This window comes from Excalfactoria chinensis, chromosome 4 (genome assembly GCF_039878825.1).
Source record: "Excalfactoria chinensis isolate bCotChi1 chromosome 4, bCotChi1.hap2, whole genome shotgun sequence".
In the NCBI taxonomy this organism is placed as follows: Eukaryota; Metazoa; Chordata; class Aves; order Galliformes; family Phasianidae; genus Excalfactoria; species Excalfactoria chinensis.
Window position 1 is genome coordinate 22,636,054 of NC_092828.1, and position 144,179 is coordinate 22,780,232.

The window sequence follows — 144,179 nt, forward strand, 5'->3', positions numbered from 1 at the left end:
ATACTGTTCTACAATGGAGAGATAAAACATAATGCATTTCTTTATGCCTTTTATATATTAGGACATTCTTTTCTGGAGCCTTTTCATCTAGATATGCAGTTGTATCACTCCTAAGGTCCTGACTGTACCAAGAAAGTATTACATTGAAAATATTATATAAAATTGTTGAGAGGACATGTAGTCCTAACCACAGCTGATTTCAGTCAGCTGTAGACCAAAAGGAACTATGATGGTCAGGTGCTGATGGGATTTTATTTCAGGAATATTTTCACATTACTCACTGGCATGCTTTCTTCCTGCTTTATTTTTTAGAGGGAGAATAGAGCATCAAAGAAATACAGCAAAGATGCAGACTTCTGAAAGGTTAATATTATGACATAAAAAAACAAACAAACAACAAAGTTGGAACCAGAGAACAGGAAAGCTAAAATAAGAAACAAGAAGAAATTTTGGATAACAGTTACAGTCAGAAAAGTGAGGAGTGAGAGCAACTTAACAAGCTGAAAAACAAAGCCCAATCCCAGTAAGTGTTCGTATAATACATTTAGAGCTAAAGGGCAGCAAGTACTTGAGTAAGACAAGCTCCAAACACTCAAGATCCAAAGCTAAAGGTTAAATAAATTGGAATGAAACAAATGAGCAGTGTTATAGCCAGGGAGCCTATCTTGCAATGGCACACTGGGATAGCATCTTCTGTTTGATTGCTGTAGCTGTCTCTACTCAGAATCACATGTGGGCCATCAGTCCCCTGGGTGACTGACAGTGTTGGCTCAGTGGCTCCTTGCTCTTTGATTGGTCAGTGCTTGTCAAGAAGCTGTCAGAAGAATCACCAAATTACAGATCGAGCTCTGTTCTCAGTGAATTTCAGCAAGATTGGCTTTTGTGCATCTGAAGATCTAACTCTTGTTCCCTACAATGTGTTGACTTCCCATGTAGTCTATTATAATCACAATTATGTGTGTTTGGTGTCTTGTATGGACTTTTCTCACTCATTACCACTGCACTTAACATCATGGCAAAAAAAGGGTTGGGATTCCTTCCTGCTTTTATAACTAAAGTGCTACCATAGCAGAGGGTTTGTGTTGTCCAAGGTATTCATTATGCAACTTTATGCAGATCACTGAATATCATCATCATTTGTCTGGTTCAGTGATGCAACACCGAGGTCGCTAGTCATTTCTCAGCTAATGCTGAAAACATAAGTCTAATAAATGTGCTTGGTAATCACATAAAATATATTGCCATTGTTGCAAACGTTATTCTTTCAAAAGTGTTGGCAAACACAACTAAAACTCAGCCCATGTGCATGCTTTGACCTCTCTTAAGAATGAACCATCAAGAACCTTGGGTAGGTGAGGCTGTTTAACAAGAGAAAATATGGCAACGGCCAGAAAATCAGTACTGCTAACACCACCATTGAAGTTTGCTTAGACTAAACACATAAGTGGTGAAATCAGAATGGGATCAGTGAAGGACAAATTTTGTCAGAGAATAGATTTTGAAAAGGAACATATCTACTAGTGGTGCCAACACAAGCATAAGTCAATTTCATTTTACAACAATCTAGGCAAGTGGTTATGAATGTTCTAGATTATTTGGGTAGATGTTATGCAGACGTAACTCTACTCTTGCTGATCCAGTGGCCTTTTGTTATCTGCCAGAAAATTCATTAACCACTAAATGCATCATTGTGAGCTTTGCAATTGCATGCCGTGATTGTCCATAAGACTTATTAGATGCTGCAATCACTGAACTCTTTGAAAACATATATATCACCTCTCAGGCTGGGTCAATAGTTTGCTAATGCTAAGACCTCAGAAAGCAATGATGTACTGCCCAGAACTTGTTGCAGCTCCACTGTCCTGAAATCTATCATATATATGTATATATTTGGTACCAGGCATGAAAAAGCCTACAAAAGCTTGACCACTAAATATGCTCCTGACAATAGGGGAGGAAATTTAAAGCACACAATTTATTGAATTTTTCCTTCACTTATACCCTTTAAAAACAGAAATAAAGGTCATTAATTCAACATTACTGCAAACTTCACTTAAGATCACTCTGTGGACAAGAAATGCCAACATGTAAAGGTGGCTGCTTAGTAAGGGGCTGAAATAACAGTGTGGCAGCAGAGGTTTAAGACAAGAAATAAAGCTGTTATGTCTCCTCAAATAGTATATTCAGTGCTGTTATGAAATTAGTTTCACTGCTTTTTCTTACATAATGCTTCTGTGGTTTCCATTCTAAAAAACAGAAAAACTTAACCCTTCATTAATAGAGCTATTTCACCAAGACACGCAGAATGTGTCCAATTTACCGTGCCAGCAGCATTTGATCCTCAGTTAAGTTTACGAACAGGTAAACTATTCTAGGCCTGTATTATAACCTTTTAAAGATGATATGTGACAAGATGATTTTTGATAAATAACACAATCATTTTTACTTGAAACATGTTCCTTGGCTTGTCAAGTAGACAGGTTCCCTGGATACAACCCAACATTTTGTAAGCAACCCCTGTTCGGATATCCATTTTATCATCATTTCCTGCTCCAAGCCATACAACAGTCTTCCCTCAGTCAAAATATGTACACTTTAACACTCTTTTGTGTTCTATCACAATATAGCAGCAAAATGTTTAGACTACAGCAAAATGCTTCCAGCTGGTTTCTGAAAGTGACCTTGAGGATGTCTGGCACACAGCAGAGTCAGTGGAAGACAGGTGAACACCTTGTCCCCTTACCACTTGAATATGTCATTACAAATAACACCAAGGAACTAAGAAACTACAGGGCTTTGTGTGCAAATATGCATTCAGAATTGAAGTTTCATATGCATGCAGACAAAATCAAGAAACCAAAGACAGATCAGCAACTTTCCTCCTCCAAAACCGTATTCTCCCTTTTGCTTTGAAGCTTATATTTAAGTCTTCTGTTTTTGTAACTCTTCAGGGTAGGAAGCATGAATTAAAAATCAGTCCGTGACCCATTATTATTTTATAATCCTCTCTTTGGCAAGTTGAAAGCAATAGCTTGCCAGACTTGTATTAAATTTTCATAGAATGATGTGAGGGAGTGAAATACAATGGCCTAGACAAGGGAAAGTACAGGAAAACGAGGTGGTATTGAGAAAGCCTGCTCAAAGAGATGGAAAAAGGGTATGTTATGGGATATATGTTTCAAACTGTTTTTATTTTAGATCAAAATAACATTTCGTATAGTAACAGCTTGTATAACAGCATGCAATAACATAATATATATTTTATGTGTACAGTAATATTTATGTGAGGAACCACACAGGAATAGCAGGGCCAAAAGCAGCACCATGATTATTCTCAATTTCAGAAAGGAGAATTATGTAAAAATGAAGTCTTGTTTAAAAGAAGTTGAAGGAGAATGGTAAGAGGACTAAATTCTCTTGGACAACATAGAGACCCCTCAAGGACGCCACACTAGGAGTGCAGCACCAGCACATGCCACTTTGTGGAAATATCTTGGGGACAGTAAAAGGAAAACAGAGTAGCTCACCAGTAAAGCAAGGAAGGTAATTAAAAGTAAGAAGTTAGCAGTTGAAGTGATGCAGGTGCAAGAATGAAAAAAAGTTATAAATCCTGAGAGAATAAACATAAAGCTATAATTAGACTTGCGTTTGCTTTGTAAATATAGTGGGAAATTTTCAAGGTGTTTATTTTCTCCATAAGTAATGTGACTTGTCTCTGACATCAAAGCACAAAACCATGGCTCTATTCACTAGTTCTCCTGCCATTCATATCTTTCGTATCAGGAAGAGAATGTATATAAAGTACTATGGAACAGTGGTATTTCACACTTGTTTTAGTCAGTGTGGAACAAAAATAGAAGGTGTAAAGAAAAAATGGATCTAAATTTTCCTGTACAGTCTTATCTGCACACCAGAAGAGAAATCATATGAATCTTTCCCCATTCGGAGATGGGCATCAGTGCATGGTAAATCAAATGACATTATTTTATATCCATACCCTGGAGTCAATCAATGTGTTTATCTGCATCTCATTAGTGGCAAATTTACTCCTTAATGCAGCAGGGCCAAATCCATCATGCTCACAAATGCTGATCCTCTGCATCCACAAAGTTCCCTCTAACATGCAACGAGAACCCAAGTAGTAATATCCATAGTTTGCACCAGGATTATACCTCCAGCATTGCCTCTCCTTACTTGTGCTCACAGCCTTGCAAGAAGAAAATATGTAAATACAACAAATCCTTTTCTAGAAATGAGCTGTGATTTTTAAGGCCTGGATAAGTATACATTAACTTTCATTTACTCTCAAGTCTACTATGAATTCAGTCCACGGGAGTTCAGTACAGTGAATTCCATAAAGGTTTCCTCAAGTGCTCTTGAAAACAAATATGTGAGCAATGGGAAATATTTTTATCAATGACTCTTTCAATTCAGAAACAGAATCACTAGCATGAGAACAAACCAATCATCTAAACTATCTCTGACCTGAAAAGGATGGAAAGGATCAAGAAGACAGTTCTTTTCATTTATTGCTGGGCAGTTTCTCCATCCTAAGCTTCTGCATATATATTTTTTGCATTTCTGCATTTGTCCTCTGTTTAGCAAGATAAATATTTTGCAGTCACTTCACTGAACAGTTCAAATAATGAATAAATTGGAGAATAATTAAAATAATAAAAGCATTCATCATGAGGGAAGACATCCTAGAACACTGATGAAATAATCTGCAACAATTTGTTTCCTTCAGATTTCCCTTTATTTCATATTTCTTTTCCCTGGCTGTTTCTACAGCTACACTAGCACTGCCTACTGGATTTTACTCTTGTTATGGCAGCTCACACATCTCTATTTTCTGTTGATGGCTTGATACTTCTAATATTATGTATTGAAATGTCATCTTGTGCATTCTGTGCTTCATTGCTGTTATAAAAATTTTAGGTTCCTGTAAGACTAAAAGCAGCAAATAGGTTGTGGGGTGTGGGTGGGGGAGCAGATAAAATTGAGGAGGTTTTATTTCGCTTGCTTAAATACAGTTGTGCCTTTCAGGAGACATTTTTAGGAGCTGCATTTGCTTTGTGTGGTGCTTTTCTGCAGTGACAGCAGGCAGTGGTTTAGTGGCAATTTTAAAATCTAACATTACTGTACATTACAAACAGTACAATAGGGTTTTGGACAGCAAAACCTCTTAAAAATAAAACAAGATGACATTTCTAGTTTCCTCTCTCTGTTGTAGCAACCTGCTCTTCCTGTTATTTGGACAATCATTCCGCATCACAAAGCAGAGCCACTAAATCCTCTGTTAAATATAAAAAAATAATAACTGAAAAAAAACCCCACATGCATAAATTCTGTGTTATTAGTAATCAAATAATAAGCTTTTATTTTTCTGAAACAGATGTACATTTTAGCTAGAATTACTAATCTATTAAATATTTTTGTTATTATTTTCCAGTTACTCTCTAGTGTATGTGCTATATATATTAAACACTCAGAAGACAAGATTTGTTTTTGTCATTTATTTCTTTTTTACTATCTCCTCAATACAAACGTGTTTGTTTTTTTTCTCTAAGCTGTAAGATTCTCAAAACATCAGCAATGCAATCATCTGCCTGTTAGTTTGCTTTTTCTTAATTTTATTTTATTATCAGCCATTAAGCAAATAAAATGTAAGTTGTATAATCTAATTTTGTTAATGGAACTTAATGCAATTCTGCACAAACTAAAAATAAGTAAATAACCTCCTATCCCTCTAACAAACATGAACAGAATATAATAAGGCTACCAGGAAATATATTTCAGAAAACTGCCAGAAGTGCAAAGAGTCCATACAGCAAAGCACATGGGTATGCGATAAGAAGCTGCTGTCCTTCCATGGCCAAGGCAGTGGTAAAAATTTTGGAGGCTGACAAGCTGCACCATCCAATAACAAACAGAGCTAACAAAGTTCCCAGGATCCCACTACAAGAAAAACAAAAGAAACAAAAGAGTGCATTTGTTAGCACATAGATCATCAAATCATGATCTCATATCTGGCAACTCATTACTGATAAGATAACAGGTGCAGAAAGAACCAAGTACTAAGCAAGGGCTGACCGAGGTAATTCCTTCAGCAGTGTCATTAGCAGTACTGACAGAAAGAGAAGTTGGTCTCCAGTATCTTCATGGTCTCCAACAGATGCAGCAGCTGAAGACCCTTTTTTTCTTTGTTATTCTTTTAAGTTAGCAAAGATCTTATTCAGTCAAAATCCACCTAGCAGAAGTCACAAGGATCTATAATGACACTACAGTCCTACTCTTTCATATGGCAGAATGATGACCTGGAGACAATGCCGTTTTGTAACACTTCAAAGATCTGAAGTGTGTCTCAGACGGAGAAGCAACAATACAGGATGTACATTCAGCTGACCATGCTCATAGGTGTCACTCAAGAGAAAGCCCAAGTGCGCTTTTAAAAGGTTCACATTTAGCATAATGTAAGGGACAGGAGAAGAAGCGCTGAGGAAAAGTATTTTTGCTCATTCTAAAATTCTCCACATTGTGGCTTTCCACTCTGCCCCTCAATGGCAACTAAGCTCTTCCAAAGTTAATTTTTGCTGCTTCTCAGGTTCAGTGGCCAGGAGAATGGGTGATAATGGGACTGCGGTCCGAAGTCCACTGAAATATTCCTGTATATCTAGCTATTAAGCCCTGTAGGAGCAAGACCATGTTAATATATAATGTTTCACACATGTTTTATTTGCATACTGTATTTGCAGTCTACTTCTGTAAAATGAATGAGCTCACGTGCACAATGCTGCTGAGGTGCATGACGAGTTGACTGTGTTACACACACTTACTGTGTCAGTCTGAAGGACCTCCAGAATGAACGAACATCTGCTACTTGCTAAATGACTTTGTGGGATTCTGTTTTTCCAAAGCACTAGTTAAACAGAATCAGAGTAAGAAACAGACTGTGTATACCTACGTAGGCTCATTTGTCAAAAATAATCTTCAGTAATATTGCAACTAAAACACAGTGAATAAAGCTGTCCTTTAATTGCCTTAGTTTACTTTTTACACAAAGTCATACTTCATTTCTTTCTTTCTGTCTCCAAGCCAATAAGGTACTTGATGTTCTTAGCTCTTGCAGATTTGGAAAGGAAGGATAAAACTGATTTTAAGGTGACTCAGCACCTTGTAACTTCAAGGTACTATAAATAAAACAATAAAGACCATGTAGTTTATTATTCTCAGTTGAAGTGTCCTGCTAAGCCTATGCGGAGGCATTCAGGGATTACACCGTGATTACACTGTGAACTAAGCTTCTTCTCCAAGTAGACACACAAAGATGCTCAGTTAACCAGTCAGCCAGAAACTCAGAGTTGCTATGGATTGCTTCTTGATCCATCCATATGGTAGCAGAGGTTAGAAATCTACAGGAACTTGCTGCCTAGTGATAATTTGCAGCTACTGTAATGACTCTTTAGGGGCCAATTACAAGGCAGTACAATTTAGAGCTGTGACTGCTCTGCATTGCACTGAGGGTCCAATGGCCTCTAATGGTTTGTTCCAGAACAGGCAGAGAGCAAGACAGAAAGGTGACATAAAATCTTGTTGGAGCCAAGGGATAAGTCTGTGCAATTGTACATTCAGCCCTTGGTCTTACAGCACACTGAATGCTGATACGAACAGGCTAGCTTTAGCAAACAGCATGTCTGGTGTGTTGATAAGGGTAAGATCATCCTTCAGGGGAGAAAGGCAAGGAACAGGTGTCATGCTTGCAGTATCTTATAGGGTGCATGGAGGGGCATGAAGATAGAGCTGGGGAGCAAACATGAGCAGTGCATCTCCCTTCTTCTCTATCACAACATGCAGGCAGAGTCAGCAAATGAGTCCTGTACATCAGATGGATCAAAGAAATCTTTTCTCCCATCTTAAATACATTTCATTCACTATTTCGTCAAGGAAACGCTGTGGTCAGCCTTTTCATGGAAGTGATAGTGAAAAATTATTGTTTTTTCTGGGGGAAAAAAAATTGCTGATATTTCTCCCAGAAAGATCACTTAATCAGCTTGGCCTTGGCCATGACAGCAGCATAGATGGGTACAAGTGAAGCTTAGGGAGAATCTGGTTCCACACAAGTCTGAATAAGAGAACTGGTCCTCTCTATGGTGCCATTCAGCACACAAAGGTTTTATATTTTGTATCATTCCCAGTTAACCCTGAAATAGGTGATCATTAATATCACAAATTGTTGAATTAATATTTATCTTTCATTTTATATGTGTACAATCTTATGTATGTTTTCTGTAAAAATACAGATTGAAGTTATTAAATTTTTTACAATTCAAAGTGGTTGAAATAACTTTCAGAAAGATTAAAAAAAATAGTATGAATGCACAGCTGTTTTTCCTTTGCAATTTAAAATAATTTTTAAAATTAAAAATAATGAGTCATATTGGATTTAAAAGTTCCTACTTGATCTTAGTAAAAGTTCATAATAGATCTTTGTACAACAAATAACCTCTTATTTATTCAAGGAGTTATAGCAAATGAGAAAGGACTGCAGAATCCTAGAGACAGCCACTTGATGTTATCAGTTTGTTTTAATAATATTTTACTTTTGTAAAGCCAGTCTCAGAAGGCTATAGATTTTCAAAGAATGTGCTTTCTCTAAATTCACAACATTTTACAAGGCTATGGTGCCTGTTTGGTGATTCCCTGTACAGTCAACAGCATCCCATGCAGTTATAACAGCTGGCTTGGAGTTAGCCCCATCTGTCCTCTGATTACATATTTGCACCTTTTATTTGGGTGGATTATTAAACAGGTTAATCAAGCAAATATGGAAGCGTAGGAGAACAGAGAATGAGTGGCTTCTTCAGTGTCAGTGCTGCTCATCTTTTCAAGGACAGCCGAGTAACACTTGAATATACAGAATAAGGTTGGTCTAATACATTATAACTCTATAGAAACAAGCAGCAAGGATTATGCTAAAATCTTGACAATGCTATATCATTTCCTTAAAAACTAAATTCATACAAAAAGTTGCTGATTTATTAAATAAAAGACGGGCGCTTTTACTGCTCATCAGTTGTCAGTTCCAGTATCTTTCAGATTGGTGAGTTCAGAAAGTATTAAAAAAGATCAACTAGGGAAGCCATTATTAACAATGATGTGTTCACTATGAGTAAAAAATACTGCCCAAACCCTTCAGGATCTGGAGCTTCACTGTGCTTTTTTTTTTTTTTTTTTTATGTCAACATAGAGGTAAACATGGTCCATATTTCAAAAGGCTTAAGGAATGAGGAGGAAGGAGAGGCTTGCATGAAAGTTTATTAATTCTTATGTATATTAATGAACACTCCTCCACACCCTCACAGAGATACATACAATGCTGCACGTCAGTTTTTATTCAAAGCAATTATACCACAACTATTCCTTGGAGAATAGGACTTAGCCATATCTTAATGCTCCACTTCATTAAAGGTTGCTGATTACTTCATTCTATCACACAGAAGTCAGTCTACAGAAAGAAAGGAAATACAGGGATGGGAGCCTGATACTATGAGCACGCACACACACACACACACACACACACAAAACCAACAAACAAAACAAACAAACAAACAACAACAGAATCACCTATATAAAACCAAAATCCATGAGTCTCTTTTAAAATTGTTACCTTAGTTTGGATACTGCTGGTTCTTGCAAAACAAAAAGCACATTTTGGACTGCTGCAAAAATCAAAACCATTCTTAATCCCAGTGAGACAAAATGGAGTTCTATTAAAGTAATTATATAGCACCCTTCTCTTGCTCAGATCTTCCTCTTCCATTTTACCCATTTTTACCTACTCAGAATGGTGTCTTTCTTCACAGTTTTGGAAGATAAATTTCACTTGGTAGCCATTTACAACATATTTTCATAACACTTCTGACTTGCTGTCCTTCAGATGATTCCTAATGCCATGCACTGGTACTTACTGTAGTGAGAAGATGGCTGCAGAAGAGGACAGGATCACCATGGGCAGCAGGCAGTAGCCCAAAACACTTGCAACACATCCATATGAGACTCCTGTGATGCTCATCAAGTTCAGTAGGGCATGCATAGTGATGCACCCAGTGACACTCACACCATACACGTAGCCAAAGTGAACTTTTCCTGCCTGGAAAAAACATACATAAACATTGTGTTGGAAAGGAACAAATGTTTGCAGGGTGGTTGGCAGAAGTGAAGCACTACCTTAGTTCCATTTATTTATTTTTTTTTTTTTTGGACTGTCAGTTTCTCCTCACTTTGTCTTCATTGATTCAATTGTAAAACACATGCTACTTTTGGGTGATTTCTGCATCAAAACTTTCCAAGGTAAATGTGTGAGAATGTGCTTGTTGCTAATTTAAATTCATCCCACTGATTCTCAGCCTTATTCTCATTGGGCTCGGAAGTAACACAGGAGTTGGTCAGGGAAGCTTGGGAAGATCTAACTGGTAACAAGCTGAGAACAAATTATGGACATGGAAAGCAAATTTTTGAGTCAGGAAAATGTTTCCAATCTTTACAAATTCCAAGACAGTGGAAATTGAGAACCTATGTGATTTCAGTACAGAGATAAGTGGAAAAGTGTCCCAACTAAAACAGCAACTCCACTTACTTAAAACACTTTTCATTTTATGACAGTTTTCAGTAGATCCAAAAAAACCAGAAACAAACAAACAAACAAACAAACAAACAAAACCACACACAAAACCAGCCAACCAACCAAAACCCCAAAAGCTACTAAACCTTTGCTGAAACTACGCAGTTTTTCAAGATGAATGTGACCATTTTTCTCCTTGACGATCACAAGAAAGACACATCTCTGTGGTTAGATCAATACAGCATGTTCATTTCTAGATAAACCGCAGTAGCAGCTCATGTTCTTTTGTGCTCCACTGAAAGAAAAATCCCCCCAGATGGTTGTTTGTTGTTTTTTTGTTTGTTTGTTTGTTTTTCCCCCCTTCTTCCAGGTTTTATTCCTCTGTGTGAATTTAGTGCCTGTGAAAGGTACCAGGCTGACAGCCTGAAGCCTGATGTTCTATAATTTACACACAAAGCTAGTTCAACAGGCACCAGTGGCCGTAGCACCACCAATTTCTTCATCTATTGCCATTATTTTGGAGGATTACCTCGAGACATGAGAGCATTGCTCATTCCCAATAGATAGCTAAATCATTTTCTCTCTCTTCAAGGTTCTAACAAATGTACTACTGAATGCCAGGTACACAGTAGTGTGATTCCAACTTCTGTACATCAGAAATAAACAGTGATCTGGGATGAAGACAGACTTGTTTGTTTTGTTTTAGAACTTTGCTTCTTAAAGATAACATGCATTTATGAAGGGGATAGCTTAAACTCTGGACTCAACCCTCAGCTCTGTACAGTGGAATAAATTTGTCAAAGGAAGTGCCACAATGCATCACCTTTCTAACACATAAGAATACATATAAACACACTTAGCACAAAGATGTGTATGTGTGTATACTTTTATATGTCACTCATTACATATTGCATAGGATAAACTGCATGAGAATCAAAGCTAAGAAAGGGTTTGTGTTTTCTGTTCATTTTGTAGCTTATGCTTGGATTCTCTTATGGTGCAAAAGACAGAAATATTACTGAAGCTTTTTCCTGGTTTAAAATATTTACAGGCATCTCTTCCACAGTGGTTAAGGAAGACTATTTACTTTCTTCAAACTCACATTTTAATGAATCCTAGGGAAACTAACCAAGGACCTTGTTTCTCTGGTACCTCATTTGTATGGAAGCTGATCACGAGATGCCAGCCGTATTGAACTGGACAGATATACAGAACTGCAGAAGAGAGAGATTAATCTAGTGACGGCACAGGTTGAAAGTCCTGAAGTTGCAGGTTGGTGCCAGCTCTCTTTATGAAGAAAGAGCACTTATGTGAAAGGCAGCCTTAGCTAGTAAGACCTGCCTCTCCATCAGCACCGTCACCCTGCTTTTCAGCTCATCCTGGCTCATTGCTGACCTCTCCTCTGCTTTCAAGTTAGACTCACTCAGGTTACCCATAGTCTTGCACTGACCCAAATGCTTGCTATGTAGAAAGAGAACTTTGCTAGCATTTGCATACTACATGTATAAAACAATCAAGAAAATTGCTTCACCAAATAGAATTAGACAGCTAGAGGTAATGTGGGAGAGCAGTAATAGCTTGGATCATTATCAGTCACAATTTCAGTTTCCAAAGTTTTGTATTAAGTTTAACATGTGTTGTTGTTTGGGGCAGCATTTACTATTGATCAATTAAGAAAAATGATGTCTCACAGAGATGCAGCAATTACTGTAAGCTAATACTTTAGGCTGTTTGTTTCAGTATTTTTAATGTTCTACACTGAACTACTTGGCAGCTTAATCTAAGATTACCAAATTACTGAGGTAGAGATGAAGGGAGCGCTAGCCAACTGAAATCTCCATTTGGTGCAGTACTTGATTTGTGGTGCAGGGGAACGAGAGAGAGAAAGCAGCTGAACACATTTGTTCCAATTTGAGCTGTTGCTAACTTATGTAAATATACTGACTCACGCACACGGGAATACTCCCAGTTCACAGCAATGTAAGCAAAACCAGAATCAGACTTGATTAGGCTGGCAGGCTTTGATGAATTGAAAGCACTAAATTTGTCCTGCGGAAGGAACAAGGTTAGAATAAAGTCAGACCTTGTGTGCTTGTCTGCACCTGCCTGGAGTGGGTGCTGCTACCCTCAGTTTCAGGATGTGGAGAAGTCCCATGACAAATGACTATGTAAAATGCAAAGTGTGCAAACTTTTGCACTGCTGTTGTTTTTTTCTCTGCAACGGAGCTGCCTTCCTTTTCACCAGCATGAGGAAGAGCAAATGCTGCTGCGAGGTTAAAAAGCCCTTTCTCATTTTCTCTGCAATCCAAAAGAAATGCTAACATTTAAAGAACATCTGTGCATATTTTTCATAGTTAAAAATCTGGAAGTAAGTAAAATTTCTGAATTATTTCTTGAACCAAGATCTTAACCAAATTGCATTCCTGGTACTATTAGAATTACTGGAGTATAAAAGGATGTCATAACTTACATAGCCCAAGAGCAACTCTGGTAATCAAAATAAAAATGAAAAGTTTGAATTTTTAAGATGGCCATGGAAATCACACAGACATTTTCCCGTGAAGCTGTGGCACAAAAACTCTGACATAAGAGGCTTTGTCAGGGGAGTTCTTGAAAAATACCTAGACCACGGGTTGTTTCTCCAATGCAGCATGTTTAATATCTTAAAATAAATATGGTAATTTAAGTACTTTGTTTCAATAATAGTAGCTTAATATTCATTGTAATATCTCACTGTCCAAGAAGAAAAATCAACAGCATTCTTTTTTTTTTTTTTTCATCTCTCCTTCCATTTTTCTGTCTGTAGTCAATTCATCACTTTCTCCTTTATTCCTCTCATCTTTATTTCTCTGTGTGGGAAAGAGCCCATCTTCTGTAGCATCCCACCTTCTCTTCCCCTTTTGCCTTTTTCTCCTTCTGCTTCCACTCTTTTAAAATATTTTTAGTTTTACAGGCACATAAATAATAACACTTGCCTTTTATATTGCAGTTTGCACAGTCAAGGTACTGCACTGACATTACAAATTGAGTAAGAACTTTCAAGTCTTCTGATTCAGCACTATTTATCACAGAAGAAGGGGAGAATTAGAGCCCCTTTTCTCTCCCTTCAGGTGTCAGAGCAGCAAACCCTCCCCAGTACAGTTCCACCTTGTCCCTGTCTGATAAATGGTTGCTGACAATCAGAGCTGTCCTTCAGCAGTACCAGAGAGCCTCTGTTGTCAGTGACAAATAGATGAATTTTGGACTAGTGTATAGTCTTTCTTTCAGCTTCCTGCTGTAAGAAACTCTATTCGTAAAGAGGAAAAAATTTAAGCACAGGCTTACATATTTTGTTTAGCAGATGATGTAGACAGAGAATGTAGCTTAAGAAGATGCTAGCAACATTTATTGAAAGGTACTGTAAATTTTGACAGGAAGGTGGAAAACGTTGCTTTCCTTTTCTTGTTGGAATAATTTTAGTTACGTAAAGATATGTATATTTTTCTTTTATATCTCTGCATTCCACAGAATAACAAACGAGAGAGGATTATTAAAAAAAAAAAAAAAAAAAAAAAAAGAAAGCAACAAGAGTGCTTTAAAACCTGGGCTGGTCTGCTATGTGCTCTTTTTCCCTCCTTTAGAAATTCCCTGTTATGTCCTTACCCAGTTCATGTCATGCCTCAAGTGTTCAGTGCCTCCTCAGTCTGTACACTGTGCACATCTGCCCTTTGTTCATATTAATCCCTAACTTCAATAATGGTGAGATCTTTTATTTCCACTGGAATTAACACACCACTTTACTTGTATTACATCTACATTACAATTAAACATTATGTACTTTCAAGCAAGAAGTCTTTTTTATACATGTAATCTCTGGAAAAATAGCAAAGAATGACTCATTATTTATCTTTTTTTCCTTTTTTTTAGAAAATTGATCCCTTAAGCTCCTAGCATAACCTACCAGCAGCAACGTTGCTCCAAGGGCCAAACAGAAAACCACAGGTCCAGTGAGGTCTGTCTCATTCATTATGCTGCCATCTGCAGGTTTCATTGGATTTAGAACTGTTAAAGTTTTTTGCCATATGTGTTCAAAATTGATCCCAAGTTCTGCAATAAGAAAATCCAGAACTGCTTACAAGAGAACAACACTTTTACAGTAACCCAGTATATATCACAGATCCCTAAACAAATCAATCACTTTAATGTAGATAATACCGTAGGATGACATATTCAGTATTAACACCATGCTGTAACTGTTCATCCAGTATAGTTGAGAGTCAGCTCTGATTCCAAACTGGAAACATTTATTTATTAAATCTAATGAGTCAAAAAATGCTTTCAGCATTTTCAACTTAATATTTGTTTTTATATTTAAAACATACATACACATATATATATATATACACACATATATATAAAGACACATACATATATATAAACCACACTAACTTAGGTGTTGAAAAATATGCTAATTAAAATTAACTGCAGAATTCAAGATACTCTGGAACACTGAAGGCAGAGATATATGTTTTAATTCTGGTAAGTCTGACAAGAGATGTGTCTTAAGCCTTAGCTGCCAGAGGCACTTAAAAATGACATTCTTCCCTTCAAGGCAAGTTAATAATACTCTGTAGAGTGCTTTATAAGCTTTTTGCATTTAAAATATAATTACTGGAAACCCTGGAAACAGAACAAATTTCTTTCCCATTAAAGCAAATAGCAATTCTGACACTAACTTTACTGGGGCAAAAATTTCTTTTCTGACTTCTTCAGAAGCACTTCAGCTTGAGAGATCAATCATTTCTGCTGAGATGCTCCAGCAAGGAAAAGCTAGATTCAGAACTGGTTGCCAAAATGACTGAGGCTGACAATATGTTAGTGCTGTTTGAAAAGCTAGGTCCTCACCTTATTTCATCAATCCATCATCTTGAGCTAAGGCAAAACATTACATACATAAGGTTGTTCTGTATTAAAATGTTTGACTTTGGTCAATGTATTTGACACAGTCATGAATATCTCTGCAGCTTTGTAGATCACAAGTATTTGTATTTCAACATCCTTTCCATGGGGTGAGCTACCTGTGGAGTTACATGCTTGGAGGACTGAGAGTTGGAGGTCTAGAAGTTATCCATGTTATTCAGAATGATCTTGCTGGTTTGAAGCAGTGCAAGAACAGGCTACATACTTTCTTTTTCTATAATGGTGGAGTAGTCACAATTTATATTTTTATTAATATTATTATTATTATTATTATTATTATTATTTTAAATGTTGGTATTACTGGTATTTTGCAAACTGAATATTCATCTACAGATCAGCCACTTGCATTAAGATAGTTCAATCATCATGAAGAATGATGTTCATACAGTTAAATGATCAACTAATTGAAGCTGCATGCAGCTTTAAAAATTTCCTTTACACTGAAACAACCTAGTTAGCATCTTCTTCAAAATGTAGAATTTATTACTAGATAAGCAAATTAGATTATTATCAATGTTTATTAATTAAAGATATTCCAGTATGCATGCAGTATAAACACAGAGCAGAAAAATGTTTGGAAATATGAATGTGAAACTTATTGTTATGCTGTCATCTAGTGGTAGTAAAGCATATACCATATATGACATAAGAATGAATTAAACTCTTGCAGACCTCAAATAAGAAAATGCAGGGTTAAGGACAGGAGCAGTTGGTCAAAGTTGCATACACAGGGGCAAGTTCAACAGCCAGGCTGAGTGCCTCTGCTGTAGATGCTCTGCTGGCTGACACTAGTTAGGAAACAGAAGCATACAAACATGCATTGTCCTTGGTTTTATTTTTACCTTCTAGCAAAGGAGGTTCCTCATCAAAACCATCAGCACAGCTGATGTTGGAACCATATGGAACTGTTGGCTGTAAAATCTGACCTGTGTAACTCTGAGATGGCAACAGCATTTCTGAGGGGACAAAAGCACCAGCCAGAGGTCTGTCTGCTATCTGGCTCCTGGGACAAGAAGCAAATTGTAGTGAAACAAATGATGGCAGTGAGCAACTGAACAGTTCTCTAGAGCTGCTCCCCCCATGTGACATGGTTTACAATTTCAACTATTCTCAACAGTAGTGCAGATCCCAATCCTTTATAATGATAGGTTTAATTATAATTAATTCAGCCTTGGGGAGGTATAGATCTCAGAGTTCTTTCCTGCTCTATTTTCTATGATTTCTGAATTATTATTACATATTATTTCATTTCTGTATGACAAGAAGGCATAGAGAGAGCTAGGCCTAATTTCTTATCCTTTGATGCCCATCTTTCTGCTCCAATCAAAATGATTTTTTATTCCCTGATATTTTCTAGAAGGGAGGTGCTGACTCTGTAGAGCACTGCCATTGTGGGTAGGGCTGAATGAATCACTGCTTCTGGGGCAGTGAGTTTTTTGTCAGATCAGGCCAGGTCTCTTCCTTTCAATCTCCCTGTGCAAATCCTAGGACCAGCCAGATCCATCTGGTGCTGAACAGGAAGGCTGCAACAACATCCAGCCTCCTGTATCATGGTTGTTTAGAAATCTCCTTAATGTAGAACTTCTTTTCCACAGTGTCCTTCTTTCACAGGAGCAAGTCACCATTTGATTTAAAAAAAATACATTAGAGAAAGGAAGAAAAGTATTCTTTTCATCTTTCTACAGCTACAACTTCTACTTCACCCTTAAAACTTCAGCTGTATTGTTCACAAAATCCTTTTGTTTCAACTGAATGGTTTTCTTTGTCACTAATTTCACCTGAGTTTTGAAATCTCCCTCTTTTTTTTTTCTTTTGCTAGCATACTTACTTTCTGTTTCCACTAGAGTCACAAGTGTTGTAATCTTCTTGGTCATCTATGTTGTAATTGGACTGGTAAAAGTCACAGTGAAACTGCTCAAAATTTGCCATCCTGATGAGGAAAAAAAATAATTGTGTATATTGATAAAATCATCTTTTGTACAAGCAAATATCTATGCTGTCTTAAGCCATGCATTCAAAATAATCTTTGGAACTGACACAAAGAAGGAACTGACAAAAAAGACCAACTTCAGTTTCCATATTACTGTATACTAATTTATACATGGCATTAGAGTGGAGGAAGAAACTTTCTCCAATTACTGATACATAATTTCCTGTCAGGACAAGGGGCAGAAGGCACAAACTGGAACATAGGAAGTTCCATCTGCACATGAGAGAGAACATCTTTACTGTGAGAGTGCACGTGAACAGGCTGCCCCAAGAGTCTCTTTCTATGGACATGTACAATACCCACCTGGATGTTTTTCTGTGCAACCTGCTGCAGGGAACCTGTTTTAGCACTAGGTTGGACTAGATGATCTCCAGAGGCTCCTTACAATCCCTACGATTCTGTGTGAAAGAAGATAAATAAACTATTATTCTAAAGAGTTCATTTCCTTATTTTAAAAGAAATATACAGACAAAAGAGAACACAAAAGGTTAAGAATGGACTCTTTCACATCATCATTATCATTCTGGTGATCTTTGTTTTTACTTTATATTTTACTTTTAGATTTTTAACTTAATGTTCATCTTTATTCCCTCTCATTGAATATTTATATTCATAATTAAGATCCCCCTGAGCTCTCCTCCAGCCTGAAGCTCTGGGCAGGATCTTTGCCTACTTGTATACATGTATAACACACAGACATAAGTACTATGTATGTGTTTTGCCAACTGATTAGCATTCAAGTGGTTTAATCTGCTCAACAACCTGACTTAACTATAAAAATTTTTGATTTTCTTACATTTTCATGTAGGATACTAGTATCTCCCAAAACTTTCCCCTTTTCTTTACTTTTGCCTTCTTTTCCAACATCTCAAATATCATTGGCGAAACACTCTTTTCACTTTTACTGCATCTCTGTTTTTGTCAGACACATGCTACTTACAGTAAAGACCTTTGCAGAAATGTTTATATGGTAAAAGTTATAAAGATTAGTATTTCAACAGGGACCTCAAATGCATTTTAAAATTTCTAAATTGCATTGCATAGTCACACTGAATCCATTCATTTATCCAATACATTCAACTTGTATGATATTGCTTTCTTTACTGCTGGAAACATCATGCAGGATTTCCAGATTTAGGAAAGAAAATAACGTGTTGTAAATATGTTTAATACAGGTTTTACATGGATTACATTTTAATAGATTACGGTCTCCAACTCAATAGTTCAGTTTCTGCGAGTCTTTAATATTCTATGCTATTACTACAAGGAATTAAATTATTAAATAGGTACATACTTCATCTGTGTAGTAGAATTCGGGAAAAATATTCTTATTTATTTATTTATTTTTAAAGAAAAATTGGGAGCTAAGGTTACTTACTTTTTAATTGATGAAAACTCCAGTCTGTTGAATTTACATGTTGGAAAACACCTAAAATATCCTCTTGCGTTAACAGGGATGAGCTTAGTGCTATTTATAAGATTCTAAATTTGATCACTGAACAGATGCATGTGATGAAAAAAAACCACACAGCATGTCAATAACATGGACATATGCAAAAGAAGTAACAACAATAAGAACAGATGATAAAAATCTCTAAGAAAAGCAGAAAAAAATAAGCAGAATTATGTAATTTTCAGTCAACAATGTAGATTGTATCCGACAGCTTTGTCCTTAAGTAGATACAGAAAAAGATCCTTCTGGAGCCCTCGAGAGTTGAGTTTTCAAATATTAAACATTTATAACTGTATGTAACAATATTCATAATAAAAATATATATTTAACTGGAGGTATGCTCCTAGCAGACATTCCTTGAGGGTGTACTATGGGTCATGTGCAACCTTAAAGGTGTTCATTGTGGCTGGCAGGGGAACCTTTTGGTTGCAATCAATTTGGAGAGAATGTGGTTCTTCCTACCCCACTCTTACTCTAGGTGTTCCCATCCATCTTCAAGGCTGCCAGAAGGTCTCTCGAGGTGCAGCACTCACCACACCAGGGTCACAGCAAGCAATGAAAATAAAAGGCAATGAGCCTTGACTATCACCCTTTGAGAACCTTCACTGCATGCATAAACATCAGATTTTTGTTAACTTTTTTTTCCATTTATCATTCAGCATAATATCTGCTTCAGTCCCTGAGCCACTATAGAACCTTAGGAGCTTTTCTTTTACAGTCTTAACTGCTAGGAAACTTACAGCACAGAGTGAATTTTGAAGTAGTACCTAATCCTCAAAGACAACTTTCTATTTACACAAACTTTAGTCACAGGCACTCAGTAAGTCATAACAAATGCTGCTTTTTTCACTTATGGATTGGATAGTTTCCCAATGATCACTTGAACTAGTTTATTTGAGGAATGAGACATTAAATGAGATATATTAGCAGGTCATTAATCTGTGCCTCAGGTGCATATTAAATTTGGTGTGGTTGAAGGCCAAATGACTTCCATTTCATTAGAATAATCATGCCCTGTTGGTATATGACCTATAGACCTCTTAAACAATTATAGTATTGATACACTTTCAAATAAGAAAAGATTATATTAAATATATTATTTTAAAAATATGCATGTCCCCAGAAGAGCCCAGAACTGAAGAATGATGAGAAGCAGAAAAAAATACTGCATCTATTTCTGCTGCTTAGGGGCATGGTATTTGTTGCAGACATTGTAAAGAATCTGTCACACAGTTTTTGTTTTTTTGTTGTTTTTTTTTAGTTTTTGCCTACAACTTCCATACTGCTACATCCAACAAGGTAAATTCTCAGTTTCATGCCTTAGCAAACTGCTAATCTCTGTATTGTTTAATCATCTCTGTTTAGATATAAATTCTTAATCTTGTTTATATCAACTCAGGGTGGGGAATGAAATAGGATTAGCACCTCTCCTTGAAGAAGGTAATTAAAATTAATATATTTATTTTAAATAGAAGAATTCTTGTTGGCTAGGTAATGCCTGATTATTATAATCACAAAAAATGATATGAATACGTTGCTACTTTCAATTAGAAAAAGTTACACAAATGAAAATATGCATACATATGTGCATAATGGCTGTCAGATAATGACTTGGAATAATTATGAGACAAGGTAATTTAAGGAAGAATTGAAATGGAAAAAAACACAAAGACTGATAGAGGGAAACGACGTACCTGAAGGCTACCTATAATCAGGAGGGGTGTAAACTCTTTGAAGGGGCCGATAATAGTAGGACAAGAGGAAATGGTTTTAAGTTGAAAGAGGGAAGATTTGGGTTGGATGTTAGGGGGAAGTTTTTACTAGGAGAGTGGTAAGGTCCTGGAACAGGCTACCCAGGGGCGCTGTGGATGCCTCATCCCTGGAAGTATTCAAAGCCAGGTTGGATGGGGCCCTGGGCAACCTGATCTAGTAAACATGGAAGTTTGGTGGCCCTGCCAGGCAGAGGGGTTGGAGCTTCATGATCCTTGATGTCCCTTCCAACCCAGGTCATTCTGTGATTCTGTGATCTGTGAAATTGTTGAAGAATATTGTCCAGTCATGAAAAAAAAAAGGGCACATGAAAATGTTTAAAAAATCTATATTTTGAGGTATTAAAATAAACTTGAAATGCATGTATTTTCTACCCATATATAAAATTCAAATATAATATGCATTAAATATATTTAAACTATGCATTTATTCTACATGAATATCCCTGTGTATAAACATATAAAAGTGCATCTGAAATACAAATATGGAAACTGATATAACTGATATTAGAAACTATGATGCAGATTAAAAAAAAAAAAAAAAAAAAAAAAAAAAAAAGCTAAGTATTTGATAGAAAAGTGATCAATAGAAATAGTGACTATCTACATTTAGTACAAATGGACAGAATACTACTACTACTAATACTACTACATACTACTACTGTCACCCTCCTATCAGAAGAAATAATCCATAAAATAAAAAATAGACATATAAATTAGAAATGCCAAATGATGATTAAACATACTCCATGTAAAAAGTACATAAAACATATCTTACAATTCTGTACCTAAAAGTTTCGTAGAATCATAGAATGGCCTGGGTTGGAAGGGACCTCGAGGATCATCAAGCTCCAAACCCTGTGCTGCAGGTAGGGCCACCAAAATCCATATCTGATACTAGACCAGGCTGCCCAGGGCCTCATCCAACCTGGCCTTGAACATCTCCAGGGATGGAGCATCCACAACCTCTCTGGGCAGCCTGTTTCAGCACCTCACCACCCTCTCCCTAATGTCCAACCTTAATCTTCCCTCCTTCAACTTAAGGCCATTTCCCCTTGTCCTGCTGTTACAAACCCTTTCAAAGACTTGACCCCCCTCTCGTTTATAGGCTCTCTTTATGTCCTGAAAGGCTGCAATGAGATCACACTGAAGTCTTCTGTTTTCCAGGCTGAACAAACCCAGCTCCTTCAGCCTGTCTTGGTAGAAGTGGTGCTCCAGCCCTCTGATCATCTTTGTGGCCTTTCTCTGGACTCTCTCCAACAGCTCCCTGTCTTTCCTGTATTGGTGGCCCCAGACCTGGGCATGGTACTCCAGGTGGTGCCTCACAAGGGCAGAGTAGAGAAGGACAGGGAAAATCAAATTTCAAAACTGGTCAAGAATTTTCAATACTGCAAGGTTACAAAATAATGGGAAAGCTGAAAAGATCAGAAGTAAATATGCCATTTTGTAAAAGGCTAATGAGACACCCCAAGTAATTATTTGCCCATCAACATAAGATTAATCCCAGCGAACTATTGGTTCACATAAAAAATAACTGAATCAATGTATCCAATCAACACGGGGTTTGGAAGCTAGCAATTTCAGACTAATTTATGTTTTAATAAGATTAGTATTTGGGAGAGGTAACCACTGATGACCCATATTTATACAAGGCATTTTATTTGATTTTGCTTCAATAAGTATAGAACCATCACTGCTTAATGGGACAGCCATTATACTGATTAAATAATTGCCATTAGATGCATTTCAAATGTAATTGAAAGAAGGGGAGATGTCTTTCTAATGGGGTCTTACAGGACATAAGCTTTGTTAACCTAATCTAGCAGACACCTTGAAGCAAAATATACAAATTGGAGGTGGTTATAAGGTGATTTGATCATAATCTGTTAGGATAAAACAGACAGTAAATAATTAAGAGGCTCTTGAAGCTATTAGTCAAAAGTAAAATGAAACCCAAAGTAGAAGAGCTATAAAACTTTCACAGTGTCACTAGCCACAAGAGCAGTTTACCAATGCTGCATGTTCAGGTTCACAACAGGTGGCTAAAGCAAACATTGATATTGAAATTTGGTACAAAATGAGTTCACAGTCAATATTTATTGGTACAAGGATGTAGACAAAGCAAAGGGATGCCTGAGCTGAGCATTCTTTCAGGTATTAGATGCCACTGACCTACTAAAATGGGGAAAGGTTGACACGTGTCAAGATGAGGGAAAAGAAACTGCTCTACCTCAAAGTTTTAGAACAGAATGGGGATGCAACCACACTTGCTTTGACTGATGTTAATAACTTAGTGAAAAAATTGTTTGGATGATGTCTAACCATCAAAAACAAAAATGAGAATGGAAGCTGGCAAGTACTAAGAAGTTTAATATGGTACATGAAAAATGTGAAATCATTGCTTTTTCTAAACTGCTGGGGTTTCTTTAACCTTAAAGAAGAAAAAAAATAATAAAATAAATAAATAAGGCAGGAACCAGTGGAATGTTTCGGTTTCCAAAGATGGCATTTTCGTTTTAAGTATTTATGAAACAATGTTGCAATTTAAATAATTTAAAATTTGAAAATATATATATATATATATATATTCTAAACATATTTAGCATAGGATTAAATGGCATAGAATTAAAAAGGCTTCAGGATTCTGTCTGTAGAGTCAGATAAATAATCCCATATTTATTACTTACATTTAACTGATGAGTATGGCAAATCAATTATAATAATTACTCAATTATTCTATAGCTTTTTCAAATGTAAAAATTAATCACATTAAGGCATAATTCAGTAAGCCTTAAGCCTAATTACTTACAGTTATAGTCCCTATTAATAATTATATAAGTGCGACAGTATTAAAATATGTTACTAAATAAGAGAGGAAAAATAATTGCAAAGAAATATAACGTTTATTAATTCTACAAAGTAATTTTAACAAAATTAATTATTTAAAGCATCTACTAAATGAGTTTTGTAGCAACAGGGCTCACACACCTCCATTTTAATAGGTCTTCAGAGGGAGCATAAATGGCAGAAAATGAAGAAGTAAAATCTGAAGCATTTGTCTTTTCTGTGCTGAATATTTTCTTAGATTTGAATAAACAAGTGAGAAGTTATGTGTTCCTGCATGACTGGTTTTATGCATCAGTACTCACTGGCAGTCAAAACCACAGTAAGAAATTATTAGGAAAGGAGAAGACAATAAAACAGAGAACATAATTACACAACCGTATAAATCTGTGATTCAATGACAACTTGAATAGAGTTTAGGTTTCATCCTCCTTTCTTTCTCATGTTGAGAGTAAGATATAAACAGTATAATTGGAATGGGGTACACATGCCAGGTCAGCAAGAGGTCCTTGGTGTGGAAAAAGCAATGTTTGGTGGAGAGGATATGGCATAATGGTAAATAAAATTATGCACGGTGTGGACTAATGGGTAGGGATGGTCTGTCAACTGGGATGGAATCTGTTCTGCATTAGCTTCTTTCAACTTCTGACTCGTAACATTTATTGTCCCCTCTCAGTTTTCACCATAAGCCGCTGGAAGCAGCAAAAGAATATAAAATGTGGTTAAATGATCTGCTCAGATTAATGTCTTCCAAAAAGTGAAAAGGAACCATTCCTGATTATTCCAAAGCATCCCAATTTGAAAAATTTGTTTCCTGTACAGTATTTCTGCCCTAGGACTGCTTGCTCCATACAAAACAGCTAACATCTCCTTGTTTCTTTGCCTTTCATACAAAATACCTTGAAAAGGTCAGTTTCCATTCCTTGGACAAGCTGCCTGGCTAAGGATATACCAAAATACGTTACAAACCTGCTTATATCAATGATGCTTCTTACAAGAGAAAAGGTTTCTTGAGAGAAAATTTATTTTCATGGTATGAGAACTAACAGAGACAGATTGACAACAGATTCAGTCTTGTGCTGAACACTTTTAAAATCTAATATCCACCTACAAATATCCACCTGAGGATTTTTCTGTGGTTGGAGCACATTTAACAGCTTGTTTTCAGGTTGATTCTTTGGTGTCTAAAAAGCTTGAGATTTGTTTTATTGTTTTGCAAACAAGATTTTTTTACCTCCTAATTAATAGCCTATCTTGTGAAATTTGTACAAACTTAATTTGCATTAAGAGCCATGTCTCTCTGTTAAGCATATTGAAACCTAGCCAACAGTTATGAAAGTTATTGTGGAGAATGCCAGAACAGGTAGATAAGTAGTATAGTGCAGTAGTCAAGACTTTTATGTTAAGAAAAGCCAGTGATATTGTAACTGTTTTTATGCAAATTTCTTTTTTTCTTTTCCCCCACATACTTTCTATTGTGTCACAGACAGGTGCAGTTTCTTTCAAATATTCTCATGGAAAAAAAGGCATGCAAAGTACAATGCATATTTACACTCCAGGAGGGTATAATTTAAAATCAAAATAAATTACAATTAAAAATTAAAAATATATATGAAATGCAGGTATCTAATTCTATTGACTTGCCCTTGCATTGAATGAATAGAGTACATATCTTCAGGCATACAGAAACAGCAAACACATAAAAAATACTTTCATTGTGGGTTTTTTTGTTTGTTTGTTTGTTTTTTTTTTTAAGGGCTTCTGTTCAATAGATTGTGAAGTATTTTATGCTTGAAGTCAGTATTGTTGCTATTTTATGATTAAAATGAGAGATTAGCTGATCTTTCCATACTTAGTCAGCCAACTGTTGGGAACAGAATTTGAAGCTTCTGAGACCAACTACAGCGATTTTCTACTGTTCATTGAAATGTTGGTTTTGTGGCAGTTTTCTCTGTGAGACCACAGACAAGCATAAAAAATAAAATATGATGTCATTTAACAAACATGAAATGCCTTTCACAGGGCTCTTAGTGTGGAAGCAAAACTGTAACATTGCATGCTACACAATCATAATGATTCTTCCAAAAGCGTACAGTGAACAAGAGAAGTAAGTGGTAAGGTTTCAGGAAAACATTTCTTCTGTGTGGAGGTCATGAAACTCCTAAGGACAAAGAGTAATTATTTCTTTAGAATAAGCACACACAGGCACTGTAAGCTCTAAAGGTTTCAGAAGAGCAGCTACAGCATTTTGTGTCCATAATCTACGGATCACAAGTTGTCTAAAGGGAATATTAACTCCAGAAAGTGAGCTTTTCTTTTTGGAAAACATGCAGATGTCTTAAAGGACTTCTCCAACAAAATTTTAGTTCCTTTCTGTACTTAAGCAATCAAACACTGAGGACTGTAGCCAGGCTCAGTCATATAAAAAGCAGAAAAATAATGGTGTTGGTGCCAATAGACCTCTGGAGATATATGCTGCTTTGTTCATATTATTGTATGTGTATAGGGATTGCAAAAGACAGAAATATTAAGCTAAGAGAAAAGTTATATGAGTCTGTTGGTTGTCATTATTTTGCCCCACAGGAAGGAAAGAAATGGAAATCAATCCAAATCTTTGAAGTAAACCTAAATCACCAGAGAAAGCCTCTACTAATGATTAATCTGGTCCTCCTAATGAATTTCTCTTTAACTGAGTATGTCTTGACCTTGCCAAAAGTCTGAGAGACACAGCATACTATCTGCAGTGTCCAATGGAGATCGACACAGCACATACCTGTGTGCAGAAAAATCTACCATCGCCCACGAGGCTTTCTTGGACCTTGCATAATTTGGAAAGGAAAAGTGTACAGGAGATGCATTTCTTCAGAAGCAAATTCTATACACTGACACAGTGCTAGATGCCAAATTGAAGCAACAGAGATCTGTGAGTTTAGCATTCATTCAGGCTAAGGTCATCCAGGGTACAGGCTTGTCGTGACATAGTGTGCACTCAATCATAATCCAAACAGCAGATTAGTGCTGAAGCCTGTGTTGTAATTAAAGATCTTCTATAAAGATCTCATTGCTTATAAATTTGTAAAATTTTAAGTGTTTGAGCTTACGTACCCTATGACTTTTATTTTCAAGGCAAAAAAAGAAATAAAATTAAGTGCAAATAACGTACCCTGTGACTTTTATTTTCAAGGCAAAAAAAGAAATAAAATTAAGTGCAAATATTCTCATGCATGAGAACATGCATCCTTCTACTGTTAAAAATAGTAGGTACAAAACTCTCATTCACTGCACATTAGATTTTAAAAATCAAACACTCAAAACAGTTCTTTTAGAAAACCTTTAATACTAATGTCTCATGTGAGCAATCCTTCCTCTTCTGCTCAGGAACTTTTTTTACTTGTGATTGGATTTTAGGCAATAACCATCAAAAAGATTTTAATTGTCCCTTCTCCACAGCTGGATGAATCAAGCTTTCTAACATAGACAAGTTAATGAGAAAGAAAAGCAATTAAAATAGAGATTAATGACCTTGGCCTGATCTATGTCTAGAGGAAATTGAATAGAATTAACAAGGAACACGGATTTTGTTCCTCCAGATATGGCTCATATGCCCTGCTGAATTACTGCTGTCATCCTCAGGACTGTCCCATATAAAGAGACCTCATGTTTAAACAATGAACTTCTAAATTGTCTTTTCAGCCTCAGGAAAATCAGACCTTAAGCAGAGATGGTGAAGTACTAGAGTTAGAAAGGAATGGCAACAAAAATGATTAAAGGTGTGGAGCCTAAAAAGTGTAGGAATCTTCATGCTGAAGGGAAGGAAGAAAGGCGCAAAGGTGGAGGTCAAAACAGAAAACACTTGCCAAGCTTGCATGCTCCCAGTCCTTGCATTGCTGCTGAAGAAAAGATATTGGATGGGGCAAATCATTCATGTCAACCAATGAGGTTTATCTTACTCTGTTCAACCATTGTGGTGAATTACCTTAAATAATGTATCTTAATAATGGAAAAATAGGCATGAATTAAGCTCATCAAGTTATTTAAGGTCTTGTTCTATCAGACATATGTGGTAATTAAAGTGAGACTATGTTTTTGTGGATAATTAAATAAGCTCTATTAAGCCATATGTGTCCTTTTTTATTTTCTTGACATTAAGTCATGCTAGTGCATCCACCAGTCTGAAACTCCCTGCTCTATTTATGCATTAGACTTAAGATTTGGCCAATGATTTTTTGAGAGATAAAACTAGGAGCTGCTGCTCCTAGCACTGAGATGCGTAACAGTTGCAAGGGTGGCTGAGGTAACAAGAAGGAACTACATGAACTTACAGATATGTTCTGCATGCACAGGTCAGTTAATCATGGCTAATCAGTTTTTCCTTTTCTAGAAGAACCTAAACTCATTCTTGTAACAGTTTAGCAAAGTAAATTCCTTTTGTTCCCACCCTTTTGAACCTGAGCTGCTCCAAATTGAACTCCACATTTGAGAAAACACTATTTTGTTTCTAGGCCTGTCATGGGGAGGTAGTGAGACTTCAAGAAATCCATATTGAGGGAAGCAAATTGACTGCACTATCGTATTCCTACAGTATTCCCAGTTAATACAATTGTGATTCCAGCTCTTTTTATAACAAGTAAGGAAGAGTTAACCTCAGGTTGCAGTGGGGGAGCAGGTAGAATGTATCCAACTAGAAGATGGAAGACCTTGGGATGGGGAGAAATGGAGATGCAACAACAAAACACCACCAGCTATACTCTATGTGGCACACATAGCATTTATTCCCAAAGTGCAGCTGAGCAATCTGTGAAATGAGGACAGAGAGCAGATGTGTGCCTTTGAAGGAAGACTAATGAACTAGCTGCTGCAGCAGACAGCGACTGACTTATTTACAGCAACACCAAAAGAAATACCAATTGCCCTGGGGAGCTTAGCAACAGAGGAGGCGCAAAGACTTCAGCCACAAATTGGGCTGAAAGGCCAGTGCCTCAGAGAAATTGAAAAGATACCAAAAGCTCAATAGGCTGTAGTAGCTCAGAAATTGTGTTTTGAAAGTGAAGATGGACCAGCAGTCCTTGACGGGATGGCTGTTGATATTAGCTCCCTATCTGTCTTCAGATGTAAGTTTGGGAATTGCTGCTTTTGATGATGTATCTGCACTTATACCTAATTACGGAATGTCTCTTTCAGTGTTGATATTAGCACTAACTCAGAAAGGATGCTCATAATTATAGCAAGACCACAATGTTACCTGAATAATAACAGCTTTTACAAAGTGATAGAGGAAAAGGTGGTACTGAACAAAATAAGCTACAATGTTTTGCTTGACAGCATGTGAATAAAAAAAAAAAAAAAAAAGATGCTGAAAAATATTCAATTTCTTAAATAATTGTTTACCTAGCATAATCTGAGTGATGTATAAATGCATGGTGAACCTAGGCTCTTGAATTTTGTCAGTGCAACTTACTTTTCTCTGGATCATAAAGGAAATGGCTTTTTTAACAATCCTTATAAATGAACAGCCTTTATAAACTCTTATAGAATGGATGGGTAAGGGAACAAATGCAGTATATCATTCTGAAACTGGATTTCTTTGGAGCATCACTAAAGCTGGACTGCTTTGACATGGCAATTTCATAGATTTGATTTATTTGTGAGAAGGCTGTTCTAAATATTTTAAAATATGAAGTAACCTTGCAGGAAACTATGCCTCTAATACCCATTAAAAATAATAGAATGTGAATATGGACCTAGAGTACAAAGCTCTCTTTGAAATCCAGAACAAATAAGCATTGTGTTAGCTGCTCAGAGTGTCAGTGCCATCATCAAAGACAGGTGATTAAAAATTAGTCTTAGAAGGGAACAGAAAGTAAAAGAAAACTGTCACCCAGGAACAAAAGAAAGTGTGAGTTGATAAATTTCTGTAAATAAGGAGGTAGCAACTATAGTCACTTGATAAGAGTTATTTAGCAGAGTTAAAGTGGAAAGTGCTGACTTCTTTAAATCCATTCCTTGGAAGAAAAAAATATTTAATCATATTGACTCATTAGGTGACTAACTTATTAGATGAAACATGATATTTATTATAAAGAACTCATTTCTGAGTTCCTCATGCAGAAACTCATTTCTGTCCAAATCAAACCAAGAAGATATGTATATGGATATATGTCACATTATTTTTTTCATCCTAGTAGCAATATCAGAAAACATTGCAACATTATACTTCAAAATCCACTGTATCCAGATAATTTGCATACAAAACACCCAGAAGTGCTGTCCAGAGCTTTCTGCGCACAGTTAACATTGCTTAACTCAGGAAATACTGCCAGTTCCAGAGCACTGGTAGACAGCAAACGTGTTTCAGCTTTTAAAGAAAGCAATTATAGGCTTGTCAGCTTAACACCAATCATATGGAAAATAATGGAATAGATGTTACTGGATTATAATTAAGAACTAAAGGGGGATAACATAATGCCAATCAAGCTGGATTTGTGAAAATATATCCCACCAAAGTCACTAGATTTCTTCTGAGATTACAAGTTGTGTCAAAATATAACGATCTCAATATATATATATATATTAAAAAAATAGATTGTATATTATATATGATTTTGATAACTCTTTATTTATTTATTTATTTATTTATTTATTTATTTATTTATTTATTTATTTTTATTAAGAAACTGCAACAAAACAGCTTTTACACTGCACATAACATTGATTAGACTACTTGTAAGGTCTCAGTGTACGGGGAGAGGAAATGATCAACAAGTACTTGTGCTTCCAGTGGAAATCCAGCAGTTTTAACTTTGTTGTGCAGACTTGAACAATTCTGTCTATTAGCTCTAGGAAACAAGGTCATTTCTAATGGTCTTAAAACAACACAAAGACTGAGAATGATTTAGATCATCAGAAGGACAGGTCAGAGATGCAAAGGAGTCTGAATTGTATCATTAGGCAGACTCAGTTAACACACGTATTTAAGATGATGTCAAAAGAAATGTTAGACAGGTTTCGCTTTCTGATGGCAGCATTATCTTCAGAAACTTTCTGGCAAAAAATTATTCTTCAACACATAAATAAATTAAGAATAAAGGGAATGGTATGCTACTGGAATTTTCTCAATGAAAAAAGAAAAAAAAATAATGGAGAAGTATCTGAACACGAGAGGAAAATTAATTGATTAGAAAAGAAAGAAAAGCAGTAAGAGAAATGTAACAGCTTGGATCAAAAACTCAAGGAACTTAGCTTGGGTATTCTCTAAGATGCAGGGAATTCCTGTAAAATCAAATGTATAACAGAAGAGTGAAAATCCACTTTAAAATTCCACATTACTTTATAAAAGAAGTTTCATTAGAAATAGAATTTCTTGTGTTACTAATCATTACCATTAGCATATTTTTTTCTCAATATGCACTTTGTTAAAATGATGAAACCTATTAAGCATTTGAATTATTTTGTAAACACAAATCAAGTGAATAAAAGCCCATCTAATGCTCATTAAATCTCCTCAAGAAAATCTTAAAATAGACAGACTAGTAGGCTGGTGCAAAGCTGCAGTTCACAGCCTGTATTTTAATAACTTAGTATAGGGAGAGGAAGGGGAAGAAATATTCATCACCATTGCTCAGTAAAATGCATTGGAATTATGAACTCAGGGAAGTATGTAGAATACAATTCCAAAGTAATTTCTTCCTAGCAAGTAGAGTGTAGAAGATGAATGACTTAAATGACAAACCTTTCTAATATAAAGAAAAACAGTTATTCCATTAGATTACAAATTCCCTTACAGTCTTTTTCCTTTGTAGACTATGGTCTAAAAACATGAAATTCAACACAACTTTTAGGAAAATAAAAAAGAAAAAAAAAGAAATATTCTGATCTTTTTTTTTTTTTTTTTTTTTTTTTTTTTTTTTTTTTTTAATCTCAGGTATTTACTTCTTAATCATTGTTATTTCACTCACTGTCTGTTACATCTTTTTAAGACTAGATGGTAAGATTCCAACTGCCTTTGCTATTATATTTTTAAGGCTAGAAATACTTTCACGTTTTCTACTTGTGTCAGCCTGACTAGAAATGAACTGTTTGTCAATCATCCCCACAAAGTGCTGAGAAGTTGTACTTAAAGTCACATTTTCAAGCGCAAATTGAGACCAACTTGATGCATTGTGGTAACATGACAAGTTAGTGTCAGTGAATTCTCCAAAACAGAAATTCACTGTCAATCTGAAGAAATAAAATTCTTACTCCAGCCATTGCCATCACTTTGTGCCATTCTCCCTTCATCATAACTTCCACTGAGAAAGGCATAAAGCAGACATAATGGCATGTACAATTTGGACATTGCACTTCATATATATATATATATCTTTTTTCTTTTTCCTGCAAGAGAAAAAAGGAGGGGAAAAAAAAAAAAAAAAAAAAAAAAAAAAGAGGACTTTTTAAATTTCTTGTCCAATCATACAAAGTCTTCCATAGAATCATAGAATGGTTTGTGTTGGAAGGGACCCTTAAAATCATTTATTTCCAAATCCCCTGCTATAGGCAGGGACACCTGCATCTAGACCAGGTTGCTCAAAGCCCCATCCAGATTGGCCTTGTATGCTTCCAGGGAGGGGGCATCCACAACCTTTCTGGGCAACATTTTCCAGTGTCTCATCATCCTCACAGTAAATAATTTCTTTCTGGTATCTAGTCTAAATCCACCCTTTTCCAGTTTGAAACCATTACCCTCATTCTGTCACTACCTGCCCTTCTAAAAAGTCCCTCTCCAGATTCCTTGTATGCCCCCTTCAGGTACTGGCAGGCAGCTATAAGGTCTCCTCAGAGCCTTCTCCTGTTTAAAGTTCCAAGTTTCATTACTATGCAGTTGAAAGCCTGAATTTGGCAAAGAGGAATATATCTACAGAAAGAGTAAATTTCTACATATGTAATTGGTAAGGAAGTCACTCAATTTTATTGACCACTCATAGTGACAGAAAAGATATTTTGTCGGACTATTCCATATGTAGTTAACTACAAGTGGACAATAGAAGTATTTCATTTGTTTTAATGATGCTTTTTCGCATAAATCCTTACAACTGGAATGCAGAAATGCTTCTCCCCTCTCCTTTCTTTGTTTTTAACTAACATGATGTAATCTGTTTTCATTTCCACACTTCCACAGTTCCCCAGTGCTACCAAAGATTGCTTCCAAATGAGGTATATTCTCAGTTGAATAGAAAAGGGCATGCTTTCCATAGACACCAATCTTCTGTTTGCATTTAAGCTAAGAAATCTAGGCTATATTTTCTCAGGTCATGGTAAACAAGGGAATGTTTATTTACTATTTATATTATTCATTGCATCGTAGTACTCTATTCCATTCTGTGTGACCATCACACTTAAGAAAGTTTAGCAGATGATAAGATCACTGAATATGCAAAAGCTTACTTCTGCAATTTTGTCAGCTTGCAGGAAAACATACAAATCCTATCAAAACTTAGGCCATAACGCCATGTCAGTTGGCAAACACATTTGCTTCTACAGAATGCAGTTGCCAGGAAATAACACCTAACACTTACAGATCTGAAATTATAACAGAATTATAGCTAGCAGTTCAACTGAAATAATTACTGATAAGACATTCAGTGCTGCATCCATACGGAGCTACAGTAAAACACAAGCGTTGAGAATTAGACAAGAAATTTATGCTCATTTCTCTCTCTCTCTTCCCCCCCACCCCACATTTTCAATCACGAGTCTGTCAATATTGGAATTCATCATTCAGTATGGTTGGCTTCAATGTTAGTCAATACAGTTAATGATATGTATATTCAATTTATTCTCATTGTAACTAATGGCTTTTGGAGTATAGGAAATGTTAATTTTGTACATCCATTCATCACATTTTGACACATAAATGGATCACTTGAAAGTTCATGCTTATGCTACTAATTCACTGTCCTGTAAATACTTTAACATTTATTTTTCTGCTGAACTGTACATTTTTCCATGGTAAATATGCTCCGTTGCGTATGGAGCTCAGGACACACTGATGAAAAATCTTAATTTTTGCTGAGTATATTTATCCATGATGAAAATTGAAGGTAAAGACAAATGACTTTCTCTGTGATTTTTACTGCACCCCATCCTAATGAAAGACGACCAGTTTAAACTTGCTTTATGTATTATGTTGATATGACTAGAAGTCATACGTGAAAAGCAGATCTATTCCTGATTGTCCTCATTTATTTCAAAAATACATGGCGGTGCCAATGGCTCAGCCTAAAGGACTGATCTCTCTGTCTGTGGACTGGCATTCACTCCATAGCTGTTCACACCGCATGAACAAGACAAGAGTGAGCGCCAGAACAAAGATGCAATGCATGAGTTCATTTGGCAACTTCTCCAGTACACCGCCTTGGATCACTGCTGGTTCAGCCAGCCAGGTGTGCAGGTGGAGCAGATTTGGTTCTCTAAGCAGATGTGAAGTGCAAGAGCATTCTGTTTTGTTTGTATTAACTTCTGCCTCTGCAGATCTTTCCATGACTGCACTATTTTGTGCATGTCATTACAAAGAATAAAAAAAGAAGTGTGTTGCTAGTTGAACAGACAACATCTCCCCTTCTGAAGGGGCTAGTTTTAAGACTAGCTTTTTTTTTGTTTCTTTGTTTTTAATTCCTTTTAACTTTGTATTGCTCTATGGGGGTGATAATTGAAGGCAGTCTGCAAAGCACAGTTTAATTCTCACTAATAGAGAGCCTTCTTAGATTTGCTAGTATTCTTCTCTCTTGCGATGTTGAAATTTAATTTTATTGTGTTTTATTTCTTTATTTTATACCTTTTATTTAGGTTCTCTGTTACTGTACATGAGTAAGCCAATATTTGCAGTGATTCAAACAATTCGTAAGAACTATGTTTTCCTCCAGAAATGGTTGCTATACTCATTTGTATGATCACGGCTTTGGATTCACAGCTCTTGTTACACTCATTCTTCATTCAGGAACATGCTTCTCTTTCTCAATATATTTTCATGAATATCCTGAAGGTCTCTCTTTATCCTGTTGCTATCCAAATTCATTGTGATCAGTACAGCATAATGAACTATGCTAGCAAATTTTTCCTGTGTATTATGTGTATGATGAGCATAGCTGACAAAATCACAAGTCCTCTTCGAAGCTTCCCCCAAACTGAACATTGTAGCAAGCCAGAATGGCCAGCACAAATTTAGCACCAGCAAACTGTATTTGTCTAACCTGCTTGCTTTCCATAATGAAACGACTGGCTATGTGTGGCACCCAAACCCCCATACAGCGGGCGGCCGCTATAGGCAGCCAAGGGACCGCTGCAGAGGTACGAGGCAGTCCTCCGGCCGCTATCGCCACCTCACGGCTGAACGTTGCACTGCAGCCTCTCGTAAGAGGCAGGCAGGAGGAAGAGCAGCAGGGGGTGCTGTTGGGGAGATGTTCTCACCGCTTCCGGCGCCTGCAATGAGCGGAGCGGCGTACCGGGGGTCAGCGCGGAAATCCGGTGTCTGCGAGCGGGCAGCGTGAAATAGAACGCGGAGAGAACGGTGAGGGTGAGCGGGAACGTGCTGCGATGGGGCTGAGGACCGCAGTCTGATGGGATGAATCCAGCCCCGGCTCTATGGCTCTCACCGGCAGGACGGTCCCGTGGTGGGTTCGGCTGCGCCGGCCGTGCTCTACGGCAGCACTTCGGGGTCCTGCAGTCTGGCAGCCCACGGGGCTTGCGGCCTGCCAGCGCTTCTACAGCGCTCGAGACAAGGTGAGCCCCCTTCGCGTGTACCTAAGTCTGAAGCATGCGGTCTGCAGAGGCGTGTAGCCGGCTCGGGAGTGCTTTGGTGGCCATGTGTGTAGGAGGGAGCCCTTGCAGACAGATGTTCGCGAGCAGCGGTTTTCTCCTGCAGGAGCATTTGCGTTCCTCTCGCAGTGGGAGAACTTGCTCTTCCAAGCCTAGGCACTGTCAGGGATAGTGTTGCTTTATTCAGCCCATTGATGCTTGCAAAGATCCTTGGGCTTGATTTCTCTGTCAGGCCCGAAGCTGCAAGTGTTACATGGTGGGAGAGAGGAGCTGTGTGTCTCTAAAATTAGGAGTCAGAATTTTTCAGCAGTGTTTTTGTTACTGGGGAGTCTCGTGGTTCCTGGCAAAGCCACCTTTCCTTAAAACGTTTTATTACCTTGGCTGAGTAACACTAACAGAACGAGAAGTTACTGCTGGACCGTTCTGTGCGTGAACTAAGAAATTAAGGAAGTCAGGCGTTTTCTACTTTTTATTATTATTATTTATTTTATTTAGCCAAAACACACTGCTTACGTTTGTCTGTGTGCTCCTCGTTATATAACTGGCACTGATGCCTTAATGTCAGGTAGTGCCACGGAGTTCTTCCTTTGGAGGCATGATGCCTTTAGCTTTACAATCCCCCAGGTCTCATTGTCTTAAGTAATTTAACAAGCCTAAACTGTTTTAAGCATTTTCCAGATGCCTGTGTTTATAAGAACATAATGATTTTCACAATGCTTTGCTTCATGCTCATTGATTTTGGGTCATAGCAAGTATATATATATCCGTGTCTAAAAGAAAATGCTAACGTTTTGATCGCTGGCAACCATTTAGGGTTTTATAACTGTGCCTCTTCTAGAGAAAAGAAGTATTTCTCTTTAAAAGACTTTGTCAGATTGTACACAGAGACTGTATCTGTGGTTTGTGAAAAGAAATGTTCTGTTTTTCAGGAAAAAATAGATATGTCAGCATATCCTGTTGAAAGCATAAGAAACTTCAGTATTATAGCTCATGTAGATCATGGCAAAAGTACGCTAGCAGACAGATTGCTGGAAATTACAGGTAAGTGTTCTCTTTTCATCTGTACTACACTTTATTGATGTGTAGATTACTTAACTTTATAATCTCTTTGCTCTTTTGCTGCAAGGTTGCTTCTAGGCTTCCATTTGTGCAGTGTTACAGGTGTTTATATGTTTTCTTATTCATGTTGAAATCTGTCAGTAGAGTTAAGAAACTGTGTAATACCCTCAATAAAACAATGTATTTTGGAAACAGTAAATAGGGCATGTTTCAGGCTTACTGCCAGTTTCTGGTGCGGACAGAAAGGGCTGTCGTGATCTAGAAATTCTGGACAGAATACTTTACAAAAGTGTGATTGAAATGGAAGAACTTCAACTATTTTTACGTATGAGGAGGTAACAGTTTATTCTCCTCTTCTAAGCGAACTATGTAGAACTGCCTTTCATGGTGGTGAAGCTTGCTGCTACTGAAACTGATGTAGTGCTGCACAGTAAATTTTAGAGATCTTCAGCTCTGTTTTGATTAGCAGGTAAAAGAATGCTAGGGTGAGTTTTATGGGTTCTCAGTTGCTTTGTGGATTTGCTCTTTCCTTTATCCTAAAATGTTAGCAAAGTTGTCTTTCTTCTTCAGAGGTATTTCTCATCCTCTAGATCTTTGTCTTCATTGTTTTCATTTTTGTGTTGTTGAAAGTAAAGTAGAAGTGATGCAGAAATGCTCAGGGATCTTCAATGTTACAACTGATTAGGGAAATTAGGCTTCAATTTCAAACTGGAAGAGAGAGACATAGATTACAATAGTGGGCTCCTTTGGCAAGCTGTAAAGCAACTCTGTGTCTTCCAAGTGGATGCCAATTTCAGAGCAGAGCTTAACCTCACCACTCAGAAATACCCTTTGGAAGGGTTTTGTTTTTTTCATTAAAGGAATAAGCAGAACAAAACCTGGTGAGTAGTTTCTGATCAGTTTTTCTTTGTTGTTACCTTCTGATTTTTAGTATGGGCAGTTTTACCCGATGCTTGTGAGAGTATGGAGTTTTGAATTCAGACCTGTCAAACTCCATGATAATGTTCCTTTTGCCCTTGAGATTGGTGCTGGTTGGAACTGATAAGTGCTGAGGTTTCTTTAAATGTCAGAACAGTTTCGGAACTTTTGGATCATTAATTTGTGCTTTGTATTATACTTATTCAGAAAAGTGTCTTCTGTAACATCATAGTCAAAAGCCCATTTAAAAAATGTTAGAGTTGAAGCATAAATTTATTTTCAAGTGAACATTTGCCTTAATCAAGTGGAAGAACTTCATTTGCAGGTGTAAGTCACATTTTCTACTCATTAGTAGTATTTGGAGAGCTAATGTTCTAAATGAGGTAATACAACTTTCTTTTTTTTTTAAATCTTAGGAACAATTGCTAAAACTGACCGTAACAAACAAGTGCTGGATAAACTGCAAGTGGAACGTGAAAGGGGAATTACAGTTAAAGCACAATCTGCATCTCTTTTTTACAACTACAAAGGAGTGAACTACCTCTTAAATCTTATTGACACACCAGTAAGTTAAGTACAAAGGGGGTGCTTCAGTCACGCAAAGCTACATCTTTATATTTAGAAATCTGCTGAGTCCTGTTTATGACTTCTTGCATTTATTCAATGTATTCTTTCCTTTTATTTATTTCATTTTGGCAAGAATTGTGTTTTGGGTGAACAGATATGCAAACAGCCATCATAATGTAGATATCTTTGCAAAGGACTTCAGAAAGATGTGAAATTATGAATATTAATTTTCTCCACAGGGCCATGTGGATTTCAACTATGAAGTTTCACGGTCACTATCTGCCTGCCAAGGTGTCCTTCTTGTAGTAGATGCAAATGAGGTGCAGTTCTTAATTTTTGTGTTCTCCTTGGAATTTCAGTAGTTCTTTAAGCAAGCTAGAGAGGAGTTTTAACTTTTCCCTTAGTATTTTTGCAGTAGTCTAGCTCCATAAATGTATTAGTGTTCCATAAGACATAATGAGAGTTTAACAAAAAAAAACAAGCCACAGGCAAACACTTGCCTTTTAATAGATACTGTGTTGCCATACCATAGAAACAGAAGTAATGAAGAATCAGATGATGCTTTCTGCGTTGCATGAACTTTGTAAGTGGTAATATGGAGAGCTTACATCTGCTTCACTGTATGCTTTTGGTTACCTTAATTTTCTTGTTGGAGTGTGCTGATTCATTCAGACAGGCTTGGTTTAGCTAGTTGCCTGCAATACGTATCTAGCAACATTGAAGCTATTGGACAAATTACAAATTAATAAACCTGCAAGCAAAATGTGAATAAATTGAGAAATTCAGAAAACATCAGAAGTTTTAAAATCAGTAGATTAGCAGTTTCTTGACTGATCTTTCAGGAGTAAAATGATCACGCAATGATACCCATGCAAATTTTATAAATTTATTGTGTGATGAGTGGGTATTGAAATCAAAGATCTGTTCTGCTTTTATTTTCATGGTGCATTTAAACAAGTCAGTTACTGCAGTGGAATGTTAGGATTATGGAATCATGGTTTCAAATAAGGATTCATTCTCACAGAGTACTTGGATGATAATTTTCTCTATGATGTGTAATTTACCTAAAAAGAAACAAGAGGATCCCATGTTAATTTCTCTGATCCATGTTTTCTAGGGTATTCAGGCTCAAACAGTGGCAAACTTCTATCTTGCTTTTGAAGCACAACTTGCAATAATTCCCGTCATAAACAAGGTAACGAGATTGTAGCATTTGAAATTAACTAGTTGAGTTGTATAAATATATAGAAGATTACTAAGAAATAGGAGCACAGAATGAAATATTAACAAGTATATAACAGCAACTTGTTGTCTTTAATAATTGCTGGGAAATCCTGTTTTTCACTAAGTACATATTGAAGCAGCAACAATGAAAAATTATTTATGGAATCTGTTTGGTGAATCAAGTTAAGAAGCACTGTGTAAAATTGTCTTGATATCTGAACCATTTTTCTTTTTCCTTTTTAGTTTTTATTTTGGGGGATATTCAAGTGAGTTTTTACAGAAGTAACTTTCAAAGTTTTTGCCATTATGGTTGTTATATTCTTCCACGTGGTTTATTTTGTTGTTGTTGTTAATGACGACATACAGGAGTAGCAGCTCAACATAAAAAATGCAGTCTTAATTTAAAAAAAAATAATAAATCATATTGTTATTTACAATTTTTGTGATCTGTGTGATTGGAATAAAAAGATTAATACTTAGTTTAAATGTAGTTATACATTGTATTTAATATTCTACCATAAACAGCTTAGGTAGCATTTGTACTTTCAAAATACTTTGTAAAATAAAGATTTTACCAGCTCTTGGATTAAAATTCTTAGCAAAAAAATATTTATGGTAGCGATAATTTCTGTAATCAAGCAAGGAAGGCTTTTTCTTAAATGATTGATTGAAATTTTATAGTAATAGCCTGTAATTTAATTTATGAATTTGTTTCCCCGTAATAGCTGAACTTGTTTTAGACTTGCGAAGAACCCTTTCATGTCCAATTTTCTGTAAATTATTTGCACTAAGGCAGAGTATTGAAAAATTCTTGATACGTATCTTTTCCTGAAAACGCTTAGTATTTATGAGTAAAGACGTAAGGAATCCTTCACTTGCACATTTGGGAGCTACAGTTCTGGATCATACGTAAGATGTCACTGCCTGTACATTCAGCAGTTCGTTGTTTTGCAGATTGACTTAAAGAATGCAGACCCTGAAAGAGTTGAAAAACAACTTGAGAAGCTGTTTGATATCCCTGTTGATGAATGTATAAGGGTAAGATCTCTTCAAGTTTCATAATGTGGTTGATAGTATACAAAGTAGATACAGGTATACAAATCTTTCATTAGCTACATAATAAATCAGCAGGGTGTTGTCTGTCTGTTTCTGTATGATGTTATTGTATGAATTTCTTTAGATCTTGTCTCCTGAAAAACCAGACAGATAAAAATAATTCTCAGTTAAAAACTGTAGTGTGCGATGATTTGCAACATATAAAATGTTTTCTACATGTGGATCCTCTAAATTATTTTCATTTTTACCTTAACAGAACCTCCCATTCAGGAGGAGAAAACATGTAATTGATGTATTTATAATCAAATTAGCATCTCATAGTAATGAGTATTTATATAGATAATGTTCTTTCCTGCCACCAAAACTATTGTTAGAGAAGGTGATGCTTTAATAGATATTGAATGAGTGTAAGACAGATGTCTTATAAAATTGTTGTTGGGCTTGTTTTAGATTTCTGCTAAACAAGGGACGAATGTTGAAAAAGTTCTTGAAAAGGTCATTGAGAAGATTCCACCGTAAGTTATTAATTTTACTTATGAAGTCTTGTAAGGATATCTAGGAAACAATGAGTTGCATTTATACAGTACCTTGGCAGTAGTTTTGCGCTCGATATACATCTGATTGTAAGTCCATAGTTTATAAAGAAACATGGGGTAAATCTAGTTTCTAAGCTGAAAAAAGTTAGTTTTAAATTGCAAAGCGGAGAAAATGACCCGTCAGGTTTGATATCTTTAAAATAAATCAGTGTATATCTGCTGGAATTCTTAAAACGATAATGAATATCGGTAGAGAAGAATTCTTTGTTCTTAAGAAGTGGAGAAGGAAAATGAATTCAGTCTGAAATGAAAAAAGAGGTGAGCTCCTAGACTGATATTTTTGTGAGTATATAGCTTTCATTTAGATATAAAGCATGGGGGTGCTCATTCATTCAATATTAAATGGAAAACACTCTGCTTATTGTTTTAATAATTGTCTTAAATCTTTTGTGCTAGACCTCAATTTAATACTGCTGATCCCTTGAAAGCTTTAGTATTCGACTCCACCTTTGACCACTACCGAGGTGTCATAGCTAACATTGCGATTTTTGGTGGGGAGATTCAGAAAGGGCATAAAATTGTGTCTGCACATACAAATAAAAGATATGAAGTTAATGAAGTAGGAATTCTGACTCCGGATGAACAGCCAACACATAAACTGTGAGTAAAACATTTCAATTGAAGAAATCATAAATTGATGTAAGATTCCAAATTTGTTTCTGTTCCTTTTTTTGATTGATTGTGTGGTAGAGGCTGTTTTGTTTTGTTCTGTGGGTTGTTATTATGGATTGTAATGATTATTTGTAATTGAGTGCTCAATGTCATGCTGAGACAGAAGCTTTAGGGAGTGCTTTTTGTGCACAGCTGGTGGGAGGGAGTCATTTTATTAATGTGTACATAGTATATGAAACATCTGGACAGCTAGTTCTTCTCAAGACTAGCTTTTGATATTCAGCTGTCCAATTTATTTCTAGGAACTACCTTGTTTGAGAGTGGAAGGGAATGGGGCTTCATCTTAGTTATTGCTGCAGCATATTTTGAGGGTGGAAAACTTTTAAGTCCGTGAATGCAACAGCTTCCAGAAACTGTCTCATCATGGCAGCAGTGGGAAGAAAATCAGGTACACCAGAATTAGTGAAGAGGCATTATCAATTTGCATCCAGGTGCTTTTTAATGACTTTTTTGGTGAAAGTTCTTAAATGAGAAACTACATTTCTGTGTGTGGTGGGTTGAATCCAGCTGGTTACTGAATACTCCAACAGCCACAAGCTTACTCCTCTGACATCAGTGGAGTGTGGGAGAGAATTGGAAGAACAAAAGTAAAGAAAAACTCATGGTTTGAGATAAAAACTGTTTAACAAGTGTAGGAAAAAAAGAAAAAAAGAGTGGGGGTGAAAGAATGCTGCAAGGACACTCATCCACAACACCTACTAGCAGTCTGGTATCCAGCCAGTCTATGAACAGCATCTACCTTGAAGAGACGACACATTGTTTTATTGCTGAGGGTGATATTATGTGGCATGGAAATATGCCTTTGGTCAGTTTGGGTCTGCTGACATGCCTTTGATAGGTGCCAGCCTGTAGCCTCTTTGCTGAGAGGGGCAGAGAGAGAAATGAAGAAAGCCTTCAAGCTGTGCAAGCACTATTCAGCTTAAACAGTGGTGTGGTATTAACACCATTTTGTTACAAATCCAAAACATATCTCTTCTATCAGGCTGCTATTAAGCATGTTAACTCCATCTGAGCCAAAACTAGTACACTACTACTAACTTCATCTACCACGGTTTCCTCTCCTAACAGCATAATATACTGAGAGAGGGTGTTTGTTTTTGTTGTTTCTCCCATTTAACATATGAAAATTGCTGTGGTGGTAGCTGAGAACTGTTCAGTCTTCCTCAACAGCTTCTTTCTAGCTCCAGCTTTCAAACTGAGAGTAGCACAATATTAAAAATCCAGAGCTGACTGTGCTGTTTAACTATAACAAAACTAGTTATGTAAATCAACAGATGGTTTGTCCCTTGAGACAAAATTTGCAGCTCAGAGAAGAAACAGCTTAAATGTGGCTTTTTAGACTGTTTATGGGCTCATGGTGGGGGTGATTTATTTGAATTTCCAATTGGACTAAGTGAAGTGGGGGAAAAACAGTGGAAATACATAATGCCAAGAAGTGTCTGTGTAATACCAATTCTATTCAGGTATGCTGGACAGGTGGGCTACCTGATTGCTGGAATGAAAGAAGTAACAGAAGCCCAAATAGGAGACACGCTGTTTATGTATAAACAGCCGGTGGAGCCTTTGCCTGGCTTTAAGTCAGCGAAGCCAATGGTTTTTGCAGGTGAGAAGAAAAGTAACTAAAAGGCAATCACTTTTTTCAAGTAGCAAGAGCAGGAGAAGTATTAAAGCTTTTAAGATGTATTTAAGAGTTGTGAGGATTAAAATTTCACTGAAATTAAGCTACAGAGGCACATGCCATTTATATAGCTCTTTATAACAGCAGGCAAGATCATTGCAGGCTGTTTTTAGATGACTATAAGTCCAAGGTGTATTTCTAGCCATTAGTACTCCTTCTAGTGCCTTTAACTCTTCGTATCTGGAAAAGAAGGATTAGTAGTTTCAAAAATGAAGTCCTTTTCTTTTTTCTTCTTTGAATTCTTCACCTTGATAACCAATTATTACTTATTAATGATTGGTTCTGTTAGACTGTTGCTGCCACCTTTAGGAAACTACTACACATGCTATGGAAGAAAGAAATTCTGTTATTCACTTTCTAGATTTGTTTTGAGAGAACTTTCTTAATCTGTGTCGTGGTTATTTTGCTGCCATTGAATGTAGGAGGGAAAAATGCAATCCTGTAAGCAATGTGGATTTATTTTCTTTGTGCATGCATGTGTGTTGCTTCCTGTACATTATCGGAGCACAGAGATGTGAAAAGTGGAACTTACTACAAGTAGTAATTATACATACAACTGCTTTTATTCATTTCTTCCATTTAAAAAATTACAGTAATATTAGCAAATTTGATATAGCACTTTTTTTCCTTCCTGTGCACTCTTATCTGCTGAAGGAGCATCTCAATGAAATTTGTCTGCTTATTTATTAATGCATTAGTTGTATGGCTACACTGTATGCCTGCACAAAAATGATTATACTCACTAGTATTCTCATCTTCCACAACTATGAAGAAGGAGATGAGTACAGTATGCCTTCTATCATGGCTTGAATATTAACTTACGTTTTTCTGTTTTGTTTTGTTTTGTTTTTTTTTTCTTTAATGTTACCTTAATAAGATTTTAGAAAAAGAATTGATTTTCATATTGAAAGAGTCAAATTTCTAGTTGTAACAGAAAGCAAGCTATGTCTGGTTTTTATTATTGTTACTGTTTAATACTGCTGGCATTATAAAGGTAAGTATATAGTAGATCAAGCTCCATCACAAAATTTCTATGTAATATGTTTTGACAGGAATGTATCCTGTAGATCAAACAGAATATAATAATCTTAAAAGTGCTTTGGAAAGGCTGACATTGAATGATTCCAGTGTGACTGTTCATCGTGACAGTAGCCTTGCGTTAGGAGCTGGATGGAGGTGAGGCTTTTATACTATTTTCATATGTCCATCAAAAATTTTAATTGAACTAATTTCAAGATTAAGAGCTTTAATTCAATTTAATGATAGGTCAAGATGAAAAGTATTTTGTTTTGTTCTGTATTTACATAGATTGTGCAATTTGTTGTGATTGATATTTTTTTGTCTTTTAGACTTCCATTGAGTCTTTTAGAGGTTCTTTGCTGTGTCTGATAATGCCAGACTAGCAATGTTAACATACTGGAATGACCAACATATATTTGACCAATATGATTTTTAATTTTTTTTTCCTCACAGGTTGGGTTTTCTTGGTCTTTTGCATATGGAAGTTTTTAATCAACGTTTGGAGCAAGAATATAACACATCTGTTATTTTGACTGCACCTACTGTTCCATATAAAGCTGTTCTTTCCTCAGCAAAATTGATAAAGGTATGTAAATAGCAATTTAAAAGCCTCCTTTAAAAAAACCTACAGTTCTGAAATGGAGAACGGTACATTATTTTATGGTAAACATCAGAATCACTGATAATCAACTTAAAACTTATTTCAATTGTGGGATTATTTTTTAATATCTTGCCCCGTCCTTGATAATGGGAACAAAGGACACTATGTAAAATACCTCTTCCTCTTCTATCTTAGTAAATCACTTTTATCTCGACCCGTGAGTCCTGCTTTGTTAGTTTTGATTTTTTTTCCTGATTCTTTCCCCCATCCCTCAGCAAAGAGCTCTGTGGTACTTAGCTGCCTGCTGGATTTAAACCATGGTGTCTTCTGAAGTTTATCAGTCAGGAAATATTACTGCTTTTAGCAATTACTGCTTGTAATGCTACTCTAGACTGGTAGGGATTGGTGAAGATGTGTCTGGTTTTGATCATGGTGAAACAGCCATGTGCAAAGCTCATTGAACTGATTGCAGTTAAAATTCCTGTGTTTTGAGTTTGAGAGAAAGCTGGACTGGAGAGCATCTTTTGACAGAGGAGGCTGCAAATAGGCAGATTCATTACTTAACATGTACCTCTAAACACTGTAGAAAATGTGGACATTCCAAATTTGTGTAAGAGAAGTTGCAGTACCTGCAAGATACGAGATGCAGACCTTTTTTTCTTTGCAGTTATTTTGGTATCTTCCTTAGGCATTGTGCCTGCTATGAAATAAGCAGGCAACACCTCTGTGGCATAAATGATTCTATACTTCTGATCTGAGACACAAGAACCAAGTTTTCAGTTTTTCAAACAGTGCTTGTTCAGAGTAGTGCCTTGCTAGTAGAAGTGAAATATTCACTTTCTTTGATGTGCAGAGATATTGTATACGTACAGTAAGAAACATGACTTTCCTTGTGCCTTTACTCCAGCCCCTAAGGGAATGTTAGACTAGAAAAGCTAGGCAAGGGAGATGCTTGCAAAGGAATCAAAAACTTCAGAATCCACTTTGACTTCTAAGGGAGCTTGAACCCAAAGTTCTGCTTACAGAAGAATGCCCCCAACATCATCAAGCTTACAGAATACTTGGAACAGGTTTTGTGTTGAAGCTGTGTCTTATACAAGGGTAAGGAAGTATGTTAGGAGATGGAGAAGCCTTATTGGGATAAAGTAATAGCAAATATCCTTGCTCAACAAACAGGAGACAGATGAAAATCCACTGGATAAAATGCTTAAAAAACAACTAAAGGAAAATTGTGTTGTTGTTGTTGTTTTTCAGGAGTATGGTAATTCAGAGATTACTATTATCAACCCTGCTCAATTTCCTGATAAACATTCAGTGTCTGAGTATTTGGAGCCAACTGTTCTTGGCACTATTGTAACACCTCAGGAATATATTGGGAAAATAATTGTTTTGTGTCAGGTTGGTATACTGTGGTATGCTCTTTTAGTTTTTGTCACTTGCATTTTTTAAGCTCTACTTATCATACTTCAAAAGATACTAGATATTATAGTAGATAATGGTTGACAGTAGTTCTTAATTTCTTTCAAGGAAGTTAAATACTTGAAATCGTGTGTGTAAAGTAAATACAAAATTGCTCCTGCACCACAGAGTCCTCATACTGAAAGTCAGTGTTCTGGCTCAATGGCAATAAAGTACCTGCTTTAGGTATCTAGTTTGTAACTAGATTTCTTTTCTTGAAAGAAAGGAACCTGAAGCAGGACCCTTAAAATCTTCTGGTTTTTTGAATCTGTTTTGTGTGTTACTTATAGAAAATATTCGTATTTGTCTAGGGCCGTAGGGCAGTCCAGAAAGAAATGTTGTACATTGATGAACAGAGGGTTATGCTAAAATACCTTTTTCCGCTGAATGAAATTGTGGTGGATTTTTATGATGCTCTTAAGTCTCTGTCTTCTGGCTATGCAAGGTAAATACATCCTCTCTTTCTTTCTCCCTATTCCCTTTTCCCATGAGGGGAAGAAATGAAAAGTATCAGATAAAGTATGGAAGGGCAAAAAAAAAAAAAGAATATTCCTTTATGATAGTGCTGCAGTATTAGTGTTTGATTCCTTTGACACCTAGGATGCCCATCTCTTTATTAAAGGGAACTGTAAGCAATTTCCAAGTGCCGTTTACAGGTATTTGAATAAACTCTTAAAGAGACTGTAGTAAATATGCAGATACCCAGTTTACCTTGCTCAGCAGCAGGTGATGTTTCCTGCTTACTTGGAGACAAAATTTACATAAAGGTTGAGCCCAGTTTTGAATAATGGTGTCATACTGAGAGACTTTAAAATAGCAACACAGTTTGTAATAGGAAGTTCAAGTGTTCTATTAAGTGTTCACAAAACCTAAGATTTATGGAACAACGAATGCAGAATACCATAGTCACTAACTTCTAAATTGCTTTCATTTAGTTTTGATTATGAAGATGCAGGCTACCAGGCAGCAGATCTTATAAAAATGGATATTCTTATAAATGGAAATCCGATTGAAGAACTGGCAACTATCATACACAAGTAGGTTGGCTGGATTCTCTATTCCAAAGGATTAAAAATTAAGTATGTTTTCATAGTGAATAAATATGAGCGATAAATGCATGTGGAAACAGCACTGAAGATTTCACCAAATGACCAACTTCCAGATAAGATCTGAAATAGAAAGGCATTTTATAGCAGGAAAGATAAGTGATAAATATAATGTTCCTGTGTTAATGTGGAAGGAGGAGATGCAAATATAAATGCAAACTGACAATCTTTTAAGGTGCTGGAAAAAAATTAAAAGCTGACCAGTCCAGGAGATGAGCTATGAATTGTTTATGGTATATACTACTAAAAAAACTGGATAAGTTTTATTTTCATGCCTTGAATAATCCCTATTCTATACAAGTTTTCTGTTGCCTTGTCTTTAGCTGGAATACCAGGGAAATGTAAATATTTACTGATTGTAATGCTTTCAGAAACTCTTTGCTAAAATGATTCTGTTTCCATGAGATTCTCAGGAAAATAATGCCTATTTTCCAGCTTCTCCCCTTGCTTTCTTCTCATGAAGTCTGTTAGTCTCCATTAAATAACTTCATGATCCCTTTTTAGTAATCCTTATACTGACTTTTTTGTTCTTCTTTTGACCTTATTCAACAACTGGCTTGTAATTGCAGAAATAAGTCAGTATATAATCTTATCTATTTCTGTATACTACTTATACTGCTGTTCTGAAATTCTCTAATTTAGAAGGTTGAAGTAGGAAAATGAAACTCTTACCTTGTTGAGAAAAATAATTGTGCAGGAGCAGAATAAATCTAAACAATATATGGGATTTATAATGTGTTGTTTTTTTTAGTAAGTACACAGTTTAGCAATTTGATAAACAGAGTGTTTAGCAAATTGGAAAGATGCAAAATAGAGTGGCCAACCTTACAGAATTATTGCTTTAATGTTAAATGAGGGGAAAAAAAGAGAAAAAAGTTTAGAGAAAAATGTCACCTGCTCTCAGTGGTTCATGAAAGTATCAATTTTTGGTTCTTTTGGCCTTTTATTACTCTTTTTCCCCCAAGTCTGCAGTATATGCAGACTTGAAATAGTACTGACTTAGTACTGTGTCTGGTTTTGGGCCCCTCACTGCAAGAAAGACATTGAGGCCCTGGAATGTGTTCAGAGGAGGGCAACAAAGCTGGTGGGTCTGGAGCACAGGCTGTATGAGGAGAGGCTGAAGGAGCTGGGATTGTTCAACCTGGAGAAGAGGAGGCTCAGGGAAGACCTTATTGTTCTCTATAACTTCCTGAAGGGAGGTTGAGTGGGGGTCGGCCTCTTCTCTCGTGTCATTAGTGATAGGACCAGAGGGAATGGTTTCAAGCTACAGCAGGGGAGATTCAGGCTGAACATTAGGAAGTATTACTTCTCAGAAAGGGTGGTCAGGCACTGGAATGGACTGCCCAGGGAGGTGGTGGAATCACCGATCCTGGGGGTGTCCAAGGAAAGGCTGGATGTTGTGTTGAGAGACATGGTTTAGTGGGAGCTATTGGTAATAGGTGAACGGTTGTACTGGATGATCTTTTAGGTCTTTTTCAACCGTGGTGATTCTATGATTCTATATGCAGATACTGAGTGTAATTGGGTAACTTTTTTTTTTTAATTACAGACTGTTAGATTAAAAAAATAATTCATTGTTGTATAAAAAGATATTTTCAGAATGCTTCTGTGGTATGTGGATCTTTGACCTTTCATGTCTGGAATCAATAAAATGCCCCCTTGAGCTTCTAGTTTAAAAAATAACATTTGAAGCTGTGAAATTACTCAAAAAAGTTCCAGTGTGGTAAATTATCAGAATATTTATTACAAACATGATTAAAATTTTTATGAAAACTTTCAGTTAGTGTAGTCGTACCACTTATTTGTATGAAATGTGTAATTTACAGAGACCAGTCAGTAAAGTCTGCATTGTAAAGTTCTCATCTGGTCAGTTTAAGAATATAAAAAGATAGAGACTGTTATTAAAATCTTCCTTTCAAACACGTTGATCTGTGGATAAATTTTAGAGATTTTATGACTATTTCTGAAAGGAGTAACTTCTGAAAACTTATTTTTCCAGTGATAAAGCGTATGCTACTGGTAAATTCATGTGTGAGCGTTTAAAAGATGCGATACCAAGACAGTTGTTTGAAATAGCCATCCAGGCTGCTATTGGCAAGAAAATAATCGCCAGAGAAACGTAAGTTAAACTCTTCTTTCCCCTTTACTTTAATTAAAACTATTTCACATATGAACTTTAATATCTTCTCTAGTTCTACGCATTACAGTACTTCAAATCTACTGTAAAATATTATTTTTCTTGTATGTCCTCATAGATTTCTATGAAAAAAAAAAAACACCATGCTTTCTATCTGCAAGTATGAATAAGGACTTAATGTAAAATTAATTGGAAAAAAAGCATTTTATTTCAAATTGCCTGTGGTCAGCATTACACTTACTGGGCACTGCAACTTGTCATACCAATACGTGTACTTTCTTGGTACTGAAAAAGGTGTTTTTTTTATTGTTGAAAATGATTTTCTGGAGATGAAGTAGCTTTCTTTGGCAGAGTCATCCAAAAAATCCATCGCTGCCACAAAAGCATATAAACAAAATGAACCAAACAAAGAAACCCTCTTGAACTGTGTGGTACTACAAAGGAAATGTGCAAGCTGAGCAAGTACAGCTATTTCTTAGCAGCACACACTTCTTGTAAGGCAAACTTCTTCCTTGATTGTCTTGTTTCATGTCATGTTTTTGCTGTTTTAAATTACATTTAAATTGTGGTAATTAGAAGTGGGGATCCAAGCAAAGATTCTGTAGGACTTTGCTTGTGTGCTGCATAGGCATGTATGAAGTGTGAATGCTGTAAATCATAACAGTCAGATAAAAGACAATACTTTTAGCCTTTATGTGTTAAGAAATGTAAATTAACACTTTGAAAATGTTTTATTAACACATTCAAAACATTCTATCTACCATATATGCAAATGTCATTTTGCTTTTTAAAAATGTAGCAGAAAAATAGTATTTTGTAAACTCACTGTTTGGCTTTACTACTGGAGTCACTTTACTGTGTTAATTTGTATGGTACTCTATTTTACAGATTGAAAGCTTACAGGAAAAATGTTGTGGCAAAATGTGTAGGTATTTTATTTATTTTTTCTTATTCCAATGCATGTAAACCTAAGAGTCTTGCAACTGTGATAGATTTATCTTACCTTAGAAATCCCCATGAAGAGACCCATTCTGATTGTGCTCTAGAATGTTAGTGGACTATTAGCAGACGCTTTTAAACTGTTACTTTTAAATACAACTTGTGCCACCTTCAATTGGTACTTGCAGTAGATCAGAAACATTAGTGACTTCTTCAAAGTGTATACTCTGTGTTCACACCGGTCTACCTAACATCTCATAATATTTGTAGACGTGTGCACACATTCTTATTATCTAACTTAATTTCTTAGTTTTTTCTATAGGTGATTTAAGTATAGTAAAGCAATACTTCAGAGACTGATTGCAATTAGATTTTCACTCCAGGTTCAGTTATGAAACCAGGAGGAGGTCTTAAATGTTAATAGTTGATGGTCAACAAGGCTGAATAAAGCTATAAGGAAAAACACAATGTCTCTTCTTAGCTGAAGTTAAGATGTTGAAGAGATTAAACAAGTGCCCCTTTCTTATAGCTATTAAGAATTATTCTGATTGGAACCTAGGTTGGACGGTATCCCATCGCATTGTAGGAGGTTGCTTAATTTGGATGTAAACAGATAGTGGTAGCCAAGATGCTACAGTGTATCAGAGCTGCCATCCTGTTGCTGTTCCAGAAGGATTTGAATAGCCCAAAGTATACTACAGTTCTACCCTGATGCCATCCAGGATTACATAAGGATATTACATAGACTATGTAAATTAATCTACCTTTAATTGTCTGAATTAAAGTTCTCACTTGCTCCCATTCTTTTTAACTGCTGCTCCCTTAAGATAACTATAGAGAGAATGAGGTGATATTCGATAATGTAACTATCCTTCCTGATTCATTTTAAGCCCTTGTGTTTATTAAGCACTGTAACTTAATAAAATATTTTTCCTTTTCATAGTATGGTGGAGACATTACAAGAAGAATGAAGCTTTTAAAAAGACAGGCAGAAGGGAAGAAGCTGATGAGAAAAATTGGCAATGTGGAAGTACCAAGAGATGCCTTCATACGTGTTTTAAAGAGACAGCCTGAGAAATAAGTTAGTGGTATGCAGCAGATTATTCTCTTCTTAGAGACAAGAAGCATACTTGAGTTATTGTATAATAATTTATCACTGTGAGAGGGAACATCTGACTTAATTTATATCATTTTAAGTGGGAATACAAATTGAAAGGATTTTCTATTTAAATCATATGTTTGTACATTATAATGAAATTAAAGTTATTTGAATTTAAAAGCTTTTATTGTAACTTCACAAGCTAAGTACAGAAGCTTGCAAGTTTTAAGAGCATGAGAACAGCTACTGTGTCAAAAAGTTTATTAAAATAATTTGTCTACCCCCGCCTTAAAAATTGTTTTTTCCTATATCTGAGTAGTTGTCACAAAAATATCAAACTACTCTGTTTTACTTGCTAAAGGTTCTCATCAGGAAATAATGACATGAAAAAATCACATAAGGAAAAGCTAATTTCAATCTTGCCTGCAAGAAATGTTTCAAGTCTTTCATGCTGGTCTACTTAAGTATGCTAAAAGCTGTTGGCAAGTTCTTTAAAACTGTAGTAAGACAATCTACACATAAAGTTTACTTTAGGAAAAGTCTATCATCCTACTATAGTAACAGTGACACAAAAGGATACAGATTAATCTAAAGATAAGAGTAAGTACCAAAACTTAAATGACCTAGTATATGAAGACATTCTTACCCAGATTTCACTGGCCAAGATTTAAGCTAGAATATATAGTTATTTAATTCTTGGCTGCTTATGTTTTTTTATTTGAAAAGATAAGAGTTTAGACTGCTCAGAGCAAACTGCATTTGTGTTTTACATATCTAAACACATGAAAACCATCTTACCAAATTAAGAAGTTCAACTAGCAGTCTGGTTCAACAGTTAACTTCATACTTTTTTGTTAAGTCTATACCAACTTCAAACAAATATTTAAGTTAACTTTTTGACAGAAACAGATTTTGCTACTATCATTTAAGGAATCAAATACATATCATAGTTCAGGGTCTGTTTAATGTTATAAACCAATAAGAATTCAGTAAGCATGTCATATAGGCCACCACTTATTTTTTTTCCTTAAAGCACAAAACAGCAGCAAAACAAGAAATTAACATTTAAATGAAAAACTAAATTCAAGTTAGGCTCTGCCAGTGGATCACAAAAATAATAAAAACCCCTGTGGGTTCTTAGTCTTTTCCTTATATGAAGAAGACAAAATACTGAACCTCTCCACTTTACATCAGAAACAAAATGATTTGGAAAGGATAGGTTAAATTTAAGTTTTACTTATCCAAAGTAGGAAATAACATTCCTTGTAACAGTTCAATATTGATAGCGATACAATAAGAGGTAATTATAACAGAGTGGTTAACAGTAGACTTTAATACATGATCATTTAAATTTGCAGATTTCATATTCCTATAAATTAACTTCGTTCCAGGCATTTAATGACACCATCCAATACAATTAATCAGGTATATCCAGAAAGGAACATTTAGATTTCTCCTTATCTATAAAGCACAATTACTAAAGATATAAAAACCCTAAAGTAATTTGAAATACATGTGAGGAAAAGTGCTATGGCAGACATTTAATGCAAGTAACCGGAGTAAGTTATAACACTTTTAAGAATTGGGTACAGTTTTAGGCACTGTTTCTGTATTTTTATTTGCCTGAATTGTACAGCAGGACTTGAGATGCCCAAACACTGTTTGTATAAGATAAATTTAAGGCAATCAAGTGCAAAAGCTCAGTGTGCATTATGTAAACAGAACATTTCATAGTAGAAATTGTACAGCTATTACAAGTCCATTGTATTTAACAAAGGCCAAAACCATTCTGCCTAGAAATACAAATACTAAATGTAGTTGCACAAATGGAGGCCACAATTACAGATTATTAGAAATAATCTATCACTTCCTCTAACAGGCAGATGCAATGCATTGCTGTGCTAAAATAAGTGCTCTGTCCCACCCCCTCCACCCCTATATAACATGCAGTCTTCCCACTGGTTTGTTCTGTTCCATTTAGTTACTGTAACAGCCAGAGTTCTACATATTAAAGCAAAATGCACAACACCAAATAGAGACGGAATGTGAGTGTACATATATTGGACCTTTTAAAAAATACAGTACCTAGGATTTCCCATTTTAAACAGTTTTCAGTATATTGCATAGCAGTGAACTCATCTGCTACCTAAAACTGTTGCCGTTTGCCCAAATGCAGTTCCTCTTGAATTCTTCTCTCAGTTTTCTTTCATACTGTACAGTGGGTCCACAAGTTTATTGTGCACATGCATTAAACCTTGAGGGGAAAGCAACAATTCCTGCTTTACATCATTTTTAAAGATACTTTTTCTACATCTTTCTATCCATACGTTTAGAGCTAACGTCAAAGTATACTTTTTAAATAGTTCACTGAAAAGAGAATGGCTATGCAATGTAGTAATTAAGACAATATATCATATATATGCTAATTATGTTTTTTTTCCTGTATCACTTAAATATTATTGCTGTCTTCTACTCAACTGAAATGTGACAGTAATGACCACAGACCAGTTAAAAAGATCTGGAATAATTCATATCAGGTGTTTAATTGATGAGAGGTCACATCTTTTTTTATTAATAAATGTTTAACAGCAACACATGAAGGATGTTATAACAATCAGATTTACATGTAATAATTTTATGTATAATATCTTTGTAACTGTGTCCTTCTGGTTCTAGACAAAACCGAGCAGCACAGGAGACTGTTAATGGATGTATAGAAGTGGAGTAGTTCAACTATTTCCTATTCAAACAGGTTGAGTTTATGTTAATCATACACAAATAATCCAGAGATGCAACTTGTATGTTTTGTGCATTTCCCACCCCCACTCCCCTTCTCCCCAGAAGATTTTGAAGTGCAGGGATGATCCATTAAAAAAAAGCCATGTTGCTTAGTTTGTTACAACTTAGTAAAAGTGTTACCAATGGCATGGCATTCAGTCACTGGTACATTTTTAACCTTACAGACTGGTAATGGTATCTGGTCAAAGTCCTCAATCTGCAAAGAGCCTAGTTTAGAACCATAGTGAAGATTTGCTTCAACTACTACAAATTTGAGAAATAGGCAAAATTAAAAGCAGAGATTCTTAAAAGCCATAAAAGAAATGTGACAGTAAGTGCACATTTTAATTGACATCTGTAACAAAGAATATATAAATACCCTTGCTATATAACGTATCTAGCAGCAAACATTGCATCCCTGCAAACTAACCTTACAGTCTGAATCATTAAGCCTGTTTTCATTTCTGATGTATTCTACAAATCTACTGTTCTTTTCTCCACTGGGTGGACCATGCAGCCATACTAGGAAACCAACACATCTAGAACAGACTGAAGAACCCAGCTCATTTTTGTTTCTGGAGTTAATGACTTGCTGCAGACCTTTGTAAATAAATAATTAAAAAAAAAACCCAAAAAAGAAAAACTTATAAAATCAACACGACCAAAGCACAAAGGAAAAGTTTCTTAGATCCTGTAAAGGATAATTCAAGTCAGTAATGTTGTTTCACAAGTTTGGCAGAAAGTTGTGAAACATCAAAAGTAAGTTTGATACAAAGGGCATTTTGATTCAAAGAAAAACAGCTACACTGGGTACTGAAGTTAAAACGTTCCATTTCCTGTTCTTCTGTTTAAAAAAAGAAAAACAGGAAATGAAAACAAAAATTATCCACTTACTTCCTGGAGGCATGAAAAATGCTTACAAAAGCATTCCCACTGCCATATGTCAAAACAAATATATTTTAAAACCTTTTAATCAATGCTGCTTTGGAAACAGCTTATTTATGTAAAGATATGCAAAGTTCCTTTACGAGACAGATGCAAAAGCATTTATTTCACATGAAAACTCTTCCTGCCTATTCAACTTAAGTCAAGTTAACTGTTTTAACAAGAGCATGCAGAAGTACAGAAGAACTCCCAGATTAACTTATCCAGAGACTAACTAATAAATTCAAAGTTACTTTTCTGCTTCCTTCTGTGAGAAAGGAAGGAAAGGGAAAGGCGACCTTCCATCCATTTTGCAAAAAGAACACTTAAAGGATCATTTCAGTTTCTTACTTGTTTCAGAAAGTTAGGGGGGAAAAGCAAAGGGGAGAGAGGGTAAAAATTATTCTAGCTTTCAGACAGAGTTGTGATTTGTTACCAAAAACCTGCATCAAGTTTCACATGGTACCTTGAGATTTCTTTTTTATATGGTAAAAAGAACCGTAGTAACCAGCTACCAAAATTAGCAGTCACCAAGAACCATCGAGCTTTCTAATAACTAAGTCATCCAACCTGGAGATCAAGATAAAGAAATAATCCCAGGTTTACCAATACTGATTTCTTCATCAAAAGCAAACAAACCACACAAGTGAACTTCATTGACTCATGAATAGGGAAAATTACACCAGGCAAAACAATTCAAGTGTTTAATCAAATGACACTGTACTTTTATATGTAAGGAACACAAGTTACATCTCCCAGCACTTTCCCCACTCACAATGTAAAAGTTAACATTTAGTATCTCATATGTTACGTGTTAGCTACATAATGGGCCAGAAGGCCCAGACTCCATATAATCTTGTTATTTTTAAATACAGCTAACTTGTGATTCAGTGCTCACCTTTGAAGTACTTCACAGTTTTGACTCTTAGTTCTAAAGTAGCATCTTCATCACACACAAAGATAGTACGAGGGTGCTGCTGGAAAGCAGAAACTGTCCACATATGATTGACACCTTCTTCAATAGCTTTGTATAATGCAAAAGCTTTATGTGCACCTGTTATAAGAATCATGACCTGCAAAACAGAAGTCTTTTTACCTTCAATGCCCATAACACCACAAACTAGTCTTGAAAAGAGATACATGCAACTAGAACTAAATAAGTTCTTACTTCTCTAGCATCCATCACTGTACCCACACCAACAGTAAGCGCCATAGTTGGTACTTTAGATAAGTCTCCATCAAAGTATTTAGCATTTGCCAAAATGGTGTCCATTGCTAAAGTCTTTAGTCTTGTTCTTGAAGACAAACTCGATCCGGGTTCATTGAATGCAATGTGGCCATCTGGACCAATGCCTTTTCAAAGTTAAAGAAAGCAAATCATTCCAGACCTGCGAGTCAACAAATATCCTCAAACATTGCATTAAAAAAAAAAAAAAAGTCTTAGGATTCATTCTTTTGTTTTGGTTCCCCATTTTTCAAACAGAAAAGCAAAAGAACAACACACAAAACTTACTTAAACTACGTTATCATTAGAAACCTGGACACCAAGCATTCTGCTCTGGTATTCGTACCAATTCTTTGTTAGTCCCAGAACTTTTTAAGACTACAATAGAAAAAAGCAGTTTTAACTATGTTCTGAAAAAAAAAAAAATCACAACGAAAGAGTCAGTATATTTGTTTCAATCACAACTAACCATACAGCATTTTCTCATTACCTCCAACGAACAGATCAATCCCTCCTGCTTCTTCAATTTTCTTTTCAAATGCATCACATTCCACCTGTAAGTCTGGAGCGTTTCCATCAAGGATATGAGCATTATTTGGATCTATGTCAATATGTTTAAAGAAGTTATTCCACATATATGAATGGTAACTCTCTGGATGATTTCTGGGCAGTCCTGAAATCATTTATTTAAAGTCAAATTAACACATTACAAGATTTAATCAGCCTTAAATATAAGACAAACCTTTACTGAGCAGTGTTAATACTGCTTTGTCTGATTTCATAAGTATGCTAAGACAGACTTCTGCTGGCATATATAAAGTAATGTTAACATGCATTATATCATCTCCGTGATATGGTATACATGAAGTCTTTAACAGCTGTAGTCACAATGCTATGTGACAAGTCTCAAGCACTTAATTTAGCCAAGGATTCATTTTGACCAATTACTTGCATTTTAATTATTAAACTGAGACAAACACTTAAGACACTTCCAGGCACATTAGTCTAACACAGAAGCTCAAAAATAACACACTAATCTTGTGCTTTAAGATGTTCAACAGTTAATAAGAGGGGGAGGGAAAAACAAGTATACTATGTTCCCAAAAAAATTAACACTGGAGCTTACCTACATATTCATCCATGTTGAAAGTCTTCACATATTTGAAAGAGAGATCTCCATTCTTGTGATATTCTATCAGTTTTTTGTAGCATCCCAAAGGTGTACTCCCTGTTAAACAAAGTTTTTCCTACTATACTATATATCCACACACTTTCAATGTATTTAGATCTCTTTAAAGGCAGGTTTTACTAAACTGTTTTTCACCATAACTAAAAGAAATGTATTATTTCTAATCAACTTTCCAGTTGCTCCAATCATTTCAAAGCATTTTACAGAGACACAGCTCCACACTACAAGAGAAATACATTCAAGCATTACCAGAAGTATACTCAACAAATGCAGTATTTTAAATATGACATTTGTTAGCAATAATGTAAACACAGTTCTAGCTTTGCTCAGTTATCAGATTTTGAATAAAACTTGCCTGTTGGTAGGCCAAGTGTGAAGTATCTTCCTTGAGTGGGCTTGAATTGGATAATACGATTGCAGATGTATTTAGCTGCCCATTCACTTGCTTGATCATAATCTTCAAGAATGACAAGCCTCATTCTGGCAGCAAAGAACTTGTATGATAAAAAAAAACCTGGAAGAAAAAAATATATATATAAATATAAGTGTCATATCAATATCTGTAGAACTCGCAGCAGTAAAATTCACCTTTTATTGTTTTTTTGCTAACATACTTTGTCAGTATAAAAGTTATTTTCATTGCATAAACACACTGCAGTCTCACAGTCCTAGTTCAAACCAGACTGTCAATCAACAAACAAGTCACAGAATCCAATTGATACATTCCTGTCAAAATACTTATTAAAACTCTAATTCCAATTAATTTAATACGAAACCCATAAAGCTCAAACATCAGCCTTCCCAGATAGTAACTGTTAGAAATGAGAAGTGTTTGCTTTGTCTTTCAAGTAGAATAAACACTACGATTAGATCTTGTTCCCTGTGGCCAGCTGAGTGTCATATATTTTCAACACCAAGATGCAAAATAACCTCACGCTCCTATATTCAGAGAGAAAACTGGAAATTAACAATTAAAGCTCCTCTTGCTTCCAACTCCATAAGAATGCTTCTGTATGACTATTAACATGAGGAAAAAAACACACGCGTGTTGCAGACTTAAAACCTCAACACGTTGCAGAAGTACACAAGTGAGGTCATTTTTCTTTACAACCCAACATTAAGCAAACTGGAGTAATTAATTCTTTAGAGGCTTTGAGTGCAGCTATGCTCACAGAATAGGCTTGGCGGATACAGCACGTGACAGCCTCCTGCATCCAAACAAAACAGTTTTCCACGACTCTGCTTGGCAGAGACGGAGGCAATTTGGCCAGGCTGCACTACATCCCTGTGCATACCCAGACACCGCGATGCTAAGGGATGACGAGCGACCCGAGGACGGGTGACGGTGCTTACTCCAGGCTGGGGTGGCCGCACACGGAGAGAGGAGAAAGCCAAAGGCGGACCGCCCCCGCCCACAGACCCGGCGCGGGCCCCGCGGCCTCCCCCTCCCGTGGGGCCTGCGGCCACCGCCATACCCCGGGCCCACCCCACCGTCGAACGCGACCCTGCGGCGGACCCGCTCACCCCCGGCAGACCCCTCAGCACCGCCGAGCGCCCGCAGCAGCCTCCAAGCGTCCGCCCCTCACGCACACACGATCCGGAAGCACCTGGCCAAGAGCGGACGTCGCCGTGCTGAGGGAGGCTCCGCGCATGCGCGGGGGCAGCGGCCTCTGGAGGGCGCAGTAGGAACGCCTCGAGGGTCTCCCGATAGGTGCGGAGCAGGTTATTATGAGAGGGTCAGTATTTCCTCCTAGGTTACAGATAGGGCCTTGGGGTGAGGCCTTTCCTGAGAGCTCCCATAAACTGCCACGTTAAAGTGAGGGGAGCTGCTGAAAGTGGGGAGAAACTTTAAATCAAGACCCATGTGTGTGAGAGCAGCATGTTTTCTGGTCATCTCACTGGAACTAGTTGCACGGTAGCATAAAAAGAAGTAACAACTCACCTCACAACAAAAATAAACCTTAGTGGAGTCTTCAGGACTTAACAGACCCACATATAAACAAAAGGATGGATGAAATGTTTAACTTGAAACCAAGGATTTTTGAAGTTTAACCTTAAAGATATCATTAACTTGCTACTAATCTGATTTCTCCCATGCCTGTTCTTCCTGTAACATTTATCTCAGGAACTTACTAGGTTCAGAAGAGTGGCATTTTCTCATGGTTCACATGTAAAATCACAGAATCCTTAGAGTCAGAAGGGACCTCTGAAGGCCACCCAGCCCAACAACCCTGCAATGAGCAGGGACACTAGATCAGGCTGCACAGGGCCTGATCCAGCCTCACCTTGAAAATCACCAGGGATGGGGCATCAAATATACCTTTGGGTAACCTGTTTCAGTGCCTCACCACCCTCACTGTAAAAGATTATTTCCTTATAATGTTTCTCTAGTCATACCCTGAGTTTCTGTCAGTGTTGCCAGGAAAGCTTCAGAAAACAGCAACAGTCTGATTTTCTTATCCTGTGTTACAGTTTTGCCCATATATTTCTGTTTTTCTTTACCTACATATATCCTAAGGTAAATTGCTTATGTGTATGGCAGATTAATACCTTTCTTCTACACTCCCAGGTATCTGTAGATCTAAAATCACACCCCTATAGTTTTAGGTGGTGAACTTTTCTTTCCAATAGTCAACCACACTGTAACACAAGCTCAGAGTTTAAACAAGCGTTCTTTCTGGTTATAACATTAAATTAGTTTCTCATGGCCTTCAAGTTGCCTCTAGTATTTTCTCTAGATGAGATCTTTCCGTGTTTCAAGTAGCAGCTGCTTCATAGGCATAAGTACATGATCCAATAGTGGACCATGCTGCTATACTAGTAGCATCATACTCATAAAGAAACAGAATTACTGCTAGCAGATTTTTAGTGATGCCAAGTAAAGTATCTGTAGGCAGGCCCATAATCACATACAGAAAGCTGAACTCACCTAACTGGTGAAGAGCTCTTTCCAGGCAGCACTCCATCACAAGAAACAACCTTAGTCCAGCAGACACTTTCCTGGCTGTAGATGGCCCTTATATGAGCCCAGGGTGGCACCACACTGAGTCCACCCATTCTAGTCATGTGGGGAGCACAGTTGCAAACAATTTGCAAACTCCCTTGGCCAACCACACCCCTTCACCAGGTGCTTTTACGAGTTCAAGCTAGGACCTAACAGTTGCCGTACAAGTAGGATGCTCCTGATGTACTCGTTTCCCATCAGTGCTCTCAGATGTAGTTCAAGCTTATTACCTTTGGAGTACATGCTTTAGATTTTCTCTATCTCTGTCCTTTCTTGTCTCTTTTGTCCTAACCTGTCCCTTTCGTGGTCTGAATAACTGAGCCATTCCAGCCCTTACAGGAATAGGGCTAGGTTGAAATGTATGAAGTATGTAGTCCACCTGACTTTCTCAGGATCTTTTGTGATTTGAAGCTGTTTCCAAAGGTAGAAATAAGAGATACTATATACATGTAGCAGCTGTTAAGAAGGAGCAGGAGTGAACAACAAGGGATTTAAACATGGGTGTTAGCTCAACGTGTTGTCTCATGTCTGTTTTATTGTGCAGCCTGACTAAAGAATGGATGGTCTGATTAACACTGTCTGCAAGCCTGCACTTCTAAAATCTTAGAATATCCTGATTTGGATGGAACCCATAAGGATTATCACATATAACTCCTGAAAATGCAATCTGCTGATCACTAGGGTGAGAATAAGGCATCTGTCCTGTGTGGCTGAGTTCTTACTGACCTTAAATGTTGTCAGAGAAATGTAAATAGCCTGAGTATGGGCATTTATATGGAGCTAATATATGGATACACAGTCAGATGAATTGCAGTCCAGGTGGCAACATACCACTATTTTGTTACCATTAGTCATTTCAGTTTCTACATGAGTAGACTTACCATTTTAACTGTGCGCATGATGGGAAAATCACTTTCTTGCAGGGTATAAATGCAATACCATTGTGCTATACAAGACCAGTGAGAAAGCAGCAGCAGAAGTTCCTGCAGAGATACGCAGCAGGCTGGACACAAAGATCTATAGGATTGTAGCAGAATTGTTAAGTCAGGACTTGAAACAGTAATTGAGTACCTGATGGGAAGGCAGGGCCAACCCAGGGGAACCCAGGTACATGCAGTGCACCTGTGTGGCTGAAAGGGGTGGAGCCAAGATTTGCTCCTTCCCGGACCTCATTTACGTGTTGGCAGGGGAGCTGAAAGTTGCTTTGGTGATCTCTGTGTCCCTGAGGTTTTCTGAAAGTAAGTAGTTTCTTTTCTTTTTTCCCCCTATTTCTATAGCTGTTACATTTGAGCAAATTCTTCCTTACTGTAGCTTAGGATCTTGCTGCTGTGCTGTTATTACTGCACTTTCTATTGTGTTGTAAGGCTATGTTTATTTCTACATCTTGTTTCAGTTGTACACATGTGAAATAGACTAGAATACTTTTGCTAGAAAACACTTTTACTACCTGATCTGTGTATGCAGACCTGTGAGAGTCAGCTCTGTGCTTGAGAACATTTCTGCATGAATATCATTTGTAAGTATCAAGAAACATATGAATCCAGCGCTAATGAAAATGTTCTCCTTTAATACTACTGACACAAAACCGAACTGTAGTTTAAAAATTCATGTGTGTTTTCTGGAGATAATAAAAGAAAGCTAAAAAAAAATCATGCTTCGGTGTCTGTGATCAATGCTTGTAGGGGCACAAACGTAACGCTCTGCTTTTTTTATTTGTATTTATCCCTGTCTTCCTTTCTTGTTAAATTTTCGCACCAAAGTTTTAGAGCAACTTAAAGAAACGTAGCTTGAGTTTGTTACGTCTTGTCCTCGTTAATAAGCCTTTCAAATATTATCCTTAGACTTTATGTTGTTGTAGTTTGTTTGTTTTGGGTAGTTCTGTGTGGTTTTTAGCATTTCTTTTTCCCGTAGATGCCATAATTTTAGCAGACCGCTGTTGTGTATGAGGCGTTGCGCTTTCCACCTGCGGTAGGGCGTCGCGGATCGCGACCGGCAGGGGGCGCTATGGTCACACGGAGCGGCTGGGGCTGCTCTGCTCCGCAAATCGCTGGCTTGTTTTTTTTCCAGTTCTTTTTCTTTCTTTTAATGGTCCTTTTTCAACTCTGAGTTCAGTGTCACGAATCATTAGTTCCTGAAATACTCAATGTTAAACATCCACCGTTCTTAAAAGTTTTCATGTACTACTGTGTTTTTTTCCTTAAGCAGTTGGTATGGAGCAGTAATCAACAGCCATCTGTTACTTCATCTACTGCTTTCAAAAACAAATGATAACAACAGAAAAAAACCCACGATATTGATAAAACGATCTATAATAAAACCTAAATAGTTATAAAGCAGGGTATTATCTCTTGGAAAATGGAATCTATATATGACTTTCCTAGTTATTTCTTCCAATGTGTAGTATCTTTTTTGGCGGGGGGTGGGGAGATATTCTGAGGGTTTCCCTTGTGGCATTGATCATTCAGTCAGACCAGACTTAAGCAATAGTGTTTTTGATGTACGTTTGCAGCAAACTACTGATGAATGTTTATCTCAATTAACTTTGTATTTACTGCAACACCATTATAACCAGAAGCTTTCTGAGTCTATTTAGCACCTAGGTGTACAACCCATTGTTGAGTTCACCTTAGGAAAAAATTTTCTTGCAGCTTCTGAACTACCCAGGCCAATATATTCCTGAAAGATCTCCCCACCTGGGGATGTTAAAAATAAACTGTGACTACAGAGGAAGCTTAAACAAATTCTTTTCCTAGGAGAATTCTTTTTTAATTCCTCCAGACTTTGGGGACTGCTTGTCCTCTGAGGCTGATCTGTTCTCTGCTGACTGCACATTTACATACATTTGTGGTTGTGTACATGCCTACTTCTTCAATTCTAGAGACCAAATAGCAGTCTATAGGTGAGCCCTGTCTATGAACTTCTTTAAATGCACACACTTTTTGTTTTTATATGTTTTTCTTATTCTGGTATGAGGATCAGGAGGATGTCTCCTTTAGAAATCCAGCCATATGCCTGGGATGAATTCTAGTCTTCCCATTCCCAGCCTGAAGCTGGTCAAAAAAATCCATTGGTTTGTCACACCTTAAAGTTCAGTTTGTGTCATTTGGAATTTTGAGAGGTATAAATTGTTGTGTATGCAATGTTAGGAAAGTGCTAAAGAAACTTATTTATATGTCATAAACGCACTGCAGTCTATTTGTTTTTTACTGATTGTGTGATGAAACATCATAGAATGGCTGGGGTTGGAAGGGACCTTAAGGATCACCAAGTCTTAAGCACCTGCCACAGGCAGGGTTGCCAACTGCTAGATCAAGTACTAGATCAGATTGCCCATGACCCCATTCATCCTGGCCTTAAACATCTCCAGGGAGAGGACATCCTCTCTGGGCAACCTGTTTCACCACCTCACCACCCAATGAAAAAGCTTCCCCCAACATCTAATCTATAAATCTCCCTTCATTTAGTTTAATAATATTCAGCCTTGTCCATATCGCTATCTAACCATGTTAGAAGTCTATTTCCCTCGTGCTTGTAGACAACCTTAAAATACTGGAAGGCTGCAGTGAGGTCTCCCTGCTTTTCCAGGCTGAACAAGCCCATGGGATAAGAGAGGATATTTAGGCACAACAAACCCTCCAGAAAGTTTTTTTATTATTATTATAGTGAACAACTTCAGCATATTATTTGATTGGCTTATCTGATTTCTGTTGCTACTTCTCATATAGAGGGGTGCTGATCTGCCAGCAGAGGAGTGAAAATACCTGAGGGCAGGACTGACTCTGGTAGTGCAGTCTCTATTTCTTTAACAAAGTCCTTGTAAATTCAGGCTTTCCAAATATGCATTCTTTTTTGAAGATCTAAAAATGTATAGAATATAACCAACTTATATTAAAGCCCATAATGTCTATTCATATTCAACAGCTCAGATGGTCTTGTCCCAAAAGACAGAATATGAAAAAGTGCAACACTTAATTCACCTCAAGGATAGTGTAGTTTTGGGAAGGATAATAAATCTATGGTTTACACAATCTTTTGTCTTTAAATATTGTTTTTCGTGAGCAATCAGAGAGACTTGAAGTTATGTCAGGAGTGACCACAGTAGGCAGAACATACAGAAATAATCCACTTCTCCAACATCTCCTGCAACTTCTAGCAGTGCAGATAGTCAAATCACATTCACTATCTAAGAAAAGCAGGTGATGTAGGCAAATACTACTGTTTGCTGAGTACTCAGTACCTGGAGAGAAGATGTATCTGCCTGTGGATGTGGAAGTGATTTGGTCACGTCCAAACAACTGACATGAGCAGGGAGGTGTGGTATCTCATGTGTCTTTGGTTAAAGTTCTATAGAATGTGCATGCCTCTCCATTATCATTGTGTCATCCTTGAAGAGCATGTGCATTTTCATTTTGCATTCCTTTCACACTGTTGTTCTGCTGCGGCTTTACCATGCTGAGGTCCTCTGGTAGGAAGGATAGAACCTTTCCTAATGTTGGTTTAAACTGCACGGGCAACTGCTGAAGACAGTTTCCAGCAATTAATTTGTCAAACTCCATGTAAAACAGCTCCCAGTTTTTTTGGAGCTGCCATACTGTTTCTTATTGTCATTTTGGCCTCCTTAAAATCAGGTTATTTTCATTATGCTAGACAATGTTTATGACAGTGCCCCATTTTCTTATGCTGTGTTTCATCGGTGTTTTTTCTTGTTAGTGGAAAACTTATGCTTTGTTCTGAACTCTTTGCCTTTGTTTGGCAGTTTGTCTGATGATACCTGGAGTATCATTCAGGTTGCTCTAGCACTCTCTCAGGATGTTTGAATAATACAGAAAGCAGGCTGCATATTACCTCCCATAGCTTTCTCTGAGGGGCACATCAGGGAGTAGGAGACATACTCTGTAAGAGTTTGGATGACCTGCAGATTTGTAAAGCATCTGAAGAATTGTTAAGTACAAAGCCTGACTTTTACTGCATACAAAACAATGCTAAAACACTCTATGTTGATCCTGTTCTCATGTTTTGCCTTAGAAGGCCTGGAGGCTGGGGTTGTGACAGTAGAACAGTGAATAGAAGCAAAATGGGGTATATTCCTACCAGATCTTAAAATAAGGTAGTCTTGTTTTCATGGATTAGTGTATTCAGCATTTTCCAAGGTGTTTTCCTATTTTCCAATATCTGAATTTAAAAGGGTGTGTATTTGTGAGTGATGATAACACAAAGCTTGTAGAAATGTTTCTCGCCGTGTGCTTTAGAATTCAATAGATCCAAAAAATAAGAATCTGCTTTTATGACTGGCCTCAAAATTTGATTAGCTTTATTGCTAAAATGACTGCTCTCTTGCAACAGGCGTGAGCCTGTATGTCTAATTGCTTATTGTCACATCTCCACTTCTCTGCTTTACCTATCTCTGATAAGGATTCCAGCAGAGGAAATAAAAATGCATTTTCATACTGAGATATATACCCGATTTCACAATGCAAATAAATGTAGGGAATGTTCTGAATATGAATGATAGTTACAAAGTGTGTTTGTTGTTTTTTTTTTTAGCTGCTGGTCTGATTTTAGGCTTCGGCTGTTGTAACTTACACATGGCACGTGGAGTTTCTTGTGTTCAGATATTCAGTCTCATGCCTGTATTGCTACAACTGACATCTGTTTCAGTAACTTGCAGCCAATGTTCCCCATGAGTTTCTGTAATTGCTTTTGGCAACTGACACAGCCAGAAAATGTCTAGGAGTAGATGTTCCTGCTGATTTCAATTTAGGCAAGGCGTGAATCCATAAACAAGTGACTTTAGAAGATAGAAACGGATGTAAAGAGTCATCTCTTAACTGATTCACTGATCTATGGTAAGAGAGTACTGAGAATCATGCAATTTTTTTACATACAGACAACTTCTTATGCTAAAGGAGGTTTTTTTCTGGTAGTTCTGGAGATGTGTCAACTGTTCTAACTAAGAATAAGGGACAGTTATCTTCATCTTTTCAGCTGTTTCCGATTCAAAAACAAATGGCGCACAATGTTAAATTCCTCTTCCCCTCAGAGAGCCTTCTCCCTAGTAGCCCAAATTGAGATGTGTCTCATGGCCTGTTGAGGTAGTCAAAACCCCTGTGCGGTTCCTGTACATAGGAACTGGTCATTTCACAAAGAATTTTGTTCTCCAATTCCATTTTTCTTTCTTCATAAACTGCTCTTTGGAAATTCTGTCTGTTCATGCTCTACCCTTTGTCCTCTTATCCTGTGGCCAAATAATGTTTTTTAGCAAATTTATATGTGTGCACAGACTGCATGAAACTTGTTATGTATAGAGGGAACAGGGAAGGTCTCGCAAACTTCAAGACCCAGCACAGGAGATCTCAGAAAGGGGGAGATGGTGTTAAATGCAATGTTTGCCATAAGGGACATATTCAGTGAGATGGCAAGAGCTTAAAAGCTGTTCTGTGCTTTGTCTTATAGTCTATGTATAGGCTTCCAAAACCAGCTGAACCATCTGATGGAGGAAAGATCCAAATGAGGCTTTTCAATGCAAATACAAAATACTTATTGTGTCTCCTGTTGAGGAAATAGTAAACAATTCTCCTGCTGTTCTTCCACTTTATCGTATGTGGTTACTCTGCTTACTGGATTCAATGTGTTTATCAGTGACAGATGATGGAATTGTGTGCCCCCTCAGCAAGTTGGCAGATGGCATCAAGATATGCAATGCAGTTGGTATGGTAGGTGGAAGGGAAGCTATCCAGAGGAACCTGGATAGGTTGGAGAGGTAGGCCCATGTGAATTTAATGAGGTTCAACAAGGCCAAGTGCAAGGTGTTGCACTTGGGCTGTGGCAGTGCCAGATATTTATACAGACTGGGGAAAGAATTCCCTGAGAGCAGCTCTGTGGAGAAGGACATAGAGATGAGAAGACTCTGGGAAGACCTCATTGTGACCTTCCAGTACTTGAAGGGAGCATATAAACCAGATGGGGAACAACTGTTTATGTGGGTTGATAGCAATGGATAAGTGGGGGTGGTTTTAAACTAAGAAGGGAGATTTAGGTTATATATAAGAGGAGTATTTTCACTCAGGGTGGTAATGCACTGGAACAGGTTGTCCAGAGAGGTTGTGGATGGTCCATCCCTAGAGGCATTCAAGGCCAGGCTGGATGTGGCTCTGGGCAGCCTGGTGCAGTGGTTGGTGACCCTGCACATAGCAGGGGGGTTGAAACTGGGTGATCATTGTGGTCTTTTTGAACCCAGGCCGTTCTATGACTCTATGAAGACAACATGCTGGACTAGATGGATCTTTGGTTTAATACAGGAGAGTTGTTCTTTGCTCTAATGAAAAACAGAATTTTGGGTTGTTTACTTGTGCCTTTGATCAGGAGTAAAAAAACAAACTAAAACAAAAATCAGTATGCATGATGGGTGCGCTGTTTTTTTTTTTTTAGTAGATTACACATTACATTGTTCTGTTTTTTTTTTGTTTTTTTTTTTGTTTGTTTGTTTTGTTTTGTTTTCTTTTGTTTTAATTCCAGAAAATAATCCAGGGCATTTGGAATTGCAAAGTCATTAAAAACGTGGAAGGGACTGTAAGAGACCATTTAGTCTATCACTCTGCATCATACGTAGCCCTACCACTCTAGGCTGGTTATTATCTAGTCAGTTTAAAACCTTCTCCAATGGATATTTCATAGTCTCCTTCAGTGCTCAGTTATCCTTGCAATTGGAAAGTCTGGTCTGATGTCTAACCCAGATTTTCACTTTGTGTAATTTGATACGTTTTCTTTTGCTCATTACACAAAGGTCATGGTATCAAGGATTCCTTTTGTCTTGGCAGAATTCTTTATTGTTTTTGAAGACCACTGTGATGTTTCCTCTCTGTTTCCCCTTCTCTAGACAAAACAGATTTCAGTCTTTTAGTCCCAGTGATAAAAGTTTTGTTTTTTTTTTCTTGCTTCTGTGTAAGAGGAGAAAAACAGCTTTCTTTTCCTATTTCTTTGACTAGCTATGTGTTGAGAATATTAAGTACGTGCTGTACCGCCACTGTTCATGAACTGTTTGGAGTCATTTTCTGACCAGGCCCATTACCCAACTAGCAAAAACAGGATATGATAGAGGCATAAACTGCTTAAAAACTATGGAAAAGGAAAGCAGGACATACAAGATTTCAGCTTAGAGTTTCACATCTAAAAAGGAGTTCTACATGAAGTGAAAAAGTAAGTGGAAGGGATGTCCCACAGGGAGGTGACTTCTGCCTCAGCAATGAGATGATTAAATTATTCTCTTCTGATTATACCCACTCATTTATTTCCTTCTTCTTTTAAGAACTTCTCTTGATTGTTGCACCATTTCTTTTAGAGAGGTATGGTTAAGGAGCAGAAGGCTGCAGATCTGTTATAAATGATAAGAGGAAAAATACTGCTCTAGACCTTCTGGTGGAAAAAAAAAAAAAAAAACTGATGTTTTTTTCTTCCTTTCAGACAGTTGAAAAGTTAATAAAGATATGTCAGGGAAAAAAAGTTGAAAGGAAGGAAAAGTATCCCTAGGATCCCTACCTGCCATAAGGATTTTTATTTTTTGTTTTTTATTTTTTTTTTTTTCAGGAGTACCAAATAGATGGTACAGTTATTTTTGTAACCTTTGCAAATCTAAGCACTGGTACAAGTAAGTCTGATCCTCCAGAACATTTCAATTTCTTTTATATTGGTGAAAGCATATGGAGTAGAAGGAGATGTCTGGCTGTAAAGACAAGGAAAGTAATGGGTGATGCTTAGATAAGAACAAATTCCCCTCTTTTATCTACTCTGTAGGCCTTGAATAACTGAGGATGGTGCCGTTACTGAGACCAGTGGTCTGATTGATCTTAATCCTCCAGACCCAGTAGTCTGCTTTGGGAAGACTGGTAAGAGGTTTTTATTTACTGCTACAAATAGCTTATATAGCTTCTCCTTTCCTAATAAAGAGGAAAAGATTTGTTGTATAGAAAATAAGAGAACATAGTTTAGTGTTATCCCCATATTTTAAATGAGCAGAATAGTATAAGGGTGCAATAGAAGCTTCAAGCCTGACTTAAATCAGCACAGTCTTAAAAGACGAAAGCAAAGCAAATTCAAAGCTCCTAATGTCAGGGGAAGATTAGGTATTGGTATGTAATCAACTCTTGCTATGGGATTGTACTGATGTGTTGCACAGGGATTTCTTCTGGAATGATTTTAAGATTGATCCAATATTCTGCTGCTAATGATTCAGTGCTCCATCCTTAGAATCCAATTTGACTGCACACCAGTCAGCTGCTGACATCAATAAGCTTATGTCTGAAAAGATCTCCACTGCGTGATGCATCAATAATGCACTTACCAGTGTAATCCAGTATAAACTAGTACAGCTGAAGGGCTTGACCTGTCTGAAGTCCTGCTAAGTGAATATCTCTAGTGCCTAGTAATTTACTCTTCTTGGCATTTTAAATGCTAACCTTTATTTTTCTTGAAAATTTTAAATAACAGAACAATGACAGCATGCCAGAAGCTTTATTCTTAGTCTCTAATGAAATCCAATTGTGACCTTACAATAGGAACAGAAAGCACTGCACTAAATCAACTTCTAGATCAATGTGCGTTTATCCTACCATTTTACTAGTGAAGTTTTTGGAATGGTTCAAGAATGGAAAATATGTTACAAACTTCAACATGTACCAAAGCATTAATTATTTAGAAGACAAATCATGAGGGAGTGAGCAAAACCAAAGAATGGAATAATATATAAAGTGAAAGGTGATTTAAGAAAAGCAGGGGAGATAAGAGAGTAACAAATGAGACTGGAGATGTAGAAAACAGCTTTGAAAGTCTGGCGTCGTTGAAGAAAATACATTTTAGAAGGACTGAAAGGATGGCAAGTTAAGATAAGGAATATTTCAGTGGAAGAAACAAATGATCAGGTTAAAAGATAATAATATATATATAATTTTTTAATTTATGAATACTGAATACAAGTGAGATGCTTAGAAAAATGTCTTATAGTTGCTGTTTAGCCTTCTTGTCCTGCTCTGCAACTGTTCTCATTGCTGAGTTCAGGTAGCATTTAGAAGCGCTGTACATGATCATTCAGTATAATTTTGCCTTTAGGCCTTGATAACTAACACTAATCTGCTGAAGAGACCATATTATAGATCCAATTGCATATTATCTAGTTGGAAATTTCAGTGCAAAATAATTCATACCACTATTGTCGTTCTCCTTCTGCATATTTCAAGGTCTTTCTAGTCTTTGTTTGAAACAGACACCAGAGTACAACACATCTCATTCAACAATATTACATTATTCCTTCACATTCTGATGAAGAGCACTGTGTACAAATATTCTGCATTATGAAAAACCTTTTGAGAGCAGCTTGCTGTGTAATGAGGTCTGTTAGAGTGATTGTTGTGTGAAGCTCTTGCTTTTACAATGCAAGCTGAGTGTTGCTGTGCCTCATCCAGAAGTTTACTTGTGAGTTCTTTTGTTAGCCTCGTCGTAGTCTGGGCTCACCTAGAAATAAAAGCCTGAAAAGAGCAAAGTCAGAGTGAGAGTGGCAGGGAATTTTTAATCACAGATTAGATACGTGTGTTCTCTTTCCCATCATCACTCCTGAGATATTAGAAGCCTCCTCGACCAGGCTTATTCAACAAAAAAATTGTTATATATGATCTGAATCATATGGGTGGACAACTAGATGGATAAGCAATTGGTTGAAAGGCCGCAGACAGAGGGTGGTGGTCAATGGCTCTATGTCCAGGTGGAGGCCGGTAACGAGCGGTGTCCCTCAAGGGTCTGTCTTGGGACCGGTGCTCTTTAACATCTTTATTAATGACATCGATGAGGGAATGGAGTGCACCCTCAGCAAGTTTGCTGATGACACCAAGCTGAGTGGTGCAGTCGATACGGTGGAGGGAACGGATGCCATTCAGAGGGACCTTGACAGGCTGGAAAGCTGGGCTCAGGTGAACCTAATGAGGTTCAACACGGCAAAGTGCAAGGTTTTGCACTTGGGCCAGAAGAACCCCAGGCACTTGTACAGGCTGGGAGGAGTTGTCCTTGAGAGCAGCTCGGCAGAGAAAGATCTAGGGGTCCTAATAGATGAGAAACTTAACATGAGCCAGCAGTGCGCTCTGGCAGCCCGGAAGGCAAATGGGATCCTGGGCTCCATCAGGAGAGGGGTGGTCAGCAGGGATAGGGAGGTGATTGTCCCTCTCTACTCTGCTCTTGTGAGGCCCCATCTGGAGTACTGTGTCCAGGTGTGGAGCCCTCAGTACAAAAAAGATATGGAGATTTTGGAAAGGGTCCAGAGGAGGGCCACGAAGATGATCAGGGGGCTGGAGCACCTCCCCTATGAGGACAGGCTCAGGGAGTTGGGTTTGTTCAGCCTGGAGAAGAGAAGGTTGCGGGGTGACCTCATTGCAGCCTTTCAATACCTGAAGGGAACTTACTCCCAGGAGGGGAGCAAACTCTTCAAAAGGGCTGATAATAGCAGGACTAGGGGAAATGGTTTTAAGTTAAAAGAGGGAAGATTTAGGTTGGATGTTAGGGGGAAGTTCTTTACTAGGAGAGTGGTTAGGTCCTGGAACAGGCTGCCCAGGGAGGTTGTGGATGCCCCGTCCTTGGAGGTGTTCAAGACCAGGTTGGACGGGGCTCTGGGCAACCTGATCTAGTAAAGACGTATGTTTGGTGGCCCTGCTAGGCAGGGGGGTTGGAACTACATGATCCTTGAGGTCCCTTCCAACCCGGGTCATTCTGTGATTCTGTGATTCTGTGAATGAATCAGAGCTGCTTGGTGCATACAGGTGCTAACAGAGTAGCAGTAATGTGAGGGAAGGAATTTTCAAACCAGCTCCAACTGCCTAATTTAAGGTAGCTCTATCTTGGGATATGCAGAGCGGCAATTCTGCTCTAATATATTGGTAATTGTGATCTTTAGAAAGCAAGAAATGGGTTCTGGTTTGTTCTTTTAATAAGATCATTCAGACTAATTTTGTAATATACACAGTACAACTTGAATATACTCACAGGAAAAAAAACAAGAAAACATCCAGCTGCATGAATATATACATCTAAACCTCAAATAACTATTAAGAGTATTATTCATTTCATGATTTTAGTTGTTGCTTGTTGAGTTTGTTTTTTTCCTCCACTTTGAGTAGCTTTCAGTCACAGCAATCTACACTGTCTTCATATGTAGAGGTGGGCAATACTGCAGTTAAATAGTAATGATTTCTTCAATTTCTAATCTTGCTTCACCTAGTGCCATCTGTAAACTGTGCTACTAACTCCCCTCAGAGATCTTATTTGCATGCCCAACTGCTCTTTGAAATTTAATTTACAGGGATCAGTGAGTGACTGACACACATCCACAGAGACATAATAAAAATCTATGAATATAAATCACATTTGATTCTATCCATGTCTTTTGTCTGAGGTGCAGTTTCTATTTATTTTACAGAGATATAAAAGAAACTGCAGTTTCATATTCTTACTCACTTGATGGCCTATCAAGCTGGAGAAACTTCAAACCCTTCCCCATTGTTGCTTCTGAGATGTGACCCTTGATTGGTCTTGTTCAACAGTTTGTGTCTACCCAGAATGTCAGCCAATTTTAACATAAAACAAACAAGCAAACCAAATAGGAACTCCTACCTAGCTCTCCAAACTTGCTCCATTTATTGTTGGTTCTCCTCCTCCCCCACCCCTGAATCATTCTCATAAACATGCTAAATCTGCTATTAGAGTTAACAGTGTGTGGGAAAGGGTAAGAAAACTCTCACTCTGCTCACTACTAAGAAAGATCAACTGAATGTCATTAAGCTGACTGAAATGATATTTATATAACTATCTTTGAAAAACAGCGGGGAAGGACTTTGGCATATAAGGAAAGTCTATTCTTTATAGTGTGTAGAAAATGAAGGTGTCAGAGGAAATGTTATACTCTGAAAGATATTTGTGGTCAGCATTATCTGCTCTTTTTTTTTTTTTCAAAGATCTTGAATTACTAAGCTCTGGCTTGAAATACAGTTTTTAAGTTAAACAGTCATCCAGAATGATGCCACATTTGTGGTTTTGAAGAAAAGCCTGTATTTTGTGTCTTAAAGCACAACACGATGATACTTGAAGGCTGTCAGTTTTGTTGCTCTTTAACAAATGCAAGGTGGTTTGAGTTGGTGCTACTATCTTTCATTGCAAGCCAAAGAAATTTTCCTAAGCTAAGAGAAGCAGCTGCATGTGTGGCATCCCCTGCATATGGATGTTATTCCTCATATAATTGAGGGGAAAAAAAGTAAAGGAGGAAGGTACACGATGTATGATGGAAATAATAATAACAGCACTATTTGTTTTAAATGTTTTGAAGTAATAATGTTCCTGTGGCTGGTTGTTTCTGGGTCCAGTTATGTTCTCTGAAATAAATGTAATCTTGTATTCATTTTGACTATTGAATGTTGAATTTCCATTTTCTCTGCCTAGATAAGATTTTTAAACAATTATAAGAATTGTTAACATTGAAGTTACAAGACTGCAGTTGTAAAAGTACAGTTGCATAACACTTATAGTATATATACTATATCAGAATATCAAAATCTATACCATTAAAAAGTAATCTCTTCATATCTGTAGCAAAATGATGCAAATGAATTCTTTACTTACTGTAGTTAAAAATGTATCAAAATTATATTTTAAAATTTATTTTATTATTTATTTATTTTTGTAGTATTCTGTGTTGCTTTGGCTCTCAAACTCTATCTAATGCTGTTAGATCCTAGGTGAAAATAGTGGGATTAGAAGGGTTTAAGATGAGAAAAGACCAGAAGCAAATCCCAACAAGTGTGTCAAAGAGATTCACAGACACCCCAAGCCAGAGACTTCTTTTTCAACTGCCAAGTGCCATGCAGTTTTCTGAATGCCTCACAGGAGGCAGAAATATCATCCCATGCTTACTCAGTGCCTCTAAGTGTAGGTGTGTTGTCTACTGAAAATGGGTGGGAAGACATTTTGCTATATGTTTTAATTTATCAAGACCTGGGATTTGTCACACCTGTGGTCCTGCAAAGCATGCAAGTGATGCTCTTTGTATGTCAGCACTTCAACACTGAAGTAATATACCCATGATTATAGATAAAGCTGGAAGAAAATGCTCAATACTGATTGCACTGAGAACAAGGTGAAAGCCCTGAGACATATAATGTGTGTTCCAGAGGATCTTGGCTACTCTAGCTGCTCTGTACCCTGCTTTAGATGAGAATGGAAACAGAGTTCAGGTTCTTAGTTAGACATTGACAAACTGGTGTGTGTTTGTTGATTTGTGGATAGTTGCTTTTCTTTTTTTTTTTCTTTTTTTTCCTCCTGGGGCAAATGGAATTTCTATGAACCATTTGTAGCAAACGTTTTTAGGACAGTTAAGTAATCCTGGATTGGATTTTTTTTGTTTTCTGGAGCTAATCCAAAGGGTTCCTTCTTACTGTGGCTAAACTTTCTAGCATAGATAAAGGTACACTTTTTACTAATTGGGCTGTTCCTTCCAAGTATGAAGTTTGGAGCTATTTGGTTTAAGTCTTTACATTGACTTGGTCTGCCTCAGATAAGCCCTTATGCAAAGGAGGACAAAAATACAGAAGAGAAAATGAAAAGTTGCTGAAAATCCCAGCCAGGCAGCAGCTCCAGACAAGACTATTCCCTACTGGTATGAGCCCACAATAGGAGAAATAGCTTTTTTATTTATTTATTTATTTATTTATTTATTTTTTATCTGCAGAACTTCTTGGTACTGAATTCTGTATCTACTGCTATCACTGGCTGAAGTTAGTAACTCTGTGAAGAAAATGTAGTAGGCAACATAGCTTCACAAATGTGAAAGTTACTGAGTGGAAATAATACCTGTCTTCCCAAAACGCTATTCTGAGACAGTCTGATGTATGTGTACAGATTCAATAAACTTCATGCAGCGCACTCAAACCCAAAACATGCCACATTAAAAATAACCATGTTACTAATGGCACTGATATTAATACAATAGCACATGGAAACAGAACTTCAGCTTTCCCCTTTTCTCCTAATATAGGAGCTACTTCTACAGTACAAGCCAAATAGCGAAGCCACAGACTGACAGTGAGGGTTACTTAAAATTCTACAGAATCTACATCTCCATTCCTTATTTTGGCCAAGGCTGAGACTGATGTGGATACAGGGGTGCAAAAAGAATACAAAAGACTTCTGGCATTTTTATGTTGTGACATCCCAGAATTAGGGCGTGACATGTGGAGCTAGAGACAGTTGCAGTGATCCTGGCTCTGTTCTCTCCTCTCCTGAGCACTGAGGCTGGGCAGGGATGACTCAGAGCTTGTCTCCTGGCGGTGGGCTTGGCTTGAGTAACAGAAGAGATCTAGCAGCAGTTACAGCTATGAGGCAATTCTTGTTTTTTTTCTATGTCTAGGCTAACATCCGTTTCTTGAAGCACTCACAGATAACTGCTTTAGGCAGTTAAATCTCTCATTCCTCCCCCTCAGACACTTTTCCAAACACAAATTAGGACTGTTATAAACAGGTTGTTCGTTTATAATCTATAAGTGTATTTTGCTGTGTTAATTAGTCCTTGGAGCACATCATGTCTCCTACATGTTTGGTTCACTTCAACTAAGCATCACTTACAAGGGGACTCAAATTTTCTTTAAGCTGCTTACCTAAGATTGAAATGATGTACATGTAAACCTGCATACCCAACCCTATTCTCAAAATTTTGGTTGTATGTTCTTGTTAACTATCCCAAAATAAAAGATTAAAACCAAATAATAATTAAAAGCTCTTGGCATTTGAGAAAAACATGTTCCCAAAGGAGGTATTGAATTTTTCTTGTCTCTTAAAGAACACCTATCCAAACATCCTAGCACACAAGTATGCAGAAAATATTTCTCATTAGTCATTCTTTCCAGACATTTGTCTGTATTCTTCCTGCTGTACCCTTCCCTCCCTACCCCTTCTCCCCAGGAAATAGAAATGTTCTTTCAACTTTACTGTACTCTCTTGAATCTTTTTCTGGTTTTCCCTTTATTTATTTTTTTTTCCGCATCCATGTCCGACTCAATCAATTTCTTTTTTTCCTGCTTTCCTTGCTATTTTTGAGATGCTGTGATGACATGTCAAGAATTAGCATAGAATTTTCACTTCCTTCTTTCAATCTATGACCCAGCCTGTCCATCAGGTAATCAGATAAGTCAGATCGTTTTCTTTCCTTCTAGGAGAATGTAAAGGCTGGTGCTGAGTTATTGCTTACCTTCAGTGGAATACCCACCGGACTGAGATGAGAACCAATATTCAGTTCTCTCCTGTCTAGTTGATTCAAAACAACCTCTGTACAATGAAGGCCTTTTGTATCAAACTTCAGATTTCCAGAGAGTTTTGTCATTTTTCATTCCAGTGTTTGTTCTGAAAACTTTATAACTGAGCAGGGCTTTTGTTCTCTGTAGGTTCTGGAACAATGTGCATTTTGGACATAGAGCTTTTTAGTCTGTGCAACCATTGCTGCAGATTTGTATGTTTATAAATAAAGCTGAACAAAGAAACAATATTACCCTTTTGGAATAGGGTTTATTAGCATTTTGATAGCTTCTTTATCCTGGAAATAGCCTTTTGCTTTTGGCCTCTTTTCTCCATCCTGAATCTGTCATCTTTCCCTAATAATTAGAATTTATACTGAGTAATCAAGGCTTAGGTTGTCAAGGCAAATAAAAGAAAAAAAAAAAAAAAAAAAATCATAGAAATGAATTACAACATGTTCTCCCTGCAGATAAGAATAGCATATATTTGCTTTACAAATCATGTCTGGAATATGTAAATTACTAGAATATCAGATTGTGAGGGCTGGATGAAAAGCTCTAAAATTTTAAATATTCTAAGGCCATACATAATTTACTATAGGAATAACACTAATGATGTTTTTAGGGGGATGAAAAAATCACTTGGCTATGTAAAATAAAAATGAATGGCAACATTTTCTGACAGCAGTTAAGGCACTAAATGAGTAAGAGGCAGCATTCACTGAACTACCACCAGCATAGTAATGTTGGTGAATAAATATTCCTGGATTACTGATTCCAAGTATGGGATACATGACTTTCAAAACACTACTAAATCTATTAAATTAGTAGAATTGATGCAGTAACATTTTAACAGTATTTCTGTTATTATATACATTCACTGATATAATACAGAGTTACTTATATCTTCAGATTGCAACAGCAATCAATGTTAAATATGATTGAACCCCATTAATCTATTTACTTCAGTGAAAGTTGTTTTGAGGAATAACTGAAGACTTCCCACTGTCATCCTTGAAAATGTTCTTAGTTTAATAGCTTGATAGGTCATCAGCTATTAGAAATTGAATGAATAGGGCAGAACATAGGCGTTTTCAAACAAATGTCTGGAACTTCAAAATTACTTCACATTTAGAAAGATCACAGGTGGAGGAAACTTCTATTTCATTAAAAATCAAACTTTTATTATTTCCATTCTTAAGTTTCTAAAGACATTTACAAAGATGATAGAAAACTCAGTCCTTCCATGGTAGTGTATTGCGTATGATTTTCAGAAACAGATTTCACTTTGCAGGAAAATAATGTATCTAAACCAGTGAAAAAAACAGCTTAATTCACAACACTTTGAAGATTTACTTTCACACCTTTTTTTCTGGATTTACTGATTCCTTAGACCCTCAGGTCTCATGAACAGAGTAAGACATACTTCTAGAACATATTAAAAAAGTAAATATGTTCTAGGAACTGGAAAACCAGGTTTCTAATCTCTGCTCTACTATTTACCTCTGTTGTGACTCCAGGCAACAGAGAAGCCAAGGGAAATGGTGAAATGCTGATCTTTACTACCTTACTTGTCCCTCTTAATGAAGTTACTGACTTCATTCAGTGCTTCAAAGATGTGCTGTATCAACTCAGACTGTTTTTCTTAAAGCTTATTGTCTGTCTTCTGTTAATTTATACAGCATTATTATTCTTTTTCATTTTTGCATCCATCTTAGCCAATGTTATGTTGCCTAGGCAAATACTTGGGTGCAGCAGATTAATAATTGGGATCCTAAGCCATACATAAATCTATATGTTTATAAACAAACAAACAGTAACCTCCAGAAATACATAAAGAATTAGCCATGGAGACTCTTTCTAAAACTCACCATTCAGCTAACAGTTTACATGTATTGGAAAGGACAGAAGAAGACTGAACAGCAAGTAGCAGTGGCCAGCACTGCCTGGAGGAGCAGGATTTTGGTTGTCAACATAGGAGCCTGAAGACACAGGAGTCCTGCCTCGCCCTGTAGGTTTGCATTAATTTGCAGTAGGTGCTTATCAAATTTTTAGTCTTTGAGTAGAGAATGATGATGTATGGTTTTCTGTCAGATATTCCTCTGTGATGTGTGATTAATGTAGTACATGATGTAGACAAGTGCACAGATTTCCTCTATGAATCTTAAAAAAATCAATACAAACAAGCAACAACAAAACTTATCTCATTGGAACCCAGAACAAGAGCATAGCAGAACTTCCAGGTTTACTTCTGGCCACAGTATAGAATTTTTTTCTGGGTAAGTGTCACCACAACTTTGACTGTGGGCCTCTAAACTGTCTATGTACTATTGAAGATAAATTTTCTATGATATATTTATTTGCTTAATGAATCTTTCAATTGTGTATGAGCACTCTCATGACACACCCATGCAGATCTATCTAGTTTTTCTTTTTTTCCATTATGCTAACTAAATCACATTCTTCAGTTATCATTATTTATTCAAATGAATCAACAGGATAAAGCTAGAATAGTCAGTCTCTAAGGAGTTCTTCTGAGTCCTTCTCTACATGAGAGAAAAGTCATCCACAAACATTAGCTGAACATTGGTCAGGAGGGAAACTTCCATACATAATTATGTTTAAGGATTGGATTGAAAGAAATAACAAGTGTTTGAGATAGGTAAGTCATAGAATGTTTTAGGTTGGGAGGGAACTTTAAGACCATTGAGTTCCTACCTTTCTGCTATAGGCAGGGATATAGGCAAGTACACATTGGTACACGTTGCCAGCTTGTGATGACTGATTAATTCATATCCCCAAACCCTTCTCATCCGGGCTGCTGCTCTCAAGGCACTCTCCACGCAGAGTGTATTTGTGCTTGGAATTGCCCTGACCCAGGTGAAGGACCTTGTACTTGGCCTCGTAGAATTTCATGAGGTTGGCACAGGCCCACCTCTGTCTGTCCTGGTCCCTCTGAATGGCATCCCTTCTCTCTAGCATGTCAGATAGAAGTCCCATCCCTCTTTTGTTTATCATCTTAGATATGGGATAAATACATCCCTTTGCAAAATATGTAGCTTGTTTCCTGTTCAGTGAAATACTGCTACTGCAAATACCACAGGGAATAGCTGTCATTACAAGTTCTTTAACTTAAAACCCATTTTAGCAATATCCAAATGCCTTTTCTCTGGTCTGCAGGCCACTTAGAAATTGACTCACCAGGCATGAATGAATGTCTGTAATAAACCTTTCCTTCAGTCAGTGTTTCCTCATGCATTTGAAAGCAAGTGACAGAAACAAAGGCATCATACCTAGGCACACAAGTGTGCATTCCCCTAACCTCATTGGAGAGCGAGGACTAGAGCCTGAGCTTGTGTAAGAAGAACTCTGCCACATAACTCCCCCTCACTCTCCTGTCCTACCTGCTAACCATATTTTCATTTTCACAGCCAAAACCAATGTCATGATATGATCACACTTGCTGTCTTTGCTGCTCTCCAGATACTGCCAGAAATCATGATTACACTATGATTTAAGTGCACATCAGAATCCTGAATTCTGCTCTGCTTTGGCATTTCTTTATATTGGGGTTACCATTTTCCTCACTGATTATTTTTTTCCATTTTTATCTCAAAGCACTGGAGAAAATATCTTCTGCTTCATTTAAAAAACGGTGAATGGAATACTTCAATTTCTGGTTTTAAAAAGTAGGACTGTGTAGCAATGAAGGTTGAAATGCAGAACAGTTAAAAGGGCAGCTGACTCCACAGCAGCCCTCCGGGATATGCTGGCATGCCATCCCACAGTTCAGCACTCATCTTGTTCATATTCTAGCAGTTCACAGTCAGAATTTGATGTTCCAGCCACAGCCTCTGGGGAGAGAACATGAAAGTCATGCTGCCTCTGCTTCTAAGCTCTGACTTCCTACTTATGGCATTGAATCCCAATTATTTTGCCCCTTGCCTCTATACTGTTTTTTGATTTTGGGGAATTTCTCCTTTTGCATTTTTTTGCAGTACAAAATTTCCAGCATTTCTGAAAGGGGTCTTTTAGTAATAAGACTGGAGTGAATGGCCTCAAGTCACTCTAGGGAAGTTCATATTGGTACAGGTTGGATATCAGGAAATAATTCTTCTCCAAAAGAGTGGTCAATCACTGGAATAGGCTGTCCAGGGAGATGATTAAGTCAGCATCACTTGGGGCATTCAATAAATGCATAGATGTCGTACTAAGGGCCGTTGTTTAGTGGGGAAATAATGGTGGTAGCTGGTCAGTTGGGCTAGACAGTCTTTTCTGTGATCTGCATCTTGTTCAGCCTGCAGTCTTAATGTTGCTAAGAGATACAATTCTTCTCTTGCAAAATTATTCTTTGACTCAAAGAGAGTCAGTTGAGTTCACTGAAGTAGAAAACTAATATGACAGAGCCCTGGTAGAGCTCTTACACAAAGTTATCTCATTAGTACTAAGAAAATAAAAAATAAATTTAAGTGAGGATACCACTAAGGTATCCATCATCAGTCAATTTCTACTTAGTCGACAAAGTAAAACTAGACAGAAGTTACTGACAGAAATGCTTTGCTGGTTTTAGATGTTATGACTCTTCAAAGAAATACAATAAAAATCAGGAGTCATTAGGTTTTTAGACCAGGAATTCTGCTTTTTGTTAATGTCACCTAACAGGCTCTACAGAAAATGTACATTGTGTACTCAGTTGTACAACATGTTCCGCACCCAATTAGAGCTGATATGAATGGCAATTTGCAAAAACTGTCATACTGATTTCACAAAGTGCAATTTATTCATTGTAATCACAGAATATTTAAGCTCTTGAAGGCCTTAGTAGTTTGTTGAAGATGTATGAAAGCTAAGTGTAACAATGTCTCTAACGGTATGCTTTTAGCGTAACTGTTACTCCTAACACCTGCTATGTGATTTGCATTTGGGTTAGATCACAACATGATGAAACAGGTGCTACAGCTGTGACAATGTGCCGAGAAATTTGAGGCAAACCTTGGTAAATCCAGCTTGAAATCAGAATTTAGACCTAAAACCCACACCTTCATATTTATCATTTATTTTTGAAGTTTTACTGCATGCATTCCTACTTTGCATAATGTTGACACCAAACATTTATATTTCAATAGTAACATTTAAATCTCCTCACAATGAGAAAAGAATTGCATGTTGTTCCCCCTCACCCCCCTGTTTATTTTGTTCTTTCCCACACAAGTTCTTGTTACTGCAATATTCCCTAGGAAATGAAGAAATACATCTTATGCAGTCATTGAGAAAGGATCAGTATGGAAGCTGTGGAAGAACTGTTCTTCCAAGAACTGGGGAGGGTGAGAAAATATTCTGCTGCTCTATTTTCAAGCTCCTACATCAGATCCAGACTAACTGGAAATTCAATAAATAGAAAATGGAAACTAATCCACAGGGCAGCCAATGAACAGCGATGTTATGTACAATTATTACATATAATGTTCTGCATTTTGTCAGTAAATATTTGCTTTCACTTGTACATTAGACCAGGTTTTTACATATTTATTTTTTTTCCCCTGATATGCAATCACAGTTCCACATGAAATGAAACAAAAAAGGAAAAGCACAGATGATTATGAGGAACCAAAATGTTACATTTGATTGTGCTTTGGAAACATGAACATCATCTGTCACTTCATAAAAAAAAAAATGTTATGAAGAGACACATTCTCATCAGACTGTATGCTCTGAATAAGCATTCAGAATTTTAAGTGTAAGAAAAGAGATCTAGCATAGTTTAAAATTCTCTCTCATTGGTAGCAAGGTAATAGTGAGGTAAAATGGGAGTATATATTAAATAATACCCACCACAGAAGATAAGCAGGATTTGAATCTGTTTTTCACTGATTTTTATCAATGCAGGGGAAGAAAAGAATCAACCTATGCCAGCAAATTATTAGCTCTTGCAAAATAGCTGTTCTTACAAATGCAGATTGTATCCTTTAAGCATTTTGCATGTTTTTCCACTCACAGAATTCTTTCTCTATACAGATGGCTTTAAAATTTGATTTCCTGCAGAAAGGGACATACTTTTAAATATTGAACGTTTTTTATTCTTTCATGGGAATTGGCTGTTTTTTGTTTGTTTGTTTTGTTTTAAGAACACTTAAATACTTGAAATATGCATCCAAAGTGACTGGCAGGGTGGAATCACTCTAGCAGCTTTCCCCCCCAACCATCAGTGTACTTATACACTGTGTTGAATGACAATTTATTGATATATGTTTTACATTTATTGATATGTGTTTTATATTCACTATATGGCATAACCTTTTCGGGAACATAAAATTTTGAGATAATATATATTTGCTTAGATTTTCATTGCTGCCTGAGAGCACATTGCTGAAGTTGAGCTGTCAACAGGAAAACCCGAACAATCCAATTCCCATGAAGCATTTAAAACTCAAAGAACAGATGGTGTTGAGAAGCAGCACTGCAGCCTGCTGCTCCCTGAGATTTGAGGAAGGCCCTGTAGCTTTCCATGAAAAACAATCTTTTTCTTTTTTTCCCCTACTTCATCCATTATGCATAAGTGTGGTTAAAATAAACCCTAAAAATATAATTTCTTTTACAAAAGAGAATCTGAATACTGACTGCAAAATCATAATTCATACATTCTGATCTCAGTGTCTATCCTTTGGATTAAGACACGTGTTTCACAGACACATGCAGGACATGCATTTTGCTTGTCATAACAATCTTCTAAAAGCGTTTTACTGATATACAGTAATTAGAAGACAGCACCATTTTCTTGCTTTGTTGAAACTGCTAACAACAAAAGGAAAACACAGCTTGACCCTAGCTACAAGAAAAAATTTAGCTATTGAGAAGTTTAAGAGTTTGAGCTGTGGATGTTTATTCAGAAGAGAGAAATAGAAGTAAAATAGAAGTAAATAAGTCTGGCTCAAATCGTCTGGAAAAAAAATAATATATATATATGTGGATTGCTGTTGTTAAATCTTTACTATAGTGCACCAAATTCCCTTCTGTCAATACTCCCCTGAAATATGGAATGAGTTTAAAAGCTGGAATTTTGGTTGGTCCATCTATATGTTAGAAAAATTAATCCAGACTGAAATAATTGTCAAAAGTGATAAGAAATTTGGAAACAGTGACCAGTTAGTATCCATGGAAAAAAAATACACGTGAAACAATCTAAGCTGGAAATCAGAGATAGACCTTTCAAAACATACTTATGCAAAGGATTGTATTAATACATTTTTTTCCTCTCTGTATCATATAATAAATTGTGCTATTTATAATGTTATATTCATAATTTGCTACTGTAAGAAATAGTAACGCTAAAAAGATTCTCTACAATTGAACTTCTGAAATCAATTAACTGTCACCAGAGAAACCTCATCCCCAGTCTTCAATTTATCTGACTGAGAAAGTAAAAAATGTCAGAGTCTTGGAAGGAAAATCTTATCCTACAGGCTACATGTATCGCGTTTCTCTCATGAAGTAAAGCACTCATTCTTGTCTTCTAAACACACAAATCCTGTGGTAGTGGTGCAAGTATCTGTTAAACAACACCACAGAAATTAGTCAAGAAAATAAGATGCATCTTTGCAGGTGGTTTTCTTTTAATTACATATAATCCAGTTGGCATGGAGATTAGTGCCACAAATCTTTATATAGATTAGCTAACCTCTTCCTACAAGTATAGGAGAAAGATTACCATCAAATGTAAAAGAATAAGCTGTAATTCTGGACACAAGAAAAAATACAAAAACACACTGAATGGTATTTTAGCTATTTTTTGAATATTTGGGAATTTTTATTTTATTTTTTAATTTTTTTAATGCTTTATTAATAGCTTAACAAGAAGTCTTCACTAACCCACAGCATTTATATTTCTTTTTCTTTTTAAAGCAATATCCACAACATTTAATTTGTCTATTTACTTCAGTATTCTGATCATCTTTACCTTGGAAGGTGTTGACAGTCCAAGGTTGTGACTTTTCAGTTATTAAGGAAGGAAACATGGAATCATAGAACCCATAGAGTTGGAAGGAACATTTAAAAATCATCTAGTCCAACTCCCCAGCAAAGAACAGGGACATGCACAGTTATATCAGATTGCCCAGGGCCTGATTCAGCCTTGTCTTGAAAGTTTCCAGGGATTAAGTATCCACCTCATCTCTGGGCAACCTCTTGCAGTGCCTCACCACTCTTAGTGTTTATGACTTTTTCCTTATATCCAGCTTAAGTCTCCCCTCTTTAAGCATGAAGCTATTTCCCCTTGTTCTGTCATCACAGACTCTGCTAAAGAGTCTGTCCCTTTCTTTTCTGAAGCTCCCCTTTAGAAATTGAAAGGCCACTATCAGTTCACTTCAAAGCCTGTTCATCTCCAGGCTGAACAGCCCCAGCTCTTTCAACCTGTCTTTCAATGAGAGCTATTCCATCTCTTGGATCATTTCTATGGCCAGCCTCTGGATGCTCTCCAACAGTTCTATGTCTCTCCTGTACTGAGGGCACCACATCTGGACACAGTACTCCGGATGAGGCCTTACCAGTGCAGAACAGAGGGGTAGAATTACCTCCCTCAGTCTTCACAGTGATTTGCAGTACAGCCCTTAAATTTGGGGGATAGGAAAGACATCTCTTCCTATAACTTTTGTGTTGAGTCTGTAGTTTCATTCAACACTTTTATTTAAATAGGCTTTAGAAAACAGCTGTAATTTCCCTGATGTGTTATATGAGATGCCACAGAGCACTGCAAAGGATTGAACAGATGAAAGTAAATGAAAAGTAAGAGTCCAGAAACTCAACTGGGATATATCTATTATTTCTCTGTCACAACAGAATCTATTCCATGTCACTTTTGAATACATTTCCAGGGCATAGTTTCTTTATGTTATCAGAGGAAATAGTATAGACCTTTTCCAAGAATTTCAAACAAGTAAAAAAAGCCTTTTACATTCATCTTTTATGGAAAGTCAACAAAATGTACATGTTTCAAATAGTTAAAAAAAGAACATCCTCTAAGCAGTAAGTAATTTTCATCCTATGCATATGTTATTTTCAAACCAGGGAGAAATATCTTCCTGAAAGAATGTTAAACAACTGCTTCTCAGAGTGCTTCAGTCAAGGAAAAAAAAAACACATACAGAATTTAATGGTGGAAGTATCAGTATTTAAGAATATGTAAGAAAGAGTCATAAGCATCAGTGTGATCACAAATTTGAAGAATACAAAGCAGTGGGGAAAATTCCTTTAGAAAGTGATGGCACTTTTCATACACCAGCTCCTTAACTTCCACTGAGAAGAGAGATAGATGGCCTCTCTAATTGATGTACTACAAAGGAAATGGAAGGCATATTGGAAAGGTTAACAGCCAAAGGTAAAATTTTAATTTTCCTATAGTGCAGTTGAAATACATATATAGCAATCATTTTATGAAGTCTAACCAACTTCCTTACATCACCTTAATTTCGAGACCTGGAATGCTGAAAGCAACAGGTCAATCTAGATGTGTGTTTGAGTGAGGAAAACAGGAAATGCATTTTGTAATCCACATTGTCTTTTAGCGTGCAGCCTCCAACTCTCTCATTTCATCAGACAGTCAACAAACTTGAGTCATAGAATCAGCAAGGCTGGAAAATACCTCCACAATCATCCAGTCCAACTGTTTACCTATCACCAATATTTTGCACTAAACCAAGTCCCTCAGTACAACATCTGAAAGTTTCTTGAATACCTCCAGGGATGGTGACTCCACCACCTCCCTGGGTAGCCCATTCCAGCTCCTGACCACTGTCTCAGAGAAGTAATTCTGAATGTCTAACCTGAACCTCAGAAAATGCTAAAAAATAAACTGCTAGTTATGCTTACAGATCATGTTCAGAATGATCTTTTGGATAGGCTATTATGTGAAATTATATTATATTGTGAAATCATGTGATTTATTTAAAAGTTAAAGCAACTACTAAGACAATTCTGAATTTCAGCTCATTCTTATTTTGATTTTCATATCCTGTTTTCAGGTTTAGTAAGTTTAAAAGACATGCACTCCAAAGGAAACACCTTTATCTAACAGATACTTATTTCAAAAGCAGCCGATGTAATATACCATCTTCAAAGGCACATTTCAGATATCACTAAATTTCCTCTGCCTCTTCTACTATTTGGATAAAAAGGCTTTTACATGTGTGTGAACTGATTCTGCAAATCTGATGCTAGCATTTTAAATATTAAATAAGCTATACAAAGAATATCAGTAGGCTTCAGTGGAGAAATTAAATACGAAGAAAAAATATAAAGAATCTTACAACTGATTTTCAATAGTTTATTAATATTCTTCTTCACTGTCCAGCAACTATAGGGCTTACTTCTTCAATTATGCTAGTGGTTCTGTTCTCTAGATAATATTTTCTGGCTCTGAATGGACAGTATCAGCTTAAATGTACATTTGCCTCTTTCCCCCCAAACCAGAAAGACTCTGAAATAACAGTATTCATTTATTTCTGAGGTGATAAAGACTCAGATCAACTTAATTTGTTTCTTGCTGTCATCTTTATGGGAAAATGCATCTACTTCATATATATGACTGTTCCATAAAGCAAAATGTAACTGATTGTAAACTTTTTCCATGTAGCAAAATTTCAAATTCAGTGGAGACTTATAAAATGTAACCCTAGTATATGTCTTTATCTGACAATTCAACTGTGCCTGCAGGATACAGATAAAGAGTGCTTTGGATTGGCTACAGTTATTAATTCTTTCACATATTTATCTGACACTGTATAGCAACACAAACTCTAGCCTAATGCATTTTTCTACAGGGACACATTGCTGTGTTTTGTAGGTAAAATGGAGGAGCATCATGACACAGGAAGGGAAGAGTGCTGAGGCATAAATAAATGAGAAAAGATGAATGAGAAAGAAAATTGCAAGAGAAGGAAGGTGATGAAGTTGTGAGCTATAAATATAGAATCAAGATGAATTAAAAGACAAGTCTTAATTTTTTGTAGTAGCAACTAGAAGTAAGGAAAATGCTGTCAGTCTCAAAAGAGGTTTAATCTGACAACTCAATTATCAGGTTGACAATCAGCATTGTAAAACCCAATATGGGTTCATTTTCTCTATAAAAAGGGAAATACATATACTAAGTAGCTTCTGAATTACCTTTTAAACATATCACTTTTAAGGATTTAATGACTAATACCAAGCTTTACTCGTGACAGCAGTGATTTTCATTATAAGTGGGTTCTGGTATGTCTGAGGATATAGCTTAAAAACATTACTTACGTAAATTGATGCATTTTAAGACAGAATCCTGTTCTATAAATTTGCTGACTGGAAGTGAAAACACTTCAGTAAATAAATTCAAGTTTCTAACTCATATTTGCCATTAGAGATACTTACTGACTTTGGCAGTATAACTGCAAGCTGGAACTTGCACAGAAAATCCAACCTAAGCCATCTGGGTTGCAAAGCATTCCTCATGTATAAACTGATTTTCTGTATGTATTTATTTGTGAGTCCATTTTAAGAAAAGTATACTGAACGCACGTAGTATTTCAGGAGTTTGGTATATGCTAGACTATGTGAGTCCAAAGGACCCAGACAGACTCCTTGTCAGCAGACAGGTCTCAGCTGGAATGTGGCCACTATGTTCTGAGATGAGGAGAGTTTATGTTTATACTTGTAAAACAAATGGACAGTGGACATCATCCAAGGGCCAACTGCAGAGCACTGAGGAACCAGCATCCCTGGAAGAGATTGTTTGCCCTCAGGCTCGTGCAGTAACTCCTCACAAGGCCCAAGGCAGCAAGTTCACACCCCTGCTAACTTATTTTTTTCCTAACTGCCAAATAGGAGAAACAGATAACATAAGCATATGCTTATTTAAAATTAATTAGAAACAGCTGCAAGTGGAAATGTGGTATCAATAGGTAATAAAGGTCAAAGTCTAGAACATTATCACTTAGTTTGACATCGATGCTGGTGAAAACAATAGGCCAAATGATAAGGGAATTAATCTGAATGCATGAGGCAGAAAACTGCTAAATAAACAGCAACAGCATGGGCCTGGGACGAACAGACTGCATCTCATAAACCTGAATGATTTTTCCATTCACACCCTGGAAAGAGAGACCTAGCAGAGAGGTGATAAAAATATTTGGTTTAGTCTGCAGGCAGTTGCAATAAACTTCAGAAATACTTAAAAATGACTGGTAATTTGACTATATACCAGCAGATTATCTGCGTGGACTTCATAGAGATGCTTGGCAAAGAGAGTAATTTCAATTGGACAGATGGTTTTTCAGCTAAAAGTGGTCTCATTTCACAGAAGAGACTGATGTGTCACTGTGAAGAATTTATTAGCCCCAAAACTATTACAAAAAAACTTAAAATTCAAGAATATTGAACAGGTCCTATTGCTACACAAGGTTGCACTACACAGGCTTAACATCTACCACTAAGTTCTCACTACATGCCTCTAAATTGATTCTAATATAGCAAATATTGCTCTGTTTAAAAATTATTTTTTCCAGAAATTTTCCAGACATCAAGATTTAGTTTAAGACAATTTTAGAACACCCCACTTTTGAAACAACTGCCATCTGGCTATATCACATTCGATCTCAACACCTTCCTTGTTACCCATTTCTCTCTGACTGTGCAGTGTTAAGGTAGTTCAGTGCCATCTCTACATCTGGGATGCTCTGGTTGAAGGAAAGCTATGAGTACACACATTTCTAACAGGTACATGATGTTTACTGAGTTTTTTTTGAGTCATCTTCTCTCCCAGCTAGGTTCCTCTTTCAGCTTCCTTAGCTGCATGGGAACCACCAAGGATGAGGACAGATACTGAGCAGATGTAACTGCTCAGTTACATTAATGATAACATTTTCTAGATGAGTGAGAAATACTTGAGTAATTCTACAGACCGTATAATAAAAGAGCAACTACAAGCATTACAAAGGTGTTTGTAATGGTATGATATTAGAATCACATAAGAATGTGATTCCTTCTCTAGAAACAGTTAGATTTCTTCAGTCACATCCTGCCTATGCAACTTTATGAAGTCAAGCTATTCAGGATCTTGTAATATTTCTCCTCATGAGTTTTTAATGGAGTAGCAAAAAGGATAATATTAAGTACTATAGTAAGGCACATTGGGAAAAGAGATATGCTTTCTTCTTTATTGGTATTAAACTCATTTCAGCATTTAAGGCACAAGTGTATCTGTAATCAGATGGGGCAAGATCTTTTGCACAGTTCTTTAGTAATGCCATCCTCGAAGCTGCACTCTGTAATTTAAAACTGCAGCTATGTTTGGCAGGTGGTGATTACACCATCTTTAATTTGCTGACATCAGCCTGCCTGACAGATGGCTTTCTGGGTACATATGGAGAGAAGCTGATGGATAGCCTATATTTCAAAAGGTAGTGATAAGTCCAGCAATGAGTTCCATATGTCATCCAAGTCAAGTGGTGGCTGAATAATTTTTTTCCCCCCTTATTGTAATCAGACTGATTGTACCAGACTTAAAGAGAGGGTGCAGTGCATCCAGGTAGTCTCATATTTCAAGGGCTGCTGGGACACTTTGTTAATTGATTGGAACCAATGCCTTCTGAAGGAAGAAAGAAGCAAGCTGGTATTCAAGTTGCCTAATAATGTGTTCTCATATTCTGCAGCCTTTTGTCATGCAGGGAACATTTGGTTGATCAGTATAGCTAATCTTCTCAGATGATCCACATTTTCTTAATCTACATTTCTTGTGGTATTGGCAACACTAATATGAAAAGTGCTTTACAGAATGAAGTTGGTATTCCTTCCAGGAAAACATTTTTATCAAGTGTCCATTGTCTCCTTCAGAACATTTTCCATTTCTGAGGAGTATAATTGTGCAATTAACTCATCTGTTCTAAAATAAATAAGTAAAACCAACAACAAAAAGCCATGTCACTGCTGTGAGCTGTCCTTGGCTGCGGAAAAATTCTCAAAGAACAGAGTTGTAAATTCTCAACTAAATATGTCTATCCTGCCTTCCAGATACTGAACTTTCTTACAGTCTGAACTGTCCCTTTGCCTACAGATTGCTATGTTACTCTCAGAGCTGGTTAAGCAGGGTTTGTTTATTTATTTTTTTTTCTAACTTTCTCTGCAAACATGAGTTAGCAGTGCTATTAATACATGCAGTTTTTCTCTCTCCCCCCCCCCCCGCCCCAAAACCCTTCTCCTCCCCACTGCTTGATAGAAGACAATTATGATACAGAAATCTGGTCTCAGTTGGTCAATCAAGGTTCTGTATGTTAAAATCATATTCTGAAAGCAGACTTCAGTTTGTCAGATCAAGGGCAGAGCTGACAGTCATCCATATTACCTCCATTCGGGCCAGGGCTTAGAAGATTTCCCAGTTGTATGTGGCTGTGAGGAAGAGTTGGGAATACTGCGCCTAAAAGCACCCATTTATATTAAACTCAAGTTAGGATGACTCTGTGATGAGCTACAATGCAAACTGAGGTCATTTCAACTCAAGCTCAGCTGCAATGCCAGTTAAAAACACTTTTTGTGCTGCAAAAACAACCTTAATGACAAAGAATTATTTTCTGTTAGCTTTCCAATATATCTAATATTCTAATGAGAGTGGGAAGAGAAATATTTTGTATGCTTCAGCTCCTGAGTGCTGGTCAGGAGTGCTACCTGGTGAGCAGGGGGTACTATCTACTTTCACATGATGTTCATATATCCTGCTCTTCCCTCCCCCATTAATAGGATTGCTAAAGAGTCCAGGACTTCTGAGATCACACACAAGACAAATGCTACCTGCATGTCATCCCTTGGCAATTCCTACATGAGCCTTCTAACAATAATGGCTTTGGCCAAACTTTTCTTTTATAGTCCCAAAGAAAACTATTACTTTTGATTTAAACTGAACTAGGTAATTATTCTTGCTAAGATGTGAGCTTTGGTTTTGTTCATTTTCTTTTAAAATAAAATTAACAAAATCATTCAAGTAAATATCAATTTGTGCACTCAAGTGGAATACAGCAAAGAACACAGACTCATTATTTTCCATTATTTGTTGTCCATTATTTGTCCAATATTTTCACACACGATTTAGGAAAAAGCAGTAATTATTTCAATTTCAAATTTAACACTTCCAAGCACAGACAGAATGTGGGAGCTTTTGCAGTGATTTGTCCCTTGCTGAAATGTTGAGAATTTAGTAGTATGAATACATCTTAATATAATCAGATTTAGGACAAATAAATCTTCTGTTTCTTCATCTACTTCTTTTTTGTTATTGTTGTTGTATGGAAAGACAAAATTATTTGCTGTAGCAAGTTTAAAATCTGCAGTAATTTGATATCATGGATAAACTCTAAGCTATCTTGATCTGCAGAGACCAAGTTCTTTCAATTTACCATATCTTACATTGTTTCTAAATGTTGCTAAGTGTCTGCTGCATCCTTTTGTTTAACATTCAGATACAGGCCCCTTGTGAATCTATTCCAAGCTCTGCTTATGAGAGCACATCATCTTTGCTTAGTTGTTGCCATTACAAGTTGAGTCATTCCATGCCACAGCATTTATTCAGGCCATCAACAGAAAGACCAATATTTCATAGTTCTGTCCTGATAAATCAAATCTGTTAAGCTGAAAATCCAGTAAGTGATTCAGGGGCACTGAAACCTAATGGCTCCCAAATGAAATGCTTCATTTTTCAAACCCTTTAGTGGGCCCAGTCATTTCTTATTTCACAGGTTTTAAGGGATCTATCAACTAAATTAAAAGCACAGCATTGCTAGACTTTGAATGACAATTAAAATACTGGCACAGAAAGATCATGGAAAGGCATACTGCCTTCCAGACAGTCTTCAAACATGACCTCTAAGCAACTGAACTGATTCTGGATTGTTGATATGGATGAATCTGCTGCTCATGGGTACAGATGTATGATCTTAAGAAAATAAATGATTTTAAGAAAACAAGAAACCAGTTCTGATTAAAAACAAGAAGCTAATAAAGGGTACCCATTTACTGAAGTATTTCTTAGTGGTATTCAATAATAAGTTGAGCATTCACAAGGCAAGACCTCACAAGGCTCAAGTGAGCAGAAATGGGATTGCAGGAGTTATCCACTACCATTTAGGACAATCTACAGATACACCTACACATTGCTTAGTCAAGTGCGCAGCAAAATTTAACATTCTCAAAATCAACATTATAAAGCAATGCTCATCCCCCAGAAATTTCAAAAGTAATGGTTAGTGCAAGATGAAAATAAACAGATTTAATACAGGTTTAAATCAGCTCCAGGTTCTCAAAAATACTTTTTCATGCTTATTTTCTACAAATCAATGTTTTTTGACTAGTTGGATGTTTCCATCATCAAAGATCAGGTCTGACTTTTGTAAGCATGGATATGTTATGTAAGTGATCTTATCTTTCTTTTTTCCTGCCAATCCGTAGTTGGTCCAGACTCTCTTAACAACATGATTCTTTTTAAAAGATGCATTGTACTATTAAAATAAATAAATAAAATAAAATTCAGATCATCTACATTTTTGAATCACTATTTCCAGAAGACTGGAGCAGTGGAAAGTAAAACTTCAATAACACAAATAAGAAAGTATCAGATAATGCTCATTACAGACAGAGAAACCAGTGTTATACATGTATGATTTTCAAGGACCATTTTTTTGTAGGACAGGACCATTTTTAGGATTTTACTTCAGTGCTATATGGGATGTTTCAATTTTCCATTTATACTGAATACATTCAGCAGCCCCTCAGTGGGGTGGAGATGGACCCTAGAAGTAACTTTGGGAGTGTGATTTAGACTCAGTTTATTAGGGAGGCAGTGAATAGAGGTTTTCTGCTTCCAAATGGAGTGACTGGGTATTTGAGCAGACATCACACCACTAACTCTCTAACTGTTGTTAAAATTAAAACAACACACTCCAGTTTCATTGATCATTTTCTAAAAGTAATTACTAAATTAAGTGCCTGTGGGCATTTATACCATGCAACCCAGGGTTTCATGAGGGGCTTAGCTACTCACAACAGCCACAGCCTAATGTATTTTTAGAGCTAAAATGAAGAAGTCTGGCAAATTTAGGATTAGCCAGTTTTTGTGTGCGTTAACAATGTTAGTGATTTTGAACTTAAAATAAATCTGGTTTAATTACCAAAATGCTTTTACAGTTTTAAATTTACAAAATAAGGTACGTCACTATATGAAATACATATGTACATCCTGATATCAAGAGGACCTTCAGTTTTGGAGTTAGCAATCAGTTCTCTCTTACCGCCTTCTTTTATCAATTAACTATTATTATTATTATATATGTGTGTGTGTGTGTACTTAAATATTTATTTTTCGTTTTTAAAATGATACTGTATTGTGTGAACATTTAGGCACTGACCACAAGGAAGCAAAGATATTTGCTAAAAGCCTAGTGAAGCATTAAGAGATAATAAACCCACACACAAGCATCTGTTTTTGTGACTCTTGAAATACGTCTGTTTCTGCAGGTAAAGACCTTGGATCTTGTGCACTTGTGACTTGAAAATGTTCAATGCAGATTCTACATTTCTCATTTTGAAATAAATTATAAAGAGCTCAGAAACAGAGACTGTCAGAATGATGTGGATTCATCAGCATTCCAGCTGAACACAGGACTACACTATCAAAAGGCATGCTAACCTGCACACTGCTGGCAGACCAAAATCAAAGACAGGATTTAGGTGGTTTCACACTCAGCTGGTCTGGAAACACATGAAATCCACCATTTGTACTTAACTCAGCTAATTGATGACAGTCTCTTTCATAGAACCTGACCAGAGATCTAAAAACGCATATAAAATAAAGAGTAAAATATGTATTATTTAGTCAAGATATCAAAACAAATTAAAAGGTGGAGAGGAAACCTCTATAAATTTTTAAACTCTCAAAGGACTTGTCAGGATTTCTTCTGAGGAAATTACTTAATGCTTGAGTGAATTCTTTTCAGATAAAAACACCTGTGTTCTTTGTTCACTCTAGAAACTCCTAAGGCAAAGTGTGTTCCTGTCAGTCCATCCACAGGATGTTGTGAATAGCCTGCATCTCTGTCAGATCACATTCTGATAATATATATTTCACTTGAAATGAAGTCGTTATTTTCTGCTTTGTATTACACACCCCTGTTCAACCAAGCATTACTGGAAGTGCCAACAAACTAAAAGTCTTCAAAGTCCTCTCTTAAAGCCCAAAATGTTGCACACAGTCTATTTAGGTTTTATCTTTGTTTTTATTTCTATGAAGAAGACAAATGCACATGCCTTTTCAGGGCCTCTTAGCACATTACTTTCTTGAAATGCCCATGTTCCCATGGGAAGAAGACTAGGCTTCCTCCCTTATTCCCTTTGACAAATAAAAACATTTTCTCCTTTGTCACAGAGAAGAAAATCATCATTTTAAACCACTAACTGCCAAGAAGATGCATATTCATGAAAAGAATGTTGTGGTAAGGTCAAGAAAAATTTGGCCAAATGCTCTCATTAAAGCCTCAAGCCTTTTTACCATAATATTGTATTGCTAGGCTATATATACATATATATTCTCCTATTAAACTATTATCAAGACTGTTGAAAACGTTTTACATTTTACCAACCTGACTGATAGAAGGGGAAAAATTCCACTTCATTCCTTCCTAATTTGCTCTCCCATGTACTCTCTCCCACAGGCCCTTGTGTTTTCTTTCCCTGCACCTCACTTCCTATTGAAGTGGACAGACCCATCTCAAATTCGTCAGTTTTCCTCAAAGCAAAAAGCACACTACAAAGCCGCAGCTTTGAAGCATTCAAGACACATGCAAATAACTTACACCTCTTTTTTCAGTTTTTCTATCTCCACTTTATGTAAAAGAGACTGATGACTGATTCTTCTTGGTACATTTTAAAAGAAAATAAAGAAATTCCTACTCACTTATTTCCAACATGCAGATATTGGCCTCCAATATCCCACAAGGAGAGCTGCTTCTACCGTGCAGACTCAGGCACCCAGCTATGAGAAATACTAGAAGCCTATACCACCACTACCTTTAGTAGTTTCTGTTAATCAGCATTAATGAGCTTCTCATGCACCTGCCTTGCTTGGTCTTTGGTTCTATGTAGGAGACTACAAGTCCCAGCTCTTCATGGGATTTGGCTGTAGTGAGGAGTAATTGGTTTGTGGGTGTTTCAGGAACTGACAAGGAGAGTTGTAAAAAAGAAAACTTTGTTACAATGAGGGTGGTGAGGCATTGGAACAGGTTGCCAAGAGAGGTGGTAGATGCCCTATCCTTGGAGACATCTAAAGTCAGGCTGAATAGAGCACTGAGGAACCTGATGTAGCTGTTGGTGTCCTTGTTTGTTGCATGGGCTTGGACTAGATAGCCTTTAAACATCACTTTCAACTCAAATGATTTTATGATTTTAAGGTTTTGGAAGAATAAGAATTGGAATTTTAAAAAAGTATTACAAGAGGCAATTGATTTAAGACATTACTGTGGCTCCTACACAGTGTTACAAGTGTTCACTACCTCTTATGGCATTTTTGCAGAACATGTCTATGTATTTTTTCCTATGTGTATACGTATTTGAATCCTGTACATCTTATTATGATTTCATTTGGAGGGAAAATGCCCTTTCAGTCATCCCTTCTGTCCTCTGATTGAAGTTAACAGTTAGAGAAACGTGATCTTCAGGTAACTTATTTCTACTCACTATATGCATAAGTAATTTGTTTTCCAGAGGATCCTGTAGACCTTTCACAGTTAACTGTCATCTATCTGAATGTACCACAGTCAGTAAGTCTGCTTAAATGGAGCTTTTGCTTCAATAGCTCCGAAGCACAAAGAACAAAAAATTGCACTCTGAGTCCCTTAGCTGGATATTGAGGAAATGCAGATCAATAAGATGTAGTTACCTGCCACAGTTATTCCAGCAGCTGAGCAGATTTTTTCCTTGAGAATCTCCAGAGAAACTGCAGATTTCTCAGTAACTGTAGAAGAATTATTTACTAGTGCATATATAAACCAATATTTTTAGCCACTTGCTATTAATTGCGGAGAGAATTCACTTTCACTTTGTTGAAGAAAACAAAAAAAAAAAAAAAAGGCCATCTCTTCATCTTGTTGGCATCTTACCCAACCTGGTCCCTAAAGTGTCGGTGCTCAGTTGAGTTAGAGAGCTCTCTTAGTTTCTTGTAGCATCAGAATAGTGTATCTTTATTGTGTTCAGCATACATCTTCTATACCATTCACTTACAAGCAAGACATTCTTGTTCCTCAAACAGTTCCTCTAATCAGTTAATTGGTACCAGCTTCTCCTGAACAACAGTGATAGAGGATGAATGGTTTCTTAATAATAACTGGATTAACAATACATATCAATGGAACCTCCTGTCCACCCTTAGAAGCAAACAGACACTGCTTGCTCTTCGTCTCACACTCTGGTCTTCCACGGTTTCACAGTGATAAGGTCTACCAAAGAATCTGATTAGCTCTTTGGTGACTTGCTCACAGTTACATCTACCCTCACATCAAAGCAGATAAACCATTACTCTAAGTGTGTATATTTTTCCCTTTTATGGTCCTTTCTATCTTATTCACTTTCTCTCTCTAATTATTTCTTCCTCTATTGCTGTGATGGATACATACAGGTATATATACATGTTAATGAGTAATTAAGGTACTTAAAAAAATCACAAATGAACTCATTTTGTGTCTGCATAGTCCTTGCTTTATATAAGAATGGTAAAATTCTACAAAGAGATAATCTGTGGCAGCGTAGCATAAATTCTGCTAACCGGCTGAGATGTTTTATTCTCAGAAGATTCTGGTTTGATGAATGATACAAAAGAGTGCTAAAAATAGAATCAAGTTCTAATACCTAAAATGATTAAATTATAGATATACCACAAGGAAGAAAATAATATTTTTCTTCTAGGTTTAACTTTTGAGTTTCATCAGCCTTTGCAAGTGCTCCAAGTAAAGCAGAGGTTTTCATATGACATGTCAGACAATGGCCTTGGATAGCTGTTGGATAATTAGTTCAGCCTGATCCAAAAAGCTGTCAATTATGTAGGCATATTATTCTTTATTAGAACTCCCTGTAAAGAACTGTGACTGGGAATAAAGTATGATCTAGTGAATCTAGAACCTTACCTAGTGTGTGGCAACCCTGTTTGTGGCTGGGGTTTGAAACTAGATAATATTTAAGGGTCCTTCCAACCCAAGCCATTCTATGATTCTATGATATGAATGTACGAGATAGATGGTCATGAAGACTGAATGCCCTTTTCAGCTGATAGAACCCTTGACCATTCTGGAGGAACTCCAGGCTAAACTTTGATTCCCTCATACCGTGATTGCTAGGATAGTTGCTGACATGCAACATGAGAGAGGAAGGAAGATGGTGCCATTACAGACTGAACATGAAAAATAAATATCAAGGAAAGAATAGGCAGAAGGAGCCAGAAAGCAGATTAGCACTTAGCAAGGGAGAGCGGAAAATGGAAGACCTACCTCTGCACAGCTAGCAGCAAGATTTAAGAGAAAAGAAAATTAAGTCATTTTCTACCCCAGATGCATTTGTTTCCTGCTCCTGAATACACCTCCCAGGGCTTCCCCCCCAGCCTCCCAGCCTTTTTTTTTTTGTAATTAGCAACTCTGTCAAATATACAGTCATATCAACTTCCATGGAATCATGGTGACACAGGCTGTTAGACTCATAAATAGTAATGTCTTTCTTAAGGCTTAACTGTGCAAAGCAATAAACACAATTGCTTGTCAGCCCTTAATTTGCACAATAGTGCTGCTTCTTCTGTTGCCTGTGAGAGAGTTCTTTATCCCTGTCTTGTACGTCCATTATAATGCCAGTAAATCATGAAAGCAATTTTCTTGTTGTATAGAGTTATTAATCTGAATCCATATTAATCATAATCAGCTAGGAGAGTCTCTCCATCCTTTCTTTAAGATCTCATCCTAGCTTGCAGTGACTTGTGACTTTTCTTGTCAATGCTCCAGATGAGTTTCCCTTTTTGTCCCTCACTGAGTTTCTTAGTGAGTCTCAGTGAAAATAATTTAGATGGCTTTTGGGAATGGATGAGGAGGATATAGATAGTGCAGAATACTCATTACTCTGTATATTTTATTCAGTTACATTTTTCATCCCTTCTGCTACCATTTCTGAATGCCTGATACTGATGTGTTGCCTAATCTCCTCAAGCTTCTGCACAGTTTCCTGACCTGCAGGAGACAGAGATCTCTTCTTCTCTTTCTTGTTCTTTAGGAGTCCTCATTTTTTTTCTTCTCTTCTAGTCTTAAAATGCTAATATGTCTCTCAAGCATTAGTTCTCCTTTTCACTTTTGTTTTTAATTTATTTTCCTGCTGGATCTGTGGCATGAGAATCTCCCTTTGAATGAGCTTTTTACTCATTGCTTATGGGAGCACCAACTCATCTTCTCTAAGAAAGTAATTTTGTTCAAATAAGGCTCTCCACTCCATCAGTAGAAGACTTTGCTGTCTCTCAGGCAGAATACTTCTAGCTATTTTTCCTTTGGCCGATATCTTCTTTGAAATATGTATTGACAGAAATACAAAAAGAAAGAAAACAAATATCATTTATGTGACTGAGGTGGAAATTTGTTTGACATCTGACCTCTGTATTTCCACTATTAATTTAAGTGGTCAGCATCCTCATTTGACAGACAGAAGACATTCATTCTTAATGTCTCAGTCATAGTTGATAGTTGTGTCAAAACAGCAAATAAGATTAAACTGAAAATAAGAGCACTGTAGCAATTGGCCCCCCTTCTTTCTCTTGCAGCAGTGGTCATGAATACACACACACAGTAGTACAGTGGAATCCTTTTTCTAGAAATGCAGGATGCAGAAGTGCAGCCTTCCGCTGTCTTTAGTCACCTGAGTTCTGAGCCCAGGTATCTTTTGGAGATACTCTTCCAAATTTCTGGACTTAACTGAACATGTACCTTTGCACTGTCTGGGAGAATATATCTCTCAAACATTCCCAGGGATGTGATTGTAGCTCAGGGATTGTGGTGAAGAGGATTTTCCTGGCAGCTCAAGAGTCATCAGTAATGGCAGCGTCTTTGGGCTTGGAAGAGTTAAAACGTACATCCCTAGGCCTAACAATTAAGGAAAATGTAATACCTATGCAAAAGCAGATATGCTATCCTTTTAATATTTGAGCCCGTTGTAGAGATCTGAGAAGAGCTTCCATATGGTCAGAGTCAAGGCCCTTCCAGAATACTTTTGGCAAATTGGTCAAGCCCCTTTTTCAAACTCACTGAATGGTTCTTGTCTACTCCTTGTTCTGTTAGAAATAATTTTCATTATTTTCCCCATACATAAAATCAAGACAGAAGTTTTTCTATTTCTATTTCTCTAAAGTTAGGCAGCTGCTAAAAAATGTCATGCTTTGAGCAGCTTATAAATCATACTAATAATTTTACGTTAATGAGCAGTCTCCTTTTCCTTGATATTTGCGTACTATTAAATGAATGCCAGGCACATCTCATGAGATGTGCTTACAAATGTCTACTGCTTGTTCCTCAGGGTGGGATGGAGCTCTCTGAGTGACATTAACTCCCTAAATGTCAGGTCCCTGGAGGATTGCTCTGCAGGTAAAGGGAGGCTGAAGCACAGTCAAATGCTAATCAATCCCACTTACTCTAGACATTCCTTTTAAAGATGGAAAGACACACTGTTGGGGCTGCCTTTCTTTCTTTTGTGTCCCTGTTTCCTCACAGAGGCATCTCCTACACCTGCTTTAACCTGAACACCGATCTTCTGCACAGAAAGCAAGCTTCTTTCTCTTATTGCTCTGTAATTCCCCACTCTTCTGTCGTTTATCAAAAGAGGTTTACTTAAAGAAATTGCCTAGTATTAATTTATTTTCAGTACCCCTTGCCTGAAAAAACGCCACTTCATCCCAGGGTTTGATGTTTTGTCTGCCTTTTGCTAAAGGTTCAAGCTTTTCACATCCTCTAGCTCACTTAGCCAAGTTTGACAGTATTTTGAACTAAATAGCCACAGGATGGCAGCAGAAGATAAGGTTAAGTAATCTCTGAGGCGGTGGCCTTTGTGAACTCCTTTGTTGTAAAGGAGTTACTTCTGTTTTCTTCCTTTTAGAATGGTTTTTATATTATTAGCTTATTTTTATGAAATATTTCAAGCCGATGCTATCAAAATGATTTCTAACACAGGCAGAAATAATTTTTCTCTGCCAATATTTCTATCCCAAAACCTTTATGTAAATTTATGTCCCTAAATTTAAACCAGTTAACAAAATCCTAGCAATGTGCAAAGGGATTGTGGGAACAAAGCATTATTACCACAGTTGCACTGAAGTCTTATGAACTTCATGCCATATTTATCTTAACTCAATTTTTCTTTCCCAGGGAGACCAGGCTGTTTATGTTTGTTTGTTTGTTTGTTTGTTTGTTTAAATCAAGATGTTGGTGTAGGATATTCACCCTGCAGCATTCTTTGAGAGACTTGTGACCCAACCCCACTTTGCATGGCGTATCTGCCACAGAGAGCAACGAGGACATAAACTTTCTGGGCTAGGAAGAGTTTCTCCAATGGAGCCCTCTCCTTCACGCTGTCAGAAAGCAGCCCTCCTTGGCCAGTCCCCAAAAACGTGTGAATACTCACATCAAGCCTGTAATTATCCTCGAGTCTCTCTTTCCAGGAAACATCCGTTAGTGAAATTTTACATGACCTTACAGCATAAGGGACTCAAGGAAACCTGCTGGTGAGTTCAGAGCATGCCCAGATGCTTCTGCCTGCTCCTTCCAAGCAGGCGCTTGTATGTTCTGCACCTCCTACTTCTCCTTTGTCTATATGTTGCTTCCAGAAAGGATGATGTGCCTATTGCTGAAGTGAAAGTGCATTAAATATACCACTAGTATTTTTCCATGTTGGCAGCTACAGTAGTTGCTATGGGAATGCCACATCATGTGAATGGGTGAAGAGGCAGCTCACGAAACAGTATGGAATAGAGATGTGGCCCATGCTATTAAAAACCACATACACACTCTCTTCTGTACAAAACCACACCGACTTCCTTTGCTGAGAGGCTTTGGAGAAGTAAATTGATATTTCTCTAGGCCTGGTTTATAAATGAGCATCTTAAATAAATAAAGCATTTAACTATGATGAGTAATCCCAGTTCTTTAATAAGGTATGGAGTTATGCTAATTGAACAGCAGTTGTTTGTCAGGGCTGACAGATATCTGCATACTTCATTTATTCCATTAACTCATTTTCTGCAGCAAATAATTATGAACCTTTGCACAAGTGATAGAAGCACAGAAAGAACTTCAGTGCATGGCTATGTATCTATTTTGCTATGATCAGTGGAGTATAGAAGTTCTATCATTTTTATCAGGAGCATGCTGAGAACTGCTGAACGAGAGTTCTAATGATGGCACTGTAAATTTGTATTTGGTCACTAAACAGCTTGTGGACAGTCACAAACATTTTAAATATATAAATATATATATATATATACATATAATGGCTTTTCTAGTCAGATTATCAGAAAAATATCCTTCAGATTCTGTATGTGGAAGACAAATGTTGAATTTTCAAAGTTTTTTTAAATACAAAACAGCCAAATGTCTTGTACTCCTGGAACACTGCTGGTCCTTTTCATGATATAAAGGTATTTTTATAGCAAAATTTTAATTAGTGAGAAAGATGACATTCAGTTCAGGTTTTTAAATGCTACCAACGCCTCTACCTTAATCATGACAGACATAAATGTAAAAGACAAATAATTCCAACCAAGCAAACTGAAATGGTGTCCCCAGACTTCTGTCTCAGTGGTTTATCAGTAGAAATGTGAGCTATCAGAATTTGAAAATCCATATTGAATACAGCAATCCTGACTGTCTCTTATGAATGAGGCAAGAATAAAGCTGTGTTCTAAATTAATCTCCATTTAATCAATGAAATGTCTGGCAGTTCAGTCAAATTCACACAGACGTGGTATCTTAGATTATCTTGGACTTAATGAAGGGAATTATGAGGGAATATGAACTAAAGAAGAGAAATTTGAAGGTTGTCATAATTGACTGTGATTGCTTTTTGACCATGAGTAAGTTACTTATTTTCTTTGTGTTTTACTTTTCCCAATAATGAAATGAATACACAATACAAAGTTGCAATGTACTATGAGGATTATGTAACATATTATGAAATATTATGAAGATTTACAATGAGTCCAGAATCTTTTCAGCAGTTAATGGTCTTTGGAAAATGTGAGATAGAGTGCATCCTCTTTCATTTTTGTAAAGGAGTAAATAAAATAATAATAATAAAAAAATACCCTCAACATTTATAATACAATTATTAAATATTAGACAGTAAAAAAATTATGATATTGCAGTTCATGCCATCAGCCTCCTATAAGATCATTTTTTTCTTTTAGTATAAGTAATTCACAGAATGCTTTTGTTTGTGCATAGTCTTCATCTGAAATACTCTAAGGATTTGCTGCCCTGTGTGGTATACATGTGTGAATTAAATTCACAGCCTTATCCTTTAGGATTGCACTTTAAAATGTTGAATAACTCCAAAGAACCTCCCAGTTTCTTTGAAACAATACAATTACAATTAGAAATTCCCCTTTGATAGAATCAGATTGAAAAGAAACAATATCTTGGAAATTGCCATTGTAGACTAAATTTTGTGCATTATTTTTCTATGTTATAGTTAACACTGATTAGATGAAGCTGTGAAATACCTCATGTTTACAGTATTCCAAGTGCTATAAATAGTACATGAAAAACCTTACCAAGTGTATTTTGTTTAGGGAGACATTATGTACAGACTAAAAATGCAATAAATGACATCAGTAAACATTTTGCACTATGCACAGATGTTCTCGTCTTTATAAAAGTTGTGTTACTAATTACGTTTACACTTGGGTTCAATTCAGTGAACTTTGCTTTAGAATAAGAGTTCTCAATTATATAGGCAAAATAACATTCATGCTTCAGTGAAACAGAAAGGCTGGGGAGAAAAATAAAATACACAAGAACATTGGCAGAAATATTTTACATACTCAAATTAAATTGATTTTACTGCAGTATATTAAACAGTTTCCTCATGGCTTATATCAAAGGGAATAGATAACCACTATGACAAGCAACGGGACCTTAAATACTACTACTTTTTTCTTACTAACACGTGGCACAGATGCCTTGAGGAGAGTCAGTTATTCATAAACACTGTTATTTTTTTCTAATTACTGAAGAAATAGGAGGCTTCTGAAATTTGCAGATAATGAGCATGCTGCATTCTTGTTAGTGACCCTCTCTGGATACATTTTGGATGAGACTAAAAAGTAAAGTGCTTTTGAAATTTTAAGCATGTGTGCAGCTTCCTCTGTTGTGATATGATAATTTATAAAATTAGATGTGTTTAAATTCTCTAGTGAGTTGAGCCAACATGTTGTGATCTTCTCTGGTGAACAGCTTAAGGCTACAGAAAATCATCAAAGAAATTACAAAATGAGCAGAATTTCTATTACTTTGATCAAGGAATAATGGGAGAAATCAGAAAGAGAGTTGTAACATTTATTTGAAGTAGTGGGAAGACAACTGTAGATAATGTGTTACATATTTATCACTAATGTTTTTTTCTCACTTCTATCTATTTGCATCTTTGTTTTACAAGAGTTTATGTTATTCCCAGGAATTGCAGGAAATGAGATATGTGTAATAAAATATCTGTTCAGATATTAGGTAGTTTAGAAGTCATATTTTGTTTAAAATGTTCAAATTTCAACTGCATTTCTTAATTAAGTCCTTGAATGTTACTCATATTATAGAAATCACATTTTCTGTGTCTAAAACTTTAAAATAGATGAACTACTTGCTTATGCTTATGACATTTGCTGAATTATTAGTTTTGAATATTAATTACACATTGAATACGAACATTTAAACATTGACTGGAAAATATGAGACCAGATATTTGTGAGGGAAAGGGAATGGATGAGACCTTTCAAAAGTAAGCTCCATTAGAACTGGTATAAACTAGTCATTAACTTTCTTCCACCCTTCCCACTTGTACAAGCTGGTCCAACAGAGGACTCATTCCTTCTACACCTAAGCCCAACCCAATGAATGGGGCAGGAGTAAATAGTGGGGCATCAAGTCTGATGGCAACTTGTTGTTAGATCAGCTAAAATGGGTTTAGAAAAGCACCCTCAGTTTACCAGTAGGACACCACGGTTTCTCTACTGTTCTTTCCTTCTTATACTTTTCCTCTGCTCCAGCATCGACCCTCTATGGGATTTATGACTGTACAGGTTTTATATCATGGACCACATTCTCCTCCTTCTTCACCTCTTCTTCCCCTTCTGACCTTGGACTTTTCTCTGCTGTTTCTCACACATTTTAGTTTCTTCATCTTCTCCCTTTTCAGCATTTTCTACCTTTCTAAAAATATTTTTCCAGAGTTACCACCAGCTTTGCTGGTGTTCTCAGCTGCCCTATGATGGGTCAACTGGAAATGGCTGTGTCTTCTCACAGAGGCCACACTTATAGCCCTCTGCCAACTCCCAATCCCTTTCTAGGGGCACCCACTACATTACAGCCTCAGTGTCATGCCTCTGCTTTCTCAAGAAACTTCAGAGTTTGCAGAGGCAAATGGAACAGCCGGGATTTCAGTAGATTTTAATCTCCTAACAAATCTTTAAATACCTCCCAGAATTAAAATTTTGATTCATTTGCTGACTCAAAGTGTGTAGGATTAATCATGATATTCACTTCTCAAAACAGATTTTGTGTTTTGTATATTGTAAGTTATACTTTGCATGAGGATCGATTCCTCATGGTTTTTTAACAGTGACTCATACCACAAGGATGTTGTTTCCTTTTCTTTATGAGGCTTCATCTCACTATGTATTTGAGTTCTAAGATGTTTCTGTTAGTGCAGCCTCTCTTTTTTTGTCACTTTGGTAGTCATGAAGCAATGAGGAATTTGGGATGCACAGCTGCAGATGTGGATGGAAAGTCTGCTTTATAACCATGGCTGATGTGGTTCTTTCAGATAACTAAGATATTAAGATATCTGAGTCATTACATGAACATGAGTTTTTGACATTCAAAGCATCAAGAATTTCTGAAGAATTTAGTCATTAAAAACTGCACATGCTACTGGCTCTGTCATAGCTTACTACTCTTGTAGATTATTGTGACATAATATACAGTTTGAGAATGCAATCTGATAAAAAGTTTAATAGGAGACCCAAGAGAGGTGTTGTCATTTTGTAAATGTTTGTGATGGAAATGAGTACTATGCAATTTCTGTTACTTGTAAAAGCGAATCCTACAAGTGTTAACATACAGCTATGATAAGAATCACCCTGAAATATGGAAAATCATTTCAGCACAGTAGCGAGTTGCTTGCTGTAAACTGTTACTGAGTTAGTTATACACCAAGCCATGACTCACAGTTATTTAATCCATACAATACCTTCTCTGCCTGCAGAGATTTGGAGCTGTTTGAACGTCAACCTGGTAATTGTCTTCCTGATTCCTTTGGAGTTGCAAAGGGGCACAGAAGTCTCCTTTGATAAAGAAGTTTGGAAGACATGTCTTTGGGAGCTGAGGAACAGCTGTTTAATAGTACTGTAGAGAAAAGCTGTCTTCCCTTTAGAAGCATCAGTGTGTGAATAATAATTCAACATATAGACTAATAGGTGTCGCAGGCATGAGAAAATTGCTAATTGCATTCCCTATGCATTATCATAATTAGTCAAGAATTATTACAAGAGTCAAGCCCTATGTTCCTCTGTTGTTCTGTAAAATATTGTTCAGTGTCTAAAAGATTGTTCGCCTGAGGTGACTACTATGTTAAGTACTCGTAGTATTAAGCTCTCTATTCATTGGCTATATAACATGGATTGGTTTGTATCATTAGATTTGGGCATAGGGGCTTAGAACACACTTGGGAAATAAGGTTTGTCTACAAGGTACATAATAAGATTTTGCCTTTTCAGCATTGCACTTTCATGTTAATCAGTAAGTTACCAAATGAGTAGTTCTGTTCTGAGATGGAATCCTTTACTTTTCACGTGCATTTGAAGATTCTAATTTGCAGTAGCTCTGAAACCTTATTTGGCTGTCTCTGAAACAGCTAAGGTTGAATTTCTTTGCTAGTGGGATATCAGTCTGCTAGTGACTTGTAAGGTAGAAATATCTTTCAACTGTTTGTTTTCAGATGAAAAAAAGTACGTATTTGTCTTTTATATAAATCCTTTATGTCTTATTTGTAACACATTATTCTTTATTACATCATTGTGTCACACATTTAGAATTTTACAGGAGGTGCTTTTTGATCTCCTGCTCTGCATTCTGTTCTCTCTGAAGCATTCCTTGCAATCTCTCGATTCTGAGCTTATGTGTCAGCAGTAAACAGCTAACTTTTGGCAGTCCTGGCTGATGCCTCATCTGCACCACTCAACCACCCCCATATAGATGGCCTAGTAGTCATGCTGACTAAATAGAGCATGAAGGTGTGGGTGTAGTCAGAAGGTCTTATAATAGCTGCTGATAACTGGATGTTGTTCAGAGAGCTTATTTTGTTTTAATCTTAAATTATTCATACATTTGATTTGTAGCAAGACTCAGAAATGTCTGCAGCTCATAAAGCAGAAACAACAATCTCACCACCACCCTACTCCCAATGTGAAGACTCATGGCTTTTCTTCTCCTATATTTTTAGGGGGCTGTTTGCATGAAATCAGAACTGACCTGATGTGAGTTCTTTTTAAAGAGAACTACATGTCATTTATTCATAAATTTTTAAAGGAAAAACTGTCAAGATATGTACTCAAAGATTTGTCAAAAGCTAAATGACATTTTGAGAGAAAAACAGCTACTGAGAATTCAGGGATAAACCTGTTGTCAACTGCTTACTATTTAGAAGTTTATACAAAGAATTACCTTGCTTTATGGACAGAGACCAGCAAGGCTCAGAGTGAAGGAAGCATACTGATGATGTATGTGTAGCAGTATTTTTCAGTAAGAAGGATTTACCTGCTTTATTCTTCAGAAAGTCATTACATTTATTTTAGGAAGACTGTTTGCTTCTGTAAGGGATCCTGATCTTCACACCACAACCAGCCTTGGAGATTGCTTCTAATCTGTGTGCTGGTATTCTCCAGGTTTTTGCCAAATCCTCAGATGCATGCAAAACATATAGGACAACCACTGAAAATTGTAAAGCACTGTCTAGCAAATCTATTCAAGACAACACAGAATTAGCCTTTGCCTACTTTCCTGAACTCAACCACATGCACATGGAGTACTGTCAGTCCATACATACGCAGTTAATCCAGTGTCAAGGTATCACAACTACTTCTCTCCAAAGACTATGCAAAAGCCAGAAGCCAGCAGAATAGATAGCATCTGGCTCAAGTCATGCAAGCTGCCTTCAACATCACTGCTGTACAGGTTTTAATGTTCAGCTTACCTACAGTGGACCACCCATTTAGAGTTTTGTCTGCCTCTGTAAGCACTGCAAATGTTTTAGTCAAAACAGAGTTCAATATAAAAGCATTTATTCCTTCAGCAGCAGCTTGCATCTCAAACTTATTGAATGTGTTTAAGTTCTTGTAGCTGCTTAAACATCACCATTCCATTTTTGTCTCTAGCTCTACATTTAGCTCTGAGCTATTTTTTAGTAGCTGCCTTACTTGTACCAGATGCCAAAAAAAAAACCAAAACCCAAAAAACTAGGGGAATATCTCAGTGTGTCATGAATTCAGTGAGGAATCTTTTCCTGTTTTCCATTTGTCAGTTTATCTAAGCAGGCAATTGTTCCAAGCCTGTGAAATTGTTAGCTCATATCACCTAAAAGTAATGCCTAGTTCAATTCATCTTTCTTAAGTTATGTATTTTGTGTTCCAAATTAATGATATTTCACTTGGTGGCTAATCTAATCTAGATAAACATAACTAGTAAGGTGAAGCTTCACATACAAATATTCTTCATTTCAATTGATTCAGAAACATTCATGTCAATAAGCTTAATCTGTAGAACAAGAATAGAGAACAAGCACAATAGGAAAAAATTAATTAAATGTTAAATATTTGAGGAAAATGCTTCTCAGAAGAAAATTTCCAGATGATCACTTCATTTAACTATCCTTTTCCAGCTTCTTTCCTAGGCTTTTCTCTTTCAACCCCAATCCTGAACCTAACCACAAGCAGCAAGAGAGCATTTACCACCAGCAAAAACAAAATGCTTCTCAGAAGATAAATCTTTTTGTAGACAACTCTTCCCATTGACAGTGCCTTTCAAACTACTTTGATATTCAAATCCAGAGTCTTCCTTCTTTTGAACATTCCTCAAATCCTAGACCTTCAGCTGAATTTTATCTCAAGACGCCATGCCACACAGCTGAAAATGTTCTTGGGGTAGAAGACCCTTTACAGCTCTCTCCTTCCTATGTAAGCTACTATACAGCATCTGTCCTGCTACACATCCAGGCTTTGGCTCTACCCCAGATTTACCATGTCCTCAGTGTAACACTCGGCCTTTGGCTGAGACTTAGCCAAGAGCCCCACCCTTGCTCCAGGTGGCAATGTTGTCAGAAGAGAAAACATTATCCAGGCCACCACTTTATATGGAAGACCCTAGCCTGATACAGCCCTAAGCCTTGTGTCTGTCTGAACTCTAACTCTAAAACAAGGCTGTCTGCAAAGTCTGAAGGTAAGGCCCCAAGCTCTCATCCAGAGAAAGTGATTTTACAACTCACCACTCTCTTGGGCATCTTTTTTCCAGCCCCAGATCAACTGTAGGTCTTTTCTGTTTCCTGACCCCAGGAGTAATTTTAATTTTATCCCTAACTTTAAGTTTAGTTGACTTTTTACCCAACATCAAACATGGCCCAGATGAAAAGTTTCTCAGGGGAGATATGGTCCAGCATTTCCCCAGGTTCCACAAGGTGATTTGTTTCTTTAGTGGGAGGTGCAGCCATTTCTGCTTCCACAATTACCTCAGAGACACTGGACACCTATTAGAGAAATTGAATGGAATTGGAAACACAGAGAATACATGCAACTTTTAATTAATTCAATCTAAACTTTGATAACTCAGGTAGGCTGGGATGGACCAAGAGGGAATGAAATGACTGTAGAAGCTGAGACTTCGATTTGAACATAAACTACTGATCAGTCACAAAGAAAACCCATGAAGAGCAAAAATGTTAATAAAAACTATAAGAAAAGTTTAGATTACATGATCTTTCATTATAATTTCTGTAAACCTTTCTTGTACTAATTGGACTTGGACTACAGGGACCTATAAAATACATCAACAATTCATAAAATTCTAGATTAGATTTCCTGTTGTTTTATTCAAATTTGTTTTCTTCCTGAGGATAACTGAAGCAGAAAGGAGAACTTGTTTACTAGAGGCATGACAATGCTTGAGGCAGAGCCCCTGTGGTTCCTGAATGATCAGGGAAATATACCAATTGCTGCCCTTTTGAGCAGATAAAATGTCTCTTCTCAGTAACCATACACTTCTAACTCAGATAACTCTTCCTTTTTTTCCTGTTTTAGGCTAGAAAGAAGCTATTAAAAAGTAATTCAGAAATTAACAATGGCTGTTAATATTCAAGGGCAAGATGGTACCAATATCCATCTACTATTGTTCTAAAATTTGATACAAAAATACAGAATCCTGCAGGGAATGTCAGAAGATCTTAGATATATTTAGTCACCTCCAGGATAGAGATAAAGTTGAATAAATTTCCTACATGTGAATAATATGTCCTTAAGAATGGTTTGATCACATATTAATAACTCTATTCTCGTAATCCATAAAATGTGGGAATATGTAATATTTTCTCACTGCTTGTATAACATCACGATGAAAGCTGTGAGGCTGCATGGAGATTTTCAGGTTTCCTTCATGATCACTAAATATTTTTAAAGCATAGGTATGAGGGTCAAATAGCTATTCCTGATAAAGACGTATTCAAATGAAATTAGCAAGACACTGGGGAAAAAGAAGAAAACAGATGATTCTAATTTACTATTTGCATTACCTGTACTAATCACCTATAGAACAAGTTTTGACTCAAAGATAAGTCCACTGGCACTATTTTAATAGAAACTCCTCGAGTTTGTTTTGTTTCTTTTCTTTAATTAATATTCTTTCCAGAGAAGTTCTTCATGATTATGCCCTCACTGACATATATCACCATTTTTCTATGCATTTTGAGAAATACTAAACAATCTCAGAGATATTTCTTAAACGATTTTTGCCTTAAGTGATAAGAAATCAAATAAACATTTCCTTTCATAACTAAATTATTTTGCAACATGTCTATATTTACTTCCTGAAATCAATGTATATTCTGAGAAAACATCTCTAACTTATTAATCAGAGACCTGATGGATAAAAAGGTTGACTTGTCATTGAAAATAAAGGTGTAGAACGAATCCCCATATTTACATGCATGATTTTTATAATTAAGAATATTTAATTCAATTAGATGATTAAACAGTTGAGCTTCTTTTTCTTCTTTTGTACTAAAAATTTTTATTGAATGTCTTGCACCTTATTTTTAAGATTTTAACAGAAAACTCGAATATCAACAACTATGTCAGGGAATTAGACAAGTGATTCAGCTTAAGGCTTGAGGCTTTACAGTCAAGAAGTTCATCCTTCCAGTCCCACGATGCTTCATGGAAAGCATAAAAAATGTTTTTATTCTTTTCATCTATGTAGCAGATCTGCCAAAACAGAAGATTTAGAAACTCTAGAAAATTTCTTGAAATGTTCCAAAGACTGTTAGGAAGTCAGTATTAATGTTAAATAGTTATTGCGTTTTTGTCCCACTCAGTCTTGCTAGCCTTTCAGTTCCTTTCATGTACTGGGATACAAGCTTCAGCTGATACCCTGGGGGTCCTCTGATGTCTAATAGCTCAGAGAATAAAATTTGGTGGTATCCATCCAAAATTGGTTCTGTTCATTTACTATTTTGTGGTTTCATGTGTACAGTTCCTCCTGTTCTGCATTCCAGCTTTTACTACCTCAACATATTTCTCGTAAGGAATTGGAGTATGTGTTTAAGGGATGAGTGATGTGAATAACAGATAAGCGTATATTTTTGGCAGACATAATATGGATGAATTTACTGTAATAGTAATATCTTGCCCTAATTTTTTTGAGTAGATCAGCCATGGTAGATTAATCCTTTATCCACAAATTAAAGAAATCATAAAGAAAAAAAAACATAAATGTCAGAAAAAGTGTTGTGAGTTATACAAGGAAGTTATGAATCATAGCTGGTATCTTCCCCCATTTCCTTCAGTAGACTGTTATTTCAGGAAAAGGGGGGTGAGAGAGGGGGAAAAAGGGGAAGGGAGAGACAGAGAGGGCATTATTTTTTTTATCTAACACAACCAAATGACACATTAAAGCAATGCATTTGTAAAATTAGTCCCAGGTGAAGAAGTCCTCTTGGACAATGGTTACAAATTGATACGCAGACAGACGATCAAGTATATTAGTTATGTCAAATCCTTATGGAAAATGCTGACACTGGACAAATACTAAGGGGAATCTGGGAATGTAAGAATTCATGTACTTAAATCACAATTACTTTTGATGCAAAAAGTGCTAACAACCAGGGTTCCACCAGTTTCTGAGTGAGGGGTACTCACAGAGGATGCCAGCTAGGAAAGATATTTTCTAGTACCTTCTGCTAGTCAGAATTGAGTATGTTTGGGAACATACCTAAAATGCAGTGTATTCATGTATATTTGTAAGAGGTGCTCTTTTTAACATGATTTTCCTTATTTTGTTTAATTTAGTCAGTGATCTGAAAATCAGCTGTATTAGACTCAAAATAGATTCAATTTTAATTAAGTGCAAAGATAAAATTTGATTTTACTTATAGGAATGCTGCTTTAATACATGCTTCAAAGATCCTTTAGATGCATTTGGAATTGGATTAAGATCATCCTTATTGTAAATGAAAATAAACTCTATCTTTGTAGTATATATTATTTTTAATTTGGTTTATGAATTCTCAAGAAGCACCCTCTTGGAAGCTGTAACTGCTTCCTTCTGGGAATTCACAGCTATTAATTTTTCTTTCAAGGTTCCCACTAGTATGCTAATAGTAAATCTAAACCATCTGCCATGTAAACAGAGAAGTGGGTAACATGAGAAACTTTGACAGTATAGTCTCTCATTTAAGCAGTTTACGTAAGCTATTAATTCATATAAAAGTGTCCTTGAATTATGTACAGTTTTTGTGATAGATATTTTTCCCTAATCGTCTACAAAAGGCTTTATACTTATTACAGAAAAAGACAAAACTGCAGTAGAACAGAGTGTGTTTTGTGAATTGCAGAATGATATTCAGAGTTTCAGTAACATGAGTAAATAGTTTTGTTAAATGAATGCTGGGGATACTCATTTCTCAGAATATGGATTTTATATATGTCCAGCCCAGAATTCCTGTTTATGTATCCAGACTACTGTGCATCTTCTGCATGGATCATTGGCCATTTGATGGGTATTCACCAAGTCACAGACCTGAGCTCATACAAAATCTGTTCACCTTTAAGAGAACAGCCTCACTGTTCACAGAATCACAGACTGGCTGATGCTGCCAGGGACCTTGGGATCCATCTGGTCTAACTTCAGTTCCAGCAGGGACACCAGAGCAGAGTGCCCAAGCTCATGTCCAAGTGACTTTTGGAGATCTCCAAGGAGGAGACTCCACAACCTCACAGGGAAACCTGTACTTTTTCTCTGTCACCTGAACAGCACAGAAGTGCCTCCTTATGCTCAGAGGGAAGCTACCATGCTCCAGTTCATGCCACATTTTCCTGGCACGAGGCAATACTGGAAAGAACCTGCTTCCCTCTTCTTTGAACCTTCCTTGCAGAGGAGGATCAGAGATCCTCCTGAGTTTTTCATTTTTCAACAAGTTTCCTCTGTAGACTTATGAACAAATCCTTGCATCATAGTCTGTGACCTGTAACAGCAACATTAAAATGGGCTACATCTCTCTAACATGAAGGAAAAGTAACGAAGATCAGTTTAAAAAATAGAAGTCCCTGTGCAACTGAAGGAGATGTGGTACTGTGTAACTTAGTATTTTCTATCAACAAGTTGTGTTTGTCCGCCTACAGAGACCTCCTGTTGTCAGTTTTTAAACTGACAGCTAAATATTACATCACATCTTAAAATACTGACTATTTTATGTGATGTTCAGTCATCAGAGTGAAAAGAAATAGGCTAGAATACTTTGAATGGAAATGAGGATTAGATAGTTCCTGCAAAAAAGAAAGAAAAAAGGTGAACAATTACTTAGAACATTCTTAGAGCTGAGGAAAACATGCCATTTTTGCATAAGACTCTTGACTTCTGAAAATATACTCTTCTTGAAGCTAAGTTATTTACATTATTTTATTACTTCAGATGAGAAGGAAGTTATGTATTATGGAGTCCAGAGAATAGCTTCTCCAATCACAGTGTTTCTATTCACTTCACGTTTTACTTCCACCTCTTCCAACCTTAGTTCACATAAACATCCCTTAGATTCTCTCCTTTTCATATATCAGCCCTGTAGAAGATTGACAACTATATTTCTAGCCTTCTTTTGCCACTCAATAGTCTGATAAATGAATTCTCTACAGGGTCAGGTAAAGTGAGGCAAATGCTGCATATCTCCGGTATCCAACAGTTTTTAATTTGAATATAACTGATCATTAATTACTTGTAACAGAAGAAAGTATCTCAGTTTTTTTGCCTTGCAAAAGGACAGAATTTACGCATGCACCAGATTGTGATAGAGATATGTGTTGTGATAGCTGCAGGTGGAGTATGATTATTAAGGATGCTGAGCTGTGACCCATTGCAGTCCTATGATCACAGGCTGTGAGTGGAGCAGTTGCCAGGTCAGCTACTCTCAAAGCAAAAAATAAAGAAATAAATAAAACAAATCAGTAAAATGCAGTCTTTCTTCTAGCAGCTAAGGATTTACTTATCAATCAAATAATTATCCTATCACTATCAACACATGTAAATAGTCATTCCCCCTCCTGTTTATACATCCCATTCAAGTATTACAAGGCTGCAATGAGGTCTCCCCCGAGCCTTCTCCAAGCTATACAAGCCCAGTTTCCTCAACATTACTTCATAAGAGAGATGCTCCAGCCCTCTAATCATCTTAGTGACCCTTCTCTGGACCCACTCTGAAAGCTACATGTCCTTCCTGTACTGGGGCTCCAGGCCTGGATGCAGTACTCCAGATGGGGCCTCATAAGAGCTGAGTAGAGGAGGGCAATCATCTCCATCTTCCTGCTGGCCACCTGTTTCAGATCTGTTAAAATTATTTTGCGTATTTGTAACTCTTTTAAGCAGTGTAAAGTAATTGTTGACAATCACAGATTATTTGGAATCTCTGCGAAAAAAACTTTGTGAAAATGTTAAATGATTACATGGAGTTTCTTGTGATGTTAATTTCTAAGTGTCAGCTCCTAATTGTTTTGTAAGTTTTCCATTAAGTTTCCCAGATAACTTACAGTACATGTCCTCTTCAGAAGCACTCTTGCACAACTAATTGCATTTATCTGTTTATAAATCTATTTAATTTGTCCATAAAAAGTCACGGAGGCATTTTACACTTCTCTGCCAGCTCATAAAGGCTGAGATCCAGAATCATATTTCTCAGCACAAAATGCAAAGTACTAACCTCAGTATTAGAGGTGAAACTCTAACAGGCATGTTCAGAAGTCTACTGAATTATACTGCTATGTTTGATTTTTTTTCTTTAAATAGTACAAGAGGAGACATCTCCCAGGGTATGTATCTGAGATTTAAATAAGGTTCCAACACAGTTAGGATGTCTTGTCTAATATTGAACTTGTCTAGCTGAAATCAATAGCTGCATAATTGTCTACCACCCGTTAGCCTTCTTGACAAAGACAGAGAGATGTAATACTCTGGCCCACTCCCACTGCAAGTATTCCCATTATTCCATTCATAACATGGCCAAAGAACAAAAGATTTTATTTAAAAAAAAAAAAAAAGAAAAAAAGGAAACCTAAAAAGGAGTATTGTAGGAATAAGCACAGCTGTGCTGTTCTAGCAGGCTGTGTTTCTAAGTCTCTGAATAAAATTTTCAGAGAAGAAAATAATTATGAATAAATGTAGTGCTGAGCATTTCTGTTATTTCTGACAGTCATAGAGCATCTGCTTGAGATCATCCCTAGATTATATTGTCATTGAAATTGTTACCAAATTATAAATGGTTTTCCTCCATAACCCCATAGACTAATTTACTATGTGGGTTAACAATTTCCATTTATTTCATTTGTTATTCTTTAAAATATATCCAACTTTTCCTGCTTTTTGGGATATCACGATCAAGATAGAGTAAAATATTTTGCTGGATTTCCTCTTGCAATGCCATATGCAGCTTTGATTGGTCTCTGGAGATTCACCCCTAGGCTCAGTTCCTTGTCACTCAGCAGCACATTTCCTAACCATTTGTCTGCATATCCATTGCCCAGTAAGTGCAAACATTTGCGAAAGTCCAAAAATATTTTAAAAATAATTTTGTCAGCACCACATTCCACCAATATTTCTGGTCAGATCAGTTATTAAAGAGCATTCAGGAGAACTAATTTCAGCCCAGTTCTGTCCTGTAAAATTCAACATCTTAGGATGAGCAGCATGATAGTTGCCAGTCAAGAGTGACCTCCTCCCCACCTTAATCAGCTGGATCCTCAAAGACAAGGTAAGCTTAAGAAATGCTGGCATCACACTCATTTGTCTGTCAATAAAATTACGTTCTAAGATCTTTAGAAGAGAAGGTCATTTTTTGAGCGCATACTATACTATGAAGGTGTGCTTTTCACTAGAGATGTCATTAAATTAAATTAGGAGGAAGTTACAGTCAAATGAAAGGAGTCTGTTTTTATGCAATGTATAAAGAAGCTGTGGAGCTTCTTGCTGTAGGACATATAAATTAAAAGTGACTCTGCAGCTTCATAGAAGGAAGTCCATTAAAAACATTTAAACTCACAAAGTCTTGAGAATCAGAATCACTAACTACTGGAAACAGAATGCTACTTAAGGTAGTGTCAACACATCCTTCTACCCTTGTGCTATTCCCTAGGGAAGTGCTACCTGGTGTACTTTAGATACATATATTGGTGGATGAAAGCTGCATACAATGCCTGCTCTGTTGCACAGTCTCATGTTTGATGGAGATGCTCAGGAGTCATCCATTCTGTGTAAGTAAGGTTTCCTTCTCTAATGGAAAGGGACTGTTTATTTTCCTCTGCTTGTGGCTTTTTCACAGTCTTTCAGCTGCAGTCAGGGCACCTACCGATTAAAATGTTGTCAGATACAATAATTGAAACAGTTCTTTTGAACTGACTGAGAAGAATTTGAGCTCTAATATGAGGATAGATTAAAATTCACCTCATTTGTCTCTGTCTATACAATGTGTGACACTTGAAAAAGAAGTTAATTGTAATTTTCCTACCCATTCATTCGAAATAGTTTCTGGCTTGCTTAATTCTTCAGGTGTTAGCTTGATGGCAGGTTGTATGAACCTTATTCTGTGGTTTCCTTTGTGTTCTGTTGCTTCCCCACTGATCTCAACACTTACATCTCTCTGTCTGCCAGCACAATCAAGCACTTGCCTCAAATGAAACAATTGCCCAGGAGCCAGTGAATATTCAGGCCTGTAAAGGAGCAGTAGGAGTTTGATGTGGCATCCAATGAGAATGCAATTGGAAAGGAAAATTTCTCCTTTGGAGAGAACTTGGCAGTTCCTGGAATTGAATAAGAGAGCCATTAGCTGCCACCCTGTCAGATATCACAGCTTCAAAGGGAGCAGACTCGCTGGAAGAGTTTTTCTGTTAGCTCAGCGGGAAGACCCTAAACAAAACAAAACTTTATGGAGACATCAAGAGGTACATATGCATACTCAGAACTGGTGCATTCCTTCTGCTTGCTAAATTTTAAGGACCTCATCTGCAACTCTGAAGCAGTTTCCCTGATGTTTCTGAAATAACTGCAATTCTGAGATTGCAAAATCTCTCACAGAAAAATCTAAAAGTTAAAAACAGTGACTATCATCAGACAGTATGACAAATATAGATGTATTCTATATCTGTATCCTTTCTGGAGGCAAAACAAAGTCTTAAAGCTTTCAATTTCTTCTCCATCTTTTCTCAAGCAGGAGTCACTGTAATTTAATCTTGCTTGAGGCACAGAATTGGCTGTGTCCTTCCGCAGATGTTAGCTATCAATAAAGTAACTTTCCTCAGAGCTACATGGCTACTTTCTGCCATGACAACATACTTTCTACATCTTTTCAAGCTAGTTGATTTCTAGTGACGCCTTTCTCTGGCAGAGTTTAATGGCAGGACTTTGAGGAATGAGTCAGGGGTTTCTGATGGTTCTGAGTTTCATACCTAAGGAGACAGGAGCCTGTGCTGAGGGCACTGGGACTGTGCACAAATGGGTCAGCAGCATACCTCCTGCCTCCCACCGTGGTGAAGAGACTGAAGCAACAGAAAGAACCACTAATAATAAAGCAATAGAAAAAGCAGACATCTGGACAGAGAAAGCCGTTCGTTGCATATCTCATGGTCACTATTACTCACTGACTAGGAAAAAGACGAGGACTCCAGGCTGCATAGCAGGTTTTCAGTTCTATCTTTGTATGCCAGAAATTGTTAAAGCTCTTTCTTTAAATAATGGTAGTGGGTTGCTGATAGGCAGATTGTCAAGTGTAGTTACCACAACAGATATCTGTGTACCTGGTTAAACTAGGACTAGCAACTGAAAAGAGAACCTGTGTCATGGGTTAACTGAAAATCTACCTGCACCCATGATAGGGGAATAGATGGCCTGCAGGGCCGCTATCCCAAAAGGGAAAGGGAAAAAAGGGAAAAGGAAAATAAATACAGTGGCAACAATCTAAGGAGGCACACTTATTTACTAAATACTATATCGAAATACAGAATAACACAATATAATACAATATATTTGGAATTAAGGCTAACGAATCAAGTAAAATAAGAGAGAGAGTGAGTCCTGAAACCGAGATGCCTACTGTAATTCTAGGCGAAACGGCTGGAACGCTCCCACACGGCTTTCCCCCTGGCTGGCAAGGTCCAAGAGAGCGAGTCCAGCACTGAAGTGAGATTATATAGAGTCCGTGTCATATGACTGACCGTGATGTTCTCTGGGACATTCAGTCTTCTGTTGTGAGTAGCACATTCGTCAAAATTATCCATGCTTTATCATGATGTTATGATGTGGAATACTGATAGCAAAATTACAAAATTGCAAAACCATAACAACCTGCAGTGGAGAAATGTTTTTAACTTGGATTTAGTTTGTGGGAAATAAGACCATGTTACTAAAGTAGCTTCATAAAGATATAACAGAGAATGCAGGGGTGAATGAGATTGCAAAGCAGGAGATTCAATGAGAGAAATGCAGAGGTACTCATTCAGCAGTCTCTGCATGAACTTGCCTTGTCATGTGCAAAGGTGACTGAAGAGAATTTTGCAGTCCCTTTGCAATGCAATTCCTCACATGGCCATATCATGACGGTGAGATCTTTCTGTCAGTGCCTCATGACACTGGTGCATCTGAAGAGGAGATAAACCCTTCCCACTGTCTTTTTCTGCAAAAAGGGCCCAAGGATATAATTTCCTGAGTGACTTGAAACTTGCTCTTCCCTTGCTCCTTTTTCTCAATAATATAGGCAAATACTAATACTACTTGTTTCTGTGGCTGTCCAAGGTGCCACAGACCACTGACTGTGTCAAATGAATAAATATGGGACCTGAGTAACAGGAGTATGAGAAATAACAGTAAATGATGCTAACACATGAGACACTATCCCGTAGAAGAAAACAAAAGTAGGCTTAGTCTGGAGAAAGAACTAAATTTACTCTGCTGCTCTTGCTTCCAGATTAGAAGGTCTTCCTTCATTTTATGAGTCTACTGACATATAACATGATACATAGTCACATGGAGGTATTTAAGGGACATGTGAACACAGCACTAAGGGATGTGGTTAGCAATGAGACTCAGTAGATCAGGTTAATGGTCTTATGATCTTTAAGATTTCCTCCAACGCTGATGATTCTCTGAACATCATTAAAAAGTAATGTGGAACATTATAGGACTGATGGAGTAATATATCTTGGCATATTATGCTGTCAGAGAGAAATTAATCTGATAGAATGAAGGTAAAATATTCCTGAAGTATCAAAATAGGGATAGTACTGGAAAGTGGGTGAGTGTTATGGTTTTGCAATTTTGTAATTTTGCTATCAGTATTCCACATCATAGCATCATGATAAAGCATGGATAATCTTGACGAATGTGCTGCTCACAACAGAAGACTGAATGTCCCAGAGAACGTCACGGTCAGTCATATGACACGGACTCTATATAATCTTACTTCAGTGCTGGACTCACTCTCTTGGACCTTGCCAGCCAGGGGGGAGCCGTGTGGGAGCGTTCCAGCCATTTCACCTAGAGTTACAGGAGTCCTCTCGGTTTTGGAACTCACTCTCTCTTATTTTACTTGATTCGTTAGCCTTAATTCCAAATATATTGTATTATATTGTGTTATTCTGTATTTCGATATAGTATTTAGTAAATAAGTGTGCCTCCTTAGATTGTTGCTGCTGTATTTATTTTCCTTTTCCCTTTTTCCCTTTTCCTTTTGGGATAGTGGCCCTGCAGGCCGTCTATTCCCCTGTCATGGGTGCAGGGAGATTTTCAGTTAACCCATGACAGTGAGACAGAAAAAACAGGCTTTCACAATGATCTCTGTTTTATTTTGTGGTGATTGGATCACAAATTCTCCTGCTCTGAAGAATGAATCTATCACAGAATGCATAACTTTTTTTCTGCAAGGAACAAAACAAACAGCACTTTTCATGCCTAAGCCCTGTCTTAGAAATAGATAAACATTTTTCTTTTCCAAAAAGCTGTTTTGTCAAATCAATTTCATCATAATCCTGAACATCAAAATTTTTTTCTCTCTGTTTTCTCCAATTTAATGTAGCTTTTTTTTTTTTTTTTTTTTTTTTTTTTTTTTTTTTTTTTTGACATTATATGTTTTTCATCTTGGACACTATAGGATTCATGCAAATCTCCAGTATTATTTTAAGGATTTCTTCCTCTCTTTTGTAGAATCTGAACATGTATTCTATATGTTTTTTGTTCAAGATTTGTCTTTCTGAAATAGAACCTACTTATATGCACAACTCTTCTACTAGGAAAGTAGTTCAGTGATGTAGTGGAGTGAAAGCTATCTGCAAGATAACTTGTATTAAAATGCCAAAAAAAGTTAAAATGATGTGCACATTTCAACATTCTTAACACAGAACATTTCAGGTTTTCAACTATAAACAAATCAATACACCATTTATCTGGAGGGCACTTCATAAGGCCCATGTGTGAAATCATTCTTTACTTGTTGCAGCCAGCAGATTGTCTATGATCTATTGTTTCTGGCTATTTGGAGGAGGGAAAGTTCTTTCCCTTGAGTCTTGCAATAGATTTCAATTAAATATAGAAATATACAGTAAATAAAAGAAAAACAGAAGTATTAGGAAGTACACAGAAATAGTAGCTTAAGCATGTTGCCACATGAAACATTTCTACATATTACAGCATGACAAAAATACAGGAGGACCAAATTAGTTAATGTATTCCTAAAATGCTTGAGTTTAATGTCTTTCTTTATGTATGTTTATGTGTATGTAATATTTGTATAGCTATACTCTTCCAAGAATTCGGATGCTTAGCCTTCCAATATTTTGATTTAATCATATCTCTCATCTCTCAGCAGGAATCAGAAAAAAACCAAGCAGATTTAACAACAAAGTCAAGGAGTATCATGGAATTATATGATTATGAATTGGTTAATCTCTGTGGTTATAATTAAATATCACTATCACTGTCAAAGAGAAGATGCACCATATTCTTGCAAATTTGGTTTTGATGGATTTTGAAATTTTTTGAGATATGTTTAAATTTAAATATCTTGTTGAAGAAAAAAATATAATTAGCATAGGAAAATGCTTTTAGAGGCTTATGCTTCAACTACTGAGATTGAAGGAGCAAATGTTTAGTCATTATTTAAGTTGGCCGAATGTAATATGAAATATTGAGTTGAAAATTAGGAGTACATCTGAAAGACAATCAGTAGTGTTTTGATTAGTTAATGATTCTTTCAAAGATGTAATGGAAATAGATGCAATTATTTGTATAAATCTGTTCCCTTGAAAGGCTTTTGTGCTGTTTTAATCTTTTTTCACTCTTTTCAGAGTTATGGTATAGTATGTTCACATTTATTTTTAGTTTTCCCCAAGCATTTTCTAGTGTTTTGAACATTGGCAAAACATCATGATTCTGACCAGTTTGGCTGCACTCTGTAATGTCAGCCTAGACCAGATGGTAAGCCTCAGCTGCTGTGTGAAACAAGTTAGAAACAAAAAAACCCCACCAAAACAACAAAAAAACCTATGAACACTTAAAATACTACTGGGAATTTTATCAAAGATTCTTCCCTGAAAACAAATGTTGTGTTTTTTGTTTGTTTGTTTGTTTGTTTCTTTTAAATAAAAACTTATGAAACTGCATATCATGTAGAGGTAGACACATTTGCTTGCTGAATAATCAATGCTGTTTTTTTTTTGTCTTCCATGGATTTTTCTTCTCTTTCTAATATAATCTCTGCAATGTCATATTGACAGGTGTACTTCAACACACACTTTTTTGCAGCTTGCATGGGTTACAAGAGAGGTTGTAAGGAGAAATAGGGTTTGATTTTATAAATAAATGAGCTAATAAAAGCTTCCTTCTGTATTGTACTTTGTTACTATATGGTGCGTACAGGACTGCAACCAATACAAGACACAAGAAAAATAAAGAGATAGGTATAGCTATAAATTAAAGAGGTTTTTAGGTGGAATAGTGGTGTTGAATGAGTAATATTTTCCTTTTGTGCATGGCTGTCTTAGTCTATGGAAAGAAGTTTATTTATTTATTTTTTTTCCTGTGGATGTTCATGAGGGTAGGTTGGTGCATTTTTGTTCCTTGGTGAAGTGGACAGGAAACTTGAGCCTTAACTGCTCTGATACTAGCTGGCCCGTGGAAGGAGAGATAACTAATTATAAAATGGTAGGACACGGACAGGGGGTGCAGAAACGATATTGGCTATTTTCACTACTCCTAGGTCCAGCTGTGCATCTAGACTTTCTGTTTTCTTCTTTCTCCTGTGCATTCTTGCTTTTGTTCCCTGTATCCTTCTTACTACTCTTTTCATAAGACTTCAAAACCTACAAGTCAGGAAGTCCAAAAATGGAGTATTATATATAAATGTTGTCACCTCTAAATACAACTTAAGATACTAAGAATAGCGTTAGTGAAAACAATTCTTCATTAAATTTACAACTGTAGAAAAGTAATTGAGTGTTCTTTTGGGGGAGAGTGAAATGACAATCTGTAGTTTGAAAGCTAGAGATGCTGAGTCATTTCAAAAAGAAAACAAGAGTCCTGGTTTTCCTTTTAGGAAAGGCTGTTGAGTGGTAACAGCCAGACTGATCATTCATTCTGTTGTGGGTGGGGTAGTTTACTGGGTGATGTTATTTTCCTTGTGCAATGTAAATTCCAGATGTTATATTCCTTAAAAACATGTCATATATTCTCACTAAAACCATGGCAATGCACATGGATATTTGGAAAAATTCTTTATTGGCTTCATAACAGCTTTCAACTGTAATAGTAATCTAGTGAAAATGCAATTTAAACAACCTGAATAGCAATACAACATACCAAATAAAATTTCTGCAACTAGCAGGGAGTGTGACTTATATTCATGGGCTGGACTCAGAAGACAGTGTCAGACCACTAAAGCTGGTTATTCTTTACCAAAATATGCATGCAAAAGGTAGTGGCAAATCCATCTGGTAGGTAATTGCATGCCACAAGAACCTTTAGTTTTACACATTGCAGCTAGTACACAGAACTATCCACTCTTTGCATAGCTGTAACTATTCAGTAAATTCTACATAGCAAAGATAAATTCAGTCATGACAGTATAACTAGCTGTTATTTAAACCATTCTCTGCTGTTGTTTTTAAATGGAGAAACATCATCTGTTGCAGTTGTGTAGGGCTTTTGTGACAGTTCTGGGAAAAAAAAAAAATCAGCTGCTGCCATTTAATGTGAGTTAATGAAACAGACTGAACAGACCAAATCTAGAATGAGCTAACTCTGAGTAAATCTACTTCTGGTACAGAGAGATCTAAAAGCCAATGTAGCCTTTAGGAACTAAATAAAATATTTATATTATCTTGTTCTTTATTTATCAATGCCATCAGCAACAAAACAGTACTTCATTTTTACAGGAGCTCCATTTATATAGCACTGCACAAGAGAAGCAAGTGAAAGTGAACAGACAGAAAAATGACCTTGTTTTTTTTAATGGAATTTATATTAATATCAGAAAAAATGCAGCCCAGAAAACAAACAAAGCAAACAAACAAACAAACAAACAAAACACCAACAACAAAAACACCAAGAAAAAAAAAAGCAAGCCAAAATCACATAATTCTCAAACGTAAGTATATTTATATGTGTGTAAGTATGCATGTGCTACATGAGTCATACTTTCAGCTATAAAACATTTGTATGATATTCTTCATTTGATCCTTTCTGACTAATTGTGTCAAGTTAGTGACATCAGTTTGAATAAGCTTATTTTTGTATTAATGCTTTGTTGAAAACAAGAAATCCTGCTGCTTCCTCTGCAATTGCACATATTCATTCCCTGTGGCTGGGAATAATTAACTTACTTAAGAGCATGAGGAGAAGTAAGAAAATCTCATTGTCTTATTGCAACAAGCTCAGGTGATACACTGTGGTCAGATGTTTGAATGTGAGCAACTTTACAAAAACAAAGCAAAACAAAACTTTTCCATGTCAGTTTATATATTTAATTCAACTACATACAAAACTAATAAAAATCTTTCTTATGCACTACTTTTAATTATTTATTATTTATTTGTTTGTTTTATTTATTTTGCAATTTGGTCAGTCAAAATGTTTGTCCAGCTGAGTATTCTCAGAACTTTGCTCTTCTCGGTAAACTTCTGTTCATCTTTCTGCAGGTTTGTGCTGTCTGACTATAAGCCAAATTGTGATTCACTTATCAGTGTGCTGATAAAGTGAAGTCCCAATGGTCAGTCTCATCACCTTTAGTTCAGTGCTTACTTTAACTCATTTAAAAGCAGAATGAAGTTCAAATGAATGAAAATTGTAAGTGAACTGAAGTTTGACCATAACTGTTGTGGATGCTCTTCCATGTTTTTGCTCAGCAGAGAAAGGATTCGCTTTTAATTCCTTTGTACTTTTGCAATGCTAGCCACCTTGCTCATGGGCAGGCAGACAGCCTCTTGCCAGCTAAAATGCATCTTTAGTGTGCCTCAAACATAAAACAGAGCACCAAGAAGAAGCAATAACATTCTGAAGGTGAAGTCATGAAGCTGAAATGTCACTATGACATCAGACCCTCATATTAGTACTGTATTTTGCAAACTGGCTAATAAAGCCAGAGCAGAGGTGGAACCTCAAGCTCACTGTATATATTTGCATGGCAGAATATGCCCTGGGTTTATTGATGGATAAATGTGCTATTAGAAAGTGATGAAGAGCATGCTGGAGTAAAATCTTTTCTGTTTTACTGGAGGGCATACTAGATTTGTTATCAAATGTTCACCCTAAATTGAGTTTTATAAATATACTCCATACTTGAACATTGTAAAATAGCACCAAATTCACAAAGAAGAATGGTAATAGTCTCAAGTATATTAATGTGCACTTTTCCATTTCGATGCCATTCTTTCTATGATGGACATAAACAACTATTTCATATCTGACTGGATTCTATTAGATCAGAGAGGACTGCATGAGTTCTTTATCTGTTTATTTCACTTCAGGGAGGTGGTTGAGTCACCATCCCTGAATGTGTTTTAAAACTGTTTGGATGTGATGCTCAGGGACATGATTTTGTGGAGGGCTGTTAGAGTTAGGGTAGTACGGTTAGGTTGTGGTCAGACCTTTAAGCTCTTTTCCAATCTGAACAATTCTATGATTCTATGATTCAGAAAGACAACATACAGTCTTACAAAGGAAAAGGAAAGGAAAATCTCTTTGTGTTGTCATCTATTTCATGTTTCAAATCCACAAGCAGTATTTTAAATCTTTGTGTCTATCTGCTTTTGTCTGGCTCAACAAATTTCATCTCCCATTCTGGGAGAAAATTATTGATCGGTTTGAGGTACAAGTGCATTAGTGCATAAGAAAACTTTCTGGGGACTCCTTCCATAATGAATAAGTGAAGTATTACACTGCTGACTGGTATTTTGTAGAATGTCTTATTTGAAAGAGACCAAAAATCCTGACATAGCTAAAGCTTTACTCAGGTCCCTGAGCTGCCTTTGTGCAGTCGGTGTCTTTTAAATACTGTTATATAAGTTAGCTCTCATTCTTTTTAAATAGTTCAGGCTTTTGAAATGATCTTTTTTTTTGACAGTGCAAGAAACATTAAAAAATAAAAAAATTGATCTTACGGAGTTCTGCCAATGAGAACTGTGTGTTCATTGGTCCTTTTTATTCTTTAAGACCCACTATCTCTCACCAGTGTTATTAGTCCCTGAGGAAACTCAAGTTTTCCATGCTCCATGGTGAATAACAAAGATTTTATTCTTTTGTAAAATATATGTCCTTCCAGACTGTCCTGAGATAGGAAAAAAGCTGTTGAAGAGAACTGAACAACATTTTTTTTTCCATCTTTGAAGGAGAGAATGAAAAATATCTCAAATGAAAGAAAAGGTTTAGATTGCCTTTTTTGTTTTCCTTTTTCTTTTATTTTTCTTTCTTTTTTTTCTTTTTTTTGTTTGTTTTTAATGTTATTTTTTTCCCCATGGTTGTTTTTGTTTTGTTTTAAGAAGGCTGTAAATAGCTTATTTTTCTCCTCCTAGTATAAGAAGAGATGTGAGGAAGAGGTCTCTTTTGAGAACAGTAGTAATATGGTTTAAACTTAGCAACTCCCTAGGTAACACTGTCAATTCTGTTTTGACAATTAGTGATGAAGAAAATTATCCCAGAGCAAGAGATATTAATATTTTAGTAGGTGGCATCCTCTCCACAAAGTCAGTAGTGCTAGAGGGCATCCTGATGATAGTGTTTCAAAATATAAAGCTATTATCCTGGTCCCTTACAGCTGCTGAGATACAATACAATGATAATTTTACAAAAACATGTAAGAATGGGTATATTTGCTTATGTTTTCTTCATTTTTCCTTAATGTAAAATGGGCTGAATATATGTTCCTAATGTCCTTTAAACTGTTTCAAACAGATTTGAGTATAATTTGTGCCCTGACAATGCATAACTACTGTTAATTAACATTAATATTGGCTTTATGTCATTATGCTAATGGACAACAATTCATGAAAATCATAAATTTTAGTGAGATTTAAATAAATAAAGATCTAGCCTGCTGAGAAAATCCTCTGGGGATTAAAAAAAAATGCACAAATAGATGTTATTTATCTCTTACAAGACTTCTTTCTCAAAACCTTTATGCAGATCCCTCCTTCTGTAACTCCTGCACTCTGAACTTCTTTATCTGTTGAGCAGTTCTGCTCCTGAGCACTATGTCAGTCTGGGCTGGGATAATGGACACCGCCTTTATGTTTATCATCTCTTGTGAAAATTGATTTATATTTTCGCTGTATATCAGGGTGAAAAGTCACAGCTCAGATTGCGGCTCTGCAAAAGCAGCTGGAGTTCTAAAAATCCCATCTATTCCTGTGTACAAACTGGTCACTGACTGTACTGTAACCATGGAGACCTGCAGTACATCCAGGAGCTGATTTTAAAGCTCATGCTTCAGAGCAGAAGATGTTAGATACTCTGCCTGATGGAGGTTACGGGGTCAACCTCAGTGGAAGGTCACTGGAGATGCAGCACCCTGGAGACCTCTGGAATCACTAGGGCCTGGGGTCTTCTCAGGGAAGACTTTCACTGAGAAAACTTCATTGCACTTCAGGCAGAATTAAGAGTGTGAAAGGTAAAAAAATCTCTTGTGCCATTATTGACCTTCAAAAATACTTTGAATCATGACTACGATCTAGAGACCCATGATATTTTAGCTTCCCTTGCAGTAGACCTATCCATAACCTTTCTAGCAAATAGAAAACTTGTAGCAAAATTACATAATTGTATCTCAAATTCATGCAACAGTAAAAAATTCCTTATTGATAATGTGTGTCATGGATAGAAACCATGTGGAGTAAACTGCTTACTTCAATGTTGTTATATTATGTGTACATTTGATTCCATGTATATATATATATATATTATTTTGTTGCTCTATATTTCTTCCTTGTTCCATATTATTCCCCTAACTTAGCAATTTTTAATTAGAGAAATGACTTACATCAGACCATAAACAAATAGTAGTTTTAAATCATGGCTCCATTAAGATCACTAAGCTGCATTATGTTGGGATGGCAATAACTCCTGAATAGTTCTTGCTGGGTATGATCAGAGATAGGGATCAAAGAGCTTTAGGCATTGGTTTAGCTATGCAAAACCAAAGCTGTTTAAATGACAGGAAATCAGGGAAGCAATTAGTGAACTGAAAAAAGAATAGTAGCTAAGTGTGAAGAATAAAATAAATGGATTTTGATAAAGGGACAGACTGGGGACAGAACATAATAGAACCTTTCCTCTGCAAAAGCTGACACACAGCATTTATCAATCATATTTTTCAATTCAAATGAATCGTAGTTTTCTATTCAGACAGCAGAGCTTTCAGCACTTGGCTTAGCTTACTCAGTATCATGAACCCTGATATTCCAGTAAGTGTGCCTCAGAATAAAGAAGATGTATTGATAGGCGCAGCTAATATTACTTCTGTATATAAGGGACCTGTATTACTGAACAGGGCAAATGATTCTTAAGACTGTCATTTCCTAATTGAGTACAGAATATCTGATGTCAGGTAGAAAAGAGTAGATGGAGCTAGATCTAGGAATTCAGTCTCTCAGCTCTAAAACTCCCACTCATAGGATTTCTTTTCACACTTTCCTTTTCATTTCTAGATAATTTTCAAGCATTTAACTGCTGCCTACTACTGTCTAGGCACAGGAAATTCTGTCTTCTCTTTTGCATGGAAGGACAAAACCATTTGAAAGGGGAATTCTGCATCAGCGATTCCCCCCCCCCCCCCCCCCCCCCCCAATTATTCTCTTTGTAATACATAACACATGGAAAGAATGGAGCATTCCTGTTTTTGTTTTAACAGAAGAGAGTGATTTTGAGCATTAAATACTTCTTTTAAGTAATGGGCTGTGAACTTCTGCCAGATCAACCAGTAACAAGGTGACTGAAACAGCCCTCAGTGAAACTGCAGCTCTCTTTGCTCATTGCCAGCCTGCCTCTTTCTCACACAACTTTGACATCGATACATTTTTCTCTCCGAGGATGAGGCTTTCTTGGAAGTTGTTCCTGCCCTGTGATATATAAGGGTTCTGTTTTGACTGTACTTTCAGTACATACCATCTCCATCAGAAAAGAAGATAAATGTAAAGGGATGAAAGGGTAAGACAAGAAGGCTTTAATCAACAAGATCATGGAATCTGGAATACTAGATAGATGCTGGAGGAACAGGAATATAGAAACAACAAAAGAAAAAGAGTAAATGTAGAATGGTCACTCCCAGCTGAATTTCTATAAGCTCTACCAAGTGTGGAAGGTGACTGAGGCTAAAGGATCAGTGTTTATTCATATATTAAGAAGATAGGGTGGAAAAGTGATATGAAATAAGGAGACATAGATAGGGAATAATAACACAGTAAAAGGCAGATAATAGAATAAAAGAGGAATAAAAATGCCATCAAATATATTAAAAATGAGGACTCAAGTGTTCAAAGTGCATTGAAAAATAAAACTAGAAAACAATCCCCTCTTTCTAATCCTTCAGTTAGCTACTGAAGTTGTGGATTCTTGAAGATAAATTGGTTGTTCTTTTCTTCTGTAACAATGAAGATAGAAACATAGCTCTGTTGGAGACTCATGATAACATAACAAGAAGCAGGGAATGTAGATTGTTCTGATGAGGAAAGATCTGACTATGGTGAAATGCTTATTCTATCCCAGCTATCCTTTTTCCTTCAGCTTCCTCCTCCAACCTAGCTTTATGTGCAAGGCCTTGCATAGGAAGACAACAAGCAACAGTGGTGATAATGACCATGAAACTGCTTCAAATTAGGCAGGGCTGAAAGAACTGTTAGCAGACACCTGGTTCAACAGCTAAGTACAATTGAGCCTGTGCCTTAAAACCAGCCTGTGGTTGTAAGTCATTCATCTTACCCCAAGACTTGCCTGAATGCCTCCCTGTGTGACCTGGTGTAGGGAACCTGCTTTGGCAGAGGGGTTGGACTTGATGATTTCTGGAGGTTCCTTCTACCTCCTATGATTCTGTGATCTTAATGTCAAGAAACTTACTGATGTAGATCTTTAGTAAGTGGATAATACTTTGTTTTAGGCTTTGTTGGCTTCCCTAAAGTCACATCTTAGATAATTGTAAGCTTTAGTTAGCTTTGCTGAGATTCAGTTGCTAACCTTGTTGCTCTCTTCAAATACCTGAAAGGTGATTGTGGTGAGAGTGGGGTTGGTCTCTTCTTGTTAGTCACAGGATGAGAAGAAACGGACTTGAGTCCAGTCAGGATTAGGTTATCAGGAACATTTTCTTTACAGAAGTTTAGCCTTAAGAAGAGGAGGCTCAGGGGAGACCTCATTGCACTTTACAATTTCCTGATGGGAGGTTGTGATGAGGAAGGTTTTGGCTTCTTCTCCCAGACAACAAACAGGACCTGAGGAAATGGCTGCAAGTTGTGCCACAGGAGGTTTAGATTAGACATAAGAAAAACTGTTTCTCTCAGAGAGTGGTCAGGCCCAGGGAATTGGTGGAGTTGCTGTCCCTGGCAGAGTTAAAGAGGTGTCTGGATGAGGAGCTACAAGATATGGCTTAGTAGCTTGTGGTAGCAATGGTAATAGGAGAACAGTTGGACTAGATGACCTTGTAGGTCCTTACCAACCTTGTGATTCTATGTATGATGGTGTTTGGAGCAGCTGAAAGTTCTTTGATTGGATCTACCAAAAGTAAAAGCACATTCTTTAGGTTTGTGAACTATTTTCCTTCTGCCTCTGTGCAGGTGTTGCATTTCCATCTGTATTTCTTTCTAATGATCTGGGTGACTCATTCTTAAATTAGCCTTTGAAGTAGATAGTTTTTCCTATAGCAATAGTATCTAGCTAGTACACAGAAATGTGTTACTGTCAAGAAAGGATCATTCTTAGAACTGCTTTGCAGGTGTTTTTTTTTTTTGTGTGTGTGTGTTTTTTTTGTTTTTTTGTTTTGTTTTTTTTGTTGTTGTTGATATTATTGCATATAAGTAACAAAGCAACAGACAAAACCACATAACCCTCTCCTCCTCTTAAACCCATACTTCTGTGCTAAACTCTTCCTAGGGATTTTCAAAAGAATATTAGAAGGAAGAATCTAAATCTTATGGAAACTCAATTTTCTTCTCTGCAAATATCAGATTATTATTATTTTTTTTTTAATCATAACTGGTTCAAAACACTTTCCCACTTGAAAATCAAACAAAATTTGAAGTTTTTGAATACTTTTAACATGATTACTTTAGCAGTGAAAAGGAAAAGCAATTATGAACTGGTTTAGTTGACTAATTATACTCCACAGACTCCCACATACTCCTTTCTGTTAAGAAATGCTTTCACTTGTTTGGTGTATATTCAGATCTTCCTAAATGTCTGTGGGCTATTAAGTTTTATCTATCACTTTTCCCAAGTTCATTGATTTATTTGTAAGTGAAGGAAAGGCTTGAAATATTCAGCTGTTGCAAAATAGAGGATTTAAATACTTAAAATACAGTTGGTACTAAAGGAATGGCAAAGTAGGAATAATGCTTGCTATTTCTATTGCATCTTCAGCATTAGCACCTCAAAACATTTGTAATACAACCATAAATTGACTTATGACATAATAGAACACTGTAAAAATTCTTACCTACGGTAACTTAGCATCTAAAGTATTCCAATTTCTCTCCGATGAATTGAGTATATATATTTGTGTTAAAGTTCTTGAAAATATTTGGAGCCAAAAATGACATTTCATTCAGTTTTGAAATCTTTGGTAAGTGGATTATTTTTAAGTGTGCCATTTGCAATCTGTAATCTTCATGTTTTATCAAGCCGTCTTGAAAAACAGCCTGACAGTGAACTGAAAGATTGACAACAGGTAGCAGTATTTAGAAGGTAGAAGTCAGTAGCTAGGAAATAATCTTTCCTTGCTATTTGAATTCAGTTTCAAAATCACTCAGCTGTGCATTTATGCTCTGAGTTATAAAATGAGTTTCAAAGGAAAAAATAAATTCAAATGGCCACAATTTAAGCTATGAAACACAGTCTGCCATGTAGAGGAGATGCACACCATCACTCTTCTTTTCTCCGTGGACTTGTGCTTTTTCCTGATTAGCCTGCCCTAGGAGTTAGTAATTCTCACAAATATTGTAATTCTGGACATCTGCACCCATTCATGAAGTCATTGAAGTTTTAAAGTTTGAAATCAGACAAGTTGTCCTTCCATTTCTTGTTCCCTAAAAGTTACATTTAGTAGAAATTAACAATAACTGAAACTGAACCAATCCAGACTGAAGAACTCCCAGATGGAACTCTGTCTGTCTGATTTAAAGGTCTTAAAGGATTCTGATTTAAAGAAGTTATTACTAGTTTTTCCAGTAGGACAGGGCTAAGGCTGCATTATCTAGTGGTGCAGCTGAAGAGGTCATTTTGGTGCTGAGGCTCAGATATCCACACTGTGTGCAGTGGATATTCTTTTTCCCTTCAGGTTGGCATGTTCCCATATGTGTTCTGCTGTTGAGATTTAGTGGTGGGAGTCTATTAGCTGTGCTGATTGAGCATGATTTTTGGTTTAGTGTCAGCTGAGAAGGATCACATTCTCAAATATGTGATTTTTTATTTTATTTTATTTTTTTTTAATTTTACAGTACTTCAAATAAATAGTATTATTAGTCATTCACTTCTGATCTTTAGCAGAACTAGGTGGCTTCCTTTCTGCTGAGTATCTTTATTCTGATCAAAATTCAGAGTTAGTGACTAATTTCTGACACTAAAGAGTTACTTCTCTTTCAGAACCATGACTGTAAATATCACTGTTCCAAACAGAAACATTAAAAGCATAAACTTTTTTTTATATGAAAGTTTTGTAGTGACTGACATGTCCAAAACAAGAAGGATAATTTAAACATAGTCTATGCATAGAAGATTGATTATATTTTTTTCCTATCATTTTAATTGTAATAAAATATTATTAGTAAACTGCACGTTATTTTCAACTATGTATAATTTGTATGTTATCAACACTTTTTCAAACCTGTCTCAATGAAAAACAGTGATAGAAAAATACGGGAAGAATTTACTGGGGGGAAAAAAGCTCTACGGATGTCAGGTGGGAGAAGATGCATTGTGAGACATCATAAAACCAGCTTCATCAAGTCTTTGGTGTATGTTTACAAATATTTAGGTTTCTTCTGAAAAATGGGTCTGAAATCTCTGAAAAGACAGGAGAATCTGAAAATGTAGAAGTGACACTCTGAACTGCCTATCTGTTCATTTTAAGATTCAGTTTGTGGTACAAGAGCGATTTATGGAAGATGTCAGTGAACCACAAACCATCTGTCTGCCTTCTGATATCCTTGTAACTTTCAGTGGTATCTTGGTAGCTGGCTGTAGTGCACTTATTAGCTTTTTCGGGAAGACGTTCCAAGGTACAACCATCACAATTCATTCTGAAATTATTACCTCTTTAAAAATTAGCATGTCCACATTTTAAAACATGCTATAAATCTGTTCAAACAGATCTTATTGTCTGGCAGGCATTTGATAACTAGTTAGCTTCAGCAGTTGCTTTTGCCCACAAATGTTGGCATTAAAAAGCAAATGTGTGCTACTAGTCATTATACAATGTCTTATGAAATATCTTACCTCTGAATATATCTGCAGAAGAACACTTTGCTTCTTCATAGAGTACTACTAAGTAATGTTTCTAGTATCACTATGAGCCTATGTACGGATAGTTTTCAAGCGGAGGATTTAAAAGAACTAACTAAACTAATTCATAAGGGAACTGATGTAATAAGCAATTTGGCACTGACAAGTGAATTCTGGAATATCTCATCACAGTGGGAAATTTATGTTATGCTGTATTTAATGAGTTTGAGAAATTCATTTTAATTGACAATAGGAAAATAATGTGCCTATATTACAAAATCATAAAGTGCACAATCAACACTATTACTGCTGAAAAAGCAACATGGAAAGGCAGAAGACACTGTCTAGTACTTAATGTTTTAGGAAGATAGGACAAATATAGAAATGCATCTCTACTAATGAAGAGCTAAAAAACACTATGCACCATACTTCTGTACTCAATATCATTAATTCAGTAGGGATATTCAGAGAATGGAAGTAAAATCACTGCCAAGATAAGGTTAGGGTAAAGTGGCTTGACTGAGAACAGGATAAAGATGTTTAATCAGAAACATAGCATTTTTATAGAAAAGATTTCTACCAGTGTCAACTGCAGTAGTCACCCTGAGAAGAAAACAACTGCAAGATGATCAAATTGCATTCTCGTGAAAATATGTTGATGGGTTAGAGAAACACTTAAGATACATGGCCAAGAGATATGTATATGTTTAAACACTGAACCTCTACAAAACAATGTCTTGCATTTTAGTATAATAAAAAATTAATTGCTTCGGGGAATGAAGTAGGACTTTCTAGGGTATTTCTGCCAGTTATAGAAAATGTCATGCATATGCAGCTGAAGTGAGTTCAAAAAGAAATAAGAAAGTGCAATTAATGTTAAAATTACTAGTTAAACATTTGGGGCTATTTCTAGTAGAAAATATGTCAGAATTATACCACATGGCTGTCCTGACACACAATGAGATCCTCTAATTCGTAATAAGAATTTCTGTAGCTGCTGTCACCTAGAACTTGGCCCCAATCCTGAGCTGTGACACGTTCTAAGTGAATGGTGAAGGTAATGGTACAAACAACAATTACACAGTGTATACTAGATATGCACTGTAATCACCTGCTCGGAGATCTTGTCCTGGGCACCTAGAAGAGGCAAAAAAAAAAACCCAAAAAAACCCAAAAAACAAAACCAAAATGACAGAAACAAAAAACAAAACCCCTAAAATCTCCTAGGTAGCTTTGCATGCTGCTTTCAAGTATAGGTAAGACTTCCATACATAAGAAAGAGTTATGGAGTGGTTATTCCCCAAACACTATTCTTTTCTGTCTTCTAAACAAATTGAGTAAAATAGTTTGCTGTGATAGCTAGAAATGAAAAATAGGGTGAACTGAAGATATTGTGGCTTATAAATCTTGTGTGAGTGTAAGTGCATATTATAGTGTTTTTTAAATATATGCCTGCAGCAGATAGTATATGCTGTAGTTATTGTGTGTGTAAACATTTAAAAACAAGCATAGTCTTGCCATTCTTCCATGTTTTGTTTTTATGACAAGAAAGAGGACTCCACTTAAAACCCCAAAACTCGTTACTCTCTATTTAAATAACGTCATTGCTAGTCACAAAACCTATTTCCCTGAACATCTGTTATTAACAGTTACTGGTGTGCCTACTTTTTTTTTTTTTTTCCTCAAATACAGCAGATTTTGTACAAAGCATGGACAGGAATTAAAAAAGATGGTTTTTATTTAAACTTTTTGCTTTTGTTTGTTTGATTACCTTGAACTTGAGTGAAAACAATTTGTACACTCAGTAAGACTTGCAATGGACCTGTATTTGGGAAAGGGACTTCGAAGGATGCAGCAGGTCTGTAGCAAGGATATTTTCTTCCTTAACCCTCAAGAGCTTTCACCAAATATTGCAATAAAAATTGCAGTAGTTGCAATTCTTCTGATGAGCTGAAGTGGGTTTGTAATGGATGCAGAGCTACTCTCAAGAAAGCACTTCCTCTGTGATGACTTACTTGTTAGTCCCTGTACAAGCTTCTGGATTCAAGAATACATAATGACCTATATGAGGTTTCACTGATGAGACAAAGGCAATAGATGAACACATCACAGTCCCTCTGATCCTGTGGGCTCTCCAATGATATTGAAATATATATTTTTTCTTTCACATAAATTTACAATCTGTGAGGGAGATGGGCCAGCAAAAGAATGTGCATACTCAAGTTGGTTCTGTAGGATACAGCAGAGAAGCTACAGCCTGGAAGGATGTCTGAGCAAAGTGTTTGTATGGGAACTGTTGAATCATGAAGTGAACCTCTGATTGATCACCTGACGTGAGCACTAAGTCAGCTGTGGGAGCACAGGTGAGGGCAATTCACTTGTGTGACCAGAAGGGGTGGAGCCTAGCTCCACCATTCCTAGATCCCATTTAAGGGTTCAGTGTCATTGTGGAATGGTCTCTCTCTGGGGATAGCTTCTTGTGGAGTTTTTTGTGAGTCAACAACATTACTCACATGAGGAAGATATTATAAAAGTTGGAATGATGAACTTCAAAGTAGAGACTGCTGCTAGTGTTTTTGGGAGGGTGGGAGAAAAACGCTAAAATGTTTAAGGATGGTGACCCACTGTTAGAGATAGGAATGTGGTATACTTAAGATCTTGAGGAAAGAAACCTTTCTTAGAGTTAGATACTTAACTTATCTATGTGAATTAGTGCAAGTTAAATAATAAATAAAACAAAAAGCTTCTCTTCTACTAAAATATGTATTATCGGAGTAGTTAGAGCATTGGCCTGAATTCAAATCCCCATTCAATCCTCCTGTTGAGCTCAGTTTGGGAATTGCAGTCTCTATCCTCCAGGAATACACCATCTTTAAACTGTTGAGTGTTTTAGCCCATGCACCTGATTTCTCCCTTTTTGGAACTCTTCCACTTTATATAAATAATTAAGAATTGCAAGATTGATTTGGACCTGCTGCTCTGACACTTCTTTTGGGAATTTAACCACTGGCCTGCTGGTTGCAGTCAACACGTTCTTATCTGTGTTAGGTATTCTCTATTAGGAAGGAAGTATTTATAAAATATTCTTCATCTTAGTAATACAAGGAAAGTGGGGAAGAGGATTATTTTAAGAATCCTATCAGCTAGAGTATCTAGTCCTTCAAACAGGGCTCAAAGCACATTATGATTCATGACATCTTGAGGCCACCACAGTCAGCAAACTGTTGAATCTATTACATGAGGAACTTTCCTGCCAGCAGTATTGGGCAGAAACAGAGTCATTGACTGAGGAGTAAAGTGTTCATCTCAATCTAGGGAAGAGTTAAAGCTTTTTTTCATTAAGTAAACTTTGTCTGAACATGGAACATCAGTGATGTAATTAAGATGACTACTTTTATAAGGAGGAAACTGTTTAGTCAGTAAACAGATTTTTGGCAAGGGAAGCTTTGTGTAGAAACCATGTTAATATTTTGGATTTGGCTTCTATCAATGAAAAGCAATCCCAGAATTTGATGTTTGGTTGATTTTTAAAATGCTGTGTTGCAAACTGTGGTCCTTACAGCAGTTAAATGCACTCAGATTTCTTGTATTGGCCTAAAGGGCAAGTCTGTATGCCCCAAATAATCAATTCAAGTTTGTAGTGTTTTTTTGTTTGTTTTTGTTTTCTTTTAAACTCCCTGAGAAGCTCCTCTGCTGTGAAACTCTACTTTTCCTCTTCTGATATGCTATGTCTGTTTCTGCCTTGTCAAGTGCAAGTCTGAAAGCTGAATAAATCAAAATATAAAGATTTCAGTTGTTCATTTTAGCTGTCATTGATTTGTTGGTGCTGTCTTCACCATACAGCTTTTAGAAATTTCTTGTTTCCCTCTTACTTTTGTGACACTTCAGAGGTAATTTGGAATTCATATTTAACATTTCCTTTTTGTAGTCAATGGATGCAGATGGTTTTGAAGGACTGCATTTCAAAGAGATGCTGGTAAAGAATCAATATCATTTTAAATGTCTTTTGAGGCTCTGTAACTTACAATAAGTGCTGTAGAAATATGAAGAAAACTTGTTTTCTTGGCCACAAGTTCTAAGACATTAATTTAGATTCTCATTCTGTTTTTACTTGTTTTATGTTTTCAACTGACCTCCCTTTCAAAGAGAAGTTTAAATGTTATGTATATATATAAAAAAAAAAAAATCAATGAGGCATCTGTCCAGGAAACTTCTTAGTCACTTAAGAGAAAGCTTCTGTCACAGCATTAAAGATGGAACATAACTGGGAGAAAAAGAATGTAGGTAAGCTAATGAGAAGCAAATCAGGTATGAAGGCTTTGGTGGGTATGACCATTCAATATTTGCCGTCTCCAAATGTAGGATATCTGGGAAACTATGTTTTGCAGAGCTCTGTTCTGAGGAGTTGAACGAGCAGGTCAGTTTTTCCCTTCCCAACCCTGTCTCTGAAAACAAGTAAACAAACAAAAAAAAAAACCAAAAAAAACCAAAAAAACACAACAACAGCAAAACACTCCACCCTTAAAAATAAATAAAATCAAGAAAGCCATCAGGCTATTGGATTTCCTGTTGAAGTCACCTTCTAAACTCTCAGTTGAAACTATAGCCTCTTCCTGGTTATGCCTTACAAGATCATTATCTCAACATGACTCATCTCCAGTAATCACTAGTGCTTCATCCTTTCTGGGGGTTGCTGAAATTAGTCCCCTTTTGTCTGCCTAGGTTAGAATGTACCTATATCGTCTTTGCACTTCTCTCTCATTTGATCTACTTCTTTTTGTATATGATGTCTGCCTGAACTGACAGATTTTTAACAGTTGGGAATGTAAAAATATCTTCCATTTATATAGTTAAATCTTAAATTAGCACTGAAAAAATATTTAAATCTAATGTCTTAAAAGCTGAATCATCTATATGGTAAAAAGGCTAAGGGAGAAGAGACCTTCAGTATGAAACAGTGGCAAGCAATACTGAGAAAATACCAATTGTACTGGGGGGGGAGGAGGGGAGCAGAAGCCAGTAGAGAACAATTTTAAACAGAAATCAGACATCAACATTACTATCATTACTATATCAAGAAATAATTATCATTAAATGATTTCTCCAAACTCTTTATGGTACCCTATCTAAAGGGTGTTGGTAGAAAAAAGTTGTCACGGAAACTGAGGTTTGCTGCAGAAATTGGCTTACCAGTTGCTCCTGTATGTAATTTCTGAACAGCTGCTTAGGAAGAAGTGAAATTCAACTTTCAGATTGTATTAATATAACAAAGAAGATGGCATTATCTCCTCTGTCAAGGACAAACTACAGATGATTCTCACATCAGACTGGTAGAAGTAAAAAATTTTCCATCAGGATTCTGAATGGCTGCACTATTGGGAGTGGAAGTCAGGCCTCTCTTCTTTACCGGTGTGCTTACATAACATATTAGGACAAAGGCTGACCTTTATTTATTTATTTATTTTCCCTCTTCACCTCCTAAATATGATAATCTTCCTTCATTTGCATTAGCTTTAGTGAAGTCTATTCTAGTTGAAGTATGCAGCCCTCTCATACAAGTCAACATATCATCATTATTCTAAATACCTCACCAAGCACATAATCTGTGTTTGCTTGAAGTACACAGTGATTCTTCTATTGCTTTGTTATGTTGAAATGTCATTAAGTTCTTTTATTTTAATTTTCTGAGAAGTCTTTTCTTTATTTAGAGCTAATATTTAACTGTTTTCTTCTTCAACAATATTTAAAGAAAGAATAAATTTAAATATCTGTAATTATAGAACTTGAAACTGTTAAGCAATAAAGTAAATGCACTGTTGATGCATATTCACTCTCTATGGGGATATTGACTTTATCATTAAATGGTTCAGTCCTGCAGTTATTAAAACTCTAACTGTTTTCCCAATAGTCATTACAACAATTGTTTTTGCATTTGAATGCTAAATAAATCTGCTGTGGTTCAGCCTGCTGTGACAGCCTTATACTGAAACACAGTTCTAGCTCACTCCTTTTCCTGACTTCCATTTAACTGTTCCAGCTTATTCCACTTTTACAGCTCCCTTATTTTATTTTTATTTTTTTTTTATGTGTTACACCTTTAAATCAGTATGCATTAAGTAAATAAGCTAAAAAATACATAAGAATTCACCAGTCCTCTTTACTACAGGGTTAAACCTTATATTTGACTACAATGCAGTAAGCCTTCAGAAAGATGGTTGATAGTTTTCAAGTCCTTCAGGTCTTGTGTACATTGTAAAGAGAAAGTACTTTTCTGTCATTATGAACAGGTAAGAGTTCCAAAGTAATTCCTACCCTTGTGATTCCCCCAGCCTCTTTCCCCCCCATTTGATAAATGGTTTCATAGTGACCATAGTCTAAACAATCTTTTCATGGTCTAAGATTTGTCATCTATTTAGGTAGTGGTGCCCCTGTTGCCACTGGGACAACTCATCAAATTATAATGCATTTTGAGTTAATACAACAGAACTGAAGCCAAGGGGAAAAAAGAAAACTAATAAAATTCTGTAGTATTAACGCAAAAAAGATGCAAAATTATATCAGACTTTAATAAGCCTTGACCTAGCCACAGTAATCAAGTACTGGAGGTGGTTGTGACATAATTGTATTTTCTTATCAGTCAAATACGATTATGAGTGCGTAGTGCAGTAAAATGCCATAATTCAGAACCAATATCTTTTCATTAATGCTGTAGTTCTGACTAATATCAGATATGACTGTTGTGATTTGACCATTTCTGGTCAATAATTTTAACAACTTCTCCAAATTTACATCTGAATGTAACTACAGTACATCATCTGTGTTTTTGCCATGGTTAATTTGCCAAGACTTTTCAAATATATCAAGTATCATTAATTTCCCATAGTAGGTTTGCATTTCTTAAATTTATTTGAAGATTTAACATGCAGGTATCTGTTTAAATAAAATATTAGACTGTTAATTTACACTTAAGGAAATATGCTCATCTGACGCTTATGTAAGTGCTCTGAGTTAAATTTGAGGAATTTTCATTCTTGGGATAGGTAACATAGGTTTTGTTTTAGAATCATACAGCACACCATGAGCCTAATCTCCTCCAACTGGTGTTCTAAAAATTCTTAGTAAAGTCAGCTAAAAACTATAATGATCACTCACAACAATCAATGCAGATGTTAAGAAACATAGTACAAGTAACTCTGTCATGGTTTTATGGAATTGTGAGAGGCAGTGGGATCAAAGCCTGTGTTTTCCACCAAGAATGTCAATGGTTTACGGGATGGTTTGGCCTGGTTCCATGAAAGGGGAAAGGGTAGAGAGATGAGTGTTTGGTCCTGCCATGCAGGGGGTTGGAGCTTCATGATCCTTGAGGTCCCTTCCAACCTGCATTGTTCTGTGGGTGTAAAAACAAAACAGCAACAACGATCTGAGGAGAAACAATCTAACTTATTAAATAAGATATCATAATGCAAGATAACACATTATAATACGATATATTTGGAATTAAAGTTAATAGAGATTATTAACAGGCCTTACTCTAAGTAAGCTGAGGTGTTATGGCTGTGAGTGGACAAAGCCAGAATACTGAAAGGGCGGTCTCATGATCTGCAAACAGTTTTTATCTTTCCCTTTTAGTGGAAACAGTAACAGGAAAACAAACAGTCCTCTGGGAGATGTAGTTCTTCTCTTTGGGGATAGGTACATACAAGTAAATGCATTTGAATGCTGGGAACCGTATTGCTGTGCACATACCAGGAGTTCAATCATTTCCAATGGACTTATGTGCATATTTAAGTCCTTTATTTTCTTGCTGTGATGTCACTTGCTGTAACAATCAGTAAAAAAACAAAACAAAACAAAAACATATATATATTTATAACATGGAAGTAGAGTAAGTCGTACATTCAGTATGAGTTTTTTGGTATTGAACTGACTTTCACTAATTTAGAGTGAAACTCTAAAAAGTAATTTAGTGATGCTGCTTCACTAAAACTTGCTGCAAATATGTGATACTTGCATTGCTTTTGGTAGGAAATTAAAAGCCACATGAATTAAAAGTAGAAGTATCTGTCTTTGGCTGATGATGCAAGGTGAAAGCATAGACTTCACTGTTCCATTTTTCTCTTTCTATCTTATTCAGATATTTCAATAACAATGTTCACACAATACCTCAAAAGCAACCTAGTGATATTAATGCTAGACATAAATGGATAACATTCATTAAAGTGGTTCAGATACAGAAAAATCAAGTTATAATTGTTTAGATTTTTTTTTTGTCAGGAAATGTAGTCACTTGTCTTCAGAACATAAAATAAAATGTTTTTTCAACAGGATTCAATTAATAATGTTTAATATGAGGAATTTTTTTCCATACGAAGTACTGTGATTTTTATACTAAGGAGGTGTAAGAGGCCATGCTTTTTACACTATTGCCTCAGATGCCTCACTACGTGAACACCTGCATGCTGAAGAACTTCTAGGTATCTGGCCTCAGATTCCTCTATTGTTGTCCTACTGCTTCCAACGGACTAAGAACCTTGCCACCCTCCTGTAAATTGGAGCAAAACAGGAGGTGCCTGTGATCTTTAAACAGCTTTTACTATGAAATGTGGTTGATATCAGAATAGATCAGTCTAGAATGTGATATTTTCTTGATTCTTGGCTTCTTATTCCACTGTTGTAAGAAGATCAGTTAGATTCGCTACTCCTTCTCATCAATGGAATGATCAGAAAAAGCATTTCCTAAGGAGAAGTTGGAGTTCTTATTTAAAAACTCTTTTTTTTTTTTTTTTTTTTTTTTTTTTTTTTTTTTTTTTTTTTCCAGTTGTTGGTATTTCAACCAAAAACTTATTTTCCAGTTTTCCACAAATATCTACAGAAGAAAGTCAGAAAAATAACTATTCACTTTGATAGTATAGATATCATGGAATTTACACAAGCAGACACAAACAGATCTGCATCACAACATTGCAATGTGAATTCCTGATAGGCCTCACACAATCTAATGATGAAATAGAGAAGTACACTGACATCCAAATCTCCAAGTACTAGGAGGAAATGTCAAGGCTATTACAATCTCATTGGCTTTTTCAGCTCAGATAGTAAGGGAAGAAAGAGGGGAGAAATAGCAGAATTATTTAATGACAGAATTTTTCATCATTTCTTGATTTGCTCATTCCTACTTTGCGTCACATCTCTTAGTAACAAAAGTAACAAGCCAGTAATGGAGGCTTCAGAGGCTTACAGATCTCAGTCCAGTTCTGTTTCAGGAAGATTTTCATTCCACTAGCAAACATCAGGGGGAGACTTAGAGATGAATTGCAGCACATCATCTCTTACATCAGGTGGAGAATGATTTAAGAAGCAGATCAGTAATGGGGGTGGAGGGTGAGTAATCTAAAAAGAGTTGTTGTTAATTCTCTATCTGACTTTGGATTTAGTTTTCTCTTCTCAGTTCCACTCTTCATTAATAAATGGTTTTTCTCATAGGGTAATAAAGGAGGAGTGTACAGAAGGGAGAGAAGATGTAAGGAATATAAGCCTAAATTGTTTATTTTTGGAGATAAAAATTTGAGCATATCAGCAGCTGGTGCTTTTCACCTAATAAAATAGACTATTATGACTGCAGTTCAACAGAGTTTTTGTTTGCTGTTTTGCAAATCTGTTTTAAGACATCTTAGAAAAATATATTTTCAATGATTACTTTTGTGGATGTGATTCACATCTGTACTTTTCAGCAGATTGCCTCTCATCCACTGCTGCTTCACAAAGAAATGCTCTGTTATTTCTATAGAGACTTTCCTTTTTCAGGTCCTTAAGGAGACCACATATATCTGGAAGACAGCAAAATAGATGGTATTTGACTCCACTGAAATAAAGGCATTTGTTATCCTACACGTAGCCAAGGCCAGGAAAGCCATTTTTTTTACTGGGTGTTTAGTCCTA

At 36.6% G+C, this 144,179-nt stretch overlaps 3 protein-coding genes and 1 long non-coding RNA gene across 9 annotated transcripts; 2 read left to right on the forward strand and 2 right to left on the reverse strand.

Moving 5' to 3' along the window:
* Positions 1-5,795: 5,795 nt before the first annotated feature.
* Positions 5,796-17,509, reverse strand: YIPF7 (Yip1 domain family member 7). The gene is made up of 5 exons (XM_072336242.1): positions 17,409-17,509; positions 16,423-16,583; positions 14,562-14,707; positions 9,969-10,150; positions 5,796-5,958 (listed from the first exon to the last, which is right to left on the reverse strand). Exons 1-5 carry the CDS (start codon positions 17,507-17,509, stop codon positions 5,796-5,798), a joined length of 753 nt encoding a protein of 250 aa, XP_072192343.1.
* Positions 17,510-35,073: 17,564 nt separating this feature from the next.
* On the forward strand, positions 35,074-51,848 carry GUF1 (GTP binding elongation factor GUF1). Of its 4 annotated transcripts, none has more exons than XM_072334470.1 (17): positions 35,074-35,393; positions 36,359-36,470; positions 37,823-37,971; positions 38,213-38,293; positions 39,091-39,168; positions 40,152-40,235; positions 40,704-40,768; positions 41,246-41,449; positions 42,985-43,124; positions 44,252-44,375; positions 44,673-44,805; positions 46,075-46,218; positions 46,590-46,723; positions 47,214-47,315; positions 49,384-49,503; positions 50,410-50,446; positions 51,404-51,848. In XM_072334470.1, the coding sequence occupies exons 1-17, from the start codon at positions 35,256-35,258 to the stop codon at positions 51,539-51,541; spliced, it is 1,983 nt and encodes a 660-aa protein (XP_072190571.1). In that variant the 5' UTR covers positions 35,074-35,255; the 3' UTR covers positions 51,542-51,848. The 4 variants fall into 4 exon arrangements, with proteins under 4 accessions (XP_072190571.1, XP_072190572.1, XP_072190573.1 ...); XM_072334471.1 differs by having other exon boundaries at positions 35,098-35,393; positions 50,410-50,450; positions 51,404-51,534; XM_072334472.1 differs by lacking the exons at positions 35,074-35,393; positions 36,359-36,470; positions 37,823-37,971; positions 38,213-38,293 and having other exon boundaries at positions 39,113-39,168; positions 41,278-41,449; positions 51,404-51,541.
* Positions 51,849-52,866: 1,018 nt separating this feature from the next.
* On the reverse strand, positions 52,867-60,707 carry GNPDA2 (glucosamine-6-phosphate deaminase 2). 3 transcript variants are annotated; one of them, XM_072334476.1, is made up of 7 exons: positions 59,200-59,330; positions 58,031-58,189; positions 57,613-57,714; positions 56,977-57,159; positions 56,430-56,614; positions 56,160-56,334; positions 52,867-53,813 (listed from the first exon to the last, which is right to left on the reverse strand). In XM_072334476.1, the coding sequence occupies exons 2-7, from the start codon at positions 58,152-58,154 to the stop codon at positions 53,755-53,757; spliced, it is 828 nt and encodes a 275-aa protein (XP_072190577.1). In that variant the 5' UTR covers positions 58,155-58,189; positions 59,200-59,330; the 3' UTR covers positions 52,867-53,754. The 3 variants fall into 3 exon arrangements, with proteins under 3 accessions (XP_072190577.1, XP_072190576.1, XP_072190578.1); XM_072334475.1 differs by lacking the exon at positions 59,200-59,330 and adding an exon at positions 60,605-60,707 and having other exon boundaries at positions 53,680-53,813; XM_072334477.1 differs by having other exon boundaries at positions 53,680-53,813; positions 59,192-59,310.
* Positions 60,708-61,861: 1,154 nt separating this feature from the next.
* Positions 61,862-77,016, forward strand: LOC140251080 (uncharacterized). The gene is made up of 3 exons (XR_011903362.1): positions 61,862-61,917; positions 69,470-69,561; positions 76,912-77,016. It is a non-coding gene; the product is annotated as an uncharacterized lncRNA (long non-coding RNA).
* Positions 77,017-144,179: the final 67,163 nt, after the last annotated feature.

What these genes read in the sequence shown, in the direction of transcription:
- YIPF7 (XM_072336242.1), bottom strand. Translation starts at nt 17,509, where the DNA reads ATGGCAAATTTTGAGCAGTTTCACTGTGACTTTTACCAGTCCAATTAC. An exon ending in GACTCTAGTGGAAACAGAAA is followed by an intron (nt 16,584 to 17,408) that starts GTAAGTATGCTA and finishes TTCTTGTCCCAG; the next exon opens with GAGCCAGATAGCAGACAGAC. An exon ending in TTGGAGCAACGTTGCTGCTG is followed by an intron (nt 10,151 to 14,561) that starts GTAGGTTATGCT and finishes TGTTTTTTCCAG; the next exon opens with GCAGGAAAAGTTCACTTTGG.
- GNPDA2 (XM_072334475.1), bottom strand. Translation starts at nt 60,641, where the DNA reads ATGGAGTGCTGCCTGGAAAGAGCTCTTCACCAGTTAG. An exon ending in AAGAGCTCTTCACCAGTTAG is followed by an intron (nt 58,190 to 60,604) that starts GTGAGTTCAGCT and finishes TTTTTCTTCCAG; the next exon opens with GTTTTTTTTTATCATACAAG. An exon ending in CAACATGGATGAATATGTAG is followed by an intron (nt 57,160 to 57,612) that starts GTAAGCTCCAGT and finishes AAATGATTTCAG; the next exon opens with GACTGCCCAGAAATCATCCA.
- GUF1 (XM_072334470.1), top strand. Translation starts at nt 35,256, where the DNA reads ATGGCTCTCACCGGCAGGACGGTCCCGTGGTGGGTTCGGCTGCGCCGG. An exon ending in TTGTAGTAGATGCAAATGAG is followed by an intron (nt 38,294 to 39,090) that starts GTGCAGTTCTTA and finishes CATGTTTTCTAG; the next exon opens with GGTATTCAGGCTCAAACAGT. An exon ending in CCTCAGCAAAATTGATAAAG is followed by an intron (nt 44,806 to 46,074) that starts GTATGTAAATAG and finishes GTTGTTTTTCAG; the next exon opens with GAGTATGGTAATTCAGAGAT.